The sequence below is a fragment of the Hevea brasiliensis genome, chromosome 4 (genome assembly GCF_030052815.1).
Source record: "Hevea brasiliensis isolate MT/VB/25A 57/8 chromosome 4, ASM3005281v1, whole genome shotgun sequence".
Classification (NCBI taxonomy): Eukaryota; Viridiplantae; Streptophyta; class Magnoliopsida; order Malpighiales; family Euphorbiaceae; genus Hevea; species Hevea brasiliensis.
The window spans coordinates 3790353-3934150 of record NC_079496.1 but is presented as its reverse complement, the minus strand read 5'-3'; the positions used below and the strand labels follow the sequence as shown (position 1 = coordinate 3934150).

At 33.4% G+C, this 143798-nt stretch overlaps 11 protein-coding genes, 2 long non-coding RNA genes, 1 other non-coding gene and 1 pseudogene across 22 annotated transcripts; 7 read left to right on the top strand and 8 right to left on the bottom strand.

The window, feature by feature from the left end:
• Nucleotides 1–740: 740 nt before the first annotated feature.
• LOC131179639 (small nucleolar RNA R71) lies at nucleotides 741–847 on the bottom strand. The gene has a single exon (XR_009148529.1). It is a non-coding gene; the product is annotated as a small nucleolar RNA R71 (small nucleolar RNA).
• A 24687-nt stretch (nucleotides 848–25534) lies between these two features.
• Nucleotides 25535–28799, top strand: LOC110632830 (thermospermine synthase ACAULIS5). Its single transcript, XM_021781175.2, has 10 exons — nucleotides 25535–26054; nucleotides 26801–26867; nucleotides 26955–27049; nucleotides 27211–27313; nucleotides 27415–27503; nucleotides 27595–27751; nucleotides 27843–27918; nucleotides 28026–28084; nucleotides 28309–28445; nucleotides 28539–28799. Exons 1-10 carry the CDS (start codon nucleotides 25909–25911, stop codon nucleotides 28624–28626), a joined length of 1017 nt encoding a protein of 338 aa, XP_021636867.2. The 5' UTR covers nucleotides 25535–25908; the 3' UTR covers nucleotides 28627–28799.
• A 2551-nt stretch (nucleotides 28800–31350) lies between these two features.
• LOC110632812 (uncharacterized protein C24B11.05-like) lies at nucleotides 31351–33036 on the top strand. The gene is made up of 7 exons (XM_058145086.1): nucleotides 31351–31492; nucleotides 31591–31656; nucleotides 31758–31855; nucleotides 31964–32001; nucleotides 32129–32216; nucleotides 32313–32522; nucleotides 32641–33036. The coding sequence occupies exons 1-7, from the start codon at nucleotides 31453–31455 to the stop codon at nucleotides 32881–32883; spliced, it is 783 nt and encodes a 260-aa protein (XP_058001069.1). The 5' UTR covers nucleotides 31351–31452; the 3' UTR covers nucleotides 32884–33036.
• Nucleotides 33037–35663: 2627 nt separating this feature from the next.
• LOC131179133 (uncharacterized) lies at nucleotides 35664–37890 on the top strand. The gene is made up of 2 exons (XR_009148121.1): nucleotides 35664–35866; nucleotides 35991–37890. It is a non-coding gene; the product is annotated as an uncharacterized LOC131179133 (long non-coding RNA).
• LOC110632826 (probable linoleate 9S-lipoxygenase 5) lies at nucleotides 36077–40330 on the bottom strand. The gene is made up of 9 exons (XM_021781171.2): nucleotides 39935–40330; nucleotides 39451–39740; nucleotides 38744–38984; nucleotides 38263–38601; nucleotides 38076–38161; nucleotides 37883–37990; nucleotides 37455–37759; nucleotides 37113–37376; nucleotides 36077–37017 (listed from the first exon to the last, which is right to left on the bottom strand). The coding sequence occupies exons 1-9, from the start codon at nucleotides 40152–40154 to the stop codon at nucleotides 36249–36251; spliced, it is 2622 nt and encodes an 873-aa protein (XP_021636863.2). The 5' UTR covers nucleotides 40155–40330; the 3' UTR covers nucleotides 36077–36248.
• Nucleotides 40331–46702: 6372 nt separating this feature from the next.
• LOC110632825 (vacuole membrane protein KMS1) lies at nucleotides 46703–52452 on the top strand. 3 transcript variants are annotated; one of them, XM_058145084.1, is made up of 7 exons: nucleotides 46703–48517; nucleotides 48828–48906; nucleotides 49696–49995; nucleotides 50855–51000; nucleotides 51243–51359; nucleotides 51637–51816; nucleotides 51989–52452. In XM_058145084.1, exons 1-7 carry the CDS (start codon nucleotides 48347–48349, stop codon nucleotides 52163–52165), a joined length of 1170 nt encoding a protein of 389 aa, XP_058001067.1. In that variant the 5' UTR covers nucleotides 46703–48346; the 3' UTR covers nucleotides 52166–52452. The 3 variants fall into 3 exon arrangements, with proteins under 3 accessions (XP_058001067.1, XP_058001068.1, XP_058001065.1); XM_058145085.1 differs by having other exon boundaries at nucleotides 50843–51000; nucleotides 52067–52452; XM_058145082.1 differs by having other exon boundaries at nucleotides 50843–51000.
• Nucleotides 50840–54218, bottom strand: LOC110632824 (uncharacterized). Of its 2 annotated transcripts, XR_009148120.1 has the most exons (3): nucleotides 53805–54207; nucleotides 53598–53719; nucleotides 50840–51126 (listed from the first exon to the last, which is right to left on the bottom strand). It is a non-coding gene; the product is annotated as an uncharacterized LOC110632824 (long non-coding RNA). The 2 variants fall into 2 exon arrangements; XR_002490700.2 differs by lacking the exon at nucleotides 50840–51126 and having other exon boundaries at nucleotides 53493–53719; nucleotides 53805–54218.
• Nucleotides 54219–57056: 2838 nt separating this feature from the next.
• Nucleotides 57057–64189, bottom strand: LOC110632819 (protein TIME FOR COFFEE). Of its 4 annotated transcripts, none has more exons than XM_021781157.2 (12): nucleotides 63780–64189; nucleotides 63255–63680; nucleotides 62924–63111; nucleotides 62490–62799; nucleotides 61818–62250; nucleotides 61642–61702; nucleotides 61413–61505; nucleotides 61045–61312; nucleotides 60869–60935; nucleotides 60693–60762; nucleotides 60226–60585; nucleotides 57057–60124 (listed from the first exon to the last, which is right to left on the bottom strand). In XM_021781157.2, the coding sequence occupies exons 1-12, from the start codon at nucleotides 63877–63879 to the stop codon at nucleotides 57683–57685; spliced, it is 4818 nt and encodes a 1605-aa protein (XP_021636849.2). In that variant the 5' UTR covers nucleotides 63880–64189; the 3' UTR covers nucleotides 57057–57682. The 4 variants fall into 4 exon arrangements, with proteins under 4 accessions (XP_021636849.2, XP_021636850.2, XP_021636851.2 ...); XM_021781158.2 differs by having other exon boundaries at nucleotides 62490–62796; XM_021781159.2 differs by having other exon boundaries at nucleotides 62939–63111.
• A 19706-nt stretch (nucleotides 64190–83895) lies between these two features.
• Nucleotides 83896–87872, top strand: LOC110632839 (sugar transport protein 13). Its single transcript, XM_021781186.2, has 5 exons — nucleotides 83896–84209; nucleotides 84459–84781; nucleotides 85867–85991; nucleotides 86523–86814; nucleotides 87010–87872. Exons 1-5 carry the CDS (start codon nucleotides 84074–84076, stop codon nucleotides 87721–87723), a joined length of 1590 nt encoding a protein of 529 aa, XP_021636878.2. The 5' UTR covers nucleotides 83896–84073; the 3' UTR covers nucleotides 87724–87872.
• A 1674-nt stretch (nucleotides 87873–89546) lies between these two features.
• LOC110632811 (mavicyanin) lies at nucleotides 89547–93432 on the top strand. Its single transcript, XM_021781140.2, has 2 exons — nucleotides 89547–89868; nucleotides 92927–93432. The coding sequence occupies exons 1-2, from the start codon at nucleotides 89700–89702 to the stop codon at nucleotides 93304–93306; spliced, it is 549 nt and encodes a 182-aa protein (XP_021636832.2). The 5' UTR covers nucleotides 89547–89699; the 3' UTR covers nucleotides 93307–93432.
• A 187-nt stretch (nucleotides 93433–93619) lies between these two features.
• Nucleotides 93620–96421, bottom strand: LOC110632810 (sugar transport protein 8). Its single transcript, XM_021781139.2, has 4 exons — nucleotides 96250–96421; nucleotides 94990–95309; nucleotides 94279–94905; nucleotides 93620–94185 (listed from the first exon to the last, which is right to left on the bottom strand). The coding sequence occupies exons 1-4, from the start codon at nucleotides 96377–96379 to the stop codon at nucleotides 93775–93777; spliced, it is 1488 nt and encodes a 495-aa protein (XP_021636831.2). The 5' UTR covers nucleotides 96380–96421; the 3' UTR covers nucleotides 93620–93774.
• A 10950-nt stretch (nucleotides 96422–107371) lies between these two features.
• LOC110632803 (chloride channel protein CLC-d-like) lies at nucleotides 107372–113278 on the bottom strand (annotated as a pseudogene).
• A 1297-nt stretch (nucleotides 113279–114575) lies between these two features.
• On the bottom strand, nucleotides 114576–124762 carry LOC110632809 (long chain acyl-CoA synthetase 6, peroxisomal). Its single transcript, XM_021781138.2, has 23 exons — nucleotides 124449–124762; nucleotides 122580–122640; nucleotides 122379–122456; nucleotides 122174–122245; nucleotides 122018–122099; nucleotides 121748–121853; nucleotides 121588–121664; nucleotides 121151–121195; nucleotides 120942–121028; nucleotides 119907–119996; nucleotides 119707–119786; nucleotides 119534–119627; nucleotides 119187–119275; nucleotides 119011–119099; nucleotides 117938–118067; nucleotides 117725–117843; nucleotides 117483–117606; nucleotides 117314–117400; nucleotides 116763–116866; nucleotides 116578–116663; nucleotides 115163–115249; nucleotides 114980–115066; nucleotides 114576–114889 (listed from the first exon to the last, which is right to left on the bottom strand). The coding sequence occupies exons 1-23, from the start codon at nucleotides 124555–124557 to the stop codon at nucleotides 114791–114793; spliced, it is 2082 nt and encodes a 693-aa protein (XP_021636830.2). The 5' UTR covers nucleotides 124558–124762; the 3' UTR covers nucleotides 114576–114790.
• A 2366-nt stretch (nucleotides 124763–127128) lies between these two features.
• On the bottom strand, nucleotides 127129–136262 carry LOC110632833 (cyclin-T1-4). 3 transcript variants are annotated; one of them, XM_021781179.2, is made up of 7 exons: nucleotides 136042–136260; nucleotides 134759–135332; nucleotides 134491–134572; nucleotides 133909–134043; nucleotides 133547–133722; nucleotides 128651–128796; nucleotides 127129–127423 (listed from the first exon to the last, which is right to left on the bottom strand). In XM_021781179.2, exons 2-7 carry the CDS (start codon nucleotides 135325–135327, stop codon nucleotides 127392–127394), a joined length of 1140 nt encoding a protein of 379 aa, XP_021636871.1. In that variant the 5' UTR covers nucleotides 135328–135332; nucleotides 136042–136260; the 3' UTR covers nucleotides 127129–127391. The 3 variants fall into 3 exon arrangements, with proteins under 3 accessions (XP_021636871.1, XP_058001064.1, XP_021636872.1); XM_058145081.1 differs by lacking the exons at nucleotides 127129–127423; nucleotides 128651–128796 and adding an exon at nucleotides 130900–133045 and having other exon boundaries at nucleotides 136042–136262; XM_021781180.2 differs by lacking the exons at nucleotides 127129–127423; nucleotides 128651–128796 and adding an exon at nucleotides 132861–133392 and having other exon boundaries at nucleotides 136042–136261.
• A 1299-nt stretch (nucleotides 136263–137561) lies between these two features.
• Nucleotides 137562–139278, top strand: LOC110632835 (probable membrane-associated kinase regulator 1). Its single transcript, XM_021781181.2, has one exon. It carries the CDS (start codon nucleotides 138071–138073, stop codon nucleotides 139100–139102), a length of 1032 nt encoding a protein of 343 aa, XP_021636873.2. The 5' UTR covers nucleotides 137562–138070; the 3' UTR covers nucleotides 139103–139278.
• Nucleotides 139279–143798: the final 4520 nt, after the last annotated feature.

Genomic DNA, 143798 nt, shown 5'->3' with positions numbered 1-143798 from the left:
CGGTTGGGTCACATCAAGTTTTTGGCGTCGTTGCCAGGGAGTTGTTTGTTTAATATTGAATTCTTGATTATTTTAGTTATTTATAGTTTTATCTTTGTTATCTTTTCATTTTGTGTTTTTTTTTTGGTACTCTTAATCTTTTATGAGAAGAGCTAGAAGCACAAGTAACACATCCTTATTGTTTAATCCTGAAATTGAGAATTTTGTAGAGCCAACAAGAAAGAAACCAAAAAAAGGAAAAAATCCTTGAGAACAACTGAAATTGAAGCAGACATGGCTGATGAAAGAATTAGAATTGGTAGTGGTAATGCTAGAAATGATCGAAACAATGAAAATACAGCCCAAGGTGAAGAGGTTGTAAATGCTAATGTGCCTAGGGAAAGTATGATGGATCATGCATTTCCTCATTTTGATGACTGGAGAGAGAGTATAGCAAGACTAAGAATTGATGTAAATAGCTACAAGATGGATTTTGGGGTTCTTTAAATGATTTAAAATTTCCAATTTGGTGGACATCCTTCTGAAAATCCACACACACATCTAAGAAGTTTGCTATGATTTGTGATATGCAAAAACAACCTGGAGTATCTGATGATGCAGCAAGATTGAATCTATTCCCATTCTCTTTGAAGGATAGAGTATTGGATTGACTTGATTCTTTACCTCACAACTCTATTACAAATTGGGAGCAACTCACTGATGCATTTCTTGTACAATATTTTCCACTTGGAAAAACTAAAGAATTGAGGAATCAAATGACAGCTTTCAGATCAAGAGAAGATGAAACTCTTTATGAATCATGGATGAGATGGAAGGAATTAGAGAGACAATGTCCACATCATGCCATTCCAAAATGGATGATAAATCAGAATTTTTACACCAATGTTACTCCTGCAATTAGAGGGATAATTGATGCTCAAACAGGAGGAGAATTTATTATGAGGCATGAAGATGAAGCTTATGAGCTATTGGAGAAAATTGCAAAGAATACTCATCTTTGGAGTAGTCTAAGAGGACCAGCTCCAACTCAAAAGAGGCAAGTTGCTGGAATGTATGACCTTGATCCATTCAACATGATTAATGCAAAGTTTAATGTACTTACAAATGTTTTGGCTAAGAAGATGGAAGATTTAAGTATGTTGGTTAGTTCATCATCATCATCTGGAAGTTCACAACAAGTTGCTTATGCAGAAGGAACTACCAGCAGTGGAAAAGACTATAGAGAGCAACTGCATATATTGGTAATTATGGAAACAAACAAATAGGGAATCCTTACTCTCAAACTTATAATCCAACTTGGAGGAATCATCCTAACTTTTCATGGGGAAATCAGCAGAATCAAGTCCCAAATCAGAATCTTCAGCCACAACAACAACAAGGAATTCCATATCAGCAAAATAGGCAACCATTGCCTAATTTTCAGCAGAGAAACATGAATCCTCCACCAAAACAGCAAGAGCAAAGTTCCACCACAGAAGCTTTATTACAACAAATTCTTGCTAACCAAACTAAGCATGATGAAGAGATGAGAGAGATGAAAGCAAGGCTAGAACAGATGCAAACACATAACAGAATGTTAGAAAATTAGATTGCACAACAAGCATCTTCCTCAGGTATCAAGTCTTTTGGAAAACTTCCAAGTCAGTCAGAAAACCCAAGAGAGCAATGTCATGCCATTACACTGAGAAGTGGTAAAATAGTGCATAATGAGAAGAGTGAAAAAAAGTGAGAAGAGAGAAAATAAGGAAGATGTTGATGAAAATGAAAAACAAGAGAGTGAAAAGAAAGAGAGTGCAAAAAAAGAGAAAGAGGAGAAATACATACCTCCATAGCCTTACAAGCCTCAACTTCCTTTTCTACAAAGATTTCAAAAGGCCAGATTGGACAAGCAATTTGGAAAGTTCTTGGAGGTTTTGAAGAAGCTATGTATAAATGTGCCTTTTATTGATGCTCTTTTCCAAATGCCTTCTTATGCTAAGTTTTTGAAAGAAATTCTCCCAAATAAGAGGAGACTTGAAGATTATAAGACGGTAGCCTTAACTAAGGAATGCAGTGCTATCCTCTAAAGGAAACTTCCTCCAAAGCTCAAGGATCCAGGGAGCTTTTCAATTCCATGCCACATTGGGGAATCATGTTCTATAAAAGCTTTATGTGATTTAGGGACTAATATAAGCCTTATGCCCCTTTCCATCTATGAGAAGCTCAACATGGGAGATCTTAAGCCAACCCACATTTCTCTTCAGTTGGCAGACAGGTCAATTAAGTATCCAGAAGGGATTTGGAGAATGTACCACTGAAGGTTGGAAAATTCTACATCCTAGTTGACTTTGTCATTTTGGACATGGAAGAGGATTCTCATATGCCAATCATTTTGGTGTTAGTAGTATGCCCTAGAACATATCATTTAGTATGTATCTTGTACATGTTTTATTAATAAAAGGCATTTTCACTTTTCCGTTTACATAATATATTTATGTGTAATAGAAAAGGTCCATTAATATTTTGTTAGAAATTCTATTCTTAAGTTGTTAAGAATATGAGTGACAGTATTTCTAGTACAAAGTATCATAAATAGGTGCACAATCGAGGATACTTCATAATAAGGACATGACTTATCCAGAAAGATTGTATTTATGTTTGTTCCCAAGTTATTTATATGAGATATAGATAAGATGGAATGGTGAGTCTCATGCCATATAACAAACATGATAGGCACTTATACATAATAAGTAGGCCGAACCAGTGACACTTATGACAAGCACATGGAGTTTACTCTTGTCGATGCATTGTCATAAATCATATCAGTGCATATAATCTTTAGACCTAAGATAGCACAGTTATCTTGTATATAGTTGGTTTGAGTTTGATACTACTTTCATACTTGTACTGTGTATGGGTATATGGGCATGTGTTGGCTCCTACTAGTTATATATGGAGGTAGGTGTTGATCAAGATGGAATCTGTTTCTCTAAGTAAATAGAGATAAAATCTTATGTTCATTTAATTGTTCTTGATGTTTCAAGTTCCTGGCCTGGATAGATAGATTTATTCAGAAAGAGTTTCTGATGTGAAAATCTTTTTAATCAAGAACTGGAATTAAAAGAGAACATAATATTCATAGCAAATGGAGTTTGACATAAACCATGACTCTAGCTTGAGTTGGGATTTTGTAACAGAGAGATTCTAATGCATGGTAACATATGATTATAGGTTCATTTAAGGTAAACCTTATTTCTAATTGGGTGGCCATGGCATGCTATGCTAGGTGTTAACCATGGTCTATGAGGTGCATAAAATGATTTAGAGAAATCATTTATGGTAAGAAAGAGTTCTGATGATATTAAGAGTTGATATCATGTCTCATTGTCAATTAGTGATGAGCCTAGTAAGTCACATACATACACAAGTTATCACCTATTTAAATATGATTTAATTAATTAATTAAAGAGTTTAATTGATTAATTAAATAGGTTTGGTTTACAATTAGATTGCAAGGTCCCTAGCATGACTTGAAACCAAATCTAGGTTATTGGATGTACAGTATAAGTTAAATTTATATTTAAAGTGTTTAAATATGAATTTAATTAATGAGAAATTAATTAATAAAGATTAATTAATTGATTTATATTTGATATAAATTGATTAGAAGAAGAGAAATAATTATTTTGGGTTGAGAACTCAAAATTAAGACACAGGGGCATTTTGGTCATTTCACAAGGTGACGTGTGGCACCATAAGATGGTGACACATGGCATTACACATAAGCTTTGCCAAATATTTTTTAATCATGTAAGATGATTAAAATTAAGATTAAATATAGGTTTGACACTTGGCACAATGTGATTGGGTCAATTAAACCTAGAACCAATCAGAGGGTGACATGTGGCAAGGGTTTAATGTGTTGACCTAGCTATATAAGTGTTGTTATGAAAAGAAAATAACACAACCAACAGCTACTCCTCCTTTGTGCCGCCACTTTGAAGCTCTCCCTCTCTTCTTCTTCATCTCTCATCTATTCCAAAAGATTAGAAAACAATCTCTTGAATTAAAAATACTAGAAATCGTTTCTAGTGTCCTGTTTACATCTTTAATCTCTTAAAAGGCAGAACTTGATTTTCTAATTAATAGAAAAAGCTTTAGAAGCTGTTCAAGGGCTACCATAGTTGTTCTTGGTGTGGACAAGCTAGAGGGACAACATCTGCTGTCCTGAAGATGCATCTGAAAGGCACAAATACACTGCAGTGCATCAAGAGGTTAGTGAATTTGTTCTTGATTTAATATAAGGTTCTAAAATTAATCTGATTAATTTTAAAATCTTAAATGGCAAATAAAGATCCAAAAACATATTAAAACACAAAACATATTAAAAGTGTTTTAATATGTTGTTTATCATTGAAATCAAATAGATAAAAATAAATTTTGCATGATACATGTGACCCTAGGTGAAAATTTTTGAATTCAATGGTATAAACTTGTGTTTTTCACGTTTCTGCTCCATCAATTGGTATCAGAGCCACTATATTTGCCATTTAGATTGTTGATTATATGATTTAATTGTGTGTTTTGATCATGAGATAATTTATCCATTGCTGGTTGTAATGGATGTGTGGCGGCATGCTTGAAGAACACCATCTTTGGTGCGCCAATTTTGGCTTCCATCGGTGGCTCAAGGTTTGGCTTTTTAATTTGTAATTGTTGTATGATCTAAAAGCTCATCCTATATCTAATTAAATTGTTTAATTAGAATTTTAATCACGCAATTAAATTTTGATTCAAATAAGAATTTTAAAAATTATTTGAATGTGATTCAAATCTGAATTTTAAAAGTTATTTGAATGTGATTCAAATCTGAATTTTTTAAAGTTGTTTGAATCATATTTAAATCTGATTTTTTAAAGTTGTTTGAATAATATTCAGATCTAAATTTTTAAAAAATGTTTGAATGTGATTCAAATCTAATTTTTGAAAAATTGTTTGAATGTGATTCAAATCTGAATTTTTAAGGTTGTTTAAATGTGATTCAAATTTGAATTTTTGAATTTGTTTGAATGAGATTCAAATCTGAATTTTTAAATTTATTTAAATCATATTCAAATCTGGTTTTTTAAGTTAAATATGAGATTTTCAATTTAATTTAAGTATGTATATTTTATTTAATTATTAAATAGTGATATGCATGATGGATGATCATGGACTATAAAAGACCAATGTGATTGGATTTATTTCTTTTATGTTTCTTTGGGATTGTAAATTAATTAATTTATTTTAATTTATTTTGGGCATGTATTATTAAGGTTATAATAATTTTTGAGTTGTAATTTCATTTATTTAGTTCTTGTAAATTCGCCTTGGTATGCCAAGGATTACTATGTAATATTGGATTGCAAGAAGATCAAGGAGGTCAAGAGCATTGGTGGGACCAGTGGGAGGAATTCAATATCAAGTGTTGATTATGTACTCCTTCAGTAACTCTTGTAAAATGAATGAATAAAATGCACCTAGGAATGCCCTGATTCAATTCTTAGTGGCTCAGAATTGAATCCCTTAGAAAGTCCATAATCATACCATATTTACTACTTATCCATGAATGCATGAGATGTATGGGAATGTATACAATTATATGATATATGCATGCTAAATGGATAATGTGCAAAGTGAAACCTTAATAGTAATTAGGATGACCATAAAATCTTCCCAACAAATGATTAAGTTGGAAATGGTATAATTAAAGTAATTATAACATGAGCCCTCCATTGGGGCAATTATTTTAAGAAATTTTAAATAGTTGCATAAAATGCAATTAATTTAAGATATTTTCTTAAGAATAATTGTTAAGCATGAGATGTTGTAAATATGTAAATGGTTTGGTGGCCAATATTGGATGTACCTGAGGACATTAAAATTATTTGCATAATTACTGGCTCAATGGAATTAACTTAACTAATGCAAGATAAGTCAATAATGGATGTACCTGAGATTTTGAGCATTAGGGGCTAGGTAAAGGATTGAACCTCACACGAGATGTGATGGGCAAGGAGTTGCTCACTTGTAGTTTATTGTAATTCCAATAATGAATGTGCCTGAGGATGATCAATAGAATTATAAGAATTCAATCACTCACTAGAAATCCATCCAACTAGGATTTCCGTTTTCTACTTGGGAAGTGTAGGATTCGCTAAGTTAGTGGGAGGATCAATTTGATTAAAAGACCATAATCATTTTGATTAATTACATGATACATTTACTAATTAATCTAGTTATTTTCTGTAGTTAATTTTCTTATAATAATGAGCACAGAATAACCACCACCATCCAATACTTGATCGTAATAAGTTGACAGGACCTAATCTCTCTGATTGGCTAAGAAATTTGAAACTTGTCCTGAACCTTGAACATATAGGATATGTTCTAGATTCAAATGTTCCTGGTCCCTTACCTCCAGAGGTCACTCAAGAGGAACATGAAACTTTGGACAAGTGGAAGGAGCATGATATGAGAGCTAAGTGTTACATGCTTGCTTCCATGAGTAATGAGTTACAGAAGCAGCATGAGAACATGCAGAGTGCGAGTGAGATCCTCCCTCACCTACAAGAGTTGTATGGTGAGCACAGCAGGAATGCTAGGTATGAGATATGTAGGCAGCTGTTCCGCATGAGGATGTCTGAGGGACAGAATGTTGGGGATCATGTCCATAAGATGATTCGAATGATTGAGCAGTTGGAACATCTTGACTTCAACATGAATTTCCAACTACAGACGGATTTGATCCTTCAGTCCCTTCCTGAGTCTTTTGGGAATTTTGTGATAAATTTCCATATGACTAAACAGGAATGCACCTTAGCTGGTTTACTCAACATGCTAGTTATTGTCCAAAAGAATATGTTGGGCAATAAAGGAAAAGAGGTAGCTTTGATTGTATCTTTTTCTGTTGGAAAGTCCAATAAGAAGAAGGGTAATAAGAAAAAGAAATCTCAGATTCCTAGTCCTTCTAAGAAAATAGCTAAACAGAAAGGGAAGACTAAAGCTGATAGAGGCAAAGGAAAGTGTTTCCACTGCCAGAAGGATGGGCACTAGAAAAGGACCTGCCCAGAGTATCTTGGTTCTCTGAAGAACAAGAAGGATACACCTTTGGAAGGTATGTCCATATTTTGTTATTTAGATTTTGATGATACTTATAGTTCATCTACAGTTTGGGTTTTAGATACTGGTGCCAGTTCTCACATTTCTAATGATATACAGGAACTAGCAACTAGTAGCAGCTTGCGTTCTCAAGATGTTAGAGTCCGGATTGGTAATGGCTCAATTGTTGAAGCTTTAGTCATAGGATCTAAATCTTTTTACATGCTTGGACATGTTTTGTGTTTGTATAATATTTTATATGTACCTGATGCTTTTAAGAACATCATTTCTATATCTAGTTTGACTAGAAATGGCTTTGAATTTCAGTTCACAGATGATGTTTGTAATATTTATTTTGGAAATAAATATGTTGATTCGGGTTATATGAATGATGGTCTTTATTATTTGGATAATAATGACAAACACAAAATGAATGCAAGTGATCTAAATGAATGCAATGCCATAGTGAAAACCAACTCAAGTTCAAAATATATTTAGCACTTAAGGTTATGTCATGTTGCAGAAGATAGGATTGTAAAATTGGAGAAAATAGGGATTCTATCCTCATTGGGCTCTAAGCCTACTCCAACTTATGAATCTTGCCTTCAGGGCAAAATGACTAGATCACCCTTTATTGAACAAGGGCTAAGGGCTGAAAATATTTTGGAGCTAATACATAGTGATGTATGTAGTCCATTTAAAGAAATGGCTAGAGGCGGTTTTCGTTACTTTATTACCTTTACTGATGATAAATCAAGGTTTAGGTATTTGTATTTGATGAAATACAAACATGAATCCTTTGAAAAGTTCAAAGAATTTAAATATGAAGTAAAAAATCAAACAGGAAAGAGTATTAAAGCTCTTCGATCAGATCGTGGAGGTGAATATTGGAGTACTGAATTTGATGAATACTAGAGAGAGCACAGCATTGTTTCCCAGCTGACTCCTCCAGGAACGCCACAGCTGAATGGTGTATCTGAAAGGAGAAATTGTACCCTATTGGATATGGTACGTAGTATGATGAGCTATACTGATATGTCAATCTCCTTTTGGGGATTTGCATTAGAATCAGCTTTGTATATTCTGAATAGGATTCCATCAAAATCAGTTTCTTCCACACCTTATGAGATATGGCATGGAAGAAAATCAAGTCTTAAACATGTTAAGATTTGTGGTTGTCCAGCTTATATCAAAAAGCTGAACATTGATAAATTGGAAACCAGATCAGAAAAGGGTCGATTTGTTGGATATCCAAACGATAGTTTTGGATATTATTTTTATTTGCCTACTTCACAAAAGGTTGTGATAAGTAGAGATGCCACATTTATTGAACAACAGATTGTTCAAGAAGGAGGCAAAGGAAGGCAAATAGAGTTGAAATTGGAGAATTCTGACCAACTAACAGATCAGATGGATATAGATCCATCTAGTTAACCTACACCCATTGATGAAATATCTACAACTATTCCTCGTAGAACAACTAGGGTATCTCACCCACCAGTGAGATATGGTTTCCTTCATGAAGAAGAACAAGAGCTGTCTACTCATGAAGAAGTAGATCATGGAGATGATCCACTTACCTATGAAGAAGCTATATCAGATATAGACTCTTCAAAATGGATTGATGCTATGAAATCTGAAATTGATTCCATGTATAAGAATCAAGTTTGGGATCTTGTTGACCCACCTGAAGGTATTGTACCTATAGAGAACAAATGGGTTTTCAAGAAGAAAATTGGTTCTGATGGAAAGGTAGAGACCTATAAGGTAAGGCTAGTAGCGAAAGGGTTTCGCCAAAGGCAAGGAATCGACTATGAGGAGACTTTCTCACCTGTTGCCATACTTAAATTAATTAGGATTCTATTAGCAATAGCTGCATACTATGATTGTGAAATTTGGCAGATGGATGTCAAAACAGCTTTTCTCAATGGATACATTGAAGAAAACATTTTCATGGAACAACCTAGGGGTTTTGAATCCTAAGATGGTTCCAAGGTATCCAAGCTAAAGCGATCCATTTATGGGTTGAAGCAAGCTTCGAGGAGTTGGAACATCCATTTTGATGAAGCCATTAAGTCATTTGGTTTTATCAAAAATGAGGATGAGCCATGAGTATATAAGAAGGTTAGTGACAATGCTATCACTTTTCTTGTCTTATATGTGGATGATATACTATTGATGGGTAATAACACAAGTATGTTGACAACTGTAAAGGTATGATTGTCAAATACATTCTCCATGAAAGACTTAGGGAAGGCAACCTATATTCTTGGGATTCGCATCTATAGAAATAGAGCGAAAAGAATAATTGGTTTATCCCAAAGTCTATACTTGGAAAAGGTATTAAAGAGGTTTAACATGCTTGATTCTAAGAGAGAATTGTTACCAGTGAGACATGGTATCCACCTTTTTAAAGAGATGTTTCCAAAGACACCTGAAGAAAGAGATAAAATGGTCAGGATTCCATATGCTTCGGCTATTGGAAGTTTAATGTATGCAATGTTGTGTACTAGGCAGGATATCGCATATGCTGTTAGTTTGACTAGCAGGTATCAATCCAATCCAGGTTTGAAATACTGGATAGCTGTCAAGAATATCCTTAACTACTTGAGAAGAACTAAGGATTTATTCTTGATCTATGGAGGTGGAGACTTGCAATTGGATGGTTATACTGATTCTGATTTCCAATCAGATATCGATGATAGAAAGTCTTACCTCTGGATATGTGTTCATTTGTAATGGAGGTGCAGTCAATTGGAAGAGTTCCAAACAGAGAACGACTGCAGATTCCACTACAAAGGCTGAGTATATTGCTGCATCAGATGCTGCAAAGGAAGCTGTTTGGATAAAGAAGTTCGTGATAGAACTTGCAGTAGTTCCTTCCATTGAGTCAGTAATTCCACTACACTGTGACAATAATGGAGCAGTCATACAGGCTAAGGAACCTAGGTCTTACCAGAAATCCAAACACATAGAAAGGCACTACCATATTATCAGAGAAATAGCATCAGCTGAAAATCCAGCTGATCCATTCACTAAGCCTATGTCACAGACTCAGCTAGACCGACATCTTGAGAAGATGGGTCTAAGATATTATAATGAATGGCTCTAGTGCTAGCGGGAGATTGTTAGTAGTATGCCCTAGAGCATATCATTTAGTATGTATCTTGTACATGTTTTATTAATAAAAGGCATTTCCACTTTTCCGTTTGCATAATATATTTATGTGTAATAGAAAATGTCCATTGATATTTTGTTAGAAATTCTATTCTTAAGTTGTTAAGAATATGAGTGATAGTATTTCTAGTACAAAGTATCATAAATAGGTTCACAATCAAGGATACTTCATAATAAGGACATGACTTATCCAGAAAGATTGTATTCATGTTTGTTCCCAAGTTATTTATATGAGATATAGATAAGATGGAATGGTGAGTCTCATGCCATATAAAAAACATGATAGGCACTTATACATAATAAGTAGGCCGAACCAGTAACACTTATGACAAGCATATGGAGTTTACTCTTGTCAATGCATTGTCATAAATCATATCAGTGCATATAATCTTTAGACCTGAGATAGCACAGTTATCTTGTATATAGGTAGTTTGAGTTTGATACTACTTTCATACTTATACTGTGTATGGGTATATGGGCATGTGTTGGCTCCTACTAGTTATATATGGAGGTAGGTGTTGATCAAGATGGAATCTGTTCCTTTAAGTAAATAGAGATAAAATCCTATGTTCATTTAATTATTCTTGATGTTTCAAGTTCCTGGTTAGGACAGATAGATTTATTCATAAAGAGTTTCTGATGAGAAAATCTTTTTAATCAAGAACTGGAATTAAAAGAGAACATAATATTCATAGCAAATAGAGTTTGACATAAACCATGACTCCAGCTTGAGTTGGGATTTTGTAACAGAGAGATTCTAGTGCATGGTAACATATGATTATAGGTTCATTTAAGGTAAACCTTATTTCTAATTGGGTGGCCATGGCATGCTATGCTAGGTATTAACCATGGTCTATGAGGTGCATAAAATGATTTAGAGAAATCATTTATGGTAAGAAAGAGTTCTGATGATATTAAGAGTTGATATCATGTCTCATTGTCAATTAGTGATGAGCCTAGTAAGTCACACACATACACAAGTTATCACCTATTTAAATATGATTTAATTAATTAATTAAAGAGTTTAATTGATTAAGTAAATAGGTTTGGTTTGCAATTAGATTGCAAAGTCCCTAGCATGTCTTGAAACCAAATCTAGGTTATTGGATGTACAGTATAAGTTAAATTTATATTTAAAGTGTTTAAATATGAATTTAATTAATGAGAAATTAATTAATAAAGATTAATTAATTGATTTATATTTGATATAAATTGATTAGAAGAAGAGAAATAATTATTTTGGGTTGAGAACTCAAAATTAAGACACAGGGGCATTTTGGTCATTTCACAGGGCGACGTGTGGCACCATGAGATGGTGACACATGGCATTACACATAAGCTTACCAAATATTTTTTTAATCATGTAAGATGATTAAAATTAAGATTAAATATAGGTTTGACACTTGGCACAATGTGATTGGGTTAATTAAACTTAGAACCAATCAGAGGGTGACATGTGGCAAGGGTTTAATGTGTTAACCTAGCTATATAAGTGTTGTTATGAAAAGAAAATAACACAACCAGCAGCTACTCCTCCTTTGTGCCGCCACTTTGAAGCTCTCCCTCTCTTCTTCTTCATCTCTCATCTATTCCAAGAGATTAGAAAATAATCTCTTGAATTAAAAATACTAGAAATCGTTTCTAGTGTCCTGTTTACATCTTTAATCTCTTAAAAGGCATAACTTAATTTTCTAATTAATACAAAAAGCTTTAGAAGCTGTTCAAGGGCTGCCATAGGTGTTCTTGGTGTGGACAAGCTAGAGGGACAACATCTGCTGTCCTGAAGACGCATTTAAAAGGCACAAATACACTACAGTACATCAAGAGGTTAGTGTATTTGTTCTTGATCTAATCTAGGGTTCTAAAATTAATCTGATTAATTTTAAAATCTTAAATGGCAAATACAAATCCAAAAACATATTAAAAGTGTTTTAATATGTTGTTTATCATTGAAATCAAATAGATAAAAATAAATCTTGCATGATGCATGTGACCCTAGGTGAAAATTTTTGAATTCAATGGTATAAACTTGTGTTTTTTATGTTTTCGCTCCTTCATTTGGGGAGGCCGTTCCTAGCTACAGCCGGTGCTTTGATTGACGTGAAAGGTAAAAAGCTTACTCTCAGAGTCAGAGAGGATCATTTAATCTTCAATATTGGCAATGACAAGAAGAAGCAACATGAAGATGTAGACTCTTGTTTGAGAATTGATATAGTTGATGAGTTAGTAAAAGAGCACTTTAGAAAGAGCTATCCGAAGGCTTCTCTTGAAAGTTGTCTTATCCATGAAAGGAGTATCAATGATGAAAATCCAAAAGAGGCTGCATTTGCACAACATTTGAATAGCAATCTACCTTGTCCTATGGCACCAATCTTTCAAGTTGAGCAAGTGGAGAAAAGTGAAGTAAAGCAACCATCTCTCAAAGAAAAAGATGCACCAAAGGTTGTTAAGAAAGAAATGGTCGGATTTTTAGACAAAACAACAAGGATCTTCATATGATGGAAAGAAAATGAAGTATAGATTCATTGAAGCACCTATTGGAAACAGAGGCAATAAATTCCAATTCCAGCTACCATGAAACATGACAAGAGTCTAGCTAAGGACTATAAATTAGCGCTCTTGGGAGGCACCTCAAGTTCTTTTATTTTGCTTTTGTTGATTTACTTTTATTTGCATTACTTTTGTTTTTATCTTAAATCTCCCCAAATTCAATTTTTGACATTGTTGAATTTTGTCCTTTGTAGATGTATTTCAATGGATGAAGGTTGTTGCACTGCTGGGGAGTAACTTTTAATTTGATATTTTATCCATTAACTCTCCCAAGATTGGTTTATTTTCATTGTTTCCTGTGCAAGACCCCTTCTTGGCTTATGTAGAAAAAAATTTTCAGCAAAAAGGGTCTGCAGCATATGCTATTTGCTTCTTTGTTGAGGTTAGATGTGTACCTTTTATGTATTTGTGCTTATCATGTTAATATGATGGTAAGTGGGTCACTTTAGGGGTTTTGAACTTAATTGAATTGTGTGATTCAATGTGCACATGCTGCATTTTATTGGCATAACTTGAGGAACCTATTTTCTTTTGTGGATAAGTGAAACTTTGTGCAGATTTTTATTGAGCTTTAATGTGCTAGAATGTTAATTTGCAGGGTTTGAGTTGAAATGGCGTAATTCACAAATATCTCTTATGCAGAACTTACTTCTACAAGCTTGTATGGTGCAATTGTGATGGATTCTGCATATATTGATGTGTTTTTTATGATAATTTCACATGATTTATGCTTCACAAGGTTACATTTCTTCATTCTTGTGTATTTTTCAAACTTGCAAAGCATTTTTATTGTAATCTAAATCTTGTTGAAATGTGCATAAGTAACTGCATAACTTATGCAGCTTTCAGGTCTCACTTTGCCTTAATTTCCATTTCTGCCAAAACCTGCATAAGCTCTTGCATAACTTATGCACTTATGCAATCCTGCATAATCAAATTTTTGCCATTTCATTTCTTGTTGAAAACTGCATAAGAGAGTGCATAACTTATGCAATTCTGCACCGCCACAATTTTTGCCATTTTTCATTTATGCCGAAACTTGTATAAGTGTGTGCATAACTTATGCACTCTTGCATAACTTCAAATCCTGCATTTTCATTTCTGCCGAATTTCACATAACCAAGTGCATAGCTTATGCATTATTGCATAACAAAATTTTCTGGGATTTCCATTTCTGTCGAAACTTGCATAAGAGAGTGCATAAGTTATACACTTTTGCACGACTAACTTTTTAGACTTCCCATTCTTGCCGAAACTTGCATAAGAGAGTGCATAAGTTATGCACTTTTGAATGACCAACTTTTTCGATTTTCCATTCTTGCCGAAACTTGCATAAGAGAGTGCATAAGCTATGCACTTTTGAATGACCAACTTTTTCGACTTCCCATTCTTGCCGAAACTTGCATAAGAGAGTGCATAAGTTATGCACTTTTGAATGACCAACTTTTTCGACTTCCCATTCTTGCTGAAACTTGCATAAGAACCTGCATAACTTATGCACACCTATTTTCTCCTTATGCACAAATTCGCACATTCTGTGCAAATCAAAATTTTTGCACTACCCATTTTCCCACCTCCCACTTCCCGTCATTACTGTTCACAACCACCCTCCTTCCCATTTTTCTCGGCATTAATCCTTCACCCCCTACATTTTCGTCGACCGATACCCTAACTTTTCCTCTATCTCTTTTATTTTCTTCTTCCCTCCTCCATTCCCACCATCATCGACCACCACCATGGAAATGCCTCCCCCTTCCCCTCAAGGCTCTCCTCTCCAAGTTACGCCCCTAGCAATGCAAGCCCCCAATCCCGATTCTCCTCCACAATAAACCCCTCCACCTCCTCCTACATCCACCTATAAAAGGAGAATCCGGTCTAAATCAACCCGACCCATGGCCTCTGCACCACCTCCTGCAAAACGAAAAGACACACCTGCTACTCCACTTTTAGAGCCTACACCCAAAAACCCTAGAACTTCGGCTTCCACATGACAAGGGGTTGGTATTTCTACCTCTACCCCATAAGTCAAATCTCCCTCCTCTAGCAAGAAGCAACCTTCAGCAGCGGCAACACAGGTATCCAAACTACCTTGGCCTCTTCCTAATGCAACCCATAAGGCAACTTTTAAGAGGCTAAAGGACAGAAAAGTGCAACCCACTAGGTCCATTTTTGCAGATGCCCTCCAATCTGTTGGTTTATTTGATAATGTTGTTGCCTACCTTGATGGTTTAGGTTGGATGGAATTTGTGCATAAACAAGAATTAGTTTATCCAGCCCTAATTTTGGAATTTATTTCCTCATTTTCTGCTACTCTGAAATTACATGAGATAGATTACAAGCCGACTATGAAATTTAGGTACTTAAGGCAAAATAGAGAGCTATCATTAGACCAATTTCACAATATCTTTGGGTTTGCTATTGATTGATTGTTTAGGGTCCCATATATAGGCATAGAGGTAGCAAATAAACGTGTTTGGAATGCTGTTCAGTTTTGAAAAAGTATTACAAACCAATCTCAGGGTTTTTATGCTGGCATATCCAAAACCCCCCAAATAATAGACCCAACGCTTAGATTTATCCATAGGCTGATTACTAGCACTATCTTGGGCCGAGGGACTAGTTCTGGTGTTGTTAGAAAATCTGACTTGTTCATTCTATGGTGTGCTTTTCACAAAGTCAAAATATCTCCTGGTTACTTCTTTTGCGACTATGTATTGCACATTACTACTAAATCTATAGGTGATATAGTCATGGGTGGGCTCATAACTGTTATAGCTAAATATTTTGGTTTTGATCCGGAAGAGCATCCTCTACTAGTACTTTCAGACACTTTCTATTTTGATGCTACTCACTTATTCAAGACTGGATTCAGTTTGCCATCATTTGACACTGCACAACCAGTAGCAGATACATAACCATCTGCACAACCAGAGGCACAATCTGCACCAAAGATCCAACAAAGATTCTCGCTAAACTGCACCACCTACTCGATGCACAGGACACCCCGAGACCGCACAGCCAACACCATCTGCAGCTGGACCCTCTTCATCCACAGCACCTCCTCCCTTCAACACTAAAGCCTTATTCACTTATCTTGAGAGGCTTAGTGATGATGTATATTTTGTGGATAGGAAGCTTGAATCTGGTCTAGATACCCTTAAGGATGGTCATGATCAACTCTTTGATCTTGTTATGGAAACCAAAGACAAGCAGAAGAGTTAAAAGAGATAATGAAGCAGCTCATGGCTTTTCTGGGTATGCCACCTCCACCTCCATCACCCCTTCCAGAACCACCCCTTCAGCAGCAGCCAGCTCCATTCAGTCCTCCAGCAGTACCTTTAGACAAGGGCAAAACCATAGAAATAGATTAATTTTTATCTTGCTTTTGTTCAACTTCTAGGATCTTTTCTTTTTAGATGTGCTGGAACAATTTTAGTCTGTCTTGAATTTTATTTTCTTAATTTACAATTGGATGGCTATTCCATTGGTTTTTTATTGCTTCTCATTGTCTTTGTTATCCTTTGTGCATACTTGTCAGTAAACTGTATATATTTACATACCTCTGCTGGTGTTTGCAAGTTTTTCCTTGATATATCATTATGCTGCAGCTTTTAATATACTGCACAGGCTGTGAAACTCCTTATACAAATGTTCTGCATAGCCTGTGCAGTCCCTTATGCAACTCATGCCATACTGCACAGCTTATGCACTCTCCTTATGCACCTGTTCTGCAAAGTATTTATTCTGCATAACCTGTGCAGCTTTCTTATGCATCACTATCATCTTTTGAATTTACATTTTAGATGCTAAAACACTGCTCTATACCAGGTAAATCTTTCTTTTTGCTTTTAAATTTAACTATTCCTGGTTATTCCTCTTTGCTTTGAGTTTTCATGCTGCACTGCCTTATACATTGAGGACAATGTCCAATTTTGAGTTTGGGGGTGTGCATTTTGATGTTTGCTACATTTTTCACATTTTGATTGTAGGAAAATCTCATCCCATTCCATTTATATATATATATTGTAAATATTTTACATACACATCCATACATACATATACATAACACATTTACACACACATTATACATCATTTAGAAATTGTACACATTGCATACAAATAAATTTCTTCCATTTAGTTAATGCATTGCTCATTTTTAGGAATCATGCATTCATGAAATAAAATCTTTTGCCAAATCCCTTGAGTAATGAAAAGTTGCCTATGAGAGTGATTTGACTTACCTTAAGTTTGGTTTGTGGATTAAAAATTTCCTAAGAGGTGCAAAGTTTTGAAGTGTTTATCCCTTGTTTATATCTTCTTAGCCAAAAAGCCACCCAACTAATCCTTTAGAGATTGGAGTGTTTAGAGGGAGTTATTGGATATAAGGTAGTCAAATGATGTCTCACCAATCCTAGAACAAATTTTCTAAACATTTCAAGGCGAAATACCAGCTTGTACTTGAAAAGAGAGATGATTAGGCATTCTTTGATTTAAACCTTCTCATTTTAGACCTTTGGCCTTTTCCTAATTAAAATTAACCTTTGCAAACCCCTTTGAGCCTTTATATTCCTAATTTTTCTTGAAACCCTTATTGCTACCTAGCCAATGAACCAAACACTCCAACCATTTTCATGAGAATAATTATTTATAATATTAGGTACACTTTATATTCATATTAAAAAAAATAGAAAAAAAAAGAGAAAAATATATAATAATAAAAGGGAGAAGAAATGCTTGTCATCTTATAAAAGTGCTAGTATACATGCTTTTCACTATTGTCATTCAAATTGAAAGAAATCCACCCAAAGTAATTAAAGGAAATGAGTTTGGGGGTGGCATTTTTAGAAACAATCATCAAGAGAAAATACAAGATATAAATGTCCCTCCATTTTATGTATTTTGTAAAATGTGCTAGCACTTGAAAATTCTTATTGTGTATTTCTCTCTTCTTTATATATATATAAAAAAAAAAGAGAACAAGAAAAAAAAAAGAAGAAAAAAAAAATAAGTGTACCTTATGTTTTCAAGATTGAAAATATTCTCATGCTTTGAATCCTTTTTACCCTTATTCTTCTTAACCTCATTTTGAACCCCATGGCCCCATTACATCCCTAAAAAGACCTTTGATCTCTTGATAGTACTTGCTACATTAGTGAAGATAGGGGTAGGAAATTTGCCTATGGGATTGGAAATTATCCATTCACTCATTAAATTCCATCATTCTATATAGAGACACTTTGGTTATTGATTATTCTAGAATTCCTTTTGAGCATGACTCTCTCTTTTGATTGGTTGGTTTGGGAATTTTAGATGATAATTGACTTGATGGCTAAGTGGTGAAAGCTTGGATAAGCATTAGATTCTTTGCATCTTAAAGGATGGGTATATGGATTGTTGGTATGGCTAAAGGTATATTAAGTTACTTTAATAGGTGATTTTCATAGCTCTTTGAACAAGGCACCCCTAAAAAATTGTGTTATATTTTAAAGTTTGCTTGAGGACAAGCAAAGATTTGAGTTTGGGGGTATTTGATACATGCATTTTGCATAGTCATTTAGGTTTAATTTCATGGCCATTTTATTTAATTGTTAGTCACTTTTAGCTAATTTTATTAGTTATTTAAATAGTTTTCATGATTGTCAATTTTTGGATTAATTTGTAATTTTACTTTATTTTGTAGGAAAAATAGTGTTTTTGAGGGACTAAAAAAGAAATTTTGCCAATGAGGAGTGATTTCTATAGCCAAAGATATCAAAAACAAGTTTGAAAGTTAAAGTATGCAGTGGCCAAATTGCGCATAACTTGCCGCATAAGTTGTGCAGTTCTGCACAGGGAGAAGAAGCAATTTTTCCATTCCTGCCGAAATCTGCATAAGTCACTGCATGACTTATGCAGACTTACTCCTTGCTTATGCAGCTTCACACAGAGGGCCCAAAACCTGCCGAAAACTGCATAAGGGCCTGCATAACTTATGCAGTCCACTTATGCAGTTTCATAGAGTCTTCATAATGAGCTGGCAGAAGATTCCCTCATGAAAACTACACCTCAAACACACCATTTTAGGGCTACTTGTCAGAAAAAAAGATATAAATATGTCCTTATCTCATTTTAGAAAGGAGGAGGAGACAAAAAAAAAGCAACAGCAGGGGAAGAGTCAGAAAATAGAGAGCAAAAACGTCACCTCTCCATTTCTAGACCAGATTTAGAGTTTTCTTCCTTTCTTCCCTATTTCCTACCTTTCTTGTGTTGGGTTTCTTAGTTCTTAACTTAGATTTAAGATTTATTTCCATATTTACTTAGAATTTATTGTAAATATTATGGATAGTGAGTAATTTTCATTACATTCTGGAGTTGGGATGAAATATTTGAGATATTTTGTGGATTTTGATTGGGTAATCTATATTTTGTGGTTTTAATGAATTTTATTCATTTCTTGTGTGCTCAATGACATGCTTAGTATAGGATCCCATTAAGTGTTGTTCTTAATCTATGATTGAAGCACCGAAAGGAGAAAACCTTGTGATAGATAACAAAAAAATTGGACTTAATTAACTTAGATCTAGAAATAGATTAAGGATTAAGAGGATTTACAGATTAATTAAGAAACTTAATGAATCTTGATTAATTTTAATTCCACGAAAGTAGGATTAGATTGATTAAGGCACTTTTTGTCCCACTCGAAAGGGTATTCAAAGGATTTAAGAATTAATCTCCTTAAAATCCGTAAGTTCCATAAGATTTGGTAACCAATTTAAAAATCCCAAAATAGCTTAAATATGAACTCCCAAACCGCCACTTTTATCATTGTTAATTTCTAATCGAATTTAATTACTTGCCATTTTAAATCTTGCCATATTTCAATTTGCTTATTTTAATTTGATGCAAATTTAGTTAAATCATTACATTGTTGAATAGATTATTAATTTTGCACATATAAATTTTACACTTCAATATCTATCAATTTATTGCTTTAATTTCAAAAATAGTTCAAATTAGTCAATTTCTATATCAAAAATTCGATCATTAACACAACTCCTCGTGGGAACGATATCTTTTCTATATTACTTGTACGACCCATGCACTTGTGGTTGGGCCATCAGTTGTTGGATAGGAAAAGTAATGTCTGAACGAATAATCCCAAGATATAGGAGTTTGTTAACAATTCGACGATATCTTTTAGGTTCAGACAGAAGATCACAGGAACCATTTGTGAGGTGAAGAACTTTAACCATTGGAAAAGGAATTGATTTTGCTTGTGAGAGTCTAGCATCATGTATCATATCCATGATGTATTTTTATTGACTGAGAAATAAGCCATCAAAAGAACAAGCTAAATCAATTCCCAAAAAGTATTTTGCAATCCGAGATCTTTAATGGTGAATTATATGTCCAGAAATTATTTGGTAATAATTATAGAAGATTCATGTGTTCCAGTTATCAATACGTCATCAACGTAAACAAGTAGAGCTTGGAAGTCATCCCCATTGATTTTAGTGAATAAACAATGATCTAAAGATGATTGCATGAAACCAAAGTCCATGTATTTACAAGTGAATTATTTATTCCATTATCATCCGGTTTGCTTCAAGCCATACAATGATTTGATAAGCTTCCAAACTTGACCTCTTGAGCTTTTGTGTAACTTGCTGGAGGTGTGAGATAAAGCTTTTCATCTAGAAAATCGCGTGTGGAGATAAGCATTGTTTATATTGATTTGACGTATGGGTCACTGTTTTACTGAAGCAATAGCAAGGGATAAAACGCATCATAAACACTTTTGCCATTGGAGAAAAACTGTCTATATAATCAATGCCCGCTACTTGGTTGTACCTTTTAGCCACTAGTCTGGCATTATAATGATTGATAGTTCCATCTTGGTTACATTTGATGCGATAGACCCACTTAGAAGAGATAGGTTTCTTACCAGGAGCAAAAGTTGTCAATTACCAAGTTTGATTATGCTCAAGAGCATCTAATTCTTGTTGCATGGCTTGAAACTATCTAATGTCATCTTTAGCTTGATCATATGAGTGAGGTCCCTTAATAGTAAACACATTAGCCATAAAGGAAATATGGGCAAAATAAAAAAAAAAAAGGAATGGGGATAAAATAACTAAAAGGAGATGTAATAACTGCAAAACCTTTATCCTTTAAGAACACTGGCGTTGAAAATTCAAAGTCACATGAAACATGAGTTATGAAGTCTTAGAGCCATGCCGGCTTAGATGCAACCCTAGTACTTCTTCGAAGTGGAGGTGGGGTTGGTATGGTGTGTTGTGGGTTGGGACGGAGACTCAGATTGTAAAGGGGTGGAAGGTGATGGTATGATGTGAGGAATATCGACACATGGAGATGGTGATTGGGGTGTGGAAATTGGTATGCATGGAAGAGGAACATTAGGTGAGGTGTTTGGTAATTGTAATGCAGGTGAATTTTTATAAGGTAAAATGGATTCATGGAAGATGACATCTCAAGATCCCAAGATATTATGAGATTTCAAATAATTTACCTTGTATGCTTTTTGCCCTGAAACATAACTGAGGAATATGCATTTGAAGGCTCGAGGTCCAAGTTTAGTTTTGTGTGGCTTGGTACTTGTAAAAAAACATAAACAACCGAAAGTATGCAAATGGTGGTATTCGGGTGGCTTATTGTGAAGAATTTCAAAGGGTGTCTTCCATTTAAGAATGAAAGAAGGAATACGGTTAATTAGATATGCAGCTGTGAGAAGTGTTTCTGCCCAAAAGGTTTTTAGTAAGTTGGAATGAAATAGGAGGGCTCAGGTTACTTGAAGGAGGTGTTTATGTTTGTGCTTGGCAACCCCATTTTGTTGTGGAGTATGTGGGCATGATTTTTGATATATTATGCCTTGATTATGAAATAAAGATTGGCAAGGAGAGCTAAGGAATTCAGACCCATTATCTATGCAAATTTTCCCGACTTGTTTGTTGAATTGAGTGACCACTTGATTTAAGAATATGGTGAGATGCAATACTATTTGAGTTTTATCCTTCATTAAATATGCCCAAGTAGCTTTGCTTAAATATGCCCAAGTAGCTTTGCTTAGGTCGTCAACAATTGTTAGCACATATTTGGATCCATTAACAGTAGGTATTTGACATGGTCCCCATATGTTAACATGTACCAAATCAAAAATGGAAGAACTTGAAATAATTCTAATTGGAAAAGGTAAACGATGTTGTTTGGATAAGGAACAAACTTCACAAGGAGAGGGGTCTATAGTAGTAACACCAATACTTGGAATTTTTAACAAAGTATGACTTGAAACATGACCTAAGCGTTCATGCCAAGGAGTGCATGAAGTTGAAATAGATTGTGCTACATTACATTTATTTTTGTGTGATATCTGTAGGTTCTTGAATAAAGAAGCATCAAGTCTATAAGCTAGCAAGTTCCTGACCAATTGCCAATGTCTCATTAGTACATTAGTCCTGCAGTTCACAATAAGGAGGAAAGAAATGAATAAGAAGATGAGTATATTATAGAATTTTACTAACATAAAGCAAATTAAATTTAAAATTTGGAACATATAAAACATTTGTAAGTATAATTTGTGGGTGCAAGTTGACTGTGCCAATTTATGTAACTATTTTCTCAGTACCACCTGGAAGATAAACAGGAGAAAAATTGGTGGATTGTGATATTTCTGAAAACAAATGAAAGTTAGAACATATGTGACTGGAGGCTCCTGTGTCCACTATCTAGGTCCCAATGCTCACATCACTGTTGCTAAAGAAACTCCAGTTGTGTTCATTACCTGCGAAGTTTGTAAAATTTGTATTACTTGGTTCCATCACATTTTTCCCTTTCATATACGTAGCTATCTCTTGCTGTATTATGTTTGATAGACCAAGATTTTGATCAATAATAGATCCTTTTCCATCCAGCGCATCATCATCAATATGTGTTTCATGGGCTTGAACAATATAATTTGAATTCTGCTGAAAGACCTTCTTTTGTTTGAGATCTTTGTACCAATCAAGGTACCCGTGTAACTTAAAACATGAATCTTTGCTATGGCCTTAAGCCTTTCAGTTGTTGCAAATCAATCATTCTTTTTTGCATAATCTTGTTTTTTGTTTCCAGACTAATTCTGATTTTTTTGTATTGCCCATGAAACATCCAGTGCAGAAAAGAAGATCTCGACTGGAGCAATCCTCCGGGAGGGATAAGGCTTGCTAGTGACCTTGTCCAAATAGGGAGCAGGAATGAACCAAGTCTCACATCGGAAAGGGAGAGAAAAATGAAGAGTTTACAAGTTGGTATCAGAGCTTAGACTCTAGATTTATGGAAAAGTGTACATCTAGGAATTTAAAAAGAGTCTTTTTAGGAGGTCACATGTCGAGTATAGGGTCTATAATCGTCCTTGTTTTGTTATCCTTGTATCTAGTTTCTGCCTTGTGTACTTGCGTGTGTTTATGATTGTACAGATATGTATAGTATTTTGTTTTGGTTTTGTGGGCTTTATATTTGGACTAAAAATAATTAGACTTATTACAGGCTTCAAGAGCTTTATATTGTTCTAAGTCCTAGTGCCGGTTTGGTCTAGTCTAGAAATCTCGGCTGAAGCGATCTTCTAGGAGGGATAAGACTCGCTGGTGAAGCGATCTTCTAGGAGGGATAAGACTCGCTGGTGAAAGAGATAGGAATGAACTGAGCCCCATATCAAAAAGGGAAGGAAAAGTGAAGAGTCTTATAAGGTGGCAAACCTCTAATCTGTATAGCGCATTTTTGGGCCTCAAAGCAGGGGTCCAAAGGATAAAGCCGTGAGGTCCGTTAGACCAAAGCGGACAATACTATCCAATTCTAAGAGGGGCATTACAAGTTGGTATAAGAGCTTAGGCTCTAAATTCATAAGAAAGTGTACATCTAGGAATTTAAAAAGAATTTTTTTAGGAGGTCACATGTTGAGTATAGGGTCCATAATCATCCTTATTTTATTATCCTTGTATCTAGTTTCTGCCTTGTGTGCTTGCGTGTGTTTATGATTGTATAGATATGTATAGTATTTTATTTTGGTTTTGTGGACTTTATATTTAGGCTAGAAATAATTAGGCTTACTACGGATTTCTGGAGTCTTATGTTGATCCAAATTCTAGTGCCGGTCTGGTCTAGAAATCGGGTTGTGACAGCCCATCTCATTAAATTTGTGCCCAGCATTTTTTGTCATTAAAACATTAATAGTATCAATGGAATCTGGGATAGTGAGTACCTCTCGTTGCTTTTCTATACGGTTGAGCATGAAGCATGCCTAGTTGGCGTTGGGTAGAGGATTGTGTAATAAAATCTGATTGCGCGCATGGTCATAGTGATCATTGAGACCGATTAGGAGTTGAATCATTTTGTCTTCGTCTTCCATTTCAGCTATTGATTTTGCTGCTTCATACATACGTATTGGAATTTTTGTTAGACAAGAAAGTTCATCCAATAGCCTTTTGAGCTTGGTGAAGTAAACGACCAGTGATTGATTACTTTGGCTAAATAGACTGATATCCCTTTTTAACTGATAAAGCATTGGGCCATTACTATCTCCAAACTGCTGCTTCAACTTAACCCATAGTTCATGCCCTGTAGTCGCATATAAAAATGTCTCAACAAGTTCCTTTGGGATGGAATTTAGGATCCATGACATGACCATACTATCAACACGCTGCCATTTTTCAAAACACGGAGAATTTGCCTCTGTTGCAACACATCTGCCATCAATAAACCCTATTTTATCTTTAGCTCTGAGTGCGATCATCATTGATCAACTCCATGAGTGGTAATTCACTCCTGTTAGTGGTACACTAACCATAACCATTTCTGGGTGGTCTGAGTTCTGAAGCATATAAGTATCAACGATATTGCCATTGTTCTGAATATCAGATTAAATTTCTTCTTCCATGAAGATTGAGAAAATAAGAGATAATTACTTAAATGTAGCAAGCCACTAGAACCGTGGCTCTGATATCACGAAACATAGCCAAACAGAGGTAAATAGAGGCTAATAACAAACAAGAAAAATAATTCTTATTTCTGTATATTTTGATAGAAGCTGCATGATACTGTACATAGACACATGTTGAATATTCTGGAACCTCCCTATAGATGTGTAACTAACTCTACAACAATACAAATTGGCGCCTAATGATCTAGGGCATTCTAAAACATTCTACAGCAATTTACAACATTCTTCATGCTTATTAGATATGTGTGAAGGTATTAAACTCTATCATAAGTTAAAAAAAAAAAAATAAAAAAAATGTCTCTGAACACTCTATATTTTATTAATATCTTTATTCATGGCAAAAATTTATTAGACTATACATAAATTTTTAAAATAATATTTAAAATATATTTACAATATATTGTTTTATTTAAAATATATTTACAATATATTGTTTCTTGATCTTATAAAAATTATCATAAATATATTATATTATATATATTTATGTCTTTATATTTATATATATATATGCATAAAAATTCAAATTATTATGATTTAAAATACAATATATACAATAAAAATTATATGAATAAATTCATTACCTGTATCTTTATATCTAATGCCGCGTCTCGCGTTGTGAGCTAGCAATAATACGTAAGAGACGTATCATATAAGGACTTCAGCGAACGTGAGAAAGCTGAAAACTTAGAGGACGACAAGAACATAACCACGCTAAGCAAACATCAAAAATCACATATGCTGATACTATGCTCTTCTTCCACTTCTGCTAACCTTTTTATATCTGTAAAGATCAGTTCACGAAAATCCAAGAGGATATTTGGTATATAGGATATAGCTCTCTTCTACTTTATGTCCTAGCTAGGGCCTAACCTCACTCACCCACTTCGATAGATTTGCCCAACTCTTCCCTAACAGTATCAAATCATAGCCCCTTTTCGATTTCCCTGCCACCTTTCCATTTATATTGTGTGGCTACCTGACCCCATTTCTCCATTCCTTGAGTTATTTTCCCTCTCGTCTAGATTACTTGCCCTTCCTCTGTCTCTGTCTCTCTCTCTCGATTGATTTGCGTAGATATATAACGCAGTAAAATGGATGATATTGCTTGCTCTAATGGGATTAGCAGTGGGAATGGAATGAATGGAAAAGGCCATTCATCACCAAATGGCTATCGGAAGAGCTGCTGGTACGAAGAAGAGATTGAAGAGAACTTGAAATTTTGTTTTGCTCTGAACAGGTATATATGTGCATTCACAATACAATTTTATTTTTGAAAAATATTTATCTTCTTCAATTTATAAATACCACATTAATTAATTAATTAAAATCATTGATGGTAAGTCTTACAATAAATACTTACTAAAAACTACCTATGCATTAACATCCAAGTACAACAAAGAATTTCTCTATGTTTTTATTGCTCTGTAAAATAAATTGAAATAATAAATTTAAGTAGTTTAAAATAAATTTTAATTGAATTTGAGATAAAATTAAGAATTAAAATTATTAATAAGATTTAGATATAATGATATTTGGATTACCCTGCCTTTCCATCCAGCAGAGAAAATCGGATTTTTCTCCTCCATTCTTGAATGGTTTCCTCCACAACCCAATTCCTCCATTTTGCCCTGTACATTCATCATCTTACCATTTCCTTAACTAGTACCTTTTTCCTTCTAGGATGGTCTAGCTCTTAGTTTGCGGCGGGTTTTGTGGTAATTGAGTTTTCATTTTACAAATTTCGGGAAAGAATTCACCAGACAATATCATGAAGAGAAGGGAAAAAGGAAGAATAAGAAGAAGAAAGAGGCTACACCTTTTTTATTTGTGTGAGACAAGTCCAAGGTCTTATCGGCTGAATTTATTTAGAAAAGATATGATTCAAAGCCATTTGGTCATAATAAAGACGGGATGGAAAAACGAAGTGCTTTGTACCATCATTTGAAATATTTAATAAGCCGTGTTTTTCTTTTTTTATTGCAGCATTTTGCATACAGGAGCCACTCAGTATCAAGACATTGCTCTGTTGGACACAAAGCCATTTGGAAAGGTTTGTATTAAAAAATATGGAAAAGTAGCTGTAGCTCCGGTGTTAGTCTTGTTCTATTTCTGATTTTCGTTTTATTTGGCAACACAGGCTTTAGTCATTGATGGAAAGCTTCAAAGTGCAGAGGTGGACGAATTCATCTACCATGAATCCCTCGTTCATCCAGCACTTCTTCATCATCCAAAGTATTTCTTTTCACTCTGACTGTATACAGGGAGATCACTCTTTAATTAATTATCCATGTTAATAGCAAATAATATTAGCATTGTTTACTCATTTACTTATTTTTAGATTGTGGGCTAATGTTACTTTATTATGATACTGTTCTGCTTATATTTTATTTTAGTCCAAACACCATCTTCATTATGGGAGGAGGTGAAGGTTCGACAGCAAGAGAAACACTCAGACATCGCACTGTGAAGAAGGTTGTAATGTGTGATATTGACGAGGTAACATCTTCCTCTCTTTTTCTAATTTTCATTATCCATATGATCACCTATTTGCAACAATTAATGCTGTATCAATAAAAATCCTTAATTTCGTGGAGCAGGAAGTGGTAGACTTCTGCAAGGCCTACTTGGCTGCGAATAGAGAAGCTTTCTGTGATCCAAGACTTGAGATTGTCATCAATGATGCCAGGTCTGATTCTTAATTAATTTTATTATTATAGTTTCTTGTTTCATTAAAAAGAAGGGATGACAGAAAAAAAATTACGATGGTCTTTATGCAGGAGTGAGCTAGAAAGCAGGAAAGAATGCTATGATGTGATAATAGGGGACTTGGCAGACCCAATAGAAGGAGGCCCATGTTATAAACTTTACACCAAATCCTTTTATGAGTTCAGTGTTAAACCCAAACTTAATCAGGGTGGCGTATTTGTCACACAGGTACCTATAGTCACAGAGAGAAAGATAGAGGATTTTTAAAATTTTGCAGATGAATTAACAAGTTAAAATGTCTTGTAATTAAATTTTGCAGGCAGGTCCAGCAGGAATTTTCAGCCATACAGAAGTATACTCTTGCATTTACAATACTTTAAGGCAGGTCTTCAAATGTAAGTAAAAAATTAAAGATTTTCCTACAAATTTCTTGTTTTATCTCTTTATAAACCAAAAAGAACTAAAAGTCAAGAGGACCTGTCTTATTACTTTCCATGTGCAGATGTCGTTCCTTACTCAGCTCATGTCCCTTCCTATGCTGATACTTGGGGATGGATCATGGTATTGCACCCAGTTCCCTGTTCAATTTTTCCTTTTTATTGAATATCGGTTTAATTGATTGAGTAATAATTGCAAAACTGCTAATTTTAAAATAATAGAGATTCAAATTTGAGAACTCCTTATTTCTCTCTATTTTTACTAGCAGAGAAATGAAATATAAGTTTGATGTATTTCTTCTGCTAAAATTACAGGCACTAATAATTATGTTATAATAATAATAACAGGCTTCAGATAGCCCATTGGTGCTGAGTGCTGATGAGTTTGACCTCAGAATTAAACACAAAATCAGAGGGGAGAACAGGTACCTTGATGGCAAAACGTTCTCATCAGCCTCCACCTTGAGCAAAGCCGTTCGCAAATCGTAAGCCCAGTTTGATCTTATTTTAATCCTTAATTATTAATTAATCAGTGACAAATTAATAATTTGGGATGTTCTATCATATCGTAATTGCAGACTGGATAATGAGACTCATGTATACACAGAGGGAGCAGCAAGATTCATATATGGGCATGGCAGTGCTTGCAAGCAGAGTCATGAATAACCAATTTCCTTTTTCTTTTCCATGTTTTTGATATGTTTATTTATCTTTCTAAATTATGAACTCAGAATTATGTGTGAAAGCTAGTAATGCCTCTTCATGGAACTGATGTGAATTACTAATGTTTTATTCATTAATTAATTTATGAAAATCATGGGTCTAGCCCAAATGAATAAGGTCATACAAGAACCAATCATATGAGGAATTATTTTATCTGTTGTTATATAAAGAAAAAAAAAAATTGGGTTTTGTGGAATTTTGGAACCTAACACACCTGCTCTGGAAATCCAACTCATGGAGATGAATATTAGGATTTTTGTCATAATTGGTGAATTGTACGAGCAATAATGCACACTCTAATTAGAATTATTTCTCATTAGGGGCACCCACAGGCCACGTCCACACTGATTCACTGCCCATTACCTAACAAATGACAATCACGAGGCCTCCTCTGCTTTCCAATCCATCGTATAATTCAGTGATACCAAATCAATAAAAAACACACGCACACGTTTTGAAAATGCTTCATTTCAATCTTAATAAACTGCTGAGGTCCACTTAACTGTAATGGCCATTAGGGCCCAACTCATTAAAAGCTGAACTCTCCTTCAAATCCACATCGGCAAGGTGCCTTGCCTTATGCTTTTCTTATCAAGCTTCCACTCAGAAGCTAGCATTTATTATCACTTTTAATATTTTTTTACTTAATTGAAAACAAATTGTCCATGTCAATTTTCAAAAAAAAATCAATATTATCACTTGTTAAATTTAAGTTTTAATATAATTTTATCCCTAATCAATTGATTAAAAACGAAATTTCTCATTCATTATAAAGTCAGATGAATATCATTTTAATTTTAATTACGTGTAATTGGTACATTCAAACGTTAAATCTTTAATGGTATAAAAAAAATGACATCAAACTTATACAAATGCATTTTTGGATCAAAATATATGTATTCTACTCTAAAGTTTTATAGATTAGAAATAAGAATCCCAAATATAATTCTTAATAGTTTAATTTTAGAACAATATTAGATTACCGTAGCTTTTTGTTAACAAATTCAGCACGCATCCCACATGCAACTTTTGTGAACTTTCAGGGCAACGCGGTATGCCGGTGTTCCGACGTGTGTTCCGACCCAACACTCCATTTACTCAAATGCCCACTTCTTTTGTGCTAAATTGCCAATACTAGGTTCCAAACTCAGTTGAATGTTTATAACTCATTTTATTAAAAAAAAAAATACAAACTAAGCATTTTTATTATTGATATTGCTTAGTATTCTTGAATCACCCAATAAACATAATTAGATTCTAAATTATTTAAAACCACAAAAAAATTTAGATTAGCAATCTGATGACAATAACTCCATTATTCGAGTTAAAGAGTAATTCATAAAGTGTATCCTGAAAATAATGAAACAGAGTAATAGCTAAATATTATAGAAAAACATACTTATTTAAGTGTTGGGGTCTATTTATATAATGATAAAAAGATTCTCTAGTTCAATTACTGAAAAACTTTTGATAAATGCCAAGTCACACAGAAACGCACCTTATGATTTTCGGTGATGATCTCACTTATTATTTATAACAATTTATCATGTATCCACGTCGGATAGAACTTGTCTTTATCAAATTGATCTCTATATGAGCTATGTCTTAATTATTATGACCGTATCATACTCAAATGATGGAATCAATTTTTATGTGTTCGAAGCTGATAATCCTTAATTGGCTTCAAATCATCGCTGCTCGATTTGTTATTTTGTTAGGTCTTATCTCTATTGGACCGAATCGAATATAGCGAGTCAAACCCAATGAAGATTTATATGGTTTTTTGAAATGGTACTATAACAATTACCTTTACTTAAAATTTAATTTTGCTCAAAGAATGTTCTCTTAATAAAAAGGAAAATTTCAAATTATAGATATTATTTATATTGAGAAATTTATTTTTTTTTATTAAATTAAGATTCATTTAATTTAGTTAGCGTTGGATGACTGAAGTCTCAACATCTAACTGTCAACCGTTAACCATTCATAATAGTTGTTGGCCTTATATCAATAAAAGAAGACAAATATTCCTATTTATTTAGTTTATTTGATTTTGATTACTTCTTAAATAATTAATTGATGCAGAATTAATTTTAAATAAATTTAAAAAATTTATATAATTAATTTCAATTAATTTAAAATTCTGGTTTAATTATTATCATATTCAATTTTGATTGCAATTTTAACATTGTATTTGAGAAGATATTAATGAGCTATTTTATAATATTTTAAAATAATGAATTTGAGTTGAAAAAAAAAACAATGAATTTGTATTTTGAAGAATTAATAAATTTTTAAAAATAATGTAAATTAGTGGATTGAAAATTTTTTATTTATAATTTTTAAAAACCTTTAACTCGTCACAAATAACTAAAGATTGTAAAAATTTAAAATTATAAAAAAATTAATTAGAAAAATATTATCTTTAAAATACTCACTTTATTTTATCACTTCTCACATCAAGTATGAAAATGACTTTATGAACAAATCCTTTGCAAGTTAAAAAAAAATTGCAAGGGGTAAATTTGTCCACTGACAACATTTATTTTAGAGCTACACCTCGTGGGGCCCTTAGCCGCTGGGCCTAACTACTCGTTATCGGGTAAGAGATTTGGATTATGACTCAGCAGCAACCCTCCCCCATTCCCTATAAATAACCCTGCCATTGTCTTCAGCAAATCTCCAGCCCTGACTTGCAATATTTACATAAATCACTCTGCTAACAAAGCTCACTACTTTCACCTCCTCTTTTCGTCTTCATCTTTTTCAATGGATTGTTGCAGCTCTCCTTTTGATTGCCTTATCTTCGGTACTCTCCATAATCCACCATTACCTGACATAAATAAATATATTTTTTCTCGCATTTGTTGTTGAATTGGTTTTTTTTTTTATTTTTTTTCCAAGCAGATTTGGATGACACTCTGTATTCTTCCAAGCTGGGAATCGCTGAAGCTCTAAGGAAGAACATTGACGGTACATAAGGCATCTTTATAAGCTCTCAATTTCGTAACTAAATAAGAAAAAAACCAACAATGCTGATTTTTTTTTTCCCTTTATATGGAATTTTCTTTCAGATTTTCTCGTTGAGAAATGTGGATTTGCAGAGAACAAAGCTTCGAGTCTCCGAGTTGAACTATTTAAAACTTATGGCAGCTCTCTCGCTGGTTTGCGGGTAATTGCTCTTTAAAACGATAAATCATAAGCAAAATGAATCCTTTTCTTTCTTTTTTGCCTTGAATTTATTTTATTTTTTTATTAATTTGTAAATTTATATATCCAGGATTTAGGATATGACATCGGTGCTGATGATTATCATAGGTGATTACCAATTCCTCAATCTCTTTATATTTTTAAATATGATTCATTTTTGCTTTCGAATTCGATTTCTAAGATTACAGCAATTAATTGATCTTTTTTTTTTTTTTTTTGCTATTTTCATGTGAAGTTTTGTGCATGGAAGATTGCCTTACGATTTGATCAATCCAGACTCTCGATTACACAACCTTTTGCGGAGCATCACCCAAAGAAAAATTGTAAGGAAAATTAAACAACTGAATTTGAATTTTCTCATTTTGTTTCCTTTGAGAATCACCCTTTCATTTTTCTCCCTGGTCATTATTCCCCCCAAGATTTTCACCAATTCGGATAGAATTCACGCAATGAAGGTCCTGAAAAGATTAGGATTAGAAGACTGCTTCGATCAAATCATATGCTTTGAGACGATGAATCCAAATCTCTCAAAATCGACGAGTCCTGATGAATTCCCTGTTCTTCTCAAGCCTTCGATGGACGCCATGAAAATTGCTCTCCAAGCTGCCGATGTCGACCCTCGCCGCACGGTATGCCGCGAAAAACACAATTGTTTCTCATCCCATATTTTGGATTGTGAATTATACCCAAAGTCAAAAGGGTACTAAAACGCATTCTGGTGTGTCGTTTATTGTGTTGCGAGAGCAGTTGTTCCTGGACGATAACGCGCGCAATGTGGCAGCAGGGAAAGCTATGGGACTTCAAACTGTTCTGGTTGGAAAGACAGCGAAGAGCAAAGAAGCAGATTATGTATTGGATAACGTAAACAAGCTGGCACAGGTAATTCCTGAAATTTGGGTGACTGGAAAGGACAATAATGGTGATCAAAGCATCAACCGCACCAGGAGTGAATTAGATTCCATCCTCGCAACCACTCCTGTTGGTGCCTAATCACATCAACGCCTCTTCCGTCCGTTGTGTACAATTTGTACATTTACCAATTTCCTAATTCCATGAGGGTATCATCAAAATGTGCATATGAATGGTCACTTGCGTAAATGGCATGTCCATATAATAAAATTTGCATCACCATGTTTAGTTAAATCCACTCCATGGGAGCAATACTTCATGTGAATTGAAGATTTTTCCTGTGGTCTTTCACATCAATAATGTCCATTGTCTTCTTTAAAAAAGAAAAAAGAATCTAATGGCTTGCAATTCGAGAATCTTCCAATCTAGTGCTAGTGAGGTAGCTTAGGCAATAATACACAAATGCAGAAACAAAAATCACGTTTGTCCACTAATATATGTGATGCTACCTGAGAGGGTGTCATGAGAAGATAACGATGTGCACCATCACCTTGTCGTTTAATATGAAATCATCTTCAGTTTACAAACATTAACAATTGGTTTTTGGGATTAAAAAAGATTATCTAATGGCGGTTCCTTCGTATGTGGATGTCTCTTTCATTAGTTTTATACTCGTAATTATGCATCTTCTGATGTACTAACTAATATTTTAAACTAAAGTTTATACTGTTGCGTGTTCTTAATCATAATAATCAGAAAAATGGCATTACTAGGTGATTATAATATTATGTATGTATTATTGGAGGTTCCAACTCCACGTTGATATGTCTCAACCTCGTAATAATTTATTACATTACTAATAGTTAATTCTCAATTAGCTCTGTTTGCACCGACTCTCGCCCAACCTAAAATAATAGTCGTTTAAAGCACTAAATTTGGGCTAATTATTAAATTTGGCTATAAACATTATTCTTTATTTAATTGTTGACTAACTGAATTCATTATGTTAATCCAGGTCCAGTGCTTTCAATAATGAGAATATAGACCCAATAACAGAACCTAGCCCAATTTCCAACATGACCCATTCAGAAAGCATCCCATGAACGCCGAAAGAAATATCGTTCTTTCCAGCATTAAGTAACATGGTAATTCCATTATCATATTTAGTTGATTGCTTCATCCCTCAAATCTTAATCTAAAAGAAAATTGCACATATTGGGAGGCTAGTCTTGCAACTCGCGAGATGGTAAGGGTTTCTACATGTAATTGATCACTTTCCTTCCGACACAAACTCCACTATTATCTGGTCATCTGAGACTAATCATTTAATCATCATATAAAAATTTAAATACTAATTGAATCATGCGAAAAGATTTACTACACTAGCTTCATAGTTAGGACCTTGCCTCATAGTGGCAGAAGCACCACCACCACCACCAGTGGGCATTTCAAATATATTTGATCCATGGGTGAGTCCAAAGTGATAAAATAAAAACTCCTCCACGTGAGCCTTCCTTAATAACCCATCAGTGTTGTTGCCACAAAAAATTGGCGATGGGGTATATGGGTCCAGCCTTGGTGGTGTAAAGCCCACTAAAGCCTCCTCAGTTTTTCCCTCTGCATCCGTAGCCCTGATTGTGGTTTTGAGTCACGGAGTATTTTTGTGGCTTAGCGGCACCAGGGACGAGATAAAGGAGGATCTGCTATGCATTATTATTATTATTGAGAAAAGTATTTAAATTTATTATATTTTAATTATAAAAAATCAAAACAAACCATTTTTTTAAGACTCTAAATAATAGCGGAACTAACAATTTAAGGAGCAAAGATCTTGTAAGAATAATCATTCATTAATAAGAATATATAGAACAAAACGTAAATAAGGGATGTGTTCTAAAAGTGATAATGCAGTGTAAGGGATTGACTATCTTCTATTAGTAAAATTCAGTTGGAAGGCACATCAATTACCAATCAGCCAGATCAGATTGGAGCTTTAAGATTGATTGGGAAGCTTTACATGTAAAATTTTGCATTGCTTAGAACTTTATCGGAAGCAATTGTGAGCTTGTATGCTCTAACTATAAATTTGTTTGGTGCTAATATTATCAAGTTGCCTGAATCCATTGGGATGTTGGAAAATCATATACTATTGATTCTGAACGCGTGTAAAGAGCTGCAGAAACTTTCAGTTTCAATAAGAAGCTTGAAGTCCTTGAGCCATCTGCTGATGAGAGAACTGTTATAATAGAGTTCCCTTAAGAGTTCTGGCATGCTCTCCAACTTAATGACGTTGAAAATGAGAAAGAAAGTACTCAAAATCACCAGTACACGAGAAGTTGGTTGCACTCCCAACTCCATAAGATTGCTACAAATAAATCTCCAATGCTAGGGGGCAATATGAGAAATTGAGGAGGCATGGTATTAAAACAAAAAAAATTTTAAGTTAGGGGTCCAATGGCCCTGCCAACCCCCCCTTAGTTCCACCAGTGCTCTAAAAGATGGTGAGGGTAGCTTCAAAAAGGCACCATCTCTTATTGTTGGAGAAAATTTCAACTCTACATTGGCGCCCTTCATATATTTTCAAAAACTAGAGCAATTTATTGATTTATTGTGATTTCTAAATAAGAAAGAGCAATGTTTCCTATCCTTGCGTATCTGAGTAGACCTAGCTGCAGGCCAATTTTGAAATGAAGCCTTTGGATTAGCTTAATTTTGGTTTGAAATGATTCCAATTTAAAAAGGTTTGGGGATGTTATTGTCTCATTTCAATTTGGATATTGTCTCATTTCAATTTGGTTTTAGATATTATCAAACTATAGTAAATTTTTAGACATAATTTAATTTATTTAATTTTTAATGTAAAAAATAAAAAAAAATCTAAATATAAACTCAATATAAATTTTATAAAAAAAACAGTTTTTGAATCCAGCCGATTTCAAACCTGGCTCAAGGGGAGGCTCCGAACTAGTCCTCTCCCGCACCCCGTCCAGAACTGTTGACGTAGGCCGAACTGGGTCTATGTTTGAACTCCCATGAGATGCGAAGAAGAAAAAGTCGTCCGTCTCACTCTCCTCTTGATTATACGATCTGTAATTGAACATCTGTTGATCCTTTTTTGCAGTTGGTGAGCGACTCGTGTTATTAATTTTGGAAAAGTTACAGATTTTGGAATGAAAATGGATGGGCTTCTGAGATTAAGCATTGAAAAACTTTTTATTAATCTTTTTCTGTGGCGTTGACTGTTACAGACTTGCAGGGAACAAATTCAGATATTGATTTCTTTGAAGCTCTGTAGCCCAGGAGTATACTTACAGGTTTCTATTGCCATGCCTGATTTATCCTTATGGAACTTATGTTTGCTCTTTATTTGGCCTTCAATTGCTATTTTGTAGATACAACTATGTATGTTTCATACAAGATAGAGCAAGAAATTGGGATAATAAAATCACTCAGGAACTACAAATTAGTACTAAAGGCTACTTTTTTAACAGCTTACAGCCTTAAAATTATATAGAGACACTGTTGGGAATTCCCTTGCCAGTGAGTCCACCCTTTCTAGAGTTATCTGAGGTGTTAGGGAAAAGTAAGGTGTAAGGCACCTTTACAGGCCCAACTCTGTTCTTCCATTTCTCGTCATTGTTCATATCTATAATTTTCTTTTCAATTTCTTTCAGCCTATTTGCAAACGTTTCAAATGCTGCTAGTGGTTCAGGATCTGAAGTCCAGTTAGTAGCATCTCTTTGTCCAAGGTAGACCTCATCAGTTGAATGCCTTGATAAAATCTCAATGAGGGCTACACCAACCAGGGTTTGTAGTTGTGCTGTGATTGTTTTCAGGAAGGCGAGGTTTGGGTTTCTCTCCAATTCAGCATACTCAGGGGTGCCAACCTCAGGCATGAAACGACGACTTAGAGTTGGACGGTTAGGGAGGTAGCCAGCATAAGGGTATTGCCCAAAATTGACAGCTGCATGGAGGGCTGAAGCTATCCATATGATAATAGTGCATGTTTGTGTAAGATCAGCTAGTGTCTGCATCTCAGGCCACCATGGTTCATCTTTCTTGTCGCCATGCCCCTCATTGCGAATCTCTGTCCACCATGACTGCAGTTCATTATCGTTTTGAACAATTTCATTTTCTGGGTAGTAGAAAGCACAATATTCCTCAACCCATGTATTTATTGCAGACCAGATTTCTAAACCATCAACAGCATAAGGGTAATCTTCTATCAGAAGTCTGAGACCATGCGGCTGCGTTGAATCTGGAACTGCTACTCCTCTGAAATGTAGCAAAACCAGTATGAAGTTTTGTTTTTCTAAAGATTAGAAGATTAGATGCAAGGCTATTTTACAGTTTAAGGTTCTGCGTGTTACCTCTTGAGCAGATCAGCAGGGAGTGCCTGCTCAGGGAAAACCCAGTTCTTGTAAACAACAGCAGATAGTTCCATGGAATATTTGGCAGGGAAGACAGTTTTCTCAAGTATCCCTCCAGCATTGATCAGAATATGCCTAGCTAAGGCATTTATATTCATTGTATCACGGAAGTGGGGATGCAGAAGTTTATATATTGGATGAAGAACACTCAACTGTCTGTTTGTGGCAATTACGAATGGCTCTATTACAGCATGGGTGTTTAACCTGCAGACAAAGGCACAAGCTTTTAGGTATGCATTCTTAATTAGAACACAGTTTTACCTTTTGCTTATTGAATCATACCAATGGCTAATGAGCTGATGGTATCCAGAATCATTTACAGCAACATAAGCTTTGGCCAGCTGCCACACTGAGCCCTCAACACCATCTTCCGTTGGAGTGAAAACTTTGCTGACAGCACCACGACGTTCACCCTGTGGATGTGGTAGACTTAATTCGATAGCCAATGGCTTCAATGTACCATCATTTTGCAGTAACAGGATTGTTCTTGTAGCATAAGTCTTTGTGGTTGTTGAGTTTATTTTTGGGATGTATGGCATCAGTGCATCATGATGATCTAATATAAAGAGTCTGTTGCTTCTGATTGCCTATGTATGAAATTAAAAAAAAAAAAAAATCCATTGTTTGGGAGTCAACTGCAGGTTTTCTTGTTGTAAGATTGATTTTCAAGCATGAACAAAGACATGAAAGAAATGAAGAATTTTTAGTACTTGATCTACTGTGAGCCCATTCATGTTCTCTTCTATTTGCTCTTTTGTTATTGTACTGGTTTGGTTCCCAAATTCATTAGGGTCTAGCATGCTGGTTGGAGGAAACTCCTGCAGATATATTTTAGTAAATTATTAGGGTTAAAAGACAATTAAACAACAAAAATTACCTCATTTAACATGAGTCGTTTTTTACTCGGAGGTGACTAATGACAACTGGGTTGAGTCCAGCAAGCATTTCTCGCCCAAACTCTTCATCTGTCCTCCAAGCATCCTTATACACTACAATTATACCATCAGAACTTCATAATGTACCAGTAAAATTTTGTGAGATAAGCAATTTCAAAGTTAATTTTGAGGAGAAAAAGAAAATCTATAAATACCTTTGATCACAGCGGGCATTGGGAATTTATCGAGTCGCTCACCATCAGTACTAAGGAGTTCCTTGAACATCTCCCAAGGAATGCAATTCCTTAATTTTTTGATCGTGATCGCACTCGAAATGCTATTTCTCCCTTCATAGAGATTAAGAACATCATCAAAGGAATCAAACTCATTTATAGTCTTGTCGCCCAAAGATTTGAACTCCGCGTCTAAAACTTGAACTATTGATTTCAGAGCATCAGCAAGAAAGTCTGAAAATTTTGGGCGATTAAAACGTTCATCTTTTGGAACATATATATCTAGATTTAGAAGCGGCAATCTGCTCTCAGAATTGGGGTCTGTTACAATTACAAAATGGAATTATTGATTGAACTGATCAAAATGAAAGCATCTAACATATGGATAAAGTCATCTTCTGCTGCTTTATCTATAGTAGGTTCTGAAACACTCTACAATTTTATATGAAACTCAAAATCTAACCTTTTTTCGTTGGTTTTCGCCCGGTTCTTCCCCGTCGAGGATATGGAAACTCTTCTGTTCCTCCAAGAACAGGGCGTGCGTATTCTTTGCCCTTGTCTGGATTTCCCAAATCATTGTAGTAATCGTAGTCATACACTCTATCCCAATTCTTTAGCTCACCTTTTCCATTTCCACGCAGATTTATGAGTTCTTCTTCTCTATATTTGCGTAATGGCTCAGGTGTCTGGCATGGAAGGTAGGTCTAACATACACATCACCAAGCTGTTAGTGGATCTGCCTTTTTTATCCTCAGTTCCTAAACCCACTCCCAAAGAAATATATATAAAAAAAAAATCTGGACACCGACAGTATATCTCAATGCATTAACCATATAGAGAAAAGTAACAGCCTATAAAGTCTCTAAAAACTTTTGTAACTTCCACATTTTCTGGGAAATTTCTATTCTTGCAGGAAAATACATATCGATGATTTTTTTGCCGCAAAATTAAGGGGAAAAAAACAAGTTTTCTTTCAGGAATTGGGGTTAATTAGCTGTAACGATCATAATAAAACACTAGCTACGTGGACTATACGTTTGATGCTAATAACGACTTTGTATAAACATACAACCCATCTTTAGAAAATTCAAAAAGCAGTGAAACTATTCAAAAATACAGTCTCAAAAAATTTATTTTCATTATCCTAACTCAAATTTAGAATTCAATTACCTTGTTTGAGAAGAATACTCGATCATACTTGTAACGGTGGGTTGGGTAGACCCAAGAATTGCAGACAAAATGTACCCCACCATGTTCACTAACATCTTCTAAGGTGACAGTCTTGAGGAAGAACTGGCTGTAATGATGATTTTTAATAATGAAAGCTGCAGGAACACCCATGCTTTCATCCCAATCAATAGTAATATCGAACTCTGTATCTCCAGCTGTTATTGAGGTAATTTTTGTTACCCACTTCTCCAAATATGCTACTTTTCCAAGCTTCCCTCTCAGGTCATTCGCTGAACGCATAAACCAGCAAAAAGTCTACGGCTTTAGCTTTAAAGATTTTAACTTATCTTTATTAAACCAGAATGTTCAAAGCTATTTGAAGTGTTAAAGTTTTCTAATGTTTTTCTAATTCTTTTTTATTCTTTTTTGCGATGCAATGCCATTCAAGAATGTATTAAAACAGAGACAAAAGGGGAAAGGCAACCTGAGTGATCATTATGGGCATCACTGATAAACTGCAAAGAGACACGTTTGTCAAACAACTCATGAAGCCAATCAAGGAATGAAGCTTTAATGTCATTGACGTCGAGAATGTTTTTCTTCATCAACACCACTTTCCCTTTGATCTTCCATTTCTTTTCTGCTGTTTCTTTCTCTTTAGTTTTAGGCTGACCGCAGAACACTCCCATTACTTTCTGAAACATCTGATCTCAGTCAGCAGAACAATACCCCAAAAAAGAAGCTCAAAAGCGAAGATTTGGTGTTGAATGAAATGATATGTAAACAAGATCATATATAGTCAGAGGTTTGCGTGTTTGAGACAGTAGTATTTTCTTCGATTTCTTGAATCTTTGCTTGCTTGGACGCTCTGGCTTTGCAATGTTACATGAGGGGTCTTTTAAATTTTTATTTTTAATTTTTTATTAGCTAGAGTTTCAAATTAATATTTAATTTATCTCTTTATTATTGTATAATTTTTATATAATTAAATAACTAATTCTTCCTTATCCACCCAGTAAATTAAATATTTAGTAAAAAAAAATAAAAACTATTTTTATTTCAAACTGTATATTGTAGTGCCAACATGGGAATCTACATATAATTCTGTTCACACTTGTCTCTCCTAGGTTTTCGAGATCAAACATTTGATTATATATTAATTTATTTTAAATGTATCGATTTTATTTATATTTATTACTTGTTAATTTATTTTCATATAAATTTTTATTAATTTAAATTATATATATTATTTTTATTGCAAGTACAAGTTTAACATATTTTTCAATGCAATTAAAACTTTAATCGATATCAGGATGGACCTAAAATTATTTTTATTATAAATATAACTAAAAAAAATTCTAATATTATGTTTGAGAAAGTGCAAGGAAATATATTAAGGTTTTCTTTTTTTAAATAAAGTAATGCAAAGTGAGATAAGTTTTTATATTTTATTTTATTTGAGATGAGGGTATGGTAAATAGTAATTTAATATCTTTATATTATTTAATTGGAACGTATAAAAAAAAGTAAATTTAACTAAATATTTTTATTATGTAAAAGAATATATATTAATATTTAAATAATAATAAACATAAAATTTTTAAAATTAATAAATTTTAATTGCTTAGACAACTACGCAAGTATCTCGCATTTGAAAATGAAGATTTTTTTTTTTTTAATTTAGTTAATGCCCAATTGTGTAAAAATTAATAAATTAAATTACTAATAGAAACTACATAATAATTGTTTGTAATAAATTAAATTGATTTTATTGACGCTTGGCAAAGATTTTCTGCTGCATTAGCGTCAATAAAGCATTAGCTTGGTCGCTACTTATCAATTGGCACAACAGAGAATTTAAAATATTTTATTAATGCAGATGCTCTTCAAGAAAAAATAACTTCAGCAAAAGTTATCAGGAAAAATCTATTTTACAAAGTGCAATTCTGCATATGGTATCAGCATTTTGCTTTAATTTCAATTAAATGGTTATTTAAAGCTAACTTCATCTCTTTGTGCGTAACTCAAATAAATATAGATTTGGATCTGTTTCGAATTAAATTTAATAATCACTTATTTATTTTTTTTTATTTTTTTAATTGGGACAGTTGAACAAAAATCATAAATTAAAAAAAAATGAAATAAAAAACAAAAGAAAGTATGAGTGCATGAAGATTTGATTCAACAGACGGAGGAGCAGGTGTCCGTCAATTCCACCACAGAAGTTTTAATATTTATCCCCTGTGGAGGCGGCGCCGCTGGCATTGAAATTAAAAGATAAGCGCAAATGCCACCTTCTTTCGTCCTTCCACGAGGAAATTTGAAGTAAGGTGATTGGCAAATTAAACAATTATTTCATAAAAAATATTATTTTGTAATATAATTCTAATATATTAAATTAATTTTTAATATCTTTTAATTAGTATATTTATGATGATATTTTTCTTTGCAGTATATATAAATTAATCTGTTTAGGCAAATAACCCTTCTAAATCCAGAGCCTGAGCCTTCTTTGAAGCAAGTGGCCAAAAGTAACTAAAGCTGGCTCCATTCTTCACGCTTTGAAGCAAGCAGCTAAACGTGAAGCATGACGGGCTCGATTATTCCCTCTTCCACCATCCTTCAGAGTCCCATTTTTGCAGATGAGAGGGCATGGCAGAGAGTTTCCTCGACAACGTGAAAACTTGTTCTGGTTTAATTTGTTGTATTTTGGGTTTGATTTATGAGTTTTTGCTCTTCAAACTTAATGCCTTCTTAACTCACTCTAAGTTTGATTTTTGGGATTAGGCATTTACTTTGTTGTCTTGAATTTGGAGAGTTATGAGTTTATAAATTGAAATTTAAAATTTTTGTTGATTGAATTTTTTTTTTTGGATAGGTTTGTTCTTTTTTTATTTTAATTAAAAATAATATAATATTAATATTGCATTATTAAAATTAAAAAATATTATCATTTTTTTTCTAAAAAAAAGGTTTATTTGAATTTAATAATAAAATTGTGAATTAATCAGAGTTAAAAAGTTATTTTAGACTTAAACATTTTATAAAAATATATTGGGGAAAAATTTTGAGCTTTGCTCTGAAATTAAACCTTTATCATTCATAAATATATCTTATAAGATTTTTTTTTTAAATTTCATTGATTATTAATCTAAGAAATAAGATTTATCAGAAGATTAATTTATTAAATATATAAATTTTAAATATTTATATATTAAATCCTTTAATATAAAAATGTAGTACTAAGTTTTAATAATGAGAAAATGACAACTTTCTTCACACCTAATAAAATAATAAATTTTGGACCACTTTGATTACAAAAGGGCAGAGAAAACAAAAGTAGTGTAGGTACATCTACCACAATTTTAACACGGCTAACCATCAATTAATAATAATAATAAAAGTTTTAAACCATGGTTACACGCCATAATCAATTTTAATTTAAAATAAATAAAAGAGTAATATGACTTCCTTGGCTTTGCTTCGTGCACTAATATTTTGTTTTGGTCACAATGTGGGATTAGACTTTATTATGCACTGATTCATGTATAAAAAAATAAATAAATAAATAAATCACTGTCACCATTTACATCGAACCTTCTTCCATGAAGAGTTTTTGAGCCAGGATATGATAAGCACTCATCAGGATAGTACAGGAAAGTTGTTGATTGAAGAAGAAATGGTAAATATCACTCTCCCACCATTAATGAAGAAATTGCGTCTCTCGTACGTGTACAGTTGCAAAAAGATAAGATCAATAACTGATGTGCATGTGACTCAACATAGATACGCACTCTGTCTTCTCCTTCATTGGCCCTTCCCTTATCCCATTGTGTTGGCCAACATTAATAGAAAAAATTATTATTATTATTATTATTATTGAAAAATTTACCATTTAATTTTTTTATATTCTAGAAATTAATAATTTAGTCAATCAGTTTTAATTTTGTTTTTTTATTCAATTAAAATAATTTGGCATTAATAATAAATAAAATAATGAAATGACCTCTAATTAATTTTAAATTGGATTAATGTTTATTAGTCAAATGCGCGTATCATTTATATCTAGGGAAAAACAAATTAAACATATAGATTTGACATTTACCTCACTTAAAAAGTTTTTAATTAATTATATAAAATAATATGATATAATTATATATTTAAAATAATTGAATTTTGCTGAACATTGGGGATTTTTTTTTAATTTATTAATTGGTTTTGACTAAGCACAAACTTATAAATATAGAGTTGTTCTAACGTAATGGTTGATAGTTGATAGTGATACTCTCCATTTTCTTGTTTGCCACGGAAGGTAAAGGTATCATAGTAACCAATAACTAAAACAATATATAATTAATGATGTTGAATAAATGAAAACAAAAAGTTTCAAGGCTACTGGCCACCAAAAGACAAAGGAAGACTTTTCAAAGGAGAGAGATTTTGTTAATATTTATTCTTGGATAATATCATCAGTAAAGTGGAGAAAACCTACAAGCCAAAACCTATGAAGCGTGTGATTGTAGAGCTACATTATATTATTTCCATTATATGACTTACTGTTTGATTGATCGCTAGATATTGGACTAATTATTCCATCAATTAGAGACCCTCGTTGTTAAGTTTATCTTGCAATGTACGCTCGTTTAGAGGTGGAGAACGATAATTCATATTCAGATAAGTAACAAAAAGTAGTTTTGAATAGAGAATGATAGCAATAAAAAATAAAGAACTGAGACGTACACTTCAGAAAATCAAAATCACTCATAGAGATTCTCTTTGTAAATAAAAGAGAGAGAGAGAGAAACACTTAACTTTCAAGAGATAAATAAAAACAATCTAACCTTTCAGTTAAATGTAGAGTCTTTTTTAATTTTCTCATTAAGAAACCAATCTTCCCTGGTACAAGGTAGCAGGATGTGAGAGGTTTCGATGATATGTTGGTTAGCGTTCAAATCAAACAAGTAGAGTTTATAATAGAAAGAACATGACGCTCTACTAGACAATGAAATGAAGGATATAGGTGAGCTTCCATCTTATGCACTATAAAAGCTTAAAATTCATGTCTATTCTATTACTGGACTTGGTTGAATCTCCTTATTAGGCAACTTAATCATAAGATTTGTCACCAACATCATATGGGAGTGGGAGAGATCTACCTAATCAGATGATATTTATTGAGTTATGACTCATATTTATTACAGAAAAATTTATTGCTCATTAAGGATACTCATGAAAAGAAAACTTTGTTATGAGAGAACTAATCTCAAGTGAAAACCCCGTGAATAGGTAGTTGATGGTGATAAAAAGAGTTTAGAAATTGTGCTTGCCAAGTGGAGAATGTCTCCATGGCCCATAGCTTCTATCCATCGTGAAGCCCAGGGGCCAGGGCCTATGAGGCTTAACATAGAAAAATTGATAGATCTTTTTTCAGCCTTAACGTAACCATCCGAATTCCAATCTTTCAAGCCCAGTAGCCCAATCCATTCATTCCATGTCAATTGTTACCCATAACCGAGAATTACAAAGAAAATCATTAAAAATGGAAATGGAAATGCTGATATTAGTCTTTTAGCTTTTTCATAGAGACACAATAAAATTCTTATCTCTGTGTGTTACTTTTTTTTATCTTTTGCAGTTGATTATGATATTGTTCTATCCGTTGGCAATAAGGCGAAGGCATTATTGCTGTTCTGTGCTATTTGGTTTGGTCCCATTCTTATTCATCCCCAGCAACACCGAATCCCAAATACCCATTTGGGCAGCCAATAAAAATATTTTCCCACACCAAATAATAATTAATATTCATCAAACTTGCAAAACATAATTTTCTTCCATCTCTTATTCATTAATAAAATAAAAATTATAAAACATTTGTGCTGTTTCTCGTAACGCATTATCTACGGCACATCACATGCCCCCAATCCCACAAGACATGGTCGGTTTATTCAGTTGTCCTCCTCTGCCAGTTGCTCTTTATTATTATAAACCCATTTCAAATATTTTATCTCACTCGGCAGCAATACAAGACAATATGGTTAGCATGTGCCACTCACATGACATCTCCCACATATTATGTTGGTTATCTAGTCATCAAATGCTACTAAATAATAAAAAATCATAATTTAAACATAATTAAAAAAAAATATATCATACCGGATTTAAAGCCAATGATTTTGTTGTGGATTAACTTATCTGTGATAGTGATTGCAAAGAATAACTTTTGATTAAAATAAATTATGATGAACTTGTAATTGAACGATCGTGATTTGAATAAAATGGTCAAACGGGTATGAGCTTAATTACAACAATATACATAGAATAATATCCTTTGTCGTTGACTACTAATTTATTAATCAACAAATAATAATTCGAAACGAAACCTTTTCCTTTGCTTCTACTTCTTGACTTTGATGCTTGCCGCTGACCTCTCACATGCTTTGGAGCAATTCGTGGCCATAATTATATCCTCTAATCGCTTGTTAAAATTACCAAATTACAAATTATAATAATAATAATAATTATTATTATTATTATTATAATTATTATAGTAAATTATACTTAATGCATGACTAGCTTTTCAATATTTGAAGAGAAGTGAGTTTGAGATTCATCAAATATTGTCATCTTTAAGAAAAATAATAATGGATTCCATTCCTAGATTGCAAACTTCCAATTTCTGTGATTTGCAATTTTAGAACTTGCTAAATTACAACAGTGAGTTTATATTTTAATTCAAGATATTCCAATAGAATCATGGATAATGATCCAAGCATAATATTAAATATTCTACAAGCACAACTCAAAAAATCATAGGATATTCCTATCACATCACGATAGTTGATAAACATGCATAATGTCTTCATCACATTTTCTTTGGTTCACCATGCAGAAATTACGGTTTGCTTTGTAAGGAAGGAACAGCTTCTTCAATTAAATATTCGCATAGAAATGTGAATTAATTGATTATGATTAGATAATAAAATTGAATTGATGAATTTTTTTTTTATAATAATGTGTACATATTTTTTATTTAATTAATATTTTTAAAAGAATTTTAATTATCAATTTAATAAGCAAATTAATCTAAACAAATTAATATTTTAACTAATATATATTATAATTTATTAATGTTATTTAGAATTTATTAAAATTATGGTATTTTTATAATTAAATTTAGGATAATAAAGTAATTTAAGAATTTTAACTTGTCCCAATAAAAAAAAACATTTTATGTCCTTATCTTGTACGCAGAGGTCTCCCTCTCATCCCACGGAGAGAGGACCATAAAGCTCCACTGCGAGATCTCAACGCAAATTCCCCTCAACTTTGTTCTCTGAAATTTCGCGTCCTTTTTCTTTTGTATTTGGATCTCCATTCTCGCCCCAAACCAGCAATTTTAAGACACAAATGTTCGCTGCAAATCCTGCCCATTAATTCGTTCTGCTGATTTTGCCCAATCGAAATCTATACCCATTTAGTTTTGTATTGGAAGATTTATAGATAAAGAGGAAAACGGTAGAGATTTTAATTATAGTAGGTGATGGTAATGGGTTCTGGCAAAGGAGCAACCTCTTCTTCTCAAAATATGGATACATCAATCGCCGGCAAGTCGCTCACTTTTCAAATTTTCCTTTTCTATACGCACGCATATATATTATCTTCGTTGTTAATTTTGTGCTTGTGGGTTATGGCTCAAAGTCTTTTTTCTTTTGGAGGCAATCGGGACGAGTCGTGATGCCAATTCCCAATTTTTTTGAACTTATAATTTGGCTCCATTTTTTTTCGGAATTAATGTGTGAGAACTGGAATCTGGGTGTTTTTGCACTCACGTAACTAGATCTGTGTTTAATTTAAAAAAAAATCCGTTATTTTCCGTAGATTGTTCTTAATGTTTGTGATTTTTTTCTATATGGGTTGATTTAAAAAGTCCTCTTTTAGTTGTCAGTTGACTTGTTCTGTAAATTTTTCCTATTAAGCTTGAGTTAGCTTGTTAAAGCACTGAAATTTTAGTGGTAGTAAACATTAAATTTTAAAAAACAAAAATGTTAGAACAGAAGTGGGAAATAACCTGCTAATCTTTATTTATCCTTTAGGCTTTAGGGTATATAAATCAACCAAAACATGCTATGTGCAATGTTGGTGTTATTATTGTGATACAAATGGTTTTATGTGGTTGATAGAGGTTGTTTTCTGATTAAAGTTATGGGAGTTTCTATGGTAACTTCTTTTTAACAAAGTAAATTTTACTTTGTCAGTAACTACCATTAGATGAATTGTTAAAATCTAATTAATGGTGAAATAGACAAAGCGCAAACAAAGGGAGTTAAAATCAAACTAATCATAGAAAACACCTAAAGTTAATATCTTGAGGTGGCATTAGATGTTTTAGTTGTTAATGGATTGCCAATTGCCACTTGCCGTTGGTGTGTGTTTGCGCGCGGGGTTAGACAAGATAATCTAGGCCATGTAGCAATGCAGTAGAATTGGGATTTCTAGTGGGCATGTAGCAGCTCTGTGGGCAACAAAAGTAGAAATAATTCAGTGGGTGGAGCATGCTCTCATTTTATATCCTTTCATATGATATTTCCTTTGAGAAGCAGAGATAGATGTGAATGGGTGATTTTTCTGCTAGGGTTATTTTAATTTCCTAACACTGTCATTGTGCTTTATAATGCACTCTTTTTGGATAAAGTGGTGCTGGTGGTGTTGTCTCCCATTAATGGGAAAACTATATGATTTTTTATTTAATTCAAGACAGTGAAAAAGAAGCAACACCTCAAAGTGACCAGATTTGAAGGAATGAAAATTTGGATTTGTACCAAATTTTATTAGCTAAAGAATTGCATATTTTGCAGATCATTGTCTGAGGCATCAACAAGAACTAGAAAATCTGACGATGACAACGCAACCTTTCAAAACATTGAAGTTTTTCACTCTGGCTATGATAGAGTATTTTAAGAAATCAGTAATTTATCTACTGGCAAAAGGTGGTTGGCTGATGCTTTTAAGCACACTGGTGGCTCTGCTTGGAATTCTGCTTGTGACCATTGATGGCTCTCATGAAAAGGTACTGTAGTATGCAGATTGTTCTAGATTTGCCTATGTTCATATGAAAGAACAGCTTATACTTCTCTGTATGTGTTTGAGAGGCTCTTTATTTTCATTTTGATATTATCATGGTTATTTAGGGGATGCAAATACATAAGTATTTATATCTCATCACCACATGAATAAAATCTAGATAAGAATTACGTTTTCTTCACCCCCCCTCCCCCACTTTCCTTTTTTTGCATCAAATCCTTTCTTAACATTTATCATATTGCAGACAAGATAGACACTTGGGAATATTGATTACATCTTCTCTCATGTTTTTGCAGCACATTGAGGAACTTGCTCATTATTTGCGGTTTGGATTGTGGTGGATTGCCCTTGGTGTTGCATCTTCAATTGGTCTTGGTAAGCAAAATTTATATGGATGAATATCAAGAACTCTATGTGTGTAGAACTAACCCTAAAGATATAAATTATTTAAATTTGGAGGTAACTTTTTATTTGATGCCATAACTATGCTAGGTTTTGACAAGAAAATTCTTCTATAATGCTCAATATAGTCTTTATCAGCAGAATTTAATATGGTATGGATTTTTTTTTTACTATTTGTTCGTGACGGTGATGAAAATTTCTCACAAAGGACTGCTGTATTATGTGAAAAATCGGGAATTGTAGGCCAGGTTTTTTTTATTAATTTATGCCTAATATGAACTTTTGAAATGAGCTAATAAGGCTGCAGTTATTGTTGGATTATAAACCATGGTAATTATGGTGTTTTTCATTGGCCATTTTTCTAGGTTTCCATGTCCATGATTGAAGACAATTCACGTGTAAATAAAATCTTGTATATTGAGGTTCTTAAACCATAAAATTCACATTGCAGTAAGATGAGGGCCTTGTTTCATCCTTCTCTTTTAGTCATTTCTATGAAATTCAAGCTGCATCGTTGTTTCATTCAAATGTACTTCGCTTGTAAAGTTTGTGTTGAATAGTTTATTGCATGATTTTTTGGACCGGATACTCTTATGTGGTTTATTTATCAAGGAAATTCTCTGGAGATCGGGATGAACTAATAATTAAAAAATCATGATATCATATGCAGTATTCATGCTGTTGTGATTCTATAGTCCTGTTGCAAATCTAGATTTTCATTTTTGCTAGTCTGATCTCTCTCTTTCTCATATTAATTTCCAGGGTCTGGTTTGCACACTTTTGTCCTTTATCTGGGTCCTCATATTGCCCTGTTCACAATAAAAGCAATGCAGTGTGGCCGAGTTGATCTAAAAAGTGCTATGTATGACACAATACAGCTCAAAAGAGGTCCTTCATGGCTTGACAAAGATTGCCATGAATTTGGAGATGCAGTGTTTCCAACATCTCATGGATTGCGGGTTCCACTTAGTAGCATATTGCCACAGGTCCAGATAGAAGCTGTTTTATGGGGATTGGGGACAGCGCTTGGAGAGCTTCCTCCTTATTTTATCTCAAGAGCAGGTATGCTTTAAGGTTCACATTTGGTCTTTTCTTTATGTAACTGCCAAATTATCCAATTAAGAATTTGTCCAAAGGAGTTCACACGATTCATATGAAGAGAAACACTTATCTGCTTCATTTTGAGCCAATGGCCTATATGCATAGTTTGATATCATACTATGAGAATGAATTTTCTGAAACAGTTTTGAGGCTTTGTTATAATCAACAAAACCAAAATGTAATTGGTTATTATTCTGAAATCTATTTTCCTGAAAATGAATTTAGGTTAGGCTTTTTCTTTATGTGTCCTTGTATCTTTAAATGGCAAGTTACTTGAGAATGAATGCAGTATCTGTCAAGAAGTTTGCGTGAGTATAGTTGTATCTTCTCATGTCTACTATGGCACTAGCACATGTCAAACAGACCTTGCCAACAAAGAATGAGTTTCTATTTCAAATGCTTCATGTGTCCCTGAAGGCTGAAACTATGTAAAATGGGATGTGCTGATCTCATATCATTGAATGAAGGTTGGTTTAAGAATGCATGTTGTCATATCATGATTATGTCACTTTCCCACTTTCGTTGATCTGAAGTTGAAGTGGGTGGAATTTGATACAAATGAAACATACTACAGATACTTTTCCATTTTTGCTTATGTGCTTGGTTATTGGTGGATACAAACTATGGTTCATTTTTTGCTTGAGTGAGTGCTTTTCTGTTTGTAAATTATAAAAGATGGAAGCTTCTTCCTGTTTCCTCCATTTTACTTTTCAATTTCGAAGTTTGGTAAAAGCAGAATCTATATATCATGATAGATTGACATCACTGAATGAGTTTTATTGTGTATTAATACATTCACTTTGTGCAGCGCGTTTATCAGGTAGTAAATTTGATGCCATGGAAGAATTGAATGCTTCCTCATCAGAAGATAATGGAATCATAGCTACTCACCTCCATACAATCAAATGCTGGCTTCTGTCACATTCTCAACATTTGAACTTCTTCACAATTTTAGTACTCGCTTCGGTTAGTTTGACCTGCCATCCATATTTTCCAGTACAAGTTCTCTAGAAAATTAAAACAACTGGTTTTTCCTGTGAGTGATTTCTTGTTATTGCCTGCTAATATGCCCACTTCAAAAGCATTATTACTCTGCATTGTGATACAGGATTTGTTAGATTAGAAGTTGACCTTGATTTATCATCTGTTTGTGTTGTTTTAATTGTTTATAAATGTGCAAGTCGCTGATGAACTACAATATCTTTTAGGTGCCAAATCCCCTATTTGACCTTGCTGGCATTATGTGTGGACAATTTGGGATTTCATTTTGGAAGTTTTTTCTTGCAACTTTGATTGGGAAGGCACTTGTGAAAACTCATATACAGGTTTGTAATATTTTCTAGGTTTTGGACCTTGGAGCATTTGATAGTTTAGTTAAGTTTTTGGTGCTTTTACTACATGGCAGCTGCAGTACAGTCATTAAGTTTGCTGCCTGGATTACTCTCTTGCAATCCTAATGCTCTAAATGATTGAAGTGGAAGGGGAATAAATATTGAAATTCTTCTGTTGCTTTGATGAAAGGTGTTTGATGCTTGGTTTTATTTTGAAATGCTACTGTCTTTGCGCTTCTTAATGTTTTTTAGTTTGATTGCTTTTCTGCAGACAGTTTTTATCATCTCTGTCTGTAATAATCAACTACTTGACTGGATAGAGAATGAGTTGATCTGGGTGCTCAGCTTTGTACCTGGCTTGGATTCTGTCCTGCCCAAACTTATAGGCAAACTGCATGCAATTAAAGAAAAATATATGTCACCTGTGCCACCTCTGCCTTCAAATAACAAGGTACTCATATAACCATCATTCGCATCCTCGTGTGGATCAGTTGTGGGATGTTCAATTTTCATTGCAAACAAAAGCTTTTAAGTTGTCTGCATATATTGCATTAATAATCTGATTTGATTTCATGTCCTTTGTTTAGTAATATATATTTTGATTGTTTTCTTGCTCCTTCCAGGTGAAAAAATGGGATTTCTCATTTGCTGCATTGTGGAATACCATTGTTTGGCTCATGCTTTTGAACTTCTTTTGCAAGATTGTGACTTCAACTGCACAGAGGTATTTGAAAAAACAGCAGGAGACTCAGCTAGCTGAAAAGGAAGATAATTTGTCATCTTCAACACATTCAGATTAGAATCTGAGCAGAAGGACTTTGATAAACAGGCAACATTCAAAGTTGCTTTTTATTTCCTTGTCTTTTTTTTTTCTCCTCTTATTAGTATTAGAGTAAGAAGTGACAAGCTCTTTTCCCCAAAAATCTCTTTGCATCAGGGCAATCCCTGTTAGTAGCTTGTATAGTAGCAATAGGAACCCTTGTCAAAACATTGGGGTAAAAGCATTGTTTTGGGTAATATTTGTTACCCATTGTTAAGAAACTACTGAAATTGGGAATGGAAGTATAATTTAGAATTCTTTGGAAAATTCAAGACTAGTTATTTGCTCATTGATCTTCATGGATTTGAGTACCTTTTCTTCTTTGAACTTCATAGATTCAAGTATCTTAGTTCTTATTTTATAGACGAGTATTGCAGATTTTGTGTATATACTTTTTGATTGGCTCATTCTCAACTTGGCTAGCAAAAGAAATCGTAAAAAACATTAAAAAATTTAAAAGAATAGGTAAATGATTTTTTTCAAAAAAAAAAAAGGTGCAGAAAAAACTAATTTTCTCAACCCTTACCAACTCCGTCGCCCTAATCAAAGTGGTGTTTGAGTTTGCCAAGGCACATCTCTGCGTCCTGATCACTCGGTTGGAATTTATTGATTTTGATGGTAATTTGATCCATTTGATAAATTTATAAAATTGAATTTATTACTTTTATTCGCTTAAATTAAACTGGATTGATATTGAATATTGATTTTTAAAATATTTAACTATTTTTTAATATTTATAATTTTATATTTCAAATTTATTTATATTTTTACTTAATAACACTTCATAATTTTTTGACAAAGAAATAATATTGAGTTATGACGCTTTTATTTTTAAGTATAATTTCACTTTATTAATTTAAAATTTTCAAAATATAATCATAATTTTGTAGTAATTTTATTTTTTATTTGTTTAAATTTAATTGAAACTTAAATTTAATATTTTACCATTTTGAATATAATAACATATAATTACAATATTATTAAATTAAAATTCATTCATTAGTAATATTGAGTTTTAATAATAATAACAATAATAAATTACTTGTCTACACCGATTAATTCAATTAAAATTTAGTAATTTAATTTAATTTAATATTCAAATTACATAATTAGTTATTGTTTAACTTTTAATATAAATCAATCATGTCGGTTGAGTTTGAAAATTTATCAACCACCTAGGATGTAATATTTATCTTATTAATTGAAATGAGAAATTAAAAGCTCAATTTGAACTTGCATAATCTGCATCGAAATTAATGATATGTTGAAAATACATCTAATTCTGTTATGATTAAAGCTTCTAATCGCAGCAGGTATAATCATTTCTTTGATATATGATCGTTAATTATCGTGATTAAAATAAACTAAACTAAGCCATCAAAAACGTTAAACGTAGAATATTTGAAGCTTACCAGTTGAAAACAACAAAATAAGATACTAGACTTTCAGGTTTGCTTGAAAACGCCATCCCAACTAACGAATTTGTAACGCGGGAAAATGAACCCAGGTGGCTGCGAAGTGCTGCTCATCATCACTTTCAGGAAAAAAGAAAAAAAGGAAAAGTAAGAATATTATCAGATTAATTATGCTGAGTTTGTAATGGAGGAACAACTAATTACCGGCGGCGAGTGAAATTTGTAGAGAAAAATGAAACTACGGAGTTTGAGGCAAGGATTAGAAATGGATTTGAGCTTTCATCTGAATTTCCTGAATCTGAATTCCAAAGAGGAGCAGTGGGAGAAGGTTACTCTGCAAAAATGTCGGCTAATATGGTAACTAGCAGTCGCTGTTGCAGGAGCCTGCTACTCTTGGTGTTGTGCCGCACAAGGTATAGGCCGTAAGTTAGTTTGAAGGAACAAATAAGAGATGATTGAGGGACCCACACCGAAATCTTCGGTGAACATAGGGCCCACTTCTTTCCTTTGCTCGGTGGGTGGGAGTGGGGCGGCGCCACATTCACCACCATCACTTCGGCCCTATACTATAGCCTTCGGTTATGGCGCGCGTTTTGTGGGGACTTTGGACTAACAACGAATGGGTTGGAGCCATTGAATCAAAATCGTTTTCTAAAAGATATGACATTGAATTAAAATTAATTTTAATTAAATTATATTTATTTGAAACTGGATCGTGATCACCCTAATTGAAGTCATTAATTTTTTTTTTTTGGAATAATTTAAAAAAGTAGTGATTGAACATATATAATTAATAATTGAAATTACTTACCCTTTATTAATAATAAATCAGACGCCAATAGCAAGTCCCCATTCGAAGCTAAAGGAAGGGCGTGCGTGGTCAAGATAAACGACTGGATGGGAAGAGTCGTGCCGTAGCAGAGTTGTTCCTACCCCTATTTTTAGGTTGAAGCGTCAACATTTTATTACAATTTAAATTCTTAAGCAATGGGCTTGTTAAGATTCTTGTTTTTTAGCCATATTTTAATTATAAAATATTAAAATAATAAAAAAATTCAAAATTATTTTTTTTAAGTCTAAAATCTAATGTCAAAGGAGGTGTAGAAGTTTGAAGTTGGAATTAGTGATATTAGGTGTGGAGTTGGGTCCCATGTGAGAGAAAATCCATGAATTTTATACTACATTGAAGCCAATGGCAGAGGCCAGAGTTATTCAATGAGGGGTTAAAATGTCATGTGCTAATTACTATTCATAATATGTTTGGTCAACTACTGCCATGGATTTGCATTTTCAAAAAAGAAAACAAAATTCTTGTCACGAATTTTATCACATAAATTAGATAAAGCCCGAGAGTGTATTAGAGAAAAAGATAAAAATAATATCAATTAAAGATAAATTAAAAGAAAAGTGATCAAGGTGATTTGATTATATATATATATATATATATATATATATATATATATATATATATATATATGGAGATTCTAATGAGATAAATAGAGTAAATTAAGTTAGAATATAGAAAAAAAAGAAAAGATAGATTTAAATTGATTTGAAAGAGAGTAGTATAATATGATCTAAAAGTATTATATATTTTTAATAATTTAATCTAAAATCGTTTAGAGTAGAGAAAAAAAATTCATATAATTGACTCTAAATTTTTTGAGATAAAAATTTAGTTGAGTTAAATTATCCTACCCAACCTATGCCCTATTCTTATTAAATATCTATTAAAATATTAAGGTATTTTAATAAATAAATTATTTTTTTTAAGGGACTTAAGTGTATAATTTGTGAACTTCTAGGGAGTTTACAATAATTTACCTTAACTTTTTCCTTCAATCATACAATTTTTTTATAGAAAAAGTCCAAATATACCTTACTAAACCAAATTGTCAAATTAATTAATCAAGTATGTTGGCATATTATATAAGGGGACTTTTTCCTCTTTTGTTTGCTTATCCAGTTGAATCATTGATGAATCTCAAACCACTGTGACTGTCCACTACAAGGAAATGCCTCTAATGTTGTGAGCGTCCCCTCTATTTCTGTCAATTTTACTTTTATGATGCCTCTGCCTCTAGGTCTTCACCACATTCCTCTTTCATCTTTCCTTTTTTTTATTTTTTAATTATTTTCTTAACTCTCTTTCTAAGGTTTTTTTTGTTTTTATAAAAATATGAAAAAAAAAGGTACTAAGGCAATTAAGGAGTGGAGAAAGCATTAATAAATCTTATTGAGGGTGATTGTGGGGTCAGGAGGTTGGGATAGCCCTGATCTTGGTGTGGGATAACGTAATCTTGCAATGCTCAACCCATTGTCTAACAGTAAAGTGACATGGCCTGTTCTTTTCATTAATTGATTCTCTTTGTGGGACCCTTCTTCACTTCATTAGCCCTCAGAATGGAGAAACAAAGATGGCTCTCTTTCTATAATTGTAGCACATCACACCAAGTGGGGACTTTTTTTTTTATATATATATATATATATAAAATTACATGTAATTCTCATGGAAAAGGAAAACACCCGCTCTTGTTTCTCTTTAAAAAATATAATAAAATTGAATATCACCGATTAATCATTTTAATTAGTTCCTTTCAAAAATATTTTTTTATTATTATTATTAACCAGAAAATTCAACCTTTTTTTCTTTACCATTGGACAATTTAATTTCATGTTTTGAAGCACAAAGTCACCCAACCCACTGATCATTCACTATCTGTTAGATAAATTATTATTTTGTTTTTAAAAAAAAAAGAGTGAGAACACTTATGCAGATGAATAGCTTTATCATAAGTACAGGCAAGATGTCAGAACACATGGCCCAGTTGAGAAGGTAGGACCAGAGTGTTTTATCAAGAAAAGAGAGTGAGCGTGGGGCCGAATGCAGCTCTCTGAATGGGCCCCACAAGACACGGGGCAAAATTGGAATTTTTTTTGAAATAATATCATATCTTATTCTTAGGGGAAGATAGATCTTATTCGTAGATAAACAGACACTGTTGAAAAAAAGATGACGGGGAATTATTTTGTCATAAGAATAAAGTAGTTTAAAGATAAAGTTATCACATCCTCCACACAATACATATATATATATAGAGAGAGAGAGAGAGAGACACGTGTAACATACGGACAACAAAGAGACGCACCCTTTTCAACAGCCCACTCAAAGGAGAAGCATTAGCCATTTATATAATTTTCATATATATCATGCCAAGTGGGAAAGGTTAGCCCACAACACCCGCACGCACAAAACAGAAAAACATAAAATCCTTCACCCTCCCATCATTCAAAGACCAAACTCCACTCTCCTCTTCAACTTGAAAAGTTTTCTCCATCTCTTTACCACCACTGAAACTAGAGCACCAGTCTCAACAAATTTCATGGCTTTTACCTGGACTAATGTTAAACTTCACAAAGAAGAAAGAAAGAAAAAATTTAAAATATGGCACAGGATAACAAAGAGAGGGAGAGATTCTTTAATAAAAGAACTGTGAGGGTTACTCTTATATGTGCTAAAACATATACATACACACCCTCCCATCGCATATATGTTGAAAGATATCGTCTACTGTTCTTTCTGGAAAATAACAAAAGTGAAAAAGAAAATCCTCCATTGCTTAAATCCCAAAAAGGAGAAGGCAAGTAGATACTTTGTCTCTTCCCCTCCCCCCTTAAATTAATCTTCACCATCTTCCCCCTTCAACCCTACAAAAAACACACTTTTGTAACGCTTTTCGTTTCGCCTCATTGCACGTTCTCTTGCCATCAAACCAATATAATTTAATTAGAAAGTTGATGATTAACCTCTTCAGGTTATGAACACACATACGGAGATCAATTTACATTGCAACCAAGCAAGTTCCGAGATACGTTGTACCATTCCCACTGGCCCTTCCTCTTTTTCAAAAATGTGGGTTCTAATCCGAAGGCATGCTTCCTTGAATATTCATCACTTCTCTCATTTCTTCTCACTCTGCCAAAGGGCACACATACAATCCCCATTTTACCAAAATCTTGTTCAGCTTCAGTAGTTTTCTTCCTGTATGGGGGTCGCCATCTGAAGTACTGGAGACATGATTCTACTCTGCAGCAGGTTGTTTCTGCTCTGCTGGCTTCACCTGAACAGCATGAACATACGGGAACCCACCACCACCAGGAACAAGATGTGGCTTCCCAGGGGAGTGTGCAGCAGCAAACTGAGCATGGATAACACCCTGTGAAGGTAAGCCACCACCTTTCATATTGCTTGCTGCTGCAGGTGCAGCAGCTACTACTGCCTTCGCAGGATCAGTGGTGGTGGTGTTGGGAAGTGACATGGAAGGACACATCATCATCCCTGCTGAGGAGGTAACTGATGAGCCCTGCGGTTGTTGCTGCTGCTCACTTCGATGTCTTTGGTGATAAAATCCGATTCCTACAGATGTTGTATGCGTTGAACTAGCAGTATGTTGAACATGGGCTGCCAAATAATTGCTGTATAGCATCTGCGTATGCTGCTGCAATGCATGCTTTGGCGGTTGCTGCTGCTGCTGCTGCTGTGGGGCAGAGCTAGATGTAGAGGGGGAGTTATGGGGATGGCCAAGGATTGAAGGAATATTTTTTCCACCAACTGGAGATGATTTTTGTGCAGGCGCTGACGAGGAGTTCTTGGCCTGCTGAGATGACAGCGTAGATGATTGCCCTCCTTTGTTACTTGTGGAAGTGGAAGTTGTCCTTGGGCTCCCACCAGCACTTTTAGAAATTGAAGAAGAAGTTGGAGAGCCCACTACCATTGGAGGAGAAGGGGATTGGTTAGTATTAGCAGCTGATTGACCTTGAGGGGCAGCTGATAGTTTTGGGTTGGCTGCAAAAGATATCTGTGCGTGCCCTTGTGGGATACGGCCTTGCTGTTGGGGAAGGTTTTTGAGGGACGATGAAGTAGAGGAAAGAGATGGGGAGGGAACTTGGGAAGTGGTCCTAACATTATTCTTCCACTGCGGAGAATGAACAGGACTACCGCTGCTTTGGACAAGAATTGAAGGAAATCCAGATAGTGCATTAGGAAACTTGGTAGCCATTGATGAAGAAGAAGAAATATGATCACTGTACACACTTCCATTACTTGTTGCTGGTGTTTTGCTTCGAGCAGAAGCACCTGCTACAGCTGCAAATTGGTGCTGCTTTTGAAGTTGAATCATTTGCTGCTGTTGTTGCTGCTGCTGATTCCGCTGCAGTTGCTGCACACTAGAAGCATTTACAGTGCTGACAGCGGCTGACATAACAGAACCAGTGGCTCGACCAGGAGCAGAACCAAGGTTAAGAGTTCGTGCTGAACTATCAATCGCAGTATTGCCTGGAATTGTCGAAGCTGATGTATCTGCTAAATCAGGCCGGGAAAAGGCAATAGACTGCCCAGCATTTAGCTGAGCCTTTCCTCCTGGAATGACCTTTCTCTCCTCTCCTACATTCGAGCCATCATTTCCACCAGTTTTCCCTTCTTCAGAAACGTGGTAATTCTTCTTCTGATGTGCTGCTTGGGCAACTGCAGTAGCTGCAATGAAGTGAAACCCATGCCTTGCCGCCTCTGGGACACTTTGCAAAAAAGCATGATTTTGTGCAATTGATGAAATATCAAGGCTTGGAGCATTAGTGGCTCCATTAATGGAGGCAAATGACATGGGAAAAGCCTGAGAAGGTTCAACCCCGACCTTAGAGCCCTGTGGTTGTGACTGCTGCTGTTTCTTTTCACCAGGATTGCTGCCACTTGCAGTAGTGGCACCACCCACTGTTGGTGGAGTCATCAAAGCAAAGTTTGGTGGGTGTATGGGCATTGCAAAATTCTGACCATAAATACTCATATTTGCACGAGAGACTCGACTATCAGCAGTCGAAGGACTATCTTCACCACCTAATTCATTCTCAAGTTGCCGAGCTTGATGAAGGACATTCTGGTTCTGCATTTGCTGCCGCTGTTGAAGCTGCAATGATGATGGTTGCTGGTGTTTCGAGTTGGGAAAGCCTTGCAAATTTCCACTACCACCATTAATCCCATTGCCATGCAGCCTCTGCTGCTGGTTCTGCAAATGCTTCTGGGATGATGAGGAGCTACTGGAAATGCTTGGGTTGTGATGACCCTGTTGGCCTTGTTGAGAGTGGGGGACTGGTGGCTGCTGTTGCTGAAGCTGAGGAGGATGGATCATTTGAGAAGAATAGAAAGAACCATTGAAAAAAGGCATTGCCTGAGTGGGGGTTCCTCGATAAGCTGGCGCAGCCCCTACATGTGCAGGAATTGGAATTGGGTATGCACTGTTCTGCAAAAATGCCAAGTACTGGGTTTCATTGCCGGACATATTTGGGTAGTTGAAGCTCATCGCTGTGGCACCAGCTACCGCTGTTTTTGTGGCACTGATTGAGGCAGAATTAGAGGCGCTTGATGAAGTTGTGCTACCTGCAACAGCAGGAGACTTCACTGTACCAGGTCGAACGGAAGCAGCCGCTGCCGCTTGCTGTTGACTCAAAGGGAAGATGAAGGCAGGACCATGCTGAAATTCAACAAAAAAGAAAAGCAACAATTTTCAAAAAAATCCAACCCTTCAATTCTTCCCCTCTGAAAAATACAACAATTGGGAGAGAGGAAGCTTACCAAGATATTAGCAGGTGCTCCTGGGGGCAGAGGCTGCTGAACCAAAATCTGCTTCCTCTGTGCAGCGTCTGCAGTGTTTGAAGTTTGAGAGCTCTTCTCCTTACCCGTGTGACCAGGAAAGATGGCTAGACCCTGACCCTTGTCTTGCACAGAGTGCAAACCCCTACTGGCATGCAAATCTGTTGAGGGAACCACATTGACGTTGCAGGCCTTTGCCCCAAATTGTAAAGCAGAACCAGCAGCTGCTGGCCAGAAAGGATTCATCCTTGTAAATTGCTGGTGATAATGTATATTCCGCGCGATGTAGTAATGGGTTGCACACCTCTTCGGCCTTGGTTGACTAAAAAGCAAGTGTGGAGGCTACAAAAATTTTAAAGAGCAAAAAAAATTATCAGAATTGAGAAAGACCATAACTTTGAGAAAAGATTCAAGGACTCGAGAAAAAAAGAAAACGAGGAGTAATATACCTGTATAGCTGCAGAAGATACAGTGCTTCCATCCATGGATACAACCCCTTGTAGAGGAGGTGCCATATATCTGCTCATAACACAAGCGTCATTTCCCCAGGCATGATAATCTAAAGCATTGGTGTAGGAATTGAATAAGGAAAAGATCAAATTAACAAAAACAAAACCGACGATACCCCATGTGAGGAAGCCCACCGGGCCAGGCAGCCATTGACATAGGTAGAGGAAGAGAATTTGATTGAGCTGAGGATGAGACAGAAAAGGAAACACTCGATCAGCAATCCAGTTGGAGAACATTTCATGAGAAAAAAAAATGTTCTCTGCAAGAAAAAAAAATCAGAAAACCAATTACCAGCTTTCTCAGTGTGTGGTTGCTGTTGCTGCTGTTGTTTCTGAACATCTTGGTGCACCTTGTTGCCACTTCCAGCAACGATGACACCATCAGGTTTCTCCAAATCAAGCTGAAGATCAATATTCCTCTCTTTATTAGCAATAACAACTGGTTTATGGCATTCAGCTTCTTCAGCAACCACTTTTGTCCTTTTCTCCTCTCGTTCCATATTCACATCTTTTCCAATTTTCACTGCCTTATCATCATCTTTGACCGCCGCTTTCATTTCCTGCACATGAAGCAAGTAATCAACATTAATATCACATACTGCATACGAATCTGGTCTATTTGATGATCAATTAGACACAAAAAAGGTGGGGCCCATTCACCGTTTCCACATCTGTGATTCTAGGTTTAGGATCTATGGCCACAAAACCAATCTCACTGTCCCTTTCTGGAGATGATCTTACTGGAGGTGGAGCCTGTAACCCAAAAATTCAAGAAGGAAAATGTAAGGAAAAACATAAAAGACTCTTTAAGAATTTTAGATTGAATTTGTTTTAAGGTAGAAAAAAAGAAAGAGAGAATTTATGCTGCGATTGCGAAAGAGATCCTCACCATCAGATCTATCTGGAACTTCTCTTCTCGCTGGGTTTCAACTTCAGAAACCGCCGAATTACTGAATTTTTTAAAAAAAAAGGAAAAAAGAAAAAAAGGAAAAATCAAAGCCCATCCTTAGAAATTACTGAGAAAATCAAAATCATAACAAAGAGCATTCAATTTTTGATGCTCACGCTTTAGTCGCTGTCACACTCTCACTATCATCATCCAATCTTAGACCAACATTAGAAGATTCCTTCTTCGGCGATCGAGGCTCCTCTTTGTTCACAACTAAATCTTTACAATCTGATTCTTGCACCGGTGGTCTCGAATCCAACAACGAAATGCTCTCAGACTTCACTTGCTCCGGCTGCAGCTGCAGCTGCGGCTGCGGCTGTGCTTCTGTCGAAACCAGTACAGCTTTACTGGTTGTCGTATCTTGTGGAACGACGCCATTTTCAGCAGCGGATCCTGAATTCTTTGCCAAATTGGGAGAACAATTTTCCATTTTGGGAGGCTGATCGATATCGACCTTGATTGTTGACGCAATGGGACTATTCCGCACAGGATAAACTGATGGATTCTCATCTTCGTATTTGACAGGTCGCGGCTTTTTTCTCTTTGGCGCTGCATATTTGTATAAGAAATCGCAGGAAACCATCAGCGATGTCCCCAAATCCCAAAAGTACCGCCTGCTCTTTCAACTTGCTGTAAGGAACACGAAATGAAAATAAGGAATCTTACTAGGATCCCAAACTTTCCTCTCTTTTCGGTTTCTTAGCAACAAAGGAGAGCATTAGCAGGAAGAGCCAAAAGGAAATGAATCTGCTTGAGCTTTTGATGGTTCAACAGCTCAAGCAACTTACCAATTGCAGACATGGGAGTAGCAGATGAGCTAGAATTAGTGGGAGGAATTGAAGAAGACTGAGGTATGGGGGAAGGTGAGTTGGAGATCGGCGAGGAAACTCTGGATTTGGCATCACCAGTGGACTTATTGTTGCTCACTTCCTTCGAATCAAACTTCATTGAATCATTTGCAACTACTTCTTGCTTTGTTGGTCCCTGAGGCTGCCTCATTAAGCCATACAACACCTCAGCGACCTCAATCTCCTCCTGAGTTGAGGAAGTAAACTTAGACGAGGATTTCGGCGGTCTCTGCTTCGGCCCATTAGGCTTCTAAAACAGCAAAAAACACTCGTTACTCGATTGAACAGAGAAAAAAAAAAACACGAAATAAAGAAGACATCCATCAACATCCATAGAACATAGATGCCAAACGATGGGAAAATCTAGGACTGACCATCTTCTTCTTAACTGAGGCATTAGAAGAAGACGGCGAGACTGGAGCAGGGGACGCGGACGCTGAAGCCAACATCGCTGCAACGCTTGGTCCACTCGATCTCACCGGAGATGTGGACGCTTGCCGATGAATTTGCTCAGTACCAACTCCACAACTTGAAGCCCATTCATGAGACCTCTTTGTAGACGCTGCAAAACAAAACAACAGACTAAACACATAAATAATCTCAAATCTACCAATCCTAGAAGAGGAAAGAAGGGGAAACAAATTATACATCTACTAAAATCTCAAAACATGTTTCTTTCTATGTAAATCTCTTCCACCTCTCTACCTGACCGAGCTTTTCTAGGCACCGAAACGCCAATCATCTCATCGGGTGCCTTCCACGGGGCTGTCGCCGTCGTGGTTCTAAAAACTTTGGCCGGCGGGGGGAAGCTTTTCCGATGGTGATGATTCGACATAGAAGATGAAGATAGGGAGGAAGGATTTGGTGGGAGCATCCTCATGGAGCTACCTACGGCACCTCCATCGTCGTCTTCATCGTCTTCATCATCATTTACACTCTCTTCTGAGCTCTCATCGCCGCCATCATCTCTATTGCTACCGTGCATCAACCTGTCTCCTCTTCTTCTCTTGCCCCTACTGCTCATCCGATCTCTGTCCCTGTCCCTGTCACGGTCTCGGTCTCGATCTTTTTTCCCAGTCCCTCGATCTCGTAGCCTCGCCGTTTCCTGCAACTCCACAGGCCCATCATCCTCTGCAATAAGAAAACAACATAAAGGTAGCAGCAAAAGTTAATTTATAGGACAGCGTTTTATCTGGATCAAAGAGCTTAGATCTGATAAAAATTTAGAACCTGGAGAATCTCTTAGGCTCCCACTTCTATGTCGTCTTCTAGACGCCAAACCATTTGCAGCAGCCATATTTACTCTTCTAACTTCTCTATTTCTCTCCATTTCTGTTTTGATTTTGTATTAGCAAATCCGTTACAAACAGAAGGTGATTATTTTTATCTCTCATCACCGGAAACCAAGCATTATTTGCTGGAAACGTAGAGTAGATAACCCGAATTTGCAGATTCAGAGCTATATTCAGCCTTCTTAGCTAATCCTGTACAATAGAATGATCTCTCAACGGAAGCAGAGTTGAAAGATCTTAGCTTTCACTTATTCTCTTATTCTCTCCCTACTCCCCTTTGCCCCTTCCCTCTTTCTCCTCAAATCTTCCTCTGTCCTCTTTTTTGTGCTCGCAAGTCGCATCCTTTTTTCTTCTCATCTTTTTAGCTATTTCACTCCCAGCCAAACCCACTCTCTCCCTAATTGGACGGCCAGGATTGTTTGCTGCAACACATGTATGCATCTCAGGCGTTGGATCAAAGGTGAATCCAACGGACGTCAGTACCGAAAACCAACATGGCAAAATCTAGACCGTCAAATTATCTAACCTCCGTGCGCTCTTAACTTTTTTGCAAAGTACCGTCACGTGTCAGTCTTTGTTTTTTTTATCCTCATCCCTCACTATCTATTTGATATATTATTATGACATTATTTTATTTCAACAAATAAAAAATTGACTAGTTGTTAAATTAATTAAATACTAGCAAAATCGTACTATAAGGAAAAAACTGTTGCCCACGAATCACGATCAATTTGAAACAAAAGAAAAAATAAATAAAAATAGCCTGATGTCGTGACTGGCTATAGCCGGTAACAGAGACCTTGGTAAAAGCAACATGACGATCACAAGGAATCTAGGTGACCGCACAAAATATCGTTCCAACCGGTCAAATCCCCATGTTTCTTTACTTTCTTTATTCTTTATTTATTTAATTCTCAGATTTAATTATTACGAGAGATAGAGAGAGTAAATTACACTATATTTCCAAAAAGGCCAAATGGGGCCCACGTGAAAGCAACCAAATTGAGGATATTGGACGGATGAGATATAGCATAATGACTAAGGTGCAGCATTTCTGCCGTTGGATCCCCTTCTGACGTGGCTATGTCACCATTTAAAAATAGAGAAAAACAAATCCCAAACGCCAGATTCCAACCAGCAGACAAATCCGAGCTGGCACCGAACCAAGAGGCTAGGCCGCGTGTTGATCAGTGAGCCGGATCTCTTCCGTCGATCGCGTTCCATCCGACGGCTGAAAATCCGAGAAGAGCGTTATTAGGAAACTCAAGTCACAGTCACGGAACTTCCGAGAAGTGCGGGTCCCACACCAAACAGCTGCCTTCATCTAGAAATTATTTCCCCCCGTTGGCCGTATTTTCACGTTCGCGGGATGGTGGCAGCTTATTTGCTGACGTGTTCGGGGTCCACCATGCCGGAACCTACTCCCCCGGTCAAATTTCACCGGACAGTTAAAAATAGAAAAATATATAAAATATGTGTCCTACGAAAAATAATTAAAATATTTTCAAATGTGACCTGGATTAATTAAGTAACCAAAAATAATCTCAAAAGACTGCACGCGCTCATCGCGGGCGTTCTTCTCACATCGAAGGTGCACATAAATTAATTAAAAAGCAGGATTCCAGCGTGGCAGAGTCTTATCGCTACGTGTCCTTGTTTTTCTTTGGACACGTGCACCACACCCTCTTTTGCTTATTCGTCGCCATCCTTGGGTCTTGTTAATCACTCTCCTTATACATTTCCGCGCTGAAGAGCCGGTAAATATCTTTTCTTCAGAAAAAAAAAAAAGATAAAGTTACATGGAGTTTGATATTAATGAACGATATGACAGGAATATTTGATTGTGGCAGTGGTAGCAAAATTTCCAGCAACAGCATCCATAATTTCGAGTAGGGTAAGTGTTATTGTTATTCAGTTTATATTTAAAAAATTAAATAAAAATATTTTAATTTTATAATTTAATTTAATTATTATTAATTTTGAAATTAATTTATTTTTATAAAAAAATTATAAATTATATGTAATTATATATATAAATTATTTAATTTTATTAATTAATGATTATTAAATTTAAATTTAAATTAAAATTAAAATTAAATTAATTAATTTAATACAACTCAATTCAACTCAACTAAATCTTTATCTTAAAAATTTAGAGTCCATTATGGATTTACTTTTTTCACTCTGAATGATTTTGGATTAAATCCTCAGAAATATGTAATGCTTTTAAGTTATGTTATACTACTCTTTTCCAAGTCAATTTAGGTCTATCTCTTTTTTTTTTTTATCTTCTAATTTAATGTGCTCTATTTATCTAATTGGAGCCTCTGTATGAGGAGAGTAGTAAATTTTAATAAATTTAATTTAATTATTAAATTATTTAATATACTCAAATTAAATTAAATTAAAATAAAATTATTTGATTTGATTTAATTTTTTATTTAATTTAATTTAATTTAATTTTTAAAACATAATAATTTAATTTTAATAATATAACTTAAGTCAAATGCTCAGCTTTATCCGTAAAAGAGAGAGTAATTTTTGAGAGACCCCTTGTGGCCACGTCAGACTGGGCCCTACATTTGGTTGACCCACCATCATTTGATCCCTCCCTTCGCTTTTGTCCCTTTACGGGGTTGAGCCTCACAATCATGAAATCCTGTGAATATGCCACGTGTACATCCATATTGCTACGTCATCACTGTCCCGTTGGCTACCTTCCTCACCGTATATACATACAAATAACCCTAGCCGCCAATCTAATTTTTGTCTACGAGTACTAGGGTTTAGGATTAATCAATTAATAATTAATTAATTATATGCTTCTAATAAATTATTATATTAATGCATCCTTTCAAGCTATTAATCCAATATTATATTCAAAGTGCTGCCATAAGTGTGTCCCTATTTTTTTTATTATGAAATGTTTTCTTTTCTCTCTCCTTCCCTTATTTCAATTAGAATATCCTCATTCTTTAATATTTTAAGTACATAGTAAAACTAAAATGGGGTAATTAATAAATAAATAAATCAATGGGTCACCAAGTAATTTACATGTGGATCCATTTTGAAGACATTTCATTGGGCTCTCTTTTGTAATATTTTTTTAATAATATTATTTTGTCAACACATTTGATAGAGTCCAAGGAGATGGAACATTTGAGAATTTCCCTTTTATTTAAATTAAAAATTTTCACCATCACCAAAAAAAAAAAAAAATTATGACGGTGCAATCTTTAGGGGAAGGGAGGGGAGATAAAAGTAATGGAAAAGTCCACAGAGTGGGACAGCGTGTGGTATGATACAGTGACTTTCGCACTACTTTATTTATGTTTTTTTTTATTATAATAATCAAAGTGTGGTATCCTCTCCTCATGATATCGTCTATCCTACCAATGGACCTAACCTCTCTTCAATTTTCTTTTCCCACATGACACTTAATTTTTAAAGAATGCCATTATCCTTCAATTATTTAGGATTAATTTATTCATTCTTTTTTATTTAATTTATTTCAATTTTCAACTATTATTTTCATAAAATTAAAATTATGATTAATAAAATAAGAAGAGATCCATATGCGAATTTATTATTATTATTATTAATATTTTTATTATTAGATAAATCTATTTGGAATTTATCTTTCTAGTGTATAAAAATCACAGGATCCAAGCTTATATCATGGACAAGAAAAATCAAATATTTTAAAAAAAATAGGAAAATGTCGATCAGAGACGTTGGATGTGCCACGTGGATTGAACCCACGTGCAACAGTGAAAGTGCAATGTCGTGGTTTGTTATCTTGTCTCCTTCCATGATTCTCCTCTTCTTTTGATCGTGGGAAGCAGTGATTGGTTAATCTTCATTTTTCGCGATTCTGTTTTCTATTTTTTGTCTCTACATGAGTGATTAAGCAAGAGCTGCAATTGGGCATGGGATTTTGGATTGAATTAGGCCTAATTCAATTAATATTGAATTAATTTAATTTCAAATTATCTTTAATTAAAATTAAATTTTAAGAAATAAAAATTATTAAATTTAATCAAAATTAAAATTAAAAGTTTCTGTGATCTAATTTACATTCTTACGAATTTTGAAATGAAAATGTCGATTTCAACCCGAAATATGAACCACCAACACAAAAATGGGCTGGACACTGGACAGAGAAAGCTTGGGTACATGGACCTCAGTAAACCAAACAATTAAAACAACAAAATAAATAGCTTGCGAGCCTTTAAAGGGTCATGGATGTTAAACAAGCCCGAGCCAGGCCCAACGATAAAAGCAAAAGAATATTTGGAAAAATGATTAAAATTTAATTTTGTATAATAAAAAATTTAATAATTATAAAATTAATTAAAATATATTAAAGTGTCATGGATGCCATTTGGGCACCACAGTGGGCATCTATAAATAATTTAAATAAACAAAGCAGCATCATCATGGATTTTATGATTAGTGGTAATGTGGCATTGATGGTGACGTAGTTTTGCCACCCCACCAAGGATCTAAACTTTGGCTCAAGCTGTGAAGCAACAATTCGAGATGTAATTATAACTTATGATATTTGCTAATTTTTACTAATAATTTATTCAATTGAATGGTACATTTTGTTTTACTTCAACGTGTATCAAGAATGATGAATTGCTTATGGAATGTATAAATGAAATTATTTTTTTTTAAATTACATAATTTTGCATTGAAATTCTAATAGAAGCAAATTCATTGGGCTGCAAGCTAGCACTGTAGTTCATTTAGTCGTTTATATGTTGAAACTCTCAACTCTAAACAATTTTACAAAAGGCATCAGCAATTAAATGAATTAAATTCATAACCCACCTTACTCATTTTCTTTTCCTCGTGAGATCCAGTGAAAGGAGGTTCTGGGTCTCTTTAGGTTGAAGGTGGGTCATGCAAGTATGGGCACTTTCCAAAGTGCTATGTGCATTCATTATCAGAGGGAAGGGGTGGGGTTACAGTACAAGTAATGGACATATGACTTTGCCTATAACTATATGGTCCATGTCTAGACCAAGGACAATGTTTTTCCCCCATCAGAATTGCACTGCTAATCCGTGTTGTTTTGCCTTTTGATACATGTTTTATATCTCAGATCCCATTTGTCTGCTTAATTAATTAAATATTTCACGTGTAGTTTAAATCATATCTTAATAAGAATCTCTCTCTGGACATAAATAAAAATATATTTTATGAATTAAAATTATTTCTTTTCCCCTCTCCTCTTTCTTTCTTTTTTTTCTCTTTCAGATCTCTTTTTTTTTTTTGATAGGCGATCACTAGCAAATTTTTCATTAGTAGCTACCCCTAAATCTTTTTATTTTTCTTTTATTTTTTTTATTAATTTTTCTAATAAACTTTCGTATATGTGTTTATCTAAAACATGTTTAAATTTTTTTTCTTTAAATTTATGTCCTTTAAAATCAGATCTGAAATTTTCTCTCCAATATTAGGCATTATTTCTCCCCACTATTGGGATTTTATTTTTCCCCACTTAATGGAGTTTTGTTTTATTTTTTTTAATATTTAAATGGTTATTTCACAATTTAAGATATAATATGAATAGTTAATTTTATCAATGTAGCTTAATAGTATGGCCTATTCCTCTATTGATATTTGATAGTTTAATATCTTTTATAAGCCATAAAGTAATAAGATCTTGAAAGAATAGTATTAAAGAAAGATTTATTTGTTCGTCTAAAATAAAAAAAGAGCAACTACTATTATTCAGATCATCTCTAAATAAAATATTTTAATTATTTATATTTATAATTTTTTTATGAGAATATTATGTTATTACTTATCTTATTATTCTTATTAATGAACTGTAAAATCTTATAAAAAAAATTAAATATTTCACTTTGTTCAAATATTATATATTTTTTTATTTGAGCTAAAAAAAATTATAAAAATTGCACTTAAATTAAATTGCAACATTTTTTAAACATGGCTATACTTAATGATTACGTAATTAATTAATTCATTATTTTTACAAGGAAAATTCGTGAGTTTTTACCTTAAATTTTTTTTTATATAAATGGAATTTTTAGGTGTGGAAAAGGAAAATACATACCGCATCTTTAATTTTTATTTATTTTATTTTCGTTTCCTTTCAGATATTTGAAAATGTAAGGACATATTCTTAGCCCAAATCAAAGTGGGCTCATTAATGTAACTAGGCCCACCCAACCGTAAACTGCAGCAACTTTCATATAAAATCCAAATATACTATCCAATAACAAATAAGAAGTATACTTTCTGTCCCAATTGAAAGAAAATTTATAATTTTGAAATAATTTTAATAATATTAAATTAAAAATGATTAATTAAATTTTATCTATTTCAAATTCTCCTTATTTATTTTAAAATGATAATAATTCGAGTCCCTTATGAAAACTCATTTTAATATAAAAAGAAAAATTTTAAATCATTATATCTTTGAAAAGTTTGTGTTGCTCACACATTTTTTCTAAATAAACTAGAGCTATCTGGTGAATTTCACCAATGAAGATAATATTCATATCTCTCCTAGTGGCTGCAAGAGACCTGTGTAACTCTGATTGGAGTTGTTCAAGAAGTGAGGCAATGTATGTATGGCGGAGGTTGATATTATTAAATTCATTGAGGATATAATAACGCTTCTGGCTCTACTTAGTATCAGAGCCTGATTATTGACGTATAATATACTCTTCAAAGGTGAGTAAGGAGAAAATTTCGTATCAACTATGAGTTGCCAAACACCTATCCCGTATGTACAAATAGTTACCCAAACTCCTATGCCTTCAGAAAATTTTTTTCTTTTTTATGTGGATTATATTATCCAAATGCTAGTGTAATGAGTCGACGTAGTGAAATTAAGAGTAGCAATGATGAATGAAGAGAAGAAAAAGAGAGCACCAATCGTAGAAAGCCGAATGAATTTAGAAAACTACAAATGGATCTTCAAATAAAAAGTGGAGGCAGCACCAGCACAATCGATTCGCAAACATAAAACTACTACCATTTAAGCTATGTTGGAGTAGATATGGATGAAGATGAACCTAAAAATTTCCAAAAGAAGCTCGTTCATCATCAAATTGCTCTGCGAAAGTGTCAAGCTTTGTGGATGATTTTTTTATTTTGCGATTAAGTTTTTATAATCACAAAGGTTTAGACCATTATTTTGTGATGAGTATGTGTATTGAGGCTGTGGAAAACCCGATGATGAAAAACTATATGACTGTATGATGTAATTGGAGGCATGGAATTGAATTATTAATTTCGTGGTATAATCTTGAAAAAAAATAATAATAATATGCTTTTTGAGAAATTAATTTAATTTAAATAAAATTTTGTTTTGTTTAAATTTAATATGGGTAGTTCTTAAATGGACCTAATTGAATTTAATTGGGCATAATGAGCCTAAGAAAGTCTAGTTAGGAATTTTAAATGGAACCCATTTAATTTATTTTTTGAAAATTAAAATAAGAAAATATATTTTTCACTATCCCTCTCCTATACAAACTCTCTCTCCCCCATTGGCCCCACTCACTTCCTCACTCCCTATTGGTGCCACCCCCTTTCCCTCTCTTCCTATTGGTTGGAACACCTCACCCATATCCCAATCTCACCTAAATTCCTCAATCTCAGTTGTTTAAGTTATCTGAACCATATCACACTAGGACTTCAAACCCTACCACACCTCTTTCTCACTTTTTATTGGTGTCTTCCCCTTTCCCTCTCTTCCTTCATTCATATCTCAGTCTCACTCAAATTTTACAATCCTAGTTGTTTAAGTTATCTGAACTTTATCACCCTAGGACTCCAAACCCTATCACACCTCTCTCCAAAAACCCTATAAATACCCCACTGATAAAAAACAAAAAGAAAATAAGGGGAAAAAGAGAAAAAAAAAAAAGTGGAGGAGAAGACAAAAAAAAAAAGAAAAAAAAATTAAAAAGAGAAATAGCCAAAATTTTTTTAGTTCTTCTTTTTTTTCTAGGGATATTTCTTAAATGTTAGTTCTTTTATTTTCTTTTCAAGATCTATGCCATGTGATGTTTAATTCTATGTTTCTTGTTTTTAATTTATTTTATATGTTCATATAGATTATGTAATCATGTTTAATTTGAGGGAATACACAACTCTGCACATGTTCAGTTTTCTATCTCTCATATTTTTATTATTTTTCATTATTTTCTGAATCTGTAAAAAATTTGTAAAATTATATTCATATTCTATACGAAATTCTATTAATTTTAGGCTCAAGAATCACTAAAAAAGTTTTAATATTTTATAAGTTATGGTTATTTGAAATTAGGGTTCCTGTAAAATCCGATTTGTAGGATACCCGATTTGTAGAGCTCATATCTCCCTCGTTTCTTAATATTTTTGTGTAAATCTAGTGCCTAAAATTAATTTCAGAATCTTATAAATCTTTTCCAATTGGCTTTTCATTCATATCTATTGTGGTTAATGAGTTATGAGTTTTACAAAAAAGTAGTACGATTCTGTCACTTAGAAAAGTTACGATTTATGTAGACCATTTGGCTAGGGTTTTGTTTAATTTATAAATTTTATGACCTTGTATGATATGTAGGCTGTCTTCTGTAACTTTTTTATGATTTATAGGCATGTTTAACTATTTTTAAAAAATCAGATTTCTTGCTACCGTTAATCTGCTAGAATTTGGAAATTATATATTTATGCATGTTCTTGTATTTTCTTGGGTTTTAATTGATATTTGATCTATTTTTCTGTGTTCTTTTAATTCAAGAAGTGTTATGAAGTGTTTGGATCATGTTAGAAGACTTAGACTATTAGGTAGTTATAACTAATTAGGAATCTTAACCCTTTAGGAGACTAGAGTTAGAATCCAATGTAAATTGTTATTAATATTTTCTTTATTTCTTTTATTTTCTTTAGTATCTTTATTTTTAATTACAAACAAAATTGGTAAGTAGCCTTAAGGTAAGTACCCAATACAACATTTGTGTAGAGCTTATGTGGAGCTAAACGGGAGTAAGCCAGGGGTATCATTGCCATACTAGAAGAGAACACCCTTTTTTAAGGGTAGCTTGCTTCAATGACAACTGAATTTACCAACAGGTAAGTAGTTATAAACTCCTCGAATAACCATTGGCATAAAATTGTAGTAATAATAGAATTTTTATTTGGTAAATTAAAATTAACTTTGTTTTTAATTTAATTGACTTTTGTATGTAACTAATTTAAATAAATACTTTATAAATTAAAATTAATCTTGTTTGTAAATTAAACTAACATTGACATGTAAAATAAATTTAATTTAAAACTTGATAATTGTAAAATAAATTTGCATGATAGAAATCTTTATTAGGTTGTGATTGTTTAGGCCTTATGTGATCTTATAATAAATTATACATGTACATAATTAACTTAGTTCAATTATCCTTAGGGTAGCTTGGTGAAAATTAATTAATTAGGTTAAATAGAAACGTAGGGTTATTTGAAATCGAATTTGTTTATAAATTAAGTTCTCAATAATAAATTAATTTTAGTCATATGGTAAATATCATTTAAATAATTAGCAACCACATAGATAGGAATTACTTGTGCATGAAAATTATGTGTAAACAATAACCCTTTTGTGAATTACTTGCGTGTGTATGATTAGAATTGCATTTTTTAGGATAAAGTTTAATAAAGGAATAATAAACAAGACTTCTAGAAACATTAGTAGATGATTGACACTCGAATCAATGAGGTTAGACCAGGTGTAAGAGGTGCCTAACACCTTCCCTTTACGTATCCACTATCCCGAACCTAGACATTGGGCTATGGTAATGATGGTTGTGGAAACTCTGCAAGGAGTAAGTTGCCATCCATGACCCTTAGAAGAAACATTGAATGTCCCGATTATTATCCGGGTGGCGACTCCTGTCTATCTATGCCTTCATGGCATAAATCCTTAGTACCGTGGTAGTGTTATGGGAAGATGGTACTTACCAATGGTTTGATTCTATTAGGATTATATGAAGTGCATGTTTAGGAAATGTTGTCTAAGGAGGTGGTACTTAAGTGAGACCATTGTGACTCCACCATCTTTCCTGGGCATTACCTGGTGCATTTTATATAATTCTAATGGATGATATTTCGCCTCACGCCTGCCTCGCCCTTATAGTTTGGCGACTCCACTGGGGATTAAATGGATAGTTACTCCAACATGTTTCTATTAGTCTAATATTATTTCTTTGTTAAACTTTTTGCATTGTACTACACTATCACACGGATCACCCTTACCCTTTTTAGCCATGCTAGTATTAGCCAAGGAGACCAAAGCTCCACTCGAGCTATGACGAATTGGTGAATGCTAGCACCCCATACCCATACCTTCGAGTATATAAAAGAGTCACAGCTCCGGCCGTTGTGCTTAATAGATAAGCTCTCGCATGGGTGATCCTTTTCCTACCTGATGAAGCCCATGAGCCACAGATTTCAGCCCTAGGTACCCCATAGATTTTTGTTGTGCTGGATTTATAACCTCACTGTTCAAACCATAAGTTCTAGTGGTAGTTGAGATGAAACTAGGCCTATGCGTAAACCCAATGTGTGTATAGGCTCAAGTTCATTTCAAAACCCGTGTTAAGCAAGAGGATGCTTATTTATGGTTAAACTTTAAGGATACAAATCCTTTGTTTGTGAGGGAAGGATCGTCCTGGACCACTCCCTGTTGGTGTGTCCAGTGTACTATAGCCTGGGATAGAATTTTTCTTACCCTGCACGTGAGAGTTGAAGGTATAAGGGGGCGAAGATTCAGTTCTGGAGATTTTTTTTTTCGGTTTTGATTCAGTCTTTGGTCTGATTTTAGTTCAGTTTATCTGATCTGGTTTTGGTTCAGTTTTGGTTCTATTGGTGTGGGTCGATTTTGGTTTTGTAAAAGTAAATGCAAAAAAAAAAGAAAAAAAAATAGTCCATTCATGCATTGCATTCATGTACATAGTATACTTAGGTTAACCCTTAAATCCTATTTTTTTGAGCAAACATAGCCTCAAAACACACCAAAGAGACTTTCAATCAGGTCACTTGGGTTAGGGAAGGGAAGAGACTAGTAAGAATTTCACCTACACTACTTAAGATGAAAGAAGCTATGGCCATGCTTGATGAAATATTAAACACTAAGATGTTTGAGCTAAAAGAGAAAATTGTGGTCAACTTTAGAAAGAGGCCTCGAGGTAGGCCAATTAAGTGGCATTAAAGTTATTAAGGTTCAAATTGTGTCTCTCACCCCAAGGAGATTTTTCTAATTCAGCTAACCCTTATCCGAAGTTTTGGAGCGTCTCAAAGCTCAAGACCTCCTATAGCTCTTAGTACCCAGACCACTACCAAATCCACTCCCACCTAGCTATGATATCAACCAATGTTGCCGGTCCTACCAAGCCCACAGTCATGACACCGACTGATGCTTTCAACTTAAGCATGATATCTAGGACCTAATTGATGCCAAAAGGATAATTGACCCAAAAAATAAACTGAAAAAAACCCACACTAGCCCTATGCCTAACCAAAATTTTCACCTACACCAGGTTTCTATATAATCTCCATCACCCCAAATAACCCTAACAGAATTATTAACTTTATCCAATCCATCCAAAAGCCTAATGAACATATCCAACCCATCCAAAAGCCCAATGAATCTCAGTCTATAATGATTGTTGACATTTGTGATAATTCTAGCTATGATGAGGGTCCTTTGGATGTCTGAACTGATTCTGATAAGAAGATAGTTGCATTACAACTAGATGGTTCAGTTTCACTAGTGTCTGATTTTCAAGTTGTTGGGATCTATGAAAACTAGATGGATCTAAAAGTGGCTACTATGAAGAAAAGGATGAAGTTTTTTCTTAGCATAGGCCTAGGAGAAAGTATAGATGGTCTGGTGACTTTTCTTGAGATGAAGGGGTAGATCACGAGTCATGGTTTGGGCTATGAGCTAATAGAAGAGGAAGAAGAGCCAAAGCCTCCTAAGTTCTTGAAAGAGGGGGCAATTATCTTAATATATGATTAGGGGTTACCACATATAAAAGAATTAGAGCAGAAAATCAGTACCATTGATCTAAAGACTGCATGAAAGGCAAGAACCTAAAGTTACACTCCTAAGTTTGAGTTTGTCTTTTGTAATGCTCATAGTAGTGATACTGATGTTTCTATTTCTGATGTACCTGATGAAAATTTCAAGGCAAAAATTACTAATATGACTAGTCCTTTTGCTTATTTATTAGATGTTTATTCTAATAGGCATATGCATGACATTCATAATCATTTAGAATCAGTTTCTATTAATGCATCAAAATCGATCTCTATTAATTTGGGTACACCAAATAATCCTAAAGACATTAAGTTAGCTGAAGATTTGACCCAAGAAGAAAAAAATAAAGTTATAGCCTTGTTAACAAAGTACCAAGAAGTACATGCCTCGAGCTTAAAATCAAGTGACATATTCCCAAGCCACACTAATGTCCGCATAGGAAAAGAGTGATCAAAAGTTGACTTAGCTAGTTATCCTAGTGAGGAGTAAAATTTCATGCTATGAAGGATTAATAGTAGCACATGTGGACCTAGAGGGAGAAGGAAAATGATATAAAGACATAAGAAGGTCTCTGGAAGTGAGAGAATACTCGCAGTAAGCCTATAAAAGAGATAGAGTAACAATTCATAGATTAGCCACTCAACTTACTTTAGCTAGGGGGCAATTCTATAAACTCTTATGTGTGATAGAAAAATAGGCTGAGTAAATAATGAAAGAAGTACATGCAGGAATGTGTGGTCCCCATATGAATGGAAAGGTTATAGTTGGAAAAAAAAATGTTCGAAATATATAAGGATTGGCCTAAAAAACTCCTTTATGTTCTTTAAAGTTATCGTAGTACTACAAGAACATCCATGAGGGCAACCCCATTCTCTTTAGTGTATGGGACTAAAGCAATGCTATCCATTAAGTAAGAGGCCAGATCCTTAAGAGTGATGCTAGAAGCTATGATCCTAAAAAATGAGTGGGCCTAGAAAAGATATGAAGAACTAGCTTTGATTGATGAGAAGAGGATGCGAGCCTTGTATCATATGTAGGCTTATAAGAGAAAAATAGCAAGGGCCTTTAATAAGAAGGTGAAGCTAAGAAAGATCAAAGAGGAAGACATGGTTTTGAAACAAGCTCGGCCCATCCCTTTTGATCCAAGAGAAAAGTTTAAGCCAAAATATGATGGTCCATACATAGTTAAAAAGATCTTGCCAGGAGGTGTTGTAAGAATATCAGACTTGGATGGATATGAATTTTATGAACCAGTCAACTTAGACAAGCTTAAACGGTACTTTGTGTGAGATAGGCCCGCTAGGCTGAAAACTTACAAAAGATGGTCTAAGCAAAAGTAAGTGTCAAAAAAAAAATGCTAGATTGAAAACTTACGAAAAGCGGTCTAGGCAAAAGGAGAGATGAGAGAAGATCTGGATGGAAAACCTGAAAAGGCCATTCAGCAGGTTATAAAGCTTATTTCTAACTTTGGAAGGTTAAAAATTTGGCAAAACTAAATGTAAGAGGGAGTAATGGTGTACCTGAATAAATAAAGAAGTTTTTATTGCATTGATTAGGAATCGGTTTTATTTAATTATGATCGCGAATGTTTGTGTCTTGACGGATACATCAAATGATTAAGTAATTGAACTGCATTGTTTTGATTTAATCTATGTCTTCTAAGCATGACAAGATAGGTGCTTGATATGACTGCCCTGGTAATTCTCTAATTTCAAAAAAAAAAAAAAGGAGCTCGCTAGGTGGAAAACCAGAAAGGGTCGTTTAGGCAAAAGTTAGAGCAAGCCCGCTGAGATGAAAATTCAAAAGGACATTTCAGGCAAAAGTTAGGGCACAGAGAATAAAGTTTATGGAAGAAAAATGAGTCAAGGCAGAAACCATAGGGGGAGAGAAGAAAAAGAAAAATCAGAGGGAAATTGTATTGTGACTTTAAGGAAGTCTTTTTTGGTGAACAGTTTTCCTCAAAAATTTTGAGGCTAAAAGAAAATTTTTGCAGAAGAGGTCCCTCAAAGGACTACGTTTTTTTTTTTTATAGAATTTCTAGTAAAATCAGCATGCCCATGATAGGAAGTAGCATACAAGAAGCATAAAAAAAAAAAAGGAGTTTTGAGACCCAGTCATCTCAATTTTTTCAAATCATAAAATAGATATTTTTTGGTAAGTTCTTAGACGTTGTTTAGGGCGCATGACATAGTTGTGTAAGGCATAGAAGAACATGCATCAACATGTCACCTATAGGTGTGTAAGACATAGAAGAACATGCATCACCACAGTTTCAAGTGTCAAACTACGAGGGAGTCTAATTCTTCTTCAGGATAGCGAGAGAGATACGAAGGTAGTTTAGGACTGCAGTCCTAAATACGAATACACAACATTTCAAATCACACAGTTGCCATTGTCCTGAGATCGTAGCTAGTCTCATGACATAGAGTGTATCGACAGAGCAAGATGCACTCAATTTTCACATAACACAATTATCACTGTTATGAGACCGTAGCTAGTCTCATGACGCAGAGTGTATCGACAGAGCAAGATACACTCATTTTTCATATGATACAGTTATTACTGTTATGAGACCATAGCTAATCTCATAACATAGAGTATGTCGACCGAGCAAGATATACTTGATCCTTATAGCTAATGTTTCATAGTTATTAGAAATTTGAGTTTCACTTTGACGAAACTTGAGTAGTGCTATCGCATTGATTTCAACTTTCGCCAAAGTGGGGGGCAAACTGTAGACTCTTATTTTGTGATGAGTATGTGCATTGAGGCTGTGGGAAACCCGATGATGAAAAATTATATGACTGTAAGATGTAATTGGAGGCATGAAACTGAATTATTAATTTCGTAGCATGATCTTGAAAAAAAAAAAATAATATGCTTTTTGGGAAATTAATTTAATTTAAATAAAATTTTATTTTGTTTAAATTTAATATGGGTAGTTCTTAAATGGACTTAATTGAGTTTAATTGGGCGTCATGGGCTTAAAAAAGCCTAGTTAGGAATTTAAATGGGACCCATTTAATTTATTTTTTGAAAATTAAAATAAGAAAATATATTTTTCTTTATCTCTCTCCTATACAAACTCTCTCTCCCCCATTGGCCCCACTCTCTTCCTCACTCTCTATTGATGCACCCTCTTTCCCTCTCTTCCTATTGGTTGGAACACCTCACCCATATCCCAGTCTCAACCAAATTCCTCAATACCAGTTGTTTAAGTTATCTGAACCTTATCACACTAGGACTTCAAACCCTACGACACCTCTTCCTCACTTTTTATTGGTGCCTTCCCCTTCCCCTTTCTTCCTATTGGTTGGAACACCTCACCCATATCCCAGTCTCAACCAAATTCCTCAATTCCAGTTGTTTAAGTTATTTGAACCTTATCATACTAGGACTTCAAACCCTACGACACCTCTTCCTCACTTTTTATTGGTGCCTTCCCCTCTCTTCCTATTGGTTGAAACACCTCATTCATATCTCAGTCTCACCCAAATTCTACAATCCTAGTTGTTTAAGTTATCTGAACTTTATCACCCTAGGACTCCAAACCCTATCACACCTCTCTCCAAAAACCCTATAAATACCCCACTGATAAAAAATAAAAAGAAAAGAAGGGGAAAAAGAGAAAAAAAAAAAAAAAAGGTGGAGGAGAAGACAAAAAAAAAGAAAATAAAATTAAAGAGAGGAATAGCCAAAATTCTTTTAGTTCTTCTTTTTTTCTAGGGATTTCTAGGGATATTTTTAAAAGTTAGTTCTTTTAGTTTCTTTTCAAGATCTATGCCATGTGATATTTAATTCTATGTTTCTTGTTTTTAATTTATTTTATATGTTCATATAGATCATATAATCATGTTTAATTTGAGAGAATACACAACTTTGCACATTTTCAGTTTTCTGTCTCTCATATTTTTATTATTTTTCGTTATTTTATGAATCTGTAAAAAATTTGTAAAATTATATTCATATTCTATATGAAATTCTATTAATTTTAGGCTTAAGAATCACTAAAAAAACTTTAATATTTTATAAGTTATGGTTGTTTGAAGTTAGGGTTCCTGTAAAATCCGATTTGCAGGATACCCAATTTGTAGAGCCTATATCTCGCTCGTTTCTTAATATTTTTGTGTAAATCTAGTGTCTAAAATTAATTTCAGAATCTTATAAATCTTTTCTAATTGGCTTTGCATTCATATCTGTTGTGGTTAATGAGTTATGAATTTTACAAAACTGTAGTATGATTCTGTCACTTAGAAAAGTTACGATTTATGTAGACCATTCGGCTAGGGTTTTGTTTAATTTATAAATTTTATGACCTTGTATGATATGTAGGCTGTCTTCTATAATTTTTTTATGATTTTTAGGCATGTTTAACTATTTTTAAAAAATCAGATTTCTTGCTACCGTTAATCTGCCAGAATTTGAAAATTATATATTTATACATGTTCTTGTATTTTCTTGGATTTTAATTGATATTTGATTTATTTTCCTGTGTTCTTTTAATTCAAAAAGTGTTATAAAGTGTTTGGATCATATTAGAAGACTTAGACCATTAGGTAGTTGTAACTAATTGAGAATCTTAACCCTTTAGGAGACTAGAGTTAGAATCCAATATAAATTGTTATTAATATTTTCTTTATTTCTTTTATTTTCTTTAGTTTTTTTTATTTTTTATTATAAACAAAATTGATAAGTAGCCGTAAGGTAAGTACCAAATAGGGCATTTGCGTGGAGCTTATGTAAAGCTAAACGGTAGTAAGCCAGGGATATCATTGTCATACTAGAAGAGAAGACTCTTTTTTAAGGGTAGCTTGCTCCAATAACAACTGCATTTACCAACAGGTAAATAGCTCTAAACTCCTCAAATAACCATTGGCATAAAATTGTAGTAATAATATAATTTTTATTTGGTAAATTAAAATTAACTTTGTTTTTAATTTAACTAACTTTTGTATGTAATTAATTTAAATAAATACTTTATAAATTAAAATTAATCTTATTTGTAAATTAAACTAACATTGGCATGTAAAATAAATTTAATTTAACACTTAGTAATTGTAAAATAAATTTGATTAATAGAAATCTTTATTAGGTTGTGATTGTTTAGGCCTTATGTGATATTATAATAAATTACACATGTACATAATTAACTTAGTTCAATTATCCTTAGGGTAACTTGGTGAAAATTAATTAATTAGGTTAAATAGAAACGTAGGATTATTTGAAATTGAATTTGTTTGTAAATTAAATTCTCAATAATAAATTAATTTTAGTCATCTGGTAAATATTATTTAAATAATTAGCAACTCCATAGATAGGAATTACTTGTGTATGAAAATTGTGTGTAAACAACAACCCTTTTGTGAATTACTTGCGTGTGTAGGATTAGAATTGCATTTTTTAGGATAAAGTTTAATAAAGGAATAATAAACAAGACTTCTAGAAATATTAGTAGAGGACTGACACTCGAATCAACGAGGTTATACTAGGCATAAGGGATGCCCAACACCTTCCCTTTACGCACCCACTATCCCGAACCTAGGCATTGGGCTATGGTAATAATGGTTGTGGAAACTCTGCAAGGAGTAAGTTGTCATCCATGACCCTTGGAAGAAATACTGAATATGTCCCGGTTATTACTCGGGTGGTGACTCCTGTCTATCTATACCTTCGTGGCATAAATCCTTAGTACCGTGGTAGTGTAATGGGAAGACGATAATTACCAGTGGTTTGATTCTATTAGGATTGTATGAAGTGCATATCTAGGAAATACTATCTAAGGAGGTAAAACTTAAGTAAGATCATTGTGACTCCACTATCTTTCCTGGACATTACCTGGTGTATTTTATATAATTCTAATGAATGATATTTCGTCTCACGCCACCCTCACCCCTACAAAAGGAAAACTAAAACTTATCAATATGAATTCAAAACCTATGTATCGTCCCTATCCTTGCATGGAATTTAAGAAGCCCTAGCAAAGGACTCGATCTAGAGGCTGAAAACCTTCACATTTTGACTATGCAAGTTGCAAAGTCTGCTCGTGAGTGAATGCTTTTGCACCATTTTTTCTTTCTTTTACTATAATTACGTATTAATATTCTTTCTTATCCAAAGAGAACAAAACAAGTTCTCGTTATTCACACCTTGAAGTACCTTGCTTGCTTCCATGGTTTTGGACTTCTCAACACTTGGTCAAAAATGGTGCCTTCAAATTTCAAATTTACGTATCAATCCCTCTTCATTGATGTCGTCATTAATTTGACATCATCTTAAATATAATTTTTTGTTGAAAATGATCTTACAATATAGTTAATGACAAAAATATAACAAAATTCATATTAAATTTATAACAAAATGAGATGTAGGAAGAAAAAATGTCCACAATTATTGTGATGCAAACCAAGGTAAATAAACAAATAAACAACATAATCACATACATCCCCCCGAAAGCCATGGATTCAAAAGATTCAAAATTGATGACCTTTTTTTTAAATTTTATAACTAAATTTATTTCCATCAATGATTAAAGGGTCTCCAATCTCTCAAGAATTTTTATTTTAGAAAAAAAAAATTTCATAATCACATGTTTTACATGATGAATCACATACCAAGTTAAAACAATTAATCCTTTATTTAATATATGGCTTGATAGTTAAATGATTTAAAATCATACTCACTGTAATTTAAAATTATTAATATTTTTTATTTATATAATTATTTAAAATTTTATTGTTGCTTATAAATGTCAAAAGGGTCGGTCTCAAGAATCTTGTTGATAAGTGGCAAATTGATTTCGATTTCCAATTGTCCATTGACCGTACAAATAGTGAGGCTAGAGTCCAAAATAATATTACGGCGGCGTTTAATTTTTTTTTTCCTTTATCGTATGTACATTTTGTTGAGGGTCGAATTGGGACATTAGCCACAATGAGCAATATCTTTGCCACTAATCTAAGTCTGGGCCGACGGCGGCGTTTAATTTTCAAAATCATATCATCAGTTTTGGAAATGTCAAAAATGGTATCACGAAACAAGTGTGCCATAATTTGGGTCCAGTGTGGAAGATTGACCTCAAAAACATCTGGACTTTGGAACTTTGACAACCACTACTTGTCCCAAAAGATTGTGAACTTGCTAACAACAACTAGGAGTTCTTTCTTTCATTTTTCTCGTTTACCGGATAAGATCGTAAAACGCTTTACAGCATTCTAAAACAACCCACCAATCACCATCTCCAGCATCCAGCTTTTCCCAGCTTTAAAGATGAAGACGCGTATAAGGTTTTGAAAACCAATTTTCCGCACTGGACCAACCCAAGATTCACTGGTTTACGTCATTATTATACTACATCTACTGTATTTGTAGGGATATATGCTATCAAGTATCAATTGCATGCCTCCCATATTGATTTTCGTCTAGAAAATCCGCACGTTTCTTCAACTATTATTATTATTATTATTATTATTATTATACTGTGACGAGTATCTTATTGAATTTAAGCCTATTCGAGTTAAATTTTAATTTGGTTTAATTAAATATAATGGTCAAAAATTTTAATTATTTTAAAAAGTTTGTTTTAATTCAAAATTGAGCTAACCTTTTTAAATAAAAATAATTAATCCAAGACAAATTTGATCAAATGATCATTTAATTAATTTTTGATCACCAATTAATTTAATGCTTAAATCTCACACGTTCTCACTACGCGGCACCATCACTTAGACATCCCTTGTAATTATATTCAACAAAATATCATTTTCATTTCACACCCAAAATAATTAAAAAATTAATTAATGACATTCAAAATCCATGCCTAAATATAAGCTTCAGAGTTGAGACTCTGAGAAGAGGCGTTGGTTGACTAGCCAGCCGACGAAAGGGAAAAAAAGCGAAGCAAAACACAAACTATAGCTGCCACGTGCAAGGCTTATCTCAAGGTAGTGTCCCACAAACATCATCCATTTCGTAAATCCTACACCGTTATTCAACTCTCTTCGCAATTCTATATAAACCCTCTGCTCCTCATTGCACCTTCATCATCTTCTTCATCACAACTCTACCGTCTCCTCTTTTCCTCTCTTTAATTTAAACAACCACCACTAGTTCCTAAAAGAGATTTTCTCTTCATTAGTTTTTGTTTGTTGGTGTCTATATTTTCATCCACAATAATGCCTGCCGGAGGTTTCTCGGCCAAGCCGGCCGGAGGGGTGGAGTTCGAGGCGAAGATAACGCCGATCGTCATCATTTCCTGCATAATGGCTGCCACCGGTGGCCTCATGTTTGGTTACGACGTTGGAGTTTCAGGTTATTATTATGTCTATTTTTTTTTTAAGTTATCTGCAAAAGAATATATATATATATATATTTTAAATTTTACGTATCTTTAACTGCTGCTTTTGGTCTGAATTTGATGATTAACTTAAGCCAACATCGAAGCTCATTAATTATGAGCTTACAAAGTTAGAAAAAAAAAAAGACCCTGTATTTAATTAAACTGCAAATTAAGCATTAATTATTTGAAGATTATTGAGTCGATGGGTTGATATGATGCAGGGGGGGTCACATCGATGCCCGATTTCTTGAAAAAATTCTTCCCAACTGTGTACAGGAAGACGCAGGATCCCACAATCAATAGCAACTACTGCAAGTATGATAATCAAGGCTTGCAATTGTTCACCTCGTCACTGTACTTGGCTGGCTTAATAGCAACTTTCTTTGCGTCCTACACCACTAGAAAGCTAGGCAGGAGGCCAACCATGTTGATTGCTGGGGTTTTCTTCATTATTGGTGTGGTGCTTAATTCTGCGGCTCAAGACCTTGCCATGCTCATCATTGGCAGGATTTTACTCGGCTGTGGAGTTGGTTTTGCTAATCAGGTTTGTTTATTTCACAATTATATATATTTTTGTTAGTTAATTCAGCATTATCGACATCGCTAAAATTCATATATATAACTTTTCTCAATTCCCATAGATTTTGGGAGATGTTTGATCAGAAGGATTTTTTTTTTTTAGCTTATGGTGAAAGTATTCTCGATTCAATTTAAAAGCATTGAAATTAAACTTGATAGATTGAAAATTTTTAAATAATCCTAAAGAATTTTTTAGCACTACTCAACCCTACGATTGATTTTATTATTATTATTATTATTTTTTTTTTTTTTACCAAACTCCTTTTGGGACGTATGATTTTTCACCCACCCGAGTGCTCCCACCCAAATACAAACTGTGTGGTGGTAGTACGTAGTTTCAACCAACGGGATTGACCCGGACTCATGATAGTTATATTATATGTGAACTTCCTGGCTTTAAATATATTCTGCCTTCTAACTTCTTTTACATGTGATGGAGACTCTTTTTTTTTTTTTTTTAATTCTTCTGGCTTGATTTAAGAAAGCATCATATGAAAAATATGTTTGGCTTGTATTTATCCAGAGAAAGTGGCTGGAAAATCCCAATTGTTTCTTTTTATCTTTCTTTTTGCTTTTAATCAAGAATCATTTTCCTTTGAAAAGTCTTTTTTTTTTTTTTCCCTTGAATAACGTGACCGGGATTTGCTAAGGCTGTTGATCGTAGACCCATTTGATTCCAATCATCCAGCCATTGCTAGTGTTGTAGACTTTTTTAATATATTTTTTTAATATTTCTTGGACCTTTAATTCAACTGCCTGATGTAAACATAAAGAAATAGCTGCCTTTAATTTGAAAAAAATAAAATAAATGGACGGGAATAGGATTTTGGGCTATTTGTTTTTCTGGTGGAGGTTGGCAGATTATAATTAAGTCCTCCAATAATATTAATTTATCCTATGTTCTTATTCAGTAAGATGAAGACAATATCTAATGTTGTAAATTTATAATGCATTTGAAATTGAGTTTTAATGCTACAGCCACGTGCTTGTTGATGAACGACAAATATGTTCATTTGTTTATTTGATGGTTATAATTTCAATATTGAACAGGCTGTGCCTCTGTTTCTATCTGAGATAGCACCCACAAGAATACGTGGAGGCCTAAACATACTCTTCCAGCTTAACGTTACCATCGGCATTCTTTTTGCTAACCTTGTCAATTACGGGACTGCAAAGTAAGCCAAGTTCTTTCTCTTATTACTTTATTTTATCTTTCTCTGGGAAAGCAACATGAATTCAAAACAGGAATCAAATGAAACAAATTGACCTTAGAATGATCAATAACCAGGGCTTCACACTGTGCAAAAACTGAGCAATTCTTTTATTCATGTTCATTAAAAGTTTCTGCTGTCAAATCCTGTTTTGCATTTTTCTATCCACCCCTGCGCCACCGTTGACAATAAAAGTTTATGTATTTGCATCAGATGCTTGACAAGTCCACATTTTGACTCCCTAGCCCACTAGTTGGGGATTGTAGAAAAATTAATTGAGAGAAAACATGACATACCTATTTAGTATGTCACTGAAGAATGCTTTTAGGATGTTTGAATCTTGCATAAGCTGTTCATTCATTGTGTACTCATTGTATGTGGCATTCATTTATTTATTAGGAGTAACAACATATTTCTAATACGTCTATTTGGAGCGATGATGGCTAAGGTTTTGGCTTCTGATTGTTGCTGACTGCTGCTGGTGTGTATAAACAGAATTAAATCGGGATGGGGTTGGAGATTATCGTTGGGATTGGCTGGCATTCCTGCACTTCTCTTGACTTTTGGGGCTCTCCTGGTGTTAGAAACCCCTAACAGCCTCATTGAGCGAGGCCGCTTGGAAGAAGGAAAATCAGTTCTCAGAAAGATTCGTGGCACAGATAATATTGAACCAGAGTTCCTGGAGCTTGTTGAGGCAAGCCGTATAGCAAAAGAAGTGAAGCATCCATTCAGGAATCTTGTGAAGAGGAGGAACCGCCCCCAGTTGGTTATAGCAGTAGCCTTGCAGGTCGGTATTTCTCTCTGAGACACTGATTAAAAAGCACAAAAACTTAATTATTAGCCAAAGAATATGACAGATTCTACATCGGGAAAAAAATAAATAAAATATCAATGATTAATATTTCTCACATAACAATTCTACAATATATATACCTGTAAAACAACAGGGCTGATGACAATTTTATTTGAATGGTTGCAACAGATCTTCCAGCAACTCACAGGCATCAATGCAATCATGTTCTACGCTCCTGTCTTATTCGACACTCTAGGATTTGGCGGCGATGCTTCCCTGTATTCAGCTGTTATAACAGGTGCAGTGAATGTTATTTCTACTGTTGTATCCATCTACTCAGTGGACAAAGTAGGACGCCGAATGCTGTTATTGGAAGCTGGAATCCAAATGTTTGTCTCTCAAGTGATAATAGCAGTAATCCTAGGAATCAAGGTTAAAGACCACTCTGAGGACCTTCATCGTGGATTTGCAGTCTTAGTGGTTATTATGGTGTGCACTTTTGTTTCTGCATTTGCCTGGTCTTGGGGACCTCTTGGATGGCTAATCCCCAGTGAAACTTTCCCATTGGAGACCCGCTCAGCTGGTCAGAGTGTTACTGTTTGTGTCAACTTGCTCTTCACATTTGCTATAGCACAGGCCTTCCTCTCTATGCTGTGCCATTTCAAATATGGCATCTTCTTGTTCTTCTCTGGCTGGGTGTTTATCATGTCATTTTTCGTGTTTTTCCTCGTTCCAGAGACCAAAAACATACCTATTGAAGAGATGACGGAGAGAGTGTGGAAGCAACATTGGCTCTGGAAGAGATTTATGGATGACAATGAGGAGAGAGCAATTGAAATTAATGGTCAGAAATCACAGAAAAATGGGCATACAAATGGATTTGATCCTGTTACCCAGTTGTAAATTTGAAAGAGGAGGTTTCAATTAAGCTATACCTTACAAGAACATTGTTTTCATATTAGAATATAGATAGGTATCATTATATTTTCACAATACAATGTTGTCTAATTTATTATTTTAAAGGAATGAAGAATGTCTTTTAATTTTCTCTATTGGTGGCATCTGTTTGTAAAATTTGAAGTGATCAGCAATCACTATTTTACAGCAATAGATTTTTTTTTCTATCGATTTTCCTTTTTTCTTTTTGCGTAGCATGTTCAATTTTGAAGGCCAAATATGAAATATAATTTAAATATACACATAAAATTAGGACGAAGATCTTTTGTTGGGAATTTGGCATAGGACCTCACCGATCGGTCTCTTCCATTCTAGGTGAAATGGGTTATATCCCAGTCTGCCTATCTTTCTACCTGGTAAGCGTTTGGAAGTGCAAGCAGTGGACGCGAGGTAATATTTGACTTACTTGGATGGTTATTTTCTATCTAACACTCGCTATTAAAACCAACCTTACACTTACATTTTATCCTCTAAATTGGCTATTCTGTAATCATATCATATGCCAAAAGGGCAACTTGCTTCATTGTAAAAACGTGTTAGAAATAAGGAGGCATTAACTAATTAATTATATAAACAATAAATTTTTCTGAAAAAAAAATATATATATCTGGAATTTTTTATTAAAAAAATTATCAACTTGCTATGGGATTGTGTAGGTTGCAAGACTCTACTTCGCCCATATGCAAAGTAACAAAAAATAATGGTGGGCATTGTTATACATATATCATGGCACTAACCAATTCAAAAATGCATATATTTTTCCTTTGCACTTGCCAAACCACCACTCACCAGCATTCCCAACAATCTTTCCTTTCAAGCGTCTCAAACTAGAGCCCTAAAAATTATAAAGCAACAACAATGGATGAGCAACCTAGCTACCTTATTTTGCCAATAATTCATTCATCTCAACAACAAATATTTTGTGCTTAATTTAAAATTCTTCAAGTCAACCATATGCGTTTTAATTAGAAATGACAACAAATTAAATATTTTTAAATATTTGATTTGATCTAATATTAATAAACAAATTCAAATTGTGCACTACTTGATTTTCGATAATTAATATCTATGTTGATTTTTGAGTTCAGATTTTATAATTTTATATATTACGCATCTATTACATGAATTGTCTATAAAAATTATTAATTAATTAATATTTTATTTAAATTTAAATACATTACGTATGTGTTATATGATTAGGGGTGAGCATTCGATTCAAATAAAATCAAATTAAATTATCAAAACTGAATTATTATATTTTAGAATCGAACTGATCCGAAATAAATAAAAAATCGAATCAAACCGCTCTATTTCCATTCGGTTCGGTTTAAACTGATCGATTCTGAATTTTACTTATTTTTTAATTTAAACTTGATTTTCAAGTTATTTGATTTGATTTAAACCTTAGTTTGAACCTAATAATCATTAATCAATGAAATTAAACAATATATATATATATATATATATAATTACATATAATTCATAAATTTTCTATAAAAATAGATTAATTCAAAAATAAAAAAAATATTATCCGATTCGGTTCGATTCAAATTAATTTTTTTCTCTAAAATTGAATAAAATCAAACTGAATTATATCAAAAACAGAACTAAATTACCGAATTAAAGTGATTTAGTTTGATTTTTTAGTTTAAACCGAATAATACTCACTCCTATGAACGTTGTCCAAGCCCTACGGGACCATTTTTGCAAGTTACAACAAAATGGTTACCTCAATTAAATATTACAAAAGGAAGGGGGGCCAAAGGATCATTCCTCTAACTTCAATTAAAAAAATGACGTTTCAACGGCCAAACCCATGTAAGTCCAAAAGATTCACAAACGCCTAAATTAAGTACAGAAAACCTCTCCACTTCTCATACCTCAACCCATCGGCAAGCTTCAATTCATCACAGTTCGCAGCCATGGCTTCGATCAAGAGAACTGCGGTTTTGCTATTGATGATGGAATTGTTTCAGGTGATGGATGCAGCTATTTACAAGGTTGGGGACTCAGCTGGTTGGACCACCATTGGAAATATCGACTACAAAGGGTGGGCTGCTACTAAGACCTTTCAAGTCGGTGACACTATTGGTAATTTCTCCGATTCTTCACATTCTTTACCTCTTAATTAATTTTGGATCATTTTTTTTACTTGTTATTGGGAAATTGGTTTCAGTTCCTTTTTTTTTTTTAATCCTGTAGTTCTCTTTTCCATCTCCATCAAAACCCAATAATTTCTTCATGTTCTCTTAGATCTTACTTCTGGGTTTTGTAATTCTTGATAAACTCTTTCCAGTTATGTGAGAGTTCAAATTGTTAAAAGAGTAAAAGATTTCACTTAAAATATATATATATATTTGAGTCTTACCACCCACTGGCTTATAGTTGTGGATTGGATTTAGCAGTTTAATTTTGCTCACCGGATGATCAGCTGCAGTGGAGTATGTCCTTTTTTTTTTCCAATATTCGCACGCTTCTTTCCTCCCTAGTTCCCAATAGTGTTTACGAGGGCTATTTCCCAGGTTGGTTCTCAAAAGCCCTGGCTTCGTAAATCTTCTGTAAAGTTAGGCGACAGACTGGATGAAACGTGTCAACATAAATATGCCTCACAGAGTTGATGTGTTGATGAGCCAAGTGTGTCAAGCAATTTGAGGGTTAGGTACCCCACTTTTGTTAGGGTGTCGTTATGATCGGTGGGCCATAGTGCTTCTCCATAATTCCTCACAGTAGCTCTCCACCCGTTTTCTAATGCTTTAGTAAATGACGCGTTCCGGTGGAAGAGAAGCCTCCCATCCCACCAAACCTAGGCAATGTGGCCTGGCGGAATTTTACTCCGCATTCGCATGATAATGTCGGCTTGGCCCTGTTCCTTTGGAGACATTTGATGATTGTATTGGGATTTTGGTAGGGTGTCACATCCTTTGCCAATTCGTAGGAAAACCATGATTTTACTAAAATTTTGAGTCGAATTAAAGGGATGGGGTGGATGAATAAATTGGAGAGAACAGTTATGGAGACTAAGCATGCTTATGTTTGATTAATTATTATTAAAAGATTATAATTAATTAATTATTATCCTTGTTATTATTTGTCATATTTATATTTTATACAATAATTTAAAAAAATTGAATATTTTTATTTTTATAAGAACATATTAATAATTAATTAAATTATTTTTTATTTTATTTAAAAAATTATATAGATATTTATTATATTTAATAGAGGGAAAGATAAAAGTAAAAACAAAAAGTTAATAGTCATTGGTTCTTTAAATGTAATAGATAATTTTGGACCCAAAAAAAATTTAAATCGTAACTGGTAACAGAAAGAAAGAGTAGTTAATTAGTTTTTTCTTAACTCTTATTTTTTTTTTGTATTTATATATTTGTTTTTTTAAAATGTGAGACTCTTAGCATTTATGATTTTTTTTTATTATTTCAAAAAGAGTCAAACTTACTTATAAATAGATTAACGTTTGGTTTGATTTATAAATTAAAAAATTATTTAAAATAAGTTAGAAGTTATAACTAAAGTATCTTTATAACTTATTTACTTATTTTAAAATTATTCTTTAACAAAATAAAAGATTATATTATTCTAATAATATTTAAAAATATCAATATTATCCTATTTTAATAACTGTAATGCTTCACATATTGGAATCTAAATTAGTATTGGAAGCGAAATTAAATGGAATCAAAAACCTGAATGATAATTTTTCATTTATATTTGATTTATTGCGAAATTGAAGTCAGATTCTTTTTCAAGGTTTTTATTTGCATATATAAACTATAGAATTGGAATCAAGCTTATTTTATACTTAATAGAAAATTAACTTAAAATTATTTTTTTATATTTATATTTTTTAATTTTAATTATTATAAGAGAATATATAAATAATAGTTTTTTTGTTTTTTAATTTGAATTAGTTATAATTATAATTATAAAATTTTAATTTTATTTAATTATAAGTAAAAATAAAAATAATATATTTTATCTTTTTACTTTAGATAATTGACGTTAATTATATTCAAAAATTTGTATTTAAATTGATTATATGAAAATATAAAATTATATTTTTACCATGTTTTAATCTAGTTAGTGTAATTAATTATAACTATAATATTTAATTTTAATTATTTTTATAAAAATATAAAAATAATAGTTTTATATTTTAATTATTAACAATATTTTAATTATATATTTTTTATAATTATTTTTATAAGTTTTAATTAATTATTTGAAATATAAAATATTTTAATTACTATAATTATTTTAATTATTATAATTGTAATTATAAATTTTTAATTTTATTTTAATTATTTTTATTTTTATTTTAATTAATAATATGAAAATATAAATTGAAACATCCCAATAAATCCATAAGTAAAATCGAGCTTTTAACAAGCTAATTACTTTCATTTATGTGTTTTGATTCTCAAGTTGAAAAAGAAAATGATGATTCCCTTAGTCGTGGGAATTGGATTTTTAGTTTGTGGGAACGAGAATAAGAAAAAAAAAATAAGTTTTTAAACATTTTCAAAAGGAATTATTTTTATTCATTTTCATTCATGGGTCAATTTTTGATAAACCAAACAGGTATTAATTACAAATTTTTTTTAATAATTTTAATAAATTAAATTACTTTTAATCACAAAATATTACTTTTAAGTAATTTTATTAAATAAATAATTAATTATTTTTAATTTGATTTGTAAATTAAAAAATATATTTTAAATTAAAAGTTAAAGATAAGTAACTAAACTAAATATCTTTAAAATCATAAACATTTACTTGGAGAGAAAAAAAGTAACGAAAGAAGAAAATAGAAAAAGTCGACAATTTGATAGTTTTATTTACTTTCTCTTATTTTTTTCTTCAATTTAAAGGTAAAATAAAGAATTGAAAGAAAATCGAAAGAAATTTATCATTGTTTTAATCAAAATAATAATTGTTAATTGGTTGGGTATAGGTATCTGGGAGTGTAGGTAATAATTACTCGTGTAAATAAGTATAAATGGTGAATTCAACGAGTGAATTAATAATATTTGTTTGAATTTATTTTGAATTAGAACTTATTTGTATTAATTAAGAGTTATGTATCTAAAACCTTCGACTAATTAATTTTTTTGTGCGTAATTATGATCAGTTTTTGAGTACAATCCTCAATTTCACAATGTTATGCGAGTAACACACGCCATGTACAGGGCATGCAATGCCTCTGCCCCTTTGGCAACCTATACCACGGGCAATGATTCAATCACCATAAAAACTCGTGGTCACCATTTCTTTTTCTGCGGTGTCCCTGGCCATTGCCAAGCTGGGCAGAAGGTTGACATTAACTTGCCTCGCAATGAAGAAGATCTGGCTCCAACTCCTTCTGCTTCTACTTCTTCTACGCTCTCTCCTCAAGTTCCTGCTGCCAGAGTACCAGGCCCTTCGTCCAGCAGTGCCATTTCATTCAAGCATTTAGGTAATCTTGCTTCGGCTGTTGCTGTTTTGGAAACTCTGGTTTTCAATTTTGCTTAATTAAGAGGTGCTTGATGAAACTTGGGAGGGATTTATGAGATGGACCAATTAGTTATGTAATAATTGAATTATTATAATCTTGATTAAATGTATTGATCAGAACTAATACAGGAGCTTAATCTCTCACTTAACATATCCAAATTCGAGATTTCACCCCTTACCTCTAATTACCTACTTAAAAAAAAAGAAGAGTAAAAATCTCGGTAAGGGGATCCATGTATATTTTTATATATTCTCGTATACCATTGTTACCTTTTATTGTGATTATCATCTCCAATTAACAAGATTGAAAATTACAGACACAGCATACACATTTTAAAAATTAAGAACAGACTTAGCTTACATATTAATAAAAGTATGAAATCACACAAACCTAGATATTTCTAAAATACGAAATTTATGAATTGTTTGGCCTTCAATTACTAATTGGCCTTTTAATGCTACTAAACAACATCGACGTCTTCTAAATCAGTCCATGAATTTACTCCAGATTGGGTGCTTCTTCCAGACATTTTCAACCATGAGATCAATCGGAACATTCTTGGTCTCGGGCAACAGTTTCACCACGAACAATCCCATGATAAGTATCCAAGCGGCGAAGAAGAAAAATATACCGGCTCTCATGTGGCACAGCATTGATAAGAAAGCCTGAGCTATGAGGAAAGTGAAGAGCATGTTTGAGCTAACTGCAAAAGCAAAACCAGCAGTTCTGGTCTCTAGAGGGAATGTTTCACTTGGTATCAACCAACCCAGAGGACCCCATGACCACGCAAAGGACATAACAAATAAGCACACCAGACACACAACAATAATTGCGAGTGGTTTTGAAAGCGATCCCGTAGCTGACAATTTCAGAATTAAAATAATTCCAATAGCAACCTGCATCACGGCAACTTCTAAGATTCAGTGAAGCAGCTAATAGTAATGACATGTAATTAAAAAGAAAGTCCAAGAAAAGAGATTTATACATACCTGGCTAAGGAACATCTGGACACAGGCTTGAAGCAACAGTTTCCTCCTCCCAATCTTATCCACAGCATAAATTGAGACCAATGTACTAATCACATTCACTAATCCAGTGATCACAGAAGATAGAAGAGAAGCATCGTTCCTGAATCCCACTGTTTGGAACAAAACAGGTGCGTAAAACATTATAGCATTGATTCCTGTAAACTGCTGAAACACTTGCATCAACACTGCTATAACTAGCGGGGGAATACTGGAGCGTTTCATGATGTTCTTCAATGGATGCTTGACTTCCCTGGCGATCTCACAGGCAGATTGAATTTGTTTGAACTCAGCGTCAACATTGTCTACTCCTCTAATCTTCTTAAGTGCCTTTAATCCTTTGTTTTCTTTTCCATGCTCAATTAGGCTCGTTGGAGTCTCGGGAATGATTAAGGAACCTATAAATAGGAACAAGGCTGGTGCCCCTGCGAGCCCCAAGGAAATTCTCCATCCATTTGGGTGAGACCTTGAAGTGCCATAGTTAACAAGATTTGCAATCAAGATTCCAATGGTCACAAAAAGCTGAAACAGAATGTTCACAGCCCCGCGATGCTGAACTGGTGCTATCTCTGACAGGAAAAGAGGAACAGCCTGCAAAATTTTTCCAGGAATTATTGAATAAGAGGTACTTAACCAGTATATTTTTATTCAATAACAATACAGCATGTATGTTACCTCATTGCCAAATCCTACACCAAACCCAAGGAGAACTCGGCCAATAATGAGCATCCAGAGGTATTGAGCACCAGAGCTTAGGCCAGCCCCTGCCAGGAAAAATAATGATGCAAGAAAAATTGTGGGCCTTCGACCAAATTTTGCGCACACAGCGGATGCAACAAAACTTGATAAAAGAGCAGCTATGTAGAGTGATGATGTGAATAGCTGAAGAAATTGATTGTCATATTTGCAGTAATTGTCTTCAACAGCACGAAGTTTTCTTTCATAGACAGAATGAAAGAATTTTTTCAAAAAATCATCCATAGCTGTCACTCCACCTGATACCAACACAAAATCACCATATAAGATTATGGCAGGAACTACAAGTATAATTAAAAAAAAAAAAAAAAAAAAAAGCGGTATGCCATGCATTCTGTAAAAAAAAAAAAAGGACAAAAAAATAAGAAAAATAAATAAAACTAATTAACTTTATTCTCTCTCTCTCTCTCTCTCTCTCTCTCTCTCTCTATATATATATATATATATATATATATATATATATATTCCATTGAGTGGGAAGGGATCCCAATTTTTTATGGTTTGGTCTTTGGTTTACTCAAATATGTTTTGATAGAAAATTTTCTGCCTAGTCTTGAATCGAGATATAATTTCTATCCCACTAATGGAGATAATGCAAGTGTGATGGAACCGATTTATCTGAACTGCTATTGGCTATAAATCAATTCTCTCCAAAATAGAATGCCAAAATAACCCCTACCCATAAATACTCATCTGAAAAAAACCCTAATGCCACTTTAAGAAGTGCCCATGTGCCATATGTGTTTTTCTCTGTGTGGAGGGTGGGGCCATGTCCTCTAAAAGAAGGCTGACGGACGTGGTGTTGTAGCAAGTCAATGATCAAATTTCTATGGTTCCATGGGATTTATTTATTTATTTATTCTATTCCAATTGATTCACAGGCCTATTGGTTATCTTTTATTTCCCCTTGCCATTACCAATACCAAATAATTCAGTGTTTAAGATTTTATTTAAGAAACACTCGACAAAGCGAGATAATCTAAGACTCTGATCAGATAAACCATCTCAAAAGAAATTCAAAATAACTATGTAATAAAAAAATATATATACTATGAAAAGAGACACTCGCATCATGGAACATAGATGAACAGAGAAAGCATTAGTGATAAGAAGCAATCCAAACATAATGGAATTAGAATTTTTTTTTTTTTTTTTTGAGTTAGTGGAAAGGTTAAATACCTGAAATTCCAATATCATAACCGAACATTAAGCCACCAAAGGCCGCAAGAATCCAACAGAAAACCACATAAACAGTGATTTTCCATGGGTAATCCACCTTGGAAACAACACCTCTCTCTGCATCTGCCATCTTTTCCTTTCTTTTTTTTTTTCTTCAGGGAAGCCCAAGTGAAATAAACTTTGGTCCTTGGTGGGTTTATATAGACATTTATTTTTGTATCCGTTCCTATCCAAAGACATTAAGTACAGCACTTTGCTCATGCCATTCTGAATAGGATTTCCCACTAATTTCGGATATTCATTACTTTTCTTAATAACAAATTAATATATTATTTTTATTTATAATCCTAGTCTCATTGGAATTCCTAATATTTATGGCTTTCATAAGGGAAATCCTAAATTAAATAATAGTATTTGTTAAAAAACAATAGTTGTGGTTTTCGAAAAAATTTGAACCAATTATAATCAATTAATTATGAGTACGGATTAAGTTAAAATTCACTCTCCTAGGGGCATTTCTGTTTCATTTGCTTAAGTTAATAGAATTTTAATTGCTGAGAAAAAAAAAAAGAAAGAAATCAATTAATTGCTGAAAATAAAAAAGGAAAGAAATCAATTAATTGATGAGAAAGGGGTGGAGTTTATGGAATTCTGAGCAGTTATTTGCTGTATAAGAAAAATTGGCTTATTTATTTTTGAAAGAAAAAACCATTTTGAGAAAATATTATCTATATATATATATACTATATAAAAGTGGGAAGAGAAACATTGGGAATGTCAATAATATACTCCATTATTTATATTATTTACAATTATATAATTTTTTTATTATTTAAATTAATTTTAGAGTTATTATAAATTTAAAAATCTTAACCTACTTATATTTAACTTTTACATAATTCAAAATAAAATTTTGGAAAAGAAATTCATATTTCTTAAAAATAATTGTGTATGAAAGTTTAAAAAAAATAATTAATTTTATAAAATAAATAATTAAAAAATAATAAATTTATATTTTTTTAAATTATAAATTTTACTAAAGATCTTAAATTCATGTTTTCTTAGAAAAATAATAAGTTATATATATATATAATTTGAATCGAAATAACAGTGTTATATGAAGGCTGATTTTTAATTAATTATTAAAATTTATTATTATATTATAATATATGAAATATATAAATGTAAATTTTAATCTTATTAAAATTTTACTATAAAATAAATTTTATATGTGTAAGAAATTCTATCAGTATTACACTTATTTGCAAGTCATGATTATGGTATATTATAATCATTTTTTTTTATATTTTTTATAATTCTTTTTATTTGTATTTTTGTAATATGGTATATTATAATATGGTATATTATAATTCTTTTTTATAATTCAACCAATATTGTATTTCTATTTCTCATTTTATAAGTGAGTGTTTCAACTAAATTGAAAATTAAGGTTTTTATTGAGTTATGTAGTAAAAACTTTAGTCATTTGCTTAATTGTATGTATTAATTTATTATAATATATGAAAATATAAATAATAAGAGCATATATTAATAAATAAAATGATATATAATTCTATTCACTATTCATAAAATTATATTATTTATGTAATTAATTTGAAATATTATATTATAATTTATATATCATTCTTATGAGTAATTCTATTAATAATATACAGTATTCTTAACTCTACAAAATATTTTATAATTTAAATTTAAAAATATATAATAAAAAAATAAAATATGAATAATTAAAAGAAAATTATCTCTTATTTTTTTAAAATATATCTTTTTTAAAAAATAAATTTTCTCTTTTTACGATTTTAACTGATGTTGAGTAATTTAAAAAAAAAATAAAGATTGAGTAATATTAAGATTAGAGTTTTAGTAAAATTAGGATTATATAAATATAATTTTATTAAAAAAAGAGAAAGCTATTTTTTATAAATTAAAAAAATTAATTATTGATAAAAAGAAATTATTTATAATTTTTATTAAACAAAATCTTGATAATCCTTATATATTATATCACATTTTTTATATATAAATCTTATTTTAAATTAAAAATGTTAGACTTAATTTATTGTTTTTAAATTATTATTATCATTTTAATATATTAAATTTAATTTAAAATTAATTTTTAATAACCTCCAATTAAATAAAATATTTTTCTTAACATAGACTTGTGGTAATACTAATCTTTTTATAACGTGTATTATACGTTATTTATACTCATTGTAAGTACTTATAATTTAATTTTTTAATATGTAGTTTTCTATTTTTTTTATATATAATGTAATTTAATATAATATTATTATAATATCTTGATTTTCAATACTCAATTAAATTTAGTTTTTTATTGTCATAATACTAAATTATTATAATTATATTTTATTCTTAATTAAAGTTGATTTGTAATTTTTTAAAAATTCAAAATATTTATATTTTGCTTCAAATATTTTGTATTTTGAAATATGCATCATACAAAAATCTTTTCACAATATTGTATTACTATTTTGTCATAGTTACATTTTATAAAGTAGAATAATTGATAATCTTTATTTTTAATTTAATTTCTCAAAGATAATACTAAAAAATAATTGTAAAAATTTTATTAAAAAAACTCTTTTATAAAGTATTTCTAAATATGTATGGATGAAAAGTTTGTTCCTCTCAAAAAAATATTATAAATAAATAGATAAATGATATACCTTGGTGAGGGAAGAAAAAACTTAATGAAATTAAATAAAAGGGGATTTTGAATTAAGAGAAAGAAAAAAAGTAAATTAAACAGAAATAAATATGGAACTAAGTGCAATCAAGCAAGAATATTCAAAAGACATGAATTAAATTATGCCAAATTGAAACTCTTTTAGTATTTTTTGATTTTAACTTATAACAAAGTAAAAAGAAAATCTTTTTATAGGTTTAATGTTTATGACCTGAAGCTAAAAACAAAACAAGAAAGATAAAAAAATAAGTACAAGAGAGAAATTCTTTCATAAGTTCAGAACGTCATAAAGAACCCAATTTTTAAAGGTAGACGCTACAAAAGGAACCTTGTAATAAGTCAAGTAATTCACCGCAATCACAACTAATTTGACAAGAATTGAAATTTGATAGCACTTATGCTAAGCTTTTCTCTTCATTCTCTGAAGTGTCTGAAATCTTTTTATTGCGTTTTAAGCATTGCATATGTGAGCCTATTTATAGGTAAAAATAAAAAACTAAAAAAGAAAATTACAAATAAACTAATTAGGAAGTAAAGAAATATAGAACTATAATAAATCCTAATAGAAATAGGAAAAGAAAAGTCAATAATTTCTAATTAATGAAGTGCTAGCCAAGATCTTCCAAAATGGTAATAATCTCCCAAGATTGTATTCTAAGTTGACATGTCAACTTTGTCCCTATTGTTGCTGGCCATAATCTTTGAAGATTTTGAAGAATACTTTGTAGTCAAATATACTAAATTGACTCTCAATCCATATAAGAATATAAAAGGCATAAAAAAAAAACTAATATCTCATTAATATGAGCTTTCAAAATTGAATAAATAATAACATATTATAGACCCACGAATTTTGAAAAATAAAGGCTCGTCACAAGCCAGCCCAATATATACTCCATTAGTGTGCTCCATTTGGGTCTAATTTTCTTAACCTCAAATAGGCTTAATTCTTTTGTTTTCGCTAAGCCTACACAACCATAATGAAATAGTTTCTGTTCTTTCCATTTCAAGGTTTTAAAATTGATAAAAATTCTTAACCCCTTTGTAGGCACATCAATAAATTTACTTTTAAAGAGAAAAAAATAATAAAAATTTTTTTCATTTTGGTGCTTATAATATACTTATAAGTTTTTTTTTTTTTATCATACATATCAACTGCTTATATATTTATAACCATTTTAATCAAATAAATTTATGAAATCTAATAAATTTATACATCAACTGCTTATACATCCACCTTACATGTTTGTTATGAACATGTTTCAAGGCTTTAAAATTAATGAAAATTCTTGACCCCCTCGTAGGCACATCAATAAATTTATTTTTAAAGAGAAAAAAAATAATAAAAAAATTTTTCATTTTGATTCTTATAAATCATATACTTATAATTTCAAATTATCCTCATTTAATTTTTAAAATTTCACCATAAATCTTATTTAATATATATTCTTAGTCATTTTAATAATAAATATACTTATAAGTTTTTTTCTATCATACACATCAGCTGCTTATACACTTATAATCATTTTAATTAAATACATAATTATTTAAAATTTTAACTATTTATAAATTTAAATTAACTTATAAACTAATTTTCATAGGATATGCTAAACACCCTCTTAATCCAAAAAAAACCGGCTTTGTTGTTAGCTTCATGTGCCAAAATGCAAGTTCTAGAAGGACAATCTACTGTTGCGAGATAATCTCAACAATGGAGGAGGTAGCAGTCAGTAAAAATATCAGGAAAAAGTGTCCGTACATGTATATTAATTAGTAAAAGGTTGCAGTACAACAAAGTAATTTGACGGGAGCAAGTAATAGACAATATTAAATCCTACAACTTAGGACGATTTACAGAACAAATAATTTGATGCCAGGGGAAAAAATGGACCATGCAAAAAGGAATGGCCTTCAAGGATATGATTGATCAACAGTATCTGCCAGGGGTGTGATCCCAGTAGGAAAGATTGCACAGCATTTTCAATCAGGCACATGAATTCGGACCCGAAGGCCGTTAAGAAGTGGGCGCTCTATGTCCGTATTCCTATTGAACATTCTTCTATCTAAATGATGAAGTCTTGACACCAGATAATTAAAGAGGATCAAAATGCAGAAAATAAACCAAGCACTGCATCACTGCTCTATATTCACGCAAACAATATTTATGGCAATAAATTCACTTGGTAAGACAACGGAAACAAAACCGCAAATTTACATAACATTATCACTATGTCCACACTGAAATTTAAGCATAGATAAGTAAATTGATTTCATAATATGAATATAAGAAAATTGAGATTTTGACAAGTCAAAAATACTGATATCCTATCCTATAGAAACTCTAAACAGTCTACAGAAGTTAATGATATGGTATTAACTATTAGGAAAGAGGGTGGGGGGAGGACGGTGGGGCGGAAGGCCACGGGGTTTGGGGTTGGAGATATATACCAAAGCGTGCCATCACTTCATATGTCCAATTCATGGACACAAGAAACTTCTCATGCTGTCTACCATGCACGCTTCTAATGCCGGCACCATCATTCATCTATGAATTTGTGGCCTAGTACACAAGGTGGTGTCCACATCAATTTAATCAACAAAGTTCAAGTGCGTCTACTGAAGCATGATCATTTCATACTGTTGTGAAGGTGCCCCAGAAAGAAAAATCATTTCCTAAATAAAATATTATAAATATTATAATAAATGATATCCTAAATATGTATGGATGAAAAGTTTGTTCCTCTCAAAAAAATATTATAAATAAATAGATAAATGATATACCTTGGAGAGGGAAGAAAAAACTTAATGAAATTAAATAAAAGGGGATTTTGAATTAAGAGAAAGAAAACAAGTAAATTAAACAGAAATAAATATGGAACTAATAAGTGAAATCAAGCAAGAATATTCAAAACACATGAATTAAATTATGCCAAATAGAAACTCTTTTAGTATTTTTTTATTTTAACTTATAACAAAGTAAAACTCCGCCTAAGTAGTTTGCGCTTAGCCGGTCCCAAGCCCGGATAAAGGAGGAGGGTTGCGGTAGGTGACAACCAGCGTAAAAATTTCGTCACACCCTATGATATGGATTCAAATGATATAAACGTTGGGGCGTCCTCTACTAACGACGCGCTACATCGGAGCCCGGGTGTAGTGATAAATATGCAAGGGTGTAGGGCGTTCACCGAAAGCGACGCGCCATGCCGGCGCCCGGGTGTGGTGTTAAGTGAGCAAGGGTTCCCACATCATGGACGGGTGTGGGTAAAGAAGTTAGTCCATAGGACAGATAATAGAACAAATAGTGGAACAGAACACAAGATAGACATAGAAAATAATAGAAGATATCATAGAAGGAGACCAATTATGAAGGAGCAGGATAGGAAGAGGATCAGGGTTGGTACTTGGAATGTTGGATCACTTACAGGAAAATTAATGGAGCTTGTGGATACCTTGGAAAGGAGAATGGTGAATATTGCTTGCATTCAGGAGACTAAATGGGTAGGAGAGAAAAGTAAGGAAGTGGGTAATTCAGGGTACAAATTGTGGTTTACCGGAAAGGAGAGAAACAAGAACGGAGTGGGTATAATCATAGACAGGACATTGAAAGACGCAGTAGTAGCTGTGAAAAGAGTAGGAGATAGAATTATACTAGTAAAGCTAGTACTAGACGGAGAAACAATAAATATAGTTAGTGCTTATGCCCCACAAATAGGACTAGACAAAGGAGAGTAAACAAAGGTTTTGGGAAGATATGGATGATTTAATGCAAAGCATACCGAATGAAGAGAATGTTTTCATTGGTGGAGATTTGAATGGACATGTAGGAAGTGATAGGCAAGGTTATGAGAATGTTCATGGAGGTTTTGGTTTTGGCAAATAAATGAGGAGGGAAAAAGCATCCTGGATTTTGCTATGGCATACGACCTAATACTAGCAAATACCTACTTTATAAAAGAGAGTCACATTTAGTGACTTTCAAAAGTGGGCAACATAGAAGCCAAATCGACTTCCTCTTAACCAGGAAGACAAATAGAGCTCTATGCAAGGATTGCAAGGTCATTCCAGGAGAGGCTTTAACAAGTCAACATAGGTTGGTGGTCTTGGATGTCAAGTTTAGGAACAATTCAAGTAAGGTCAGAAGAAATAGTGTAGCTCGAACAAAGTGGTGGGAGTTCAAAGGAGTAAAGCAAGTGAAGTTCAAAAATGAGCTTCTTGAGTCCGAAGTATGGAAGCTAGATATGGAGGCCAATGATATGTGGATACAGATGGCATCAAAGATTAGAGAAGTAGCTAGAAAAGTATTTGGGGAGTCTAAAGGACATGGACCACCCTCAAAAGAGAGATGGTGGTGGAATGAGGAAGTACAAAAGGCAGTGAAGAGAAAAAGGGAATGGTATAAGAAATTACCTAAATGTGATAATAATGAGGCATATGAACAGTACAAGATAGCAAAGAAAGAGGCAAAAAAGGCAGTTAGCCAAGCAAGAGCACAGGCATTTGAACAGTTATATGAGAAACTTGGAACTAAAGAAGGGGAGAAAGATATTTATAGATTAGCAAGGAGTAGAGAAAGGAAATGTCAAGATCTCAATCAAGTTAGGTGCATTAAGGATAAAGAAGGAAAAGTGTTGGTGAAAGATGAGGACATTAAAGAAAGATGGAGAAATTATTTTAATGATCTCTTTAATAATAGTCAAAATGGAAATAGCGTGAATATAGATTATAGAACAATAGAAAAGAATGTAAATTATACTAGAAGGATTAGATCTTTAGAAGTAAATGAAGCACTTAAGAGAATGAAAGTAGGTAAAGCCTGTGGACCCGATGAAATACCAATTGAAGTGTGGAAGTATTTGGGAGATATGGGAGTGGCATGGTTAACTAAATTATTTAATAAGATTCTAAACTCAAAGAAAATGCCTGATGAATGGAGGAAGAGTATTTTAGTCCCTATTTTTAAAAATAAGGGAGACATACAGAGTTGCTCAAACTATAGGGGAATTAAACTCATGAGCCATACTATGAAGTTGTGGGAGAGAGTTGTGGAGCATCGACTACGTCATGATACTTCTATCTCTCTCAATCAATTTGGTTTCATGCCCAGTCGTTCAACTATGGAAGCGATCTTTCTCATTAGAAGCTTGATGGAGAAATATAGAGATGGGAAGAAAGATCTACACATGGTTTTTATTGATTTGGAGAAGGCTTATGATAGTGTTCCAAGAGAGGTCTTATGGAATGCATTAGAACAAAAGAGGGTATCTATTAGGTACATACAAGTATTGAAAGATATGTATGAAGGAGCAACTACTATTGTGCGCACAGTGGGAGGGGACACAAGAGATTTTCCGATCTCAATTGGATTACACCAAGGATCAGCCATAAGCCCTTACCTTTTTACATTAGTTTTAGATGAACTGACGAAACATATACAAGAGAGTATTCCTTGGTGCATGATGTTTGCGGATGATATTGTTCTGATAGATGAGACACGAGAAGGAGTCAATAGGAAGCTAGAACTTTGGAGAAGTACTCTAGAGTCAAAGGGTTTTAAGTTAAGTAGAACGAAGACAGAATACATGCATTGCAAGTTCAGTGAAGGCCAAACTGGTGATAGGGAAGGAGTTAGTTTAAATGGAGTGGCACTGTCCCAAAGTAATCACTTTAAATATCTAGGCTCAGTCCTTCAAGTAGATGGGGGATGTGAGGAGGATGTTAGTCATAGGATTAAAGCCGGATGGTTGAAGTGGAGACGTGCCACGGGAGTTTTATGTGATCGTAAGATTCCCAATAAATTAAAAGGAAAATTTTACCGTACAGCCATACGACTGGCTATGCTATATGGTAGTGAGTGTTGGGCACTGAAAGAGTCGTATGCATCTAAGATAAGAGTTGCAGAGATGAGAATGTTAAGGTGGATGAGTGGCCATACTAGACTAGATAAAGTCCGTAATGAAAGTATTAGAGAAAAGGTAGGAGTGGTGCCAATTGAAGATAAGTTGAGAGAAGGGAGATTGAGGTGGTTTGGTCATGTGAAGCGTAGACATACGGAGGCTCCAGTTAGACAAGTAGAGCACATTAGGCTAGAGGATAGAAAGAAAAAAAGGGGTAGACCTAAATTGACTTGGAGGAGAGTAGTACAGCATGACTTAGAAGCATTACACATTTCTGAGGATTTAACCCAAAATCGTTCAGAGTGGAAAAAGCGAATCCATATAGCCGACCCCAAATTTTTGGGATAAAGGCTTAGTTGAGTTGAGTTGAGTTGAGTTATAACAAAGTAAAAAGAAAATATTTTTATAGGTTTAATGTTTATGAACTGAAACTAAAAACAAAACAAGAAAGATAAAAAAATAAGTAGAAGAGAGAAATTCTTTTATAAGTTCAGAACGTCATAAAGAACCCAATTTTTAAAGGTAGACGCTACAAAAGAAACCTTGTAATAAGTCAAGTAATTCGCTACAATCACAACTAAATTGACAAGAATTGAAATTTGATAGCACTCATGCTAAGCTTTTTTCTTCATTCTCTGAAGTGTCTGAAATCTTTTTATTGTGTTTAAAGCAGTTCATATGTGAGCCTATTTATAGATAAAAATAAAAAACTAAAAAAGAAAATTACAAATAAACTAATTAGGAAATAAAGAAATATAGAACTAGAATAAATCCTAATAGAAATAGGAAAAGAAAAGTTAATGATTTCTAATTAATGAAGTACTAGCTAAGATCTTCCAAAATGGTAATAATCTCCCAAGATTGTATTCTGAGTTGACAAGTGAACTTTGTCCCTACAAAATAAAAAGAAATTATAAAAGAAAATCTTTTTATAGGTTTAATGTTTATGAACTGAAACTAAAAACAAAACAAGAAAGATAAAACAATAAGTAAAACAGAGAAATTCTTTCATAAGTTAAGAACGCCACAAAGAACCCAATATTTAAAGGTAGACGCTACAAAAGGAACCTTGTAATAAGTCAAGTAATTCAACACAATCACAACTAAATTGACAAGAATTGAAATTTGATAGCACTTATGCTAAGTTTTTCTCTTCATTTTCTGAAGTGTCTGAAATCTTTTTATTGTGTTTGAAGCATTGCATATGTGAGCCTATTTATAGGTAAAAATAAAAAACTAAAAAAGAAAATTACAAATAAACTAATTAGGAAATAAAGAAATATAGAACTAGAATAAATCCTAATAGAAATAGGAAAAGAAAAGTCAATGATTTCTAATTAATGAAGTACTAGCCAAGATCTTCCAAAATGGTAATAATCTCCCAAGATTGTATTCTAAGTTGACATGTCAACTTTGTCCCTATTGTTACTGGCCATAATCTTTGAAGATTTTAGAGAATACTTTGTAGTCAAATATACTAAATTGACTCTCAACCCATATAAGAACATAAAAGGCATAAAAAAAAAACTAATATCTCATTAATATGAGCTTTCAAAATTGAATAAATAATAACATATTATAGACTCACAAATTTTGAAAAATAAAGGCTCGTCACAAGCCAGCCCAATATATACTCCATTAGTGTGCTCCATTTGGGTCTAATTTTCTTAATCCCAAATAGGCTTAATTCTTTTGTTTTCGCTAAGCCTACACAACCATAATGAAAGAGTTTATGTTCTTTCCATCTTACATGCTTGTGATGAATATGTTTCAAGGTTTTAAAATTGATAAAAAAATTTAACCCCTTTGTAGGCACATCAATAAATTTACTTTTAAAGAGAAAAAAATAATAAAAATTTTTTTCATTTTGGTGCTTATAATATACTTATAAGTTTTTTTTTTTATCATACATTTCAACTGCTTATATATTTATAACCATTTTAATCAAATAAATTTATGAAATCAAATAAATTTATACATCAACTACTTATACATCCACCTTACATGTTTGTGATGAACATGTTTCAAGGCTTTAAAATTAATGAAAATTCTTGACTCCCTCGTAAGCACATCAATAAATTTATTTTTAAAGAGAAAAAAAATAATAAAAAGATTTTTCATTTTGATGCTTATAAATCATATGCTTATAATTTCAAATTATCCTCATTTAATTTTTAAAATTTCACCATAAATCTTATTTAATATATATTTTTAGTCATTTTAATAATAAATATACTTATAAGTTTTTTTCTATCATACACATCAGCTGCTTATACACTTATAACCATTTTAATCAAATACGTAATTATTTAAAATTTTAACTATTTATAAATTTAAATTAACTTATAAACTAATTTTCATAGGATATGTTAAACACCCCCCTTAATCCAAAAAAAACCGGCTTTCTTGTTCGCTTCATGTGCCAAAATGCAAGTTCTAGAAGGACAATCTACTGTTGCAAGATAATCTCAACAATGGAGGAGGTAGCAGTCGGTAAAAATATCAGGAAAAAGTGTCCGTACATGTATATTAATTAGTAAAAGGTTGCAGTACAACAAAATAATTTGACGGGAGCAAGTAATAGACAATATTAAACCCTACAACCTAGGACGATTTACAGAACAAATAATTTGATGCCAGGGGAAAAAATGGACCATGCAAAAAGGAATGGCCTTGAAGGATATGATTGATCAACAGTATCTGCCAGGAGTGTGATCCCAGTAGGAAAGATTGCACAGCATTTTCAATCAGGCACATGAATTTGGACCCGAAGGCCGTTAAGAAGTGGGCGCTCTATGTCCGTATTCCTATTGAACATTCTTCTATCTAAATGATGAAGTCTTGACACCAGATAATTAAAGAGGATCAAAATGCAGAAAATAAACCAAACGCTGCATCACTGCTCTATATTCACGCAAACGATATTTATGGCAATAAATTCACTTGGTAAGACAACGGAAACAAAACCGCAAATTTACATAACATTATCACCATGTCCACACTGAAATTTAAGCATAGATAAGTAAATTGATTTCATAATATGAATAAAAGAAAATTGAGATTTTGACAAGTAAAAAATACTGATATCCTATAGCAACTCTAAATAGTCTACAGAAGTTAATGATATGGTATTAACTATTAAGAAAGGGGGGGGGGGCGGCAGGGAGGGGGGAGGGTGTGTGCGGCGGGCGGGGGCCGGGGGGAAAGCCGCCGGGGTTGGGGTTGGAGATATATACCAAAGCGTGCCATCACTTCATATGTCCAATTCATGGACACAAGAAACTTCTCTTGCTGTCTACCATGCACGCTTCTAATGCCGCCACCATCATTCATCTATGAATTTGTGGCCTAGTACACAAGGTGGTGTCCACATCAATTTAATCAACAAAGTTCAAGTGCGTCTAAAGAAGCATGATCATTTCATACTGTTGTGAAGGTGCCCCAGAAAGAAAAATCATTTCCTAAATAAAATTCACAATTTCTCAGATGCACAAAACAAACACGAGTAAAGCAGCATAGAGACCTTACACTAGTTGATTGGACCTCCCTGCTAGCTGAATCCTCATTATCCTACAGTACAAACCATCAAAGGGCAATTGCCACGGGTTCCATTTAAATTAAAAATATACAGAAAGGCAATCCCGTTAACATACCTCAATAAGCAAATCCTTTCTAGTAATCAAGCCAATAACATGTGAAGCACGAGGGACGACAAATATGTCTCAATCCCAGCTGGTGAAAAAGATTATATACCTATTCCATTGGCAAAATACATAATTTATCATCTTAAATGGGAGATGAACAAACCACACTTGCAGGTTGAACCATAATAAAAAGATATAAGAAAATTTCATTCACCTTTGTTAAAGACATATCCTCAGGGACAACATATGGAGAAGGATTCAAAAATGGGGCAAGATCTATGTACATTTCCAAGTCATCTGAACTAAGATGAATATCCTCTATTGAAATTCCTTTACTGGAAGCAGGTTTCACTAATCCGCTGAAATTGTCCCTGAGTGAACAGAACCAAAACTATCTTGAGCAAGTGGAGGTCAAAATCAAATAATGCTAAAAATGAAAATAAGTAGCATTGAGACTCCAGTTACCTGATTGACCTGGATCTACATATGGGATCACAGGGCAAAGGACTATGCTGAAAATCTACCTTAGACTGGAGAAGCACTAGCAAATGCTGGCATGTAAACCAAGAACTAAAATTAGCTTGTTCAGCTAAAACAATGTACAGCCTCTGCTTCTAACAAATAAACAACATATACCAACAGTGAATTAAGAGTTCTACCTGCGAAGTACAAGTCCAATTACAAGGGTTTCTCCATTTCTCATGTGATCGATCACCTAAGAAGTAAAATATTAGCATATACTTTTACAAATCCTGAGTATAAACAGAATATGATAAAAATGGATGCAAAGCTTACAGGAAAGCCATTGTGTTTATCGCTCTGTAAAATAGAAAGCACATCTGCAACCTTAGCAACACGAGGAAAGGAGACAACCTTCAAAAGATGGGATTAAACCAATCATTGAGATGAGAAAAAGTGAGCAGCACAAAAGGGAGGGAAAGAAAAAAAGAATCAAGAAAGCCATGACAAGCTTCGATTGGCTTGAAGTGTTCAAATTTCAAACACCCAGGACAATGGCAGTCATAGAAAATATACACAGACAAAGGTTCTGCTTATGATTATGTTTAAACACTCATAATGCTGTTTATGATAGCAACCTGAGAACAGCAGACAAAAAATGAGAAGCATTTGAATGAAAATAACCTTCTGAATTCCACAAGCTTCCCTTGCTGTCATTTTTCTCATCTTGTACTTAGGTCTGGATTCCAGTAAGGGAATGCCTCTCAATTGGGCCTGTGCTTCATATAGACCTTCATTAAAAGCATCACCAACAGCCTGCAGTGAGGAAAGACAAAAATAAATTCATAGAGCCTCCATCAATAAAAATCCAAAGCAATTCAAAAGTATACCTTTGATATAAGGAGAACAAGCATGATTAGAGGCAAAACTTTCAAGTTGTTCGAGATCTCAACCATGATGACACATAATGAGACTGTCATCCACATTGAACCTCAAAGGAAGGAAGCAGCACCCAACAGAGCGTAACTACAAATTCACCAGAAGAAAATGACAGCACAAGATGTATAGTTCCTTACAGAAAGAAGGCAGAGGTCCAATAGACATATTAAGCAGGGAACACCAAAAATAATAATAATTGAATGAAGGGACAAGTTTTAAGATACAAATTTTTAAACCCACTAAAAATGTAACCACAGAAACCAACCTTTTTGGTCATTGTTTATTTGTGGAAAATGAGTGCTAAATATCATCAATGGAATACATGTCTTACTGTTGAAAATTTCACGGAACCAAAGCAAGAGACTAACGTTCCCTCCTCAATGTTGAGCTTGTTGTAAAATTTAACGACAAAAATGCCAATAAGGCGTCCATATGTTGACCCTATCATTATTCCAGGAACAAACTGACCAGCAGGAACTGCCATGCCAAATGTCACCACTGCCAGGGTGTAAAACATTACCTGCAAACATCACGAAGAATTGACAAAGATTCACTCAATTAAATGTCATTTAAATAAAATATATGTCATGCATCACCTAAAATGCCCTGTCAGGAGTAACTACATAGATGTTAAAATATGATCCTAAACTATCCTTGGTTACTTTACCAATAAACAGATTGATATTGAAGAGAATTTGAATAGCATAATAACTAGAAAGGCAGAAAGCTCAGAGCTTTGAGAATTAATTGCACCGGTTTAACAAAAATCAAATAAGACTAGTCTTCTCATGTAAACTTTAAGAAGAAAAATATAACACCAGAAATGTCAGTAAACTTTGGGCACTGAACTCATGGATCGTCTTTGCACTAAACAGATTCCTCATGGCATCATCCTGCAACAACATATATAATTGTATTAGAATGAAAACCAAGGAAATGAAGTAAGAAACTAGAATGCCAAACAAGAAAAAGGCCTTTAAGATCCTAATGAAACCTGAGTATTAAAGAAAATGGTTGCAAGATCATTGTATTCCTTGTTCTTGTCACAGTAGAACTGCATATCATAAAATAGACAAGAATGCCTTAAAGCTGTATCAAGAAAGCATAAAATGCCGTATCACCAACTATTAGACTCAAGTAACAGCATAGCATAATCAGAAGAATTTCAGAGACAATTGTGCCACGCGTATAAAAAGTAAGATAAAATCATCAAAAAAAAAAAAAGAAAAAAAAGAGTGAATTATAAGGCCAGATCTTACATTTACATAATTTCCGTACATTCCTGGAGGCCTTGGGCACTCAATGACCAGAGTCAGTATCTGCTTCACGGCATGGACTGCATTTTCTTAGAAGTGGCAGTCCAAAAGAAATAGCTGAAGTTATCACGGAGATAAGGCATGCTTCAATAACCTGTAACATTACAATAATTACAGTTGGAGTATAGGAAGTAAAATGAGAGATAAAAGTGCATAAACAAAAGAACCAAATAAGTATGCAGAGAAAACAAAAAGTGTTCCCATGGTTGTTCCTAAATTTTACCTTCAATCTGTTAGACTTCTTGTGTAAATAATTTTGGCGCCAGTGAGTTATGTAAAGTGTTAGCTGGTTAAATAAAGCTCCTAAAATTTAAAAAGAGAAGAAATTAAACCAATAAAAAACTGTATGCATTGTGTTAAAGGAAGAGCAATTAACGGGTATGGTAATGTACCTAGTAGACCACCAATAACCCCAATGACCGCCATTGGAAGTAACTCTGAGAAAGAGTAGTCCTCTTGACCACTGTCCAAAAAAATAATAACAGATACGACTTAGATAACCAGTAAAAGCTCACAGCAGGAATAACCATACAGAGAAAAGTCTAGATCTCAACTCTGATATGTCCCATATTACAAAGCCACCTGAGCCAAAATGCCCACACTCTCTTACACCATCCCATTGCAGTCGCACGACCACAGCCACAATTGCAGAAGTAAAGAAGACACACCACATAAGTTGCCTCTTCCACCTTCAAGGGCAAAACAGAAATAAGTGTAGGAAGCATTCAAATTTCTCACACAAATAGAGGCACTGAGGTAGACTGACCAAATCGCCAAAAATTAAAGCAAAACAAGTAAATGTTTAAAACACACTGGCAGATGGTAACAATATATGAGCATAAAAGGAAAAGGAAAAGAAAAATAAACCATGCTGGCACACTAAAAATGTGATGGCATCCAACAATAATCAAAGTGTTTTTTATCATTTTTTTTTTAATTTTTTACTCCGATAACAGTCACTTTTGTTAAGTTATTAACCATTCAATCAAAGAATACAACCTTCTTACCAAGATGTAACTTCTTCCAATGCAAATAATACACACAGGTTACCTTTTCAAAACATTAGAAAAATGAAAAATGCATAAAAAAAGGAAGTGTATCACCTCTATTCTCAGAAAATGAAGCTACCATAATTACATGACCATATGAAAAAAAAAAAAGACAGTATCCAAGTTAATATAATACACAACTACTGGTGTACAACAAATTTGCATGTAGATGAGTTGCCAAGGAGATCCAGTACCCACACAAGCAAATCCAAAAGATTCAATCTGCCATTGCAAAAAGTTAAACCTTAAGTCTATATGAAAGCACAAGTTACTCACAAGATATCAGCGATCACGGTCACTCTTGAAAACTTGTAGCCACCTAGAACTTAGATGATGTTTAGTGGATCCACCCTAAATTGGCAAAGAGAAACTTAGTTTGTTGGGCAAACACTAAAAAGTTGCCCAAAATATATTTTAATTGTGCAACGCAGTAAATTTACTTGTCCAAGCAATGAAGCAATACAAGCGCCAGTATGAACAAGAGGACCTTCTTTGCCTAGAGCAAGACCACCTCCCACAGAACTGATGCTTCCGAATATCTAAAGGAAAAATTAAAATTGAAATCGAGATAAAATAAAAATCTCAATGAAGAAAATAAGGAGTGCCATTAAACCTTTCCAATCAAGGTTCTGAAAAGTAGAATGCCATGAATATGAACTCCTGCATATTTAATGACAATCGTCAACTTTGAAGATTTCAACTGGAACAACTCAATGACTAGTGAGAGTAAGACAAGCTGGTGAGATGTGCAGCTCACCATTCAGATAACCCTTAATCTCAGGAATACCAGATCCTGCAGCTTCAGGTGCAAATTGTGTGATGATATAAACAGATGAATAGACTAAAGCAAGTTAATTAATACATATACTACAAAGCCAGCAAAATATGATTTCTGCATTATGGAAAAAGTCAGCGAAAATTTCCAGCCGGCAAAGTTCTCAACAGATATGTTAATGAAAACTGCAGCTAATCCAGTACCTGAAAGCAATAAAATAGATATCAGATATCACTAAATGACTTTTGGACTCTAAAAATTCTTTTCACAAATTAATCTAATATTCAATAAAATCACTTAAAATCACGTACCTGATTCACACTAGTTAGCTCCTAGCACCTATCAAAAAAAGAGCTTGGCCTTATCAACTGCCAATAGGAGTGGGGACTTCCGAACAGTCACATTTGTTGCGCTCTCTCAACGCAAACACTTGAGCAACAAATTGGGCCTACAGTTAGCCAATACACTCACCTACTTCTACACGCAGACATCCTCCAAAATGCCTTGCCACGCATATAAGTTGAATGATAAGCAGCACTTATCCCTCGAATGGACCCTTTTTTGTTCGACGTGAGATTGAGAAACACTTATCTATCTCTGTGTCATTGAGGCTGGACACTCTCACCCATCCGATTCCAACAACACCCTTGTCGGTAGGCAGGGCAAGAGACAGCTTAGGAAATTTCCTAACCGTTGCATTTGGCGTTTGCTCTCTGATTTTATGTCAGCTTTTTCTGTTAATATTTGACTCGACTCTCCACATCTTAATTTTCATTTTTTTTTCTTTTTCTTTTTCCACAGCGATGGTAAATAGCACCTAGGGGTTCTGTTCTCCTACAGTGAGCTGTTTGTGAGATCTTCAAGCGTGCGCTTCTATTTCGTACACGTGTAAACCGCAAGGGCGAGTGTGACGTGGGACGTGGACATTGAGTGTCATTTGGAGAACAAGGAATGTATATTGGTGGTGCTGAAAAAATATTTTTATTTTTATTTAATTTTAATTAAATTTAATTGAAGTCATCGTAATTTGAATACTTTATCATTCAACTTTAAAAATATTTAAAAAGGAAAACTAGAAAATATAAAATAAATGCACCCATAAAAAGTGAGGGTTGAGCAAGGTTCCACCATGGCCATTAATGCTTTTATACCTATCGGTTTGGAATCATCATCATCATTAATTCATTATCATGATGGTAAACGTAAACGTCTCATCTTTTTACCAACAGCACTTTGCTCAAAGCCAACCCAAGTGAGTGGGATATTTTTTCTGATTAAATTGCTATTTTAAGTTTTGTTAAAATTTGGCAGATAACAATTAATATAATAAGAAATTATATTAAATTAATAACAATAAATTAAACTATTTGATTTTAATAAAAAAAAGTATAATACCATTTATTATCAATTCAAAATAATATTTTATTATATTATTTATAGAAAATAATATATACAGTATATTTGTGAAATGTCGCTTTTTTGTTAATTTAATTTTTTTTTATAAATAATTGATTTACCAAAATTCATGAAATAAAATATATTTTATAATCTATATTTTTTTTTTAAAATAAAGTAATCATATAGAAACTATCTCCAGGAGGCGAATATTGCAGAATCATTGGACAATGAACACACTCCCAGGGCTTTCGCTGTCACATCTGGAGATGTTGATCTTATTGTCATGTCAAGCAGGTTGTAAAATTCTTGGCCCATGTTTGTATGCTTTCCTTATCAACTTCACAACTTGCCTTTAGGGGAGGGATCTGATGTAGCAAGCTCTGCGTACATTCTTGATATTGCATTCTCAAAGTATGCCTTTGCTTGAGGCCTTTTAATCTGAAAGTAAATAGGTTCAATGAGAAGCTGCCAAGTTAGTCTTTTCTCTACAGCATTTATCTGTTTACAGGTTTATAAATGAGCACTTGCCTTCAATGTTGGAGTCACAAGACCATTTTCCATTAAAAATGGTTCCAGCACTAGAGTCACAGCTTTTACAAATTCAAAACCTCGGAGCTGCCAGAAATTTAGCCAATCAATTGGAAGGGTTAAGGTGAAAATTCCAAGGCATAACTAAAATAGATTGCCCTATAATTTCATTCAATGCATTACCTGAGCTTCTCTTCCAACAACATCCATGTCTGCAAGAACAGCAGCCCTCGCTCTTGGATTATTGCATAGCTGCTCCAAATTTTCATACTACACTCACAAATTGCCAGACAATAATTAGTATATAGTTACAGGCAGACATCAACAATGCGTGCAAATGTTACTTCAGCCTCTTTCCAAAAAAAAATAAATAAATAAATAAAAGAAGAAAAAAGGAAAACGACCATTCAATTAAAGGATAAATTTCTCCAATAGTCATTCAATTTTGTTAATTATTTCATTTCAATCATTATACTTTAATTTATTTCAATAAAATCACTCATTTTTTATGTTTTTTTTTACTAGCAATCACTCAAACAAGAATTCGGCAGAGTCTCTGATGAAACTTCTGTATAGCGTCTTATGTGGCTATAAATTATAAAAAATTTATCTCCTTGCAAAATCAGATTAAAAAACCAAAGAAAGAAATAAATTTTATCTCTATGCTATTTATTACATTTACGAATCACTATTTTTAGATATTAGAAAACCAAAGAAATAAATAAATTTTAATCAGACGTGACAAAGATATAATTTTCTTTTATGATTTAAAGCCAAGTAAGACATACCATATAAGAGTTTTGCTAGAAATTTTATTGAATTCTGATCTGAGTAACCGTCAATGAACAAAAAATAAAAGATGACTGATTTTATTGAAACAAATTAAAGTATAATAACTAAAATGAAACAATGGCTGCATGTAAAATTTATACCCCAAATAAATTTTCACTCTCAAATAATGATGAAAGGCAGATAAAATTAAAAGATTACCACAATTGACTCTTTTGAGCAGAACAAAAATTCTAGACCAGGACTTGCTAATAAAAACAGATTGGTTGAGTTTCTCTATGATCCTTTCTTATCATATTGGGGTTGGTCATTAAAGCCTCTTGTTTGACAAGAGGAAGAATACAAGTATAAATGGTAGGGTGCATGATCCACAAGGACATTTTATGTGCAAGTTCTGGTGAAGGATAAATGAATCGTTGAAAGTACTAGTGGTTTTAAAAGAAGACAATAACTCAAGTGATTCATTAAAAAGAAAAGAGTTGACACGTGTTTATATTAAGCATTAGCCACATTTATGAGAAGGGCCACCATGTCAGCATACCATTACATGTGATCAACCTGCAACTATTTTCAATTAAGAACCAAGAAGCCCCTTCTAATTCAAATATAAAGATAAAACATTCATCTGAATCCAACAGTTTCACCAGGATAAAAATAATAAAATGTATTGAGTGAAAAAGAAAAGCTCAAAATTTTATATTTCTTCTTCATAAGAAAATGCAAAATTGGAATGCAATAAGCAGCAAGTCAAATTGTCAACAATTCAATTTTTCCGATGAGATTCAAATTTCTAAAAACAAATTTACCACCTTAATGCCTTCAGAAGCAGCCCATGCTTTCAAAATATCTGGGTCCACTGAAACAATAGCTACCAGAGAGGAGTTCAGGCTGTCCCCTGCCAATATGAACATTTAGAGTTAGCTATCAGAGTATATATATATATATATATATATACACAGAATGAGAAAGGCATAGTCAAAATTCATCTGCCTACCATACACAAAGCACTGGGCAATAAATTCGGACTTAATGTAAACATTCTCAATTTTCTCCGGAGCTATGTACTCTCCCTGCGCCAGCTTAAAAATGTTCTTCTTTCTGTACCAACACATGCGTTTCTATTAAAAATGCTTAAAGCTACATATGCTTCAAAACTTAAGTACAAAACTCCAACTGGAAAAACACTGAATACATACACATGTTTTCCATGAATTCATACTCCATTGGAAGGAGCAAAAGCACCTAAGCATCCATAATTACCACAATTTACAAATATTCGGTATCTTAGAACTACCTTCTGATGGTGTATACAGAAACTAAAAGCCCAGTCAAGTTGAACTTGTCATTTCAATGAGCAAAAGTTAAATGGCTCAAATTATAGACAGACAGTGAGTGATCTCAAGGCTGACTATTTCCGCATAATTAAAGTTCTAATACAAGCTCAAGTACAGTGCTTCTAATGTAAATGGGAATCTATGAAATATGCCTTTGATTCAATAATCATTATCAATTCATCCAAGTAATATCTTAGAGACATAATTTCACCTATCGATAATCTTCAGACGACCCCCAGGTAACCATAGTCCTATATCTCCAGTATGAAGCCATCCATCTTCATCAATTACTTCTCTCCTGCGTGAAATCATTTCGTTAAAGACACTTATAGCATGACCAACTCAATACCAAAAGACCAGACCACAGATAAGGCGAGTACGTTTGTGCTTCATCTTTATGATAGCCTTGGAAAACAATGGGACCCCTTACACAGATTTCCCCACGAGGATAGGGCAAATCTTCAGATGTGTAGTTCATTTCTGGAACATCCACAAGCTTTATTTCTGAAAAAGAAAAATAAATAATAATAACCTTGTCCCATACCAAGAGAACATGTCATGAACTCACAAGAAAGGCAATTTGTTAGGTCTGTAATAACACTCCATAATCCTCATAACTCACCGCAGGCTGGATTAGGAGAGCCAACATGGCCAGTTAGGTTGTCACCCTCATCCATGGCGCTTATAACACAAGAAGTCTCAGTCATTCCATATCCTTCAGTTACACGGCCACCAAAGCAGCTGCAAAGAAAAAGAAAAACGGATATTATCATAAAATGAAAGTGGGAAAAAGCCATTCCGATAATGCTTAATATGCAAAAATTAATCAACTTACATCTTCAAGAACTCCATGACATCAGGAGACAAGGGTGAAGCACCTGATGCCATGAAACGAACTCGACCACCTAGTCTTTCCCTTATCTTATTGAACACCAATCTGTCCCACATTGGAGATGGACTCTTGCCTGCAACAGTAAATATAGCACAACTGATAAACATCTAAGCAACAAATATAGAGATGGACTCTTGCCTGTAACAGTAAATATAGCACAACCGATAAACATCAAAGCAACAAACAGAACCTTACTTTTGACTTATCATAATTTAATTCTAAAAATTATAACATTTTAGGTATACCCCTTATTGCTGCATTTGAAGTTAATCATTACACAACATGCTGAAACTTTGAGTTATTGCTCATGTCAGAGACGTTTGCTCATTTTAATGCCTCTAAATCAGTTGATAAAAGCCTCTTGCTGGAGGTTGCCCTTCATTGTTAGTGGTAAATGTATAAATTATACTTTTGAACCTTCACCTACAAGTTCAAACTTTTAGTTTGAGAGATTCTTTATTATTATCGAGTTCTCCTCAACCAAGTGATGTGTTATTCAAATCTTGTTCATTCCCCCTTTTGCTAATCACAAGGTAACCTTAACACATTCAAGCACAAACAGACCGAGTACTAGAGATATACAACCAAAATATGAACCCTCACCTACAAATTTGAATTTTTAGCCCGGCCAACATAAGATGCATACATACATGCACATTAGATTCTGCCTTACACAGTCAGCTGAATCATTTCAGGCACAAATAAAATTTGATCTTCTTGAGCACGGATTCATCTAATGCTCTATTCTCAACCTTCAAAATCCACCTTTCATACAATGAAAAAAATATGACCTTGCCTTGCGAGATCAAGGCTAAATTCATAAACTGCAATGCCTATCCTCATAAGAGGTCTATATAATATTTATACCCCACAAATTTTGCTGTCTCCTACCGGAATCTGTAATTAGTATAGTGATAAATGAAAGTTAACAATCTACTGAATCTAGGTACAAAAATTCTTGAATATAACAGGAAAAGATTAAAGCAATAGAGGTCATATGAAATAATATTCTCCACCATTCAGAATTGCTTGCTTCTTCGCATTGTAGGCTGCATTGAATAACCTTTCCCTTAATGCCCCAGATGTCTTTACAGCATTAGTAATACTGCAAAAATAGGTGGCTCAATTATCATACAAAGACAGTAGTTGCAATAAAATGGATTAATTCAGCAGTAATTGTCAGTAACTTCACCCAGCATATATTCTATTATACAGCCGAGGAACACTGCAAAAGATAGTGGGTCTTAGAGCAGCCATATCATCCAGTAGTTTCATATTATCCTGCATACAAAGGTTACCATACATTTATTGCTCTATAGAAATCAGAGTTTACCAGCTAATAGCAAAAGCAATCATACGGCTGAAAACTATGTTTGCTGCTTCATAGATAAATTGATAATGCATGGGCTACTTAACTTGGATCAGAATGACTACATGAAAAATGTGATCTACTTTATCAAGTTAGCCATTATGCAAAGCATAATGCAATGGTACAATTTCGAGGTATAAAGGAGAGAAATGTTTAGTTAAATATCATACTCCCTGGTAGAATCCAACAGCAACTCCATAATATGCTGTCATGACCTGGTTTGCCCGTTCATAAATGTGTGCCAAAGGCAGATATGATATGTAACTGCCAAAATCACACAACGCAGTTCAGTTGGCACTTCACTTGCATATATTATGTGATAGACAAAGCAAGAGGTACTCACACATCTGATGGGTAAAATTTAGTAGCAATACTGGCCCCAGCAACATTTGCAATCAAGTTTCCATGGGTCAACGCGGCACCCTTGGCAAAGTTTATCATAATAAAATTGGGTTCCAATTGTAACACTCAGTTAAAACAATTCCAGAAATCTCTAGCTTCAAAATCAGAAACTTGAAATTCATGTAGCATTCATATTCATACCTTTGGTGTCCCTGTTGTACCACTTGTATAGCAAATTGTAGCAACATCCTCAGGTTTTGGCGGGCAAAAAGGCTGAGGATTACTGCGGCCCTAAAAGGCAGCCATTCATATGAGAAAGTAGTTACGTTAGTGATAAAGAAAAACTAACAAACGTGCAATATCACAACATAACCTTGGAAGCAACTTGATAAATAAAAAGTAACAGTTGATCTACAAGTAAGGGTAACATGAATTCCCAAAAATCCAGATACAGGAATATGAACAAGTACACCAGAATTCATAATATCAACTCTAAAAGCACACAAAATGAATTAAATGGAAGGCTAAGAGTTCACTCATAGCTCCATTTTAGTCGCTAATATTCTAGACAGGCAAGGTGTCACTAATACAATACAATAACTGATGAAAATATTGCTACATGAAAACACATGTAACCACTATCACTGCACAGAAAATAAATCAAGAGGCAAAAGTTAAAATAATAAAGTTAACATGGAAATGCAGGGAAGACTAAGAATAAAATCACATAAGGCGATGCTTCCCTTAACCTTCAAAGAAATTTCTGATAAATAGAAATAAAATTATGCAGTATCTAATCTCAGTTCAAGTTATTCATGAATGCTAAAGGAAAATAATCAGAATGACATCAAAAATGGATTTTTAGTATCATGTTAGGTTCATATTCTGAGAGCTTAAACTTTTGGAATAAATAACCTCAACAGCCCTTGGGATCAGCTAACCATGCACTCTAACCAATTCTTCCATTTTCCTGCACCTTTTTATGGGACCCAACAGGTCAAGGTTTCTTGTATATAGTATATACCCATCAAACAAGTGTCTTAAAAGAAAATCACACACAGCACTTAATAGGCTTTTCCAGAGAGAGAGAGAGAGAGAGAGAGAGAGAGAAGAGAAATCACATATTCTGACATCTAATACTTTTGGAGTGTTAGTTAACAATACACATAATTATGCTCATGTCAGTGACACTAAACATAATCAAGGGCATCATAACAAGAAGGGATGTGCAATTACCTGACTAAGTAGTTTTGAATATGTTATAACTTGAACTCCAGTTGATGATGGAAGAGATGGCATTTGATCATCCATCCCTCCAACAACCTGTTTTAGAGGAAAAGCAAATGAAAACACTCAAGACCAAGCTTGGCATTGATATGGAAAATAATCCGTCAAATTTAATTTCATTCTGTTCAAAGTAAAGGAAGACCAGCAGGCTTTCTTACCACAATCAGACGTACAGTTGAAATTTCAGACAAGAAGCTCAACAACTGCAAAATTCAAGGGATACAGTGAAAAATAGTGCAGGAGGATACTCACAAGAGATATATTCATTGACAATCAAACACTTAATTTCAAACATCAAGTGATTGCTAATTCAAAAAGCACTCATAAAGCATGAAACCCATTACCATTTTCTCTAGATTGGCTACTGCATGTGCTACATGATCCAGATTCTAAACCTCATTGAAAGCACTGTCATTTTTTATTATATTAAATCTATGATTGCAAAAACTGCTAAGCAACAGAAATTGAAACTGTAAGAAAAGAGTACATATATCACTAAATTTCCAGTTTATATGCAACGAAGTTTAGCACCCTCAGGGCTTCACATAAGATTGTATCTTCAAGACCACCAAAGAAGGGCATAAATTTAACTCACAGGGGTCAATGTTTGGGGCACGCAAAATATAGCCCGCACATCAGCATGATTTACAATATACTTGACAGCATCTGGACCTGCAGAGAAAACAAGAATTTATTTACGATCCAAAGGAGCAGGCAAAGATCAAATCTAAATTCTTTTTTAATCATTCACGGACCAAGAGTATCATATAAAGGAACTGATATATAAGAGTATGCAGAGCAGGCATGATCAACAATGAGCCATTCTGGTCTGTTGATAAAATAAAATCCAATGCAAGATCCCTGTCACATTGAAACCAATAATAAACAGGTATCAAAAAGGGCCAGCCTAAGAGTGCCAGTTAGAAAATTGCATGTCATATGCAAATGTAGTTGAAAAGCTAAATCAACACCAAGAAGTACAGATGGAGCTTATTTTTAGCACATATTGCCTTTTGGATTCTCACATTTGGTATTCCATGATACATTAGGCCAGAACCTACTGCTGTCCGTGCAGTACCCACTTCTCCATATGTCATCCATTTATACCTAGGAAAAATGAATCAAAAGACATGAGATAACCTCAAATTTGTAAACTTAATTTAACTTCATATGAGACTTACTCTCCAATGGTTCCATCAACCCGAATTCGTGTGCCTAGATATTTGTAATCCCGGAAAGCATCAACAGAATGCCTACAGTCACAAAGTTGGAGAAACCATGAAGCTTCTAAAGACAAAAGTAACTGAATGGTCTACATTTGACACATAATTCAAGTGGAACTTAAGAAACCTCAAGCATAAATTCTATAAAAGAAAGGATTCTTACACAAAATTATCATGCAATGTACCAATATCAGGATGATCAGGAAATCTGCTCACAAGCTTCAAAGGAGAATGGACAGACCTGCCACGGAAAAAATAAATAAATAAATAAATAACACCTAATAAAAGCTCAGGGAAAATGAAGACAGTCAATAGCTCTGATGGGAAAATGGAGATAAAGTCAATAATTCTGGTAAATACATACCTGTATACATTCCATTTTCCCTCCTGTAACTTCTCTGGAAGCACAACACTGTAACCCTGCTCTGCTCAGAGTGCAATGTCAGCGTTGACAGTATTAATGTATATATACACAACAAAAACATGACAGGTAAAAAGATATACTCACAAACCAAAGATATGCAGTCAACCAAGATTCAGGAAGAAACACTTAAGATTATTTTTTTGGTATGGACTTGATCAGACTAATATCAATGACTGATGTTCTGTTGACATGTTTTATGTGATATCATAGTTGTTCCACTCATGGTCATCTATTTTTACATTGTTCTGCCGTGCAAAGTATTTGGAAGAGGCTTTTAAAACATTGAAATAAAATTTTGAAGGCATTAATGCATTCCAACTTCAGAGATTTTGAGAGGTTAAAGAAGAGATATTTTGTGCAGTGTGTTGACAATCGTTTATTGCATTGGAATGGAAGAATGAAAAAATTTTAAAGATAAATACTTTCCAATACCACTGATCAGGCTAGGATATATTTTGGCATCCTGGCAGTGTTCTTCGTTGTTCTTTTAGAAAGGTACCTGAACTAATGTTCAATGGGATTGAAGAGCCCTTTATTCTCCTTTGAATATTTCTTTTCTAATTTTGTCACAAGGATACTTTCCTCTCAATTGTACTAGATTTCCTCCTCTCCAAATAAATTTTTTTTGCTATTATCAGAAAAAGTGAGAAATCCCAACCTAAAACAGCATGTCCCACAACTACAAATTTCAAAATCTAACAGATAACCTTTATGATAACAATTTGATCAAATGGTTGAGCTGCTGCCCACATCCTATGGCCAAGGCAGTCAAGAAACCATATACGCAATTGACAATTAACGCTTTCAAGAAACACAGGGCATTCTCTCTCTCTCTCTCTCATTTTTTTAAGATCTAAACCTAAAGACCGCCTTAAATCCACCCCACCTTGTAACACTTTGAGACAAAGTTCAAGGGCACTATTCCAATGTTTCTCTGCCTTATAATTTACATACTCAGGGAATGGTCTAACTTAGCTTAAGACATCATCCTCGGAATGAAAGTTACTAGATGCCTACCACTATCTGACCACTGGAATTCAATCTTAAGGTAGAAAGAAGCCATTTTCATTTATTTTGCACCTTTTGGAAGATCTAATTTAGTCATCTATTTATTCCAAAACCTCTAAAGCATCAACCCGACTAATAGCTTTCTGGATTCTTGACTGGAATGAGGAAAATAGACCTCGTACCCTTCGTTCCCAAACAACATGGTTTACATTAACTGTTGAACTTAAAACACATCACCACAAATTGACACACAGAAATACAGTAGGCATAAGATTCCCAGGGTCCAAAATTAATCTTCAAGCTCCATCTGCTCAAATTTTTGCTCTTGGTTGGAACCCATAAAAGAGTAATAAATGGGAAATATTTAAAACCAGAAAGCTACGATTAAAAAAAAAAACGAAACAAGAAAAAATAAATACATAAAGATATGATGCAAAGAACACAAACTCCAAATAAGAATAATTGATTCAATAAAAAAAAAAGGTACTCCGATCTTAATAACAAACAATGATATCCTTCAAACTATAACCAAAATAAATTGTAATATGAATGGTGTCCTATTTATAATGGTTATCCTTGTGGAATTTCTGCTTTCCATATGCTACAACTGACCCCACGGAAAATCGAAGTCACCTCCTCCAATCAATGAAATCAAAAGAAGGGGCAAAAGAAAATACAAGTCAACACCAGAAGAACAGGGACCACCACCTAAAAGGATGGATCTTTTTCCAAAGTAAAAGGCACTGATATCTACATATACACATTGAAAAAATATATATTGTATCTAGAATAGAGAGTTACCTGAGAAGAACTCGCCGGCTGTGGGGTTAAGAAGGAGCTGAGAAGGAGAGTCGCCGGCGGCAACAAGATGTGCGTTAATGGCTTGAATGCGACGTTGAGCTGAGTCCATACTTGTTGGATGTATCAATACCGTGGTGTTGTTAGCAGCATCAACAACGAGTGTCAAGCAAAATTATCAGTTTTCTGTTTGTTCCCCGGAAATCAATTATTGGAGAATATTAAGAATAAGAAGAGATAAAAAAAGAGAAAGGGAAGAGAAAAGGGGCACACATTTTTAGGATGATGATTGGATTTTCTGAGATCAGTAAACCATGCGGTCTAGATGATTAATTAAAAAAAAAAAAGGCCAATTTCTTTTTTTTTTTTTAAGAGGCGGCGGCCGGCGAATTCGACACTTCTGTCTTACATGTTTAGGTACTGCCAAATCTTTTACTTTAAAAAAAAAAAAAAAGGGAAAATTGAAATTAGGATGGCAACGGATCTGTGGCGGGAACAGGCTCTCTTGTCTCCATCTTATAAAAGATGAGATTGAGGCGAAAACTTCCCTTATCAAATATCAAATTTAGTTGTTAAAAAATTAAGTACGTGCATCTCCACTACTTATTATTTTTAAATCATAATATGAAACTGAGGCATTCAAAAATATCATTTTGCGGTGATAGAATTAGGCGATTAAGATTTGTATTAAATTGGATTTGGATGTGGAAAAGCCAAGGAGGCGATGCGGAAAAAGGTCAGAAGCTAAAGGCTCCTCCATAGATGCAAATTGCAAAACGGCTGATATCACATCCCATTAATTAATGGGGAAATTGCAATGAAGGGCAGGAGATTTTTCTTTTATTAGATCTGATTTAATTATGAATTTTAGATATAATATAAAAAATATTTTTTTTAAAAAAAATATATATATATTTTTTTTATAGAATAAATGGAATTTTAAATAATTAAATTTTTTTAATAAATTAATATCTGTTTTTAGATATAAATTTTGGATTTATAATTAACATGTTATTTTGTATTGATAGTGTATAATTGGTCAAGCAACATAATATTTTTAAGATGGATGGTTTAAATTGAAGGAAGAGAAGTCTATGAAAAATGTGGCTGAAGGGGACCTTATAGTTCTAGGTTGGAATTTTACCATTATTACATCTATAAATAGTGGAATCAAACCTTACAATACTCAAAACTTTCAAATGCTTTTGCCAAACCTTAACCTTTTTGAATTACGGATTTCTTTTCAAACACTTCTCTCAATTTCTTACTTGTTCAACCATTCAATAATAGCCATCTTTTTTTTCTTTTTTTCCCCTCTTATAATCTGTTTGGCTTTACCATAAAATTTGCTATTAAGAAAATTATTTTATTTAAAATATTAATTAAAATAAATTTAATATATTTTAATCATAAAATAGTACATAACAAAATTGTTATTTAAAATTATTTTAAATAATATTTTTTTAAAACACACCTATTTTTACTCTAAAGAGTAATATCAAACAGAATCTCAGTTAACAGACTAAAGACAAAACCATCCCACAACACTAGAGGAAAGGATACCTCACATAAATTTCTCATGAGAGACTGTACTAATTTACAAGAGCGCTCGCAAATGGGTGGAGACCTTGATGAAGCTCCAGAGCTCTTTTTTTTTTTTTTTTTTTTGGGTCATCCCTTAATCTTGTACTACTGATTCCCATGTTTGTAGATCAATATGAATGCTTATCATCTTATATTAAAACTTTAATATTGTGAACTTACATTCCATTTATGTTAAAGCAATTCAATTAATGCAAAATTTCTCCAAATACAGGCTCCACATCAAGCTTTTATACGCCTGCTAGATCTACTGATTTGTGCAAATGCGTGTTTAACTTGCTAGGTCTACTGATTTGTACATATGCGTGCTAAACTCTTTTTCCACTTGCTATATTCAAGAGGGAAACAATATTAACATCAAGGCCTTTCCTCGGTCTGCCTCGAAACTTCATTTTCTTGGTCAAATCAATATTGCAAGCTATAGCTGACTAGATCATACAAACAATGTCTCCATGTAGAAGCATATACAACAATATATTTAGACTTTAATTTGTAACACAAAATACTAATTTTTTTTTCGTGACTTTCAATTGATTATTCATATTAATGTGATATTTATTAGATTAAAAAATTATATTCATAAAATAATAATTTTGAGTAAATAAATTATAGATTATTAAAGTATCATAAAATTAATATAGAGAAAATGTAAATTTTAATCAAACAAATATCACATTAATAAAAATAACCTAACAACTGTCAATTAAATACCTCAAAAACTTTTGTATACCTTGCTATTACATGCTCTTAAATTAAAATACTATTTATGTAATTTACCTTCAAAGTTGGCAAAGCCTCCAAACTCTTGACTCTAATCCAATATTAATTTGATTATATACAACAGTTATTTTCTTCAATATTACTAAAACTAGACCGATGGATTCCAATATAATTTTAATCAAATTGACATTGATCTATTATGATTCTGAATTGATCCGGTCCAATTCCGGTAGTCTAACTGCTACCCTCTTGGATAGTGAAAAAGTGGAGCCCATCCTTAACACAAGTCACGCAGGAGAATGGTAATTTTGGGCACATCTATATACAGCACCCTCGATAACAATAAAATTAAAACCACCCAAAAATTAAAACATTCAGCCTCATTCCATTAGAATGACACTCTTACAGCGCTCATGAGTCATATCCATTTAACATGTTCAACAGCCAATTTAGAGACAGACCCCAGAATACATCTCTTTTGCAAGCACTTTCACATTGCAAAACACCATCATGATCTTCCCAGTTCGCTAAAATATCAGAACATGTATAGCCTGATTTCAATATGTACCGACAAGACCTAAATTGTATCATCAGCCCACAAGCCTACTAACTAGTATCGTCTTATTAAAAGAGCTCCATCAACTGCTGTGCCACATCTGCATCGAACAGTTAAACATAATTAGCAATAAGAATCAACATACAAGCATAATAAACACATAATGATTTCTCTCATGATCTTATCTAGCATAAGGCTGAATCAACAATGTATAGTCAAATTGTAGAAGCCAAGTAGCCCAAACATTTTACCCAACAGTGCCACTTTGTTAATTTGTTAATCTTAAAGAGTATTTATCTTAACTTATAAGTTGGTCAAACCAACTTAAGGACTCTAAAAATAAGTTCATTTGTTTGCTTATGACATTTTTTAGGCCTATAAGTTAAAAAAATATAAACTAGTTTATCATTTTTGTGCTTATAAGTAATATGCTTATAAAAACGTTTGACCAAGTACTTTATCATGTTGCCTTCATTTAATTTTTAAAATTTTACCACAAATCTCATTTAATATCCTTTTTAATCATTTTAATAATCAATGTGCTTATAAACTATTTTTTACTAAACATTAACTGTTTATTAATCACTTATAAACACTTTAACCAAACTCATAACTACTTAATATTATAAATAATTATAAACTCAACTTAGCTTATAAGCAAATTTTTACAAGTTAAGCTAAACACCCTCTCCGAAAGGGAGAAATAAAAGCTTTAGAAGTCCTGATCAGCAATTCATTGATTTTATCAATAATAACTAATAGACTATTTATTAGTTGCAGTTTGTATCAGCTCTATTTTTATAGTTATTTATCATCAGCTAATAACTGATTTGCTTTTATTTTTTATTTAGACTATATTATCCTTTTAAAATTTATTAATTACAAAATTTTTGTGTTTTTAAATTAACTTTGTTTTTATATCAATGAATTATTTAAAATTATAATAAATAATAAATAAACACAAAAATATTACAAATAATAATTATAATATTGATTCTTATATATACTTAAAAAAATATATATATATTTTTAATTATTTTAGATAATTGTATTATAAATTAATAATTATATGTACATTTCAATAATAAAATAAATAATATAATATATATCTTTATTAGTCATTTTATATACTAACAATAATAGTTAGATATAATTTTACCAAACACTTATGAATATTAGCTACAATCAGCTATTAGCTATCAGCAATCAGCTACCAGAAACAAGCTCGTAAACTACTGGGTCTTCAGTCTAAACTAGGAAAATCCTTTTATTACCAATATTTTGAACATATACAGTTTGTGAATTATAAAAATCTATGTGAAGGTACCTTGGATAATGGCTGGTGTTGTTTGAAACTCCTGCCAGATATTTTGGTGACAAGCCAGATCCAAATTTAAAAACCTGGCAGCAAGGTAAGCAGCACCAGCAGCAATATGATGAGGTTTAAACTGAAGCCACAGTGAGCTCCTAAGCCTACAAAACAAAATAATAAAATTTTTAAGTGATGTGCCAAAACCACCATTGTTCAGCAAATGATAGATGCATAAACAGTAAAAACCAACCAGCTTGGCCACATTAATATGAATAGGCAACATCTTGTGCAACTTAGCATATATTCCCATAATGACAGAAACCACATCAGCAGTGAGAATACAACAGATAAATATACAACAATCAAACCGAGCATTAGATTCAAAGTGAGAAAGGAAAGCAAGTCAAGTCATTTTCTCTTACCAACCAAAAAAGCAGCAACCCAGGAAGAATATTTTGCAAGAATCTGTGCAGTATTGCCGATAGAGTACCAAAACTATAGCAAACAAGTTATACTCATCTACAAACACATCTACTCCCAGGCCCATTTCTGCTGCAGGGGATTTTTAACTCCAGATACATAACACAATTCTAGTAAGAACAAACAGAAACTAGGAGCACACTGCAAATAATTTAACTTCTTAGACCAATCATCTGCATCTTCTGCCCAACAACTTGATCTGGAAAGGCCCGTCAAAACAAATGCACTAATGCTTATGAAGTACGCATGCAACCCCAAATTATAGGATGCCATCATCCCAAATCCTCTAGCAGGCACAGATAAGCTACATCATTTATACTCGTAAGAATAAAAGGATGAGGTACAATTGATACACATTTTGCAGGTAGAATACACACACACACACACACACACACACACACACACACCCACGCTCCAAATACATGCTGAGTTCTAAAACTTTGATTGAAATATGAAAAGGCTGAATTTCATCAATGATTATTGAACTTATCATTATTTCAGCATAATCATTAAACTTCAATTTGCATCAGCAAAGTAACTTTATAATTTTGTTTCAATAAGGTCAATGTTGTTAGGTTTTCATAGAATCCTTTTTTTTTATATACCAAAGTAAAATTTTTCTAATGTAGCTGTAGAATTAAGAATATTCTATTTCTTAGTTAGCAAGAACCAAAAAAGGGGGCTAAAATCTCTACAAAAATTTGGCAATGGTGACCTTATTGGAAAAAAAAAATTCAAAGTTCAATGATCAAGAACAAAATTAAACCATACTTTCTGTTACTAAAAGCTGCAACCGATCTAAAAAAATTTATAAGCATTTAAAAAAAAAATTGAGAATCGCACAGATGGAAGAGGCAACAGGCAAGAAAGCATGTCAGGAGGGCATCTCACCCACTGCAGAGGGCAGTTGTAACATTGTCTTAATAACTTTGCTCCCCACAATCTCCACATATGTTCCATGGAAGTGTACAAACCACCTCCCCCACCCCACCTCCAGGGCCAAAGCTGGTTGTATTTAGAAAAGATGATCAGGTTTAACCCTGAAAGATTGTTTCTTTTTTCCTTTAAAAATTTTTTTAAAAAAAATAAAGGAAAATCCACACTTCAAATTTTCTTTTATTAACATAAAAGATAGGCCCTACACATGACTACCCTGACCCAATCTTCGAGGCTCTTTTCTCACTGAATAAAATTGCACCTGAATTCCAGAAGCATTTGTGTAAGTGTGTCTGCATTGTGATGTAAAATTTTTAGCTGGACTGCGGAGGCATTTTATTACAAGCAGCCAGAACGCCAGAAATCACTTCTCAAGAGAATATATTTTTTAGTAATACATGAGTCAAGCTTGACAACCTTTGGAAGTCCACATGGTGAACAAATGAAACAAAAAGAAGTTAATAATAAGATTATATTTTTAGCCAGGTTAAATTACATTTATTTCAATTAATATTAACCATAACATGTACTTGTCCAATTTATAATCTGCATGGAGATAATTAGACATTAATCAAAACAGGCCAAAGAAAATCACATTCGGCATTATACTTAGTTTTTATCTCAGTTAAATAATTGCTTAGATGAATCAGAATGCAAGAACAAACAGCAACAGGCATACTAAGCTTAACAAAGCAGTAGGTACAGACACCAAACTGACACCACCATGATAAAACTAGCTTGGTAGTGCTATTGAAACACAAAAGAAAGGCCGCCTATTAGTCTTGTTATCTGTGAGGATTAATCAAGTAGTGCTATTTTCTTTCTTTTCTATTTTGCAGCCTCTTCTCCCAAAAAAGAGGTTTGAGAAGTAGAACATTTCCTCACCCTTTCTCTTCCCCACCTTTTAGCTCTCAGATTGGTCAAAAGCATTTAAGGAATTTAATAAGCTACACAAAATACATTTACATATACAAAACAAAAATGTAAATCAACTTCTAGAATAGTGACAAGCCATCTTCTTTCCTTTAGGCACCTTAAAGCACCATACCTAAATAAATTAGTTCATTTATTAACTTCAATTAAGCACCAAAAGATAGAAAGAGAGACACATACATACTAAGTTTAATATTTTATGTTGTCCACAGACACAGTGTAATATTTGAAATCCTACACCAACAAACAAACTCTCTGAAATGGTTACACCCCATAAACTTATCACATAAACAAATGAGGGAGACGTGTGGGAAGGATAAAACTGCACCTTGTCTGCGGATAACATATGACCATGTAAATATGTTAAAATAACCGCAAAGTAAAGGTAGCAAAGAAATGAAATCAAATTATTAGGAGAAAAAAGAAATGGAAAAAAATTATTTTTGTGGTGATTTTTACCTTCCACAACAAGATAATGAGTTTATTACTGTAGGTTGTGACCGATATTTTTTGTTCTTTTTTTCCCCTTTTAGTGTCCCAACCAAAAACTTGCAAATTAAGCCTTTCCTATGCATTGTGCCTAGGAAAGAGTGAACACCGGTTGAAGGCGCCTGCCTTAGCCTGGTAGAGGCACTAGGACTGCACCATGCGCACATTGTGCCTCAAGCACACCTTTAAAACCTATGCTCTCAATGGAGTATGCCTTCTTCTTCATCCAAATAATTTCTTCATTTTGGATTAATAAAAACACTGTTTTATGCAAGTACTTGACAAAGATGAAAAACATTAAACAGAAAAGTATACTAGGTATTCCCTTTTTTTATAAAAAAAAAGAAAAAAGATAACAAGTATCCTCTTCTAATAAAAACTGAACAGAAAGATAATAAGCATCATCTTTAATAAAGAACTAACATACTAGATTACTATTGACGATAGAAAGATGTGACAGCAAGAAGAGAAGTCCAGAAACAGAATGATAAGAGATAATGAGAACATATTTCATGCATATAGCATAATATAATTTTTATGTGTATATATTAATTAAGGCTAAAAAAAGATTAAGTCAAATATAGGCCATCTCTGTCCATGCTCCCAGCAGTATTAGGAAGTCCATTTAAGTGATTGAGTATGCTATAATATAGTTGTCTCCCAATGTGAAGGTCTTCACCATGGTCAATAAAAGGTTCAAGTCTAGGTACCCACAAGTACTGGATAATATATGCTGTGAGCATCTAATATAAACCTTCATGATGAGGCCAGTACATAAATAGGTGGAATTGTACGTTGTATCCCCAATCTATACATGGTTTACACTGATAAGATTGACAAATTTTTGAAATATACCATAAAAAATGACAGGTTCATGCCAAACAGTTACACAAGTACCATTTCAGAACATACAATTGAACTCAAAAATAGATCATACTATGCAACTGCACAACCAGTTGACACTCCTTTATCAAATGGAAATACTTGTTGGCAAATGTTTGAACTGTCCCTTTCAGAAAAAATATTTTTCGTCTATGAAATTGAACTAAAAAAAGGCCATAATTTTACAAAAGCTTGAGAAATGTAAAAAAAAGGATCAGGCAAAAAAATCCAAAATGGTTTTATAATAAAAGATGCAACTATAGACACATGTTAGATGGAAGACAACTAGCATAAATCTTTAGAGCAAGCGTGTATAAAAAAATCATTTAATGCAGGGAGGACATGACCATACTTGGTCTTTGACCCAAGCCCAATCAATAGAATTCCTCCCAATTGTGTGAAGGGACAACAGCTGGAAAAGCAACCAGGCTTCACAAACTAGAAGTTTGTATGAAGGGCCCAGAAAATTGTCCAAATAAAAAAATGGAAAATGGAAGAAGTTAAATAGCAAAATGGTTATGGAATTTCTGAGGCTATCTTTATAGCAGATAACCGGGTTGATGGGGTATATAATCATGGTTATGTGATCCACAACATATCGGCAGTTCAACTTCAGAGGTTAAAAAAAAAACTTTCCATGCACAGCATATCAATCCGCCAGCTAATAAGCACGCTAATCTTGTGTAGACCCTGCAATTATATGCCATGCCAAAAGAATCAATATTCCATACCAGAATTACTAGGCAGAGCAGTTGCTCAAAAGAAGAAAATTACTGGCACAAGTATAAGCAATTTGAACCAAAAGAGAACAAGAAGAAACCCAGTAGTTCCTCTTCCTTGGCCCAATCACCCAAGTAACACAAAACCTCAACAAAGTTCTCATTGGTTGAGATTCAAACACTCACCAGCTAAATCTACATAGACAAATCACTAGAGCCACAACTCCACTTCCTAAACCAAACAGCGACTTTACCCAAATTACTCTCTAGAAATCCACACGTAAATATATCTAAAGCAGAGCCAAACCAAATAGCTTCCTGAAGAAAGAAGCAAGATCAGAATCATAGCATATTAGTTAGGTCCATGAGAGCTCATTCATTTTGTCACTAACACTAACTGATGACAAATGTACAGCACCTTTAAAAATCTAATATTCAATACAGTACATAACAATGGAAGTGATAAACTCACCCTTCACTGACCAAGTTTAAGGCCAGGTTCACCAAAACTGTTTGTGAAAACCCTAATTTGTTAAGGACAGATGTCAGTGGAGCATATGGATGCTGCACATTAAGTTCAAAATTTAGAGTTGTCAGTATCATTTGCTCAGCTTCAATCACTCGCTCCCGGTAGTGTTCAAACCAATCCTGTAGAAAAAAATTCATTTCATGTCAGCATGCTATTTTATATTTTCAAATATGAAGCATTAAGACACATGAAAAATCTAAAAGGGTCTGAATTGCTCCTGTAAGATCTTTTTTTTTTTTTTTTTTTTGGCGGGGCGGAGGGATTATAAGAAACGTAAGAAATAAATAGTCCTCTAAGATACTCACAACAGGGAGAATGTATGACAAAAAAGTCATATCTTGCTTGTGAAAAATTTCACAAGAAGCTCTCAGTACATTGTTCAAAGGGCGTGGTGTCTCCTCAGACTTTGAAGCAAGAAAAATAGCAGCAGTAGCAATTAACTGCAACAAAGGCAAACCATTTGTGATGACCATAACTGTGATAATCAGGAATATGGACCTCAAGTCACAGCACACATCTTCAATAAACGTTTGTACCATAATATAAAACACCTTCAACAATATCAAATAGGTTATCAAAGACCAACCAGAAAATTAGATGCAAGAAATAGAAAATGAAATGAAAATAAAAATTCCTGAAATGAATTGATAGATTAATAATAAGTACAGAAGGACTTCAAAATAAAAATAACTATAGTGATAATAATGATGATTTGACCCTTTTTTATATAGAAGTTCTAAAAAGCTAACATCAATATTTATTTCCAGAAATTATCACTTGGGAAAACGCTGCAAAAAGACCTTATGCTGAGTGCTTATGAAGTATCCTTCAAATAGCTTCTAACAATGTAACCCAAATTTTAAGCAGAAGGGAACTAGAAAACTCACAAATCTGTCATGGCAAGCATGTGATCTTCGCACAAAAAAACGATGGCACAAAACCATGGCAGTACCAACAGTGGTTTGTGGCCTAGAAGAACCAACACAATTTGTTAATTAAATAAATTTGTAGGAAGCAAAAATTGATAATCTAAAAAGGGAAATAAACTGCTGGTTTTCTTAGAACCCATGCAAAAAACATCTAAATGAATTTGTTTGCACAGTAAAAATATGAAAACATCAGAATCAACAAAAACATTCAAGATTAAGCACTTACAAATCAAGCCGCAGTCCAAGATTCTGAAGGAATGCACAGTAAGAATACCGCAAATGTGTTTCCCGTAGTGCATCAATACCATCTTTTCTCGATGGGGAGTGTCTCTCAATCTCATCCCTGGACATAAATGCAGGTTCATCATCTTCCAATTTTGTGCGGTCACGTTTGCAGCTGGTAGACGTAGAGGTCTCAGCATTTGATCTTGTAGAAGGGACAGAATTGTTGTAGGTTGAAGGAACAGTGGTTTCATAAGTGATCTGCTGCACAAAGTGTCTCCCAGTGTCTCCCCAGGTGCCAGCACTAAATTTTCTCCTTTTGAAGGATGGGGCACCACTAGAAATGTTAACATAATTGTTACTGTTGTTTATGTGGTCCCTGAATTTTCCTGGGAATTCATGGAAATGGTTATAATTCCAGTTATGGTTGTAATTGTCATTCCTATTTGTGTTCATACTCCTGTTCCTGTTACTGTAGTTGTTTCTATTGAAAGAGGACCAACGATCATCGTGGAGAGTGCCACCTTGCGAATGGTAATTACCTTGTGAATGGTAATTCCGAGCAAAGGACATTGTTGCTGAAAAATTACCCAAAAAACGAAGAAATGTCAAATGAGATTATTAAGAAAAAAAAAAATCAGACTTGTCCACCAAAGATGAAAGTAATATAAATAATGATTTGAGATAAAAAGCTGTTTTTCAGATTCCCAAATCTTACACCTGATATCTCTGTTTCTTTTAAAAACTTCACAATTTCATCATTACACAAGTGGGATAATTATTTCTATTAATTAAGAACCCTAATGTCGAATTGACCTATAAGCAAGCAACAAATGGGACAAATTAAAAATCAAATAAACAAAAAGCACAAAATTTCAAGTTTGGCTGACTAAAAGTTCAGACAAAGCTGGACTCTGTCTTGACGATCCAAGCCTACAATTAATATCCACGCTCTAATTATCAATAACTGCCACACAAACAAAAAGATCCAGCTAACCAGCTTAATTCGTCGATATTACCAAATTTAAACGAAATTTAAACATAAGCAATAGAAAAATCCAGTTAGCCCGGATCCTAAAAAGGCCAAAGTAAAATCCTTCAACAACCAAACAAAATATACAAACAAACAGACTATTTGAATTTCGGTACAAACAGCAAATTTTCCGAAGAAATTCGACAAAACAAAGCATGCACTTACAATTGAAACAAAAAAAAAAAAAACCCCGATTGGAGAATAAAAAACCCTATAAATGATCGAAGTATCAAATAAAAAATAAAAAAAAATACCTGAATGGTTGGAAATTTAGATCTAAGCTCCGTGATTGAGGTAAATACCAAATTTCAGGATGAGAATTTCACCCTTTTTGCCTTAGAACCGATCGAGAAGCTGATATGAGATTGGGGTTTAAAAGAAGAGAAAGCGTAAAGGGAGGTCAAAGAAAAGAAGAGTGCTAGAGAGAGAGAGAGAGAGAGAGAGAGAGAGAGAGACGTGCGCGAAAGAAGATAAATATTTGATCTTTTCTTTTTTTTTTTATTTATCCAAAAATTCGGTGGTTTCTTTTCTTCAGTTCCGTAGGTTCGGTTGGGTTGTTGTTAGTTTTTTTTTTACTTTTTTTTAAACGTAGATGGGTTTGGTTTTAAGTTCCAACCCCCAAGTCCGACCACCACCTTTTCTAACGTGCGCGGCTGTGCGTATCACGTGAATTAGGTTTTGGACTAAGTCCAGGCACGCGGTCCATGACGTGGCAATGGCCTAGAGTCTAGTTGGGCCCAGTAATTATTTTAATGGGCCAGTGTGACATTCGAATCAATTATTTTTCTTATATATTTTTAATGGGAAAAACAATATCATGTTTTAAACGCCTCTGATGAGGACCAAAGTTTATTGAAAAAAAAAAAAAAAAAAATGCTTGACTCAGCATATGTCGGAGAGTGGAGACATTTTCCATTGGAGTTTAAAGATGGGGTTTGTTCTACCCCTGCATATACCTAATGTTGAAGATCTCTTAAGTTTAAAGTTATTGCATCTCATGAAGCTTCAAAGAAATTCCTATCCCTGTCTTTTTTAGCGTGTTTGTATTTTTTTTTTTTTTAAATATAGAAAAGCTTGATATTGTTTGTGTATGACGTAGAAGTATACACTGATTTATTTTGATATATTTTAATACTTTGTAATTTAATAGTTTCTCTCTAAATTTTACAGAGAGAAAATTCTCTTTATCCCTCTTTTTTTTTTTTTTCTGGATTATGGTCTCTTTTGCCCCTTGAGGGCAGGGGGCCTTCTCCCCCTCCCCCTCCCCCCTTTTTGATGGATTGTACATAGGATTTTGGTTTTACATGGATTGTATGTGAATTTCCACAGACCACAACGTGTAGGATTAGGTCTAATAATGATTTGAGTTGAGTTTTAAATCAAATCAAAATTGATTGCGTCAAACTTGAAATACGAATCGATTAATGGTTCAAGGCTTGATTTGGATCGGAATTGTTCTGGGAAAGAAGTGATTTCAATCCCTATTAATCCCATATTTAGCTAGGACTCATGTTGAGCAAGTCCTGGGACTCAGGCTACTGAAGCCCAAAATAGCTTTTATTCCCCCAAAAGCCAATATAATAAAAAAAAATTATTAGTATAATTAATCAGTAATAATCACCACAAATCCAGAGGCTTTAGAGCCTAAATAAACAGCGATAGAGCAGGTCAAACTGATTGAAACTAGTAAAAATAAATTGTAATGGAGGTGGACTATGCAACTGTGATATGAGTCAGCAGGTACAGATGATGATGATCACTCATCGTACTAATTACAGAATTCAACTCGGAGAGGATTCTGCTCCAGAGAGTAAAATAAAATCTTACAGCACTTCTCAGTTCCCACCCATGATCCATCCCCACCTTTCACGTATAGGGCACGTGACGTTTCCACTGCATGAAATCACACAAACACGAGAGAGAGGGATGGAAGCTCCCATGTGAGCCCTCTCAGGCTCCCACCGTTACCCAGATCCAGGAAATTCCATACAAAACCAGCTACATAACGGACAGCACGAAAAAAAAAATGGAGTTATGGACCACAATTACTGGCGGCCTGGTGGGTGATGGTGGCGCTTGTTTTCCACTCTCCACCGCAGAGAGTGAGGTTAAACAAAGCCTCCATCTTCTTTATCTTCAAATTATTACAAGAAGCATCCACCTTTCCTCTCGCTCAGTTTTACTTCTCAAAACTCAACACCATCTCTCTCTCTCTTTCTCTCTCTCTCTCTCTCTCTCTCTCTCTCTGCTGATCGTATTATGCAGATAATGTAGCAACCAAAGATGGGAAAGAGAAGAGACAAAGATTCGAGATCATCCCAAACTCTACCCTCATCACCTTCTCACTCTTTCTCTTCTTCTTCCTCAGATTTTGAGTTCAGCACCTCTCTGTCTCCACGCAAATCTTCCACAGCTCTATGCCCAGCAGACGAGCTTTTCTACAAGGGTCAGCTCTTGCCTCTCCATCTCTACCCCCGCATTTCCATGGTTCGTACACTCCTCTTAGCCTCTTCAAGCACATCTTCCTCTTCTGACACCACCACCACCGCCTCTCGCAACTCTACCGGCAGCTCCAACGACTCCACCTGCTCCTTCAGTAGCGATCTTGTCTTGCTTGGAGAGTGTGACTCTTCAAGACCCAGTTCTGTCACCGAAGACGATGAGTTCAAGCGGCTTAACAACGCCTACCCTCCTCATTTTCAAACCCATGTTCACTTGAATTCCCAGATCAAGAAGAGCAATAAGTACTTCTCTCTATCGAGATTCTCTTCTGTGTTCAAGAAGGAGCCCAATAACCGCGAAAACGATGCTTTATCTAGTTCTTCAGTGAAAAGAATGAGCGCTACAGCAAAGGAGGTGATAAGGAAGTACTTGAAGAAAGTGAAGCCATTGTACGAGAAACTTTCCCAGAAACAACAGCAAAAAATGGGAGGTGTAAATCCAATGAGAACAGCACCAATTAGCAGCGTCTCATTTTCCATCAAATCGGAGAGATCTGATGACTACTCTGTCAAGAATCCAAGCAAAGAAAGCAACCGAGAATTTTCCCACTCTTTCTCGGGAAACCTGAGGTACCCAAGAAGGAGAAGCTACGTTTCAAGCTGCCCATCGTCCATGAGGTCATCTCCCAGCCACTCTGGCGTCCTTTGTAGAAAAGGATTCATGGGTTCAGCCACAAGTAATAGGATCGCTGGTGGTATGCACTATGCAGATAAATCATCCATGGAGGAGTTGCAGAGTGCTATTCAAGGTGCAATCGCTCATTGCAAGAACTCCATGATGCAAAGCAAGACTATGATGAGTAATGAAATCTAATTAATTAATTCATTGTTAATTAATGTTTGAGATATTTAACTGAAGAATTAAGCTAATTTCACTTTAATCTCTTCTACTTCAAGTGACTTGCATGTGGAGTACATTAATTAATCAATTGTGTTTTTACAACTTCGATAAAACTAGGCACTGTTTAATTAATAACTTCGTTTCCAATATTTTTGAGCTTGTGATTCTGTTACTCTCTTTTTAATCCAAGTCCCATTCAATCAAGTTTGTAATAAGCTACTGTCATTTTAGATTAATTAATTTTAATATAGTATTCTCTTATTCTTCGATCTGAGGTCTGAGAAGGGAGAAATTGTATATGATTTTGTCGTTTAAGGAAGAAAAATTATTTGTTTGTCCATGTGCGTAAGAGTAAATGAAGGGTTCAGGCTGATCACTCTACGGAATCTCTGATATACGATAAAAAGACTATTCCTACTTTTTTTTATAATTTCATTAGAATTCTATTTTTTATTAATTAATATCTTTCATAAATAATATAAATTTATAAAGTTATTTTAATAGGTTTACATTATTTAGCTGGTAAGAAAATTTTAAGACTTATAAAAGATTTTGAATATACATAAAACACAATTTTAATAGAATTATATTTTAATATTTACTTTATATTAATTAATATTTGTTATAAATAATATAAAATTATGAGAATATTTTAGTTTGTTCACAATTGTAATTATTCATATATCAAATATTTTAATAAATTTAATTTTGATTTAGGTGCAGAAAGTTATACTTAGATATTAGGAAAATAAAATTATTAAAAAATAAAAATTATGAAGAAAATACTATTCCTACTATTTTTTAGCATTTCATTAGAATTTGATTTTTTTAACATGTAATTTATATGAATTACTATCTTTTATAAATAATATAAATTTGTAAAGTTATTTTAATAGATTTACAATATTTAGTTGGCAAGAAAATTTTAAGACCTATAAAAAGTTCTTGAATATATAAATAAAACATAATTTTATTAGAATTATATTTTTAATATTTAGTTTATATTAATTAATATTTATTATAAAATTTTAAGCCTATTTTAGTCTATTTAAAAGTTCACCTCTTCATTTATAAATTTACATATATTAGTTTTTAAAATACATAAAATGCATATGCATCAAATAATTTATAATTTTTAATTGTTTTATTTATATATAAATTAAATATTTAATTTATTTACTTAAATAAAATTACTAAAATTTTATAATAACTAATATTAAAATTTAATATTGTAATATAATATATAAATACTTAAAAAGTTTTTCCATACCTATTAATTTATTATTTTTAGAAAATTCTTTTACATTTTCAAGAACTATAAAATTGTAAGATAAAATTTATTGAGATATGATAATTTCATTATCTTTAATAATTATATATCATATGAATAATAACTTAAAATTTTTATGGACGTTAATTTATTTAATAATAATTTATCTACATGTACAATTAGTAATGGTATATATAGATCATCCCCTTTAAAAGAAAAAAAAAATTAGTTATTTTTTGCTTTAGTATTAAACTATTAAACATTACATCTAATATTTTGGTTCCCTAAAATTGTAAAAAAATATTAAAGTAAAATATAATTATGCAAAATTTTATTATATTGTTTTTTTCTTATTATTGTTAATTCTTTCCCAATTATTATTAGTATAAGATTTAAGTTTTACATACTACTAATACCATGATAAATTGACAATTAAAATGAAAAAAAAATAAAATTTAAGTTTTACACACATTATTTATTAATATGATGTACGTATAAATATTAAATATATAGAATTATGCTATTTCACTTGCATTTGAGAATTCAATAAATTTACAATTTCTCAAGTAAAGTTTACTCAGTACTTGTTAATTTTAGTTCTTATAACAACGTTGTTCATGAATTTTAATGTGTAAAAAAAAAAACCTCTAGCTATTTATTTATGGACAATAATAACCTTTTATAATATTACCATGCCTTCGGATATTACTTTAAAAAGAAAAATAAAAATAACCTATATATCAATTTCCCTTTTTTGTTATACCTGTTTCTCTCACCCTCTTTTCTCTCTCATCATTTCTCTCCTTCTTCTGTTTCTTTCTTCAAATCTCTACATATCTCTATTGCAATAAATCTCATTAATAAAAAAAAATAAATATAAGATATAAAATCATTTGCTATAGTATGTATTATGTGAATCATAAAAATATCATTACTTATATATTTTATGACTCAAATTTTCAACAAGTATTAAAAATTTCAAAATGTTTTCTTTTTTTCTTATGTAAAATACATTTAACCAATATTATATTTTATACTTTGATAAATTCCACTATATCATAAATGGTTGAAATAATTTCATATTGAATAGAAATTTATGAAATATTGTCTTATAATATATCACTAATTTTTACTATTGTATTTAGTTTTTATTAATTTACCTTTTTTATATTTTCATATATAACATAACTAAAACTTATATAAACAAAAAATTTATGTCCAAAGAAGTCTCCATTTAATTAAAAAATATTATTTGAGAAAGTGAATTTATTAAAGAGTTCTTTTGTTTTTATATAGAAAAGTGAGATATTGCTAATTAAAAAATAATATTAGAAAAAAAATTATTACATGGAAAGAGTGAAAATTATATAAAAAAAAATTATATTTATGAAAAATTTAAAATTATTTAATTTATTTTTAGCAGCTATTTTTGTCACGACCCAACCTATGGGCCGGACTGGCACTAGGACCTGGGCCGGACTGGCACCCCCGAGGCCCGTAGTAAGCCTAACTATTCCTCAACCCAACTCTAAGACCCATTGGGCCCAAATTTCAAGAATTCAACTGGACAGAGTCCGGCCATAAAGTAGACCTTTCAACGGAAAGTTTTTTACTCACCCGACCTGTAAACACAATATATAATCAATTGGGGAGCTCAACTCACCCTCTACATAATCAATGTCATAAAAATAAATGGGAGCTCAGCTCGCTCATCCATTACATCAAACATACATATAATAACACGTTTACAGGTCCAACATGATAATTATATTACAGACCCAAATCAAATAAATACTTCTAACACATGCGAAAATTCTAGGAGTTAATAAAATTACACAAACATTAATAAACAACCTGCGAAGGAGAAAAGCAGGTTAACCACAACAAAAATCTTCCTATAGCCTGAAAAATAATGAACAGGAGTGAGCGTTCGACTCAGAGAGTAAAATATCAATTTTAACCATAATCTCTATAACTATCTAAAGCTAATGCACCCTGTAGAGTGAAATGCAACATCAGCAATATTTTCACATCATAACAGCAAAAAGGTAATTTGGAGCACTCACACACTCGATAATATCAAACAATACATATATGGGAGCTGATTCCCTATACAGATCTCTTATTCCAATCTGTGCCAGCAAAGAACTCAACTCGGACTTCCACTTAATAAACCAAATCGGGGTCCTAGCGAAGAACTCAAGCCGTGTCTACTCCGAAGGACCGAGTCCCAGCGAAGATCTCAAGCCGTGTCTACCCATCCTATCCATAGCCAACACTATATCATACACACGCCAACGTACGCACACTGCTCCAAATTATCACAACAACATCCATGGCACTTTAATAGTTGTGAATGTAACATAAAACATGCCTAGAGTTTAACTACATAGATATATACATATAAGTGATGCATGGGCATGCTTGAACATATAATAATATCGAAATTACAATTAAAATTAATATTTTACTTACAGACTTGACAGCAGTCACTGTGGCGGCTAAGTGGAGGAAGAATGCTGTCCCGACTCACGTGACAATTTTATTACAATCATTTAATAAATTTGACTCAATACAAACTAAGAAAAAGACCAAAGACGTCCTAAGTCGTACGGAAAATTCGACAAAGTCTCCCCTATACCTAGGACCTACCCAACCTGCAAATAGGTTTAAAACACACTTCTATATCCACCAACCATACATCCACATCTCAATCACATCACACAGCCCCTCCTGGGCCCATCCAAACAGTCATCAATCACAATATGTAAAATTATAGTTTAGTCCTTATAATTGATCCTTTTTGCAAAAACTATCCAAATAAACTCTAAAAATTCTAAAACTTTGCCCTGCGGTCCTTAGCAATATTATTAGGCTAATGCAAAAAGAATCATAATTTTTTGAGCTACCACGAATATTTTATGGATTTTTAATCCCATTTAAGCACTAGAAAATTACGAAAAAGCAAGGTTTGGGTTTACCTATGCCGATTCCGATCTCAGGAACGAGCTCGGGGTGTCTGACAATGATGGGATAGCTAAAATCCCGATCCAATTCCAAGACTTTTTCGGTAATCGGTCTGTCTGGCTGGAAATTCACAGACCCGGACAACTGTCGAATTTTCGTGAATTGAAGGTACCTACACGAAGCCCACAACACGGGGGTTAGTATAAAATTTTTACGGAATTTTCTAAACACATTTAATGCTCAGAAAAACACTGCGAAGTTCCGTAGGATCCACCGAAAAACGGTATCAGAAAATTTTGAAATTTATATTTCCACGAAGCTCTCGACGAGTGGAGCGCTCTGGTACTCTCAGTTTTCTCATGGGGTTCACGGTTTGCGAGAAATCTAGCCCAAAAATCAAAATGGGCTAAAACTTTCCAGACAAAAATTGGA

Coding starts and splice junctions, on each gene's coding strand:
- LOC110632830 (XM_021781175.2), top strand. CDS start 25,909: ATGGATGATATTGCTTGCTCTAATGGGATTAGCAGTGGGAATGGAATG. Junction 27,050..27,210: donor GCACTTCTTCATCATCCAAA/GTATTTCTTTTC, acceptor ATTTTATTTTAG/TCCAAACACCATCTTCATTA. Junction 27,504..27,594: donor ATTGTCATCAATGATGCCAG/GTCTGATTCTTA, acceptor GTCTTTATGCAG/GAGTGAGCTAGAAAGCAGGA.
- LOC110632812 (XM_058145086.1), top strand. CDS start 31,453: ATGGATTGTTGCAGCTCTCCTTTTGATTGCCTTATCTTCG. Junction 31,493..31,590: donor TTTTGATTGCCTTATCTTCG/GTACTCTCCATA, acceptor TTTTCCAAGCAG/ATTTGGATGACACTCTGTAT. Junction 32,217..32,312: donor GCATCACCCAAAGAAAAATT/GTAAGGAAAATT, acceptor ATTCCCCCCAAG/ATTTTCACCAATTCGGATAG.
- LOC110632826 (XM_021781171.2), bottom strand. CDS start 40,154: ATGTTTCAGAAAGTAATGGGAGTGTTCTGCGGTCAGCCTAAAACTAAA. Junction 37,991..38,075: donor TTGTCATTAGTCACCTCCGA/GTAAAAAACGAC, acceptor ATATATCTGCAG/GAGTTTCCTCCAACCAGCAT. Junction 37,018..37,112: donor CCTGCTGATCTGCTCAAGAG/GTAACACGCAGA, acceptor GCTACATTTCAG/AGGAGTAGCAGTTCCAGATT.
- LOC110632825 (XM_058145082.1), top strand. CDS start 48,347: ATGACAACGCAACCTTTCAAAACATTGAAGTTTTTCACTCTGGCTATG. Junction 48,518..48,827: donor TTGATGGCTCTCATGAAAAG/GTACTGTAGTAT, acceptor ATGTTTTTGCAG/CACATTGAGGAACTTGCTCA. Junction 48,907..49,695: donor TGCATCTTCAATTGGTCTTG/GTAAGCAAAATT, acceptor ATTAATTTCCAG/GGTCTGGTTTGCACACTTTT.
- LOC110632819 (XM_021781157.2), bottom strand. CDS start 63,879: ATGGAGAGAAATAGAGAAGTTAGAAGAGTAAATATGGCTGCTGCAAAT. Junction 63,112..63,254: donor GCCTAGAAAAGCTCGGTCAG/GTAGAGAGGTGG, acceptor TTTGTTTTGCAG/CGTCTACAAAGAGGTCTCAT. Junction 61,506..61,641: donor AGTTCCAGATAGATCTGATG/GTGAGGATCTCT, acceptor TTTGGGTTACAG/GCTCCACCTCCAGTAAGATC.
- LOC110632839 (XM_021781186.2), top strand. CDS start 84,074: ATGCCTGCCGGAGGTTTCTCGGCCAAGCCGGCCGGAGGGGTGGAGTTC. Junction 84,210..84,458: donor TTACGACGTTGGAGTTTCAG/GTTATTATTATG, acceptor GATATGATGCAG/GGGGGGTCACATCGATGCCC. Junction 85,992..86,522: donor GTCAATTACGGGACTGCAAA/GTAAGCCAAGTT, acceptor GTGTATAAACAG/AATTAAATCGGGATGGGGTT.
- LOC110632811 (XM_021781140.2), top strand. CDS start 89,700: ATGGCTTCGATCAAGAGAACTGCGGTTTTGCTATTGATGATGGAATTG. Junction 89,869..92,926: donor TCAAGTCGGTGACACTATTG/GTAATTTCTCCG, acceptor AATTATGATCAG/TTTTTGAGTACAATCCTCAA.
- LOC110632810 (XM_021781139.2), bottom strand. CDS start 96,379: ATGGCAGATGCAGAGAGAGGTGTTGTTTCCAAGGTGGATTACCCATGG. Junction 95,310..96,249: donor TTATGATATTGGAATTTCAG/GTATTTAACCTT, acceptor TGTTGGTATCAG/GTGGAGTGACAGCTATGGAT. Junction 94,906..94,989: donor GTGTAGGATTTGGCAATGAG/GTAACATACATG, acceptor AAAATTTTGCAG/GCTGTTCCTCTTTTCCTGTC.
- LOC110632809 (XM_021781138.2), bottom strand. CDS start 124,557: ATGGACTCAGCTCAACGTCGCATTCAAGCCATTAACGCACATCTTGTT. Junction 122,641..124,448: donor AGCCGGCGAGTTCTTCTCAG/GTAACTCTCTAT, acceptor CACTCTGAGCAG/AGCAGGGTTACAGTGTTGTG. Junction 117,401..117,482: donor CATAAAGATGAAGCACAAAC/GTACTCGCCTTA, acceptor GATTTCACGCAG/GAGAGAAGTAATTGATGAAG.
- LOC110632833 (XM_021781179.2), bottom strand. CDS start 135,327: ATGTCCTTTGCTCGGAATTACCATTCACAAGGTAATTACCATTCGCAA. Junction 133,723..133,908: donor TGTCATACATTCTCCCTGTT/GTGAGTATCTTA, acceptor TTTTTTCTACAG/GATTGGTTTGAACACTACCG. Junction 127,424..128,650: donor AACACCAGCCATTATCCAAG/GTACCTTCACAT, acceptor TGTTCGATGCAG/ATGTGGCACAGCAGTTGATG.
- LOC110632835 (XM_021781181.2), top strand. CDS start 138,071: ATGGGAAAGAGAAGAGACAAAGATTCGAGATCATCCCAAACTCTACCC.